We start from the raw sequence: 125,623 nt of genomic DNA, 5'->3' as shown, positions 1-125,623 counted from the left end.
AACACCGCTGCCCGCGGTTCTGTAAACTCGTGTACAAGACTTCACGTTTAATAAAAATAACAAATATCATTTTAAAAAAACTAAAGTGCAAATTGCAATTTGGTGATAGTCGCTACCAAAAAGGAGTTTGTGGAAAAGGGATTTTCGATTCTTGGGTAGTGCAATAAGGTGTAAAAATGTGTATTTCATGTCATTGCAACTGTGGTTCGTGTGGGAAGATTTTAAGATGCTTGCTATGTGTGACCTGCTGTGTCTTCCTGTTAAGGATGTGTGGTGTGGAGATCGATGCAGACGGCTGCTGTGGCGATGATGAACAGTAAATAAACGTGTTTAGTTAAGTGTTTCTGTTTGTTTCATTTAAAGTTTCCAATTGTGGTGTTTTAATGTGTATTTTAAGAATGATTAGGTATATTTTCTGAGTTTAAATGACTAAGTACTTAACAGGTAAAATAATAAGTCATTGTTTTCGAAATGGCTGGATTTATGTAGTTTTTTATATATTTTTGATGGGTGGACATTTGACTGCTATCTCGCCTGGTGGTAAGTGATGATGCGGCTTAGTCGCAATTTCAATAGTTGTAAAGTTATTGATCGTTTTACTAGAATGAATTAACGTCATGTGGGCGGTAAGTACATACATACATATCGTCACGCCTTTAATCCCCGAAGGGGTAGGCAGAAGTGCACATTATGGCACGTAATGCCATAATTATATCATTAAAATATGATTTTATATCTTGCAGTGATATATGTCTAATGGCTGTTTTTAATCTATACTTAATATTATAAAGCTGAAGAGTTTGTTTGTTGGTTTGAACGCGCTAATCTCCAGAACTACTGGTCCGATTTGAATAATTATTTTTGTGTTGAATAGTGCATTTATCGAGGAAGGCTATAGGCTATAAAACATCACGCTATGACCAATAGGAGCCAAGCAGAGCGGGTGAAACCGCGCGGAAGTAGCTAGTCTAAAATATACGGTCTACCTTGGCATACCTAGTTAACTGTATGATTGTATACGAGTTGATGCGTGTAGTGAAACTCGAGTGAGAGTTGCAATCTTTTTACTGTACAAAGGTACCTACAGAATAGGTAGGTACACAATTCTAATTAACAAGACGACAAACTCATTTATTTTTCTAAAGATGAGTCATTTCGAAGGTAATTTTAGACGATTTTACAATTAGGTAGGTATCATTAGCTATTAATTGCCTTAGGTATTAGACTGTTAATGAGTTATTTACTTGTTTAATTTAATACATAGCTGGATGCAAAAGCGTAATATAGGCACACCTAGCAGTAAGTAAGTACCTTTAGTTCTACAATCCAGAAGGGAGAAGTCATTGGATGTTTTTCCCCCCTTAAAAAAGTTTTGGATGTGTGTTATTTGTCAGTCAGTCGGTATTACGCCGGTTATTTATAACTTTGGAATCTTAAAACCCATTAACAACTAACATTTGTCCAACTTGCGGAGTTGAAACCTTCTATTAAAAAATATAGTCTAGTCTAATCAGTGAGTCACAGTAAATATTATGTATCAAATCAACATGATAAATTAAAGCCTTGGAAATGTAAGTATATGTATGAGTACCTACTTGGGTAGATAATATTTAATACGTGTGTAAATAATGGCCTAAATTTTGTGTTAGATAGTCAATAGTAGAAAGATAAGCATATCTAGGTGGGGAAGGATTTTACTGCAATGTTTTCATACACATCAACAGCCTATAAGTGGCCATTGCTGACCAAAGGCCTCTTCTCGCACGGAGAAGGTTTGAGCTGTGTTTCTATACTTTTATCGTCACCATGATCATCATATCAGCCACAAGCTGTCCCCTGCTGAACATAGGCCTAGGCGTTCTTTATTAGATCGCCTCTCCAACTTCGTGGATGATACGACGCCACCTATGGAATATACGCGCGCCTCAAAGAGCCATCAGACCACCACAGATAGGGCTCAGTAGGGCTGAAGCCTGATCCAGAGCAGCGGACTACTTTAGCAGGTTAACCTGGGCTCCGGCTCGAAAAGCAAGAGTAGGAACAGGGTGGTTTTTAGTCAGTAAGAGTCTGACACTCCCTCTCGCCTCGCCTAGGGCGGAAGAAGTCATTGGATGATTTTCCCCCTCAAAAAAAAACCTATGGAACTAGCTACTTAGTTACTTACCTACTTTAGAATAATTCTGTATTTACCAAACTATTGTGGATAGGTACAATATCCCCATTTTTTGTGTGAGGGTTCCGTAGCAGGTCTAATAGAAAACTCGGTGCACGTTTATAGGTGCTGAGGGTGACTACCGGTGTGATTTTAGTGAGGTAAGAATCCCACACTCCCTACTAGTCTTTCTTCCCAAAAAGCTAGGCGCCTTTTGCAGGTTTCCCCCCGTAAAAAAAGGTACAATATCACAACTAAAAACGTAACACAATTACTACTGGTTGAGTTAGGTAACCTAGGTAACTTAAATGCACTGAATAACAACGAGTTAGCATGCATTGTTTACCTGCCACCTACTTGTTTACTTGCGTGCTTGAAACATTAAATGTTAGAATATTTGTGTCGAGGGCTGCTTACACCACTAGCGACTAAGGTTAATGACCCTGATGGGTGACCTAATTAGGTATAGACATCATAGGCAGAGGTGCATATTATGTCAGTACTATAGGTCGGTGCTGCGGACAATGTAACAGGTTATCGGGGCTCCGGGTAAAAGCAAAAGAAGGAATGTAGTGGTTTTTAGACAGCAAGAGTCTGACACTCCCTCCCGCCTCGCCCAAGGCGGGTGAAGTCATAGGATGATTTTTCGCCCTCCAAAAGAGTATAATTTTATGTTATAACTACATAGACATAGGGATGTTGTTTTAAGGGAAAACCATATTGTTGTTGATTAAGCAAGTACCATGTTATCGTTTGTTATGAAACAATACGAGTACTATCATTATCTGATAATAATAGGGTGATTGCTTATCACTGAAGATAAGGGTTTACACCTGTACTTTATGCAAATAGAAGAGGCTGCATATCAAGGTAACCTAACCCATATCACAGATAAAAACCACACCCAAAACAGCAGTTTCAGCAGAAATATGTTCATTAGAGCAGTCAGCAGTGTGCTTTGATGAGCCTATTTAGAGCTATGCCAGGATAATGGATGCTAGGCGTGGAGATTTAGGTAGTTTAGGTAAGTACCTATGGAAAATTCCTGTTTCATAGAAGAGACGCATAACTTAGCAGTGGACTCTCGTAGACTGTTAAGGAACATAGGTAGGTATAGTACCTAAATTGTTTTGGGAATGGAGTCCACGAAACCAGTTGAAATCCAGTTGTTCACCCGTAACGTTCACGTTCACCAAGCAGTACCATTAGTATGAGTTTTTTTACGTCAAAGTCAAAGTCAAAGCATTTATTTCAATTAATCCTAAATAAGGCACTTTTGAAACGTCAAATTGAATAGTCTGTCAGTCTGTCTGTCAGTGAAGCTAGATGCTCGTTCTAAAGTGTTAAATTAATCGAAACAAGAACGCGTTAGGCGCTCTGATTGGCTGGCTCGAATATTTACTTTTAAAGTAATCGAAACGAGAGCGCGTTCGGCCACAGAATAATGTTCGGCGCTCTGATTGGCTAGTTCGAACAAATCAACCAATCAGAGCGCGTTCTCGTTTCGATTACGTAAAGCAAACTCATACTAAGGGTACAATTATTTATTGATTTATAGACAAAATAAGTACAATAGTCAGTTGGACAAGGACTCCACAACCGTGACCAAAGAGGTTTGAATGGTCAACGAAACTAAAAGTTATGTAAGAAGCGGTTACACCGTAAACCGTTCAAGGTTCAATTCCATTGTTCGTTGGCATCGTGTGACGATTGAACTCGTTTTATTGAGGAGACTATTCATTGACTGTGATCTGGTATTTATTTAAAAAATGGCAAGTATGTACATACTAAATTTGTCGTGTGTCGCGGAATGCTGCTCATGAATATGAGCCTCTAGCATGGCTTGAAATTAATCGAGTTCCTCGTCAAACAATTATGTGAGTAAGCCGATAACATAATAATTAATTTAGTATGTCTCACGAAAGTTATAAAATTATGTACATACTGTTTTATAAGTTTACACCTTTGGGTACTGAGTACCTCAAACTGATGACTCTTTGAAGAGACCACCACAGATGGGGCCCAGTAGGGCTGACGCCTGATCCGGAGCTGCGGGATTACCAAGCGGGTTCACCGGTGGTCCAGCTCAAAAAGCTGGAGTAGGAACGGGGTGGTTTTTAGTTAGTAAGAGTCTGACACTCCCACTCGCCTCGCCCAAGGCGTGAGAAGTCAGTGGAGGAGTTTGCCTCCTTAAAGAAAAGAACCTCAAATTGGTGAATAGAAGTGCATATAAGTACTTATTATGATAGCTTTTCTCTGTAAATTTGCGTGAGTAAACCATGATTTTTAGTTAATTAATTATGTTAGATCTAAAAACCTCGTTAAGATTAATAAAACAACGTGGGTAAATAAAACAACAGTCATTTTGAAAATATCATCAAAATCGATGCAGCAGTTTTCGCGAAACAAATTCACACATACATACATACATAACCTCACGCCTGTCTCCCATGGGGGTAGGCAGAGACAATAGAACGCCAATTTCACACATATTTGTATATTTATACATTGACTACTAATTAGAGCAGTTAGAATATCGTAGACAGATTTAGAACAAATATTTAGTACTTAAACAAATAAATCAAGTTTTCCTTATGGCACAAAACTTGTCACTTGAAAATACGTCCCATTAAGGAATGCACCAAAGCAAGATAATTCATAACGTTACAATTTAAAATCATCTTTATTTTTCTATTCCTAAGGTTTAATTTTACTTGCCAAGTTTTGAAAGATGACTCAGAGGTGTGACAAAGAGAAATTAACGTTATCCTTATGAGACCAAGGTTGAATTTTGCTTGTTTCTCGACGACGCAATTAGTAAAGAATGACTCATTTGTCTTGTCGAGACAATATTAACTTTATTCCTTTGGTAATAAGGATGATTTTAACTTGCTTATTATTAATTAATGCTAATTGGTGTTTACTCAGTCTTTGAAGGTGATTCGGATTTTAAATTTTCATTAGGAGGTATAAAACAATAGACGCTTTTCATGTAGCTAGAGTTATATAGAATTATGAACTTTAAAACATGCGTAATAGGGTTCAATTTTTAACCTATAGGAAGGGTATTGTTTTTCGCGCGTATCTTGGTTTTATGTATGTGTATATGTTTATGAGTGTTCTTTATTTTAGTGTGTGTAATTAGAGTATCTATGTGTTTATTAGTTCCTTAGGTAAATAAGGAAAACAAATTATTTACTTATATTGTTACAAGTAAATTATTTGTAGTTTGAGGTCAGTATCCTTTAAATGTTATGTTTAGGTAATGTGCGAATCTAGAGCTGCGGATGATGTGAGGGGTTACCGGGGCTCCGGCTCAAAGCAGGAGTAGGAACGGGGTGGTTAATAGTAAGTAAGAGCCTGACATTAACTCTCGCCAGGTAATGTGCGAAAGGGAAGCAAAATACTTGTTTCAGAATATATTTATCAAGAAAACAAAAAGAAAAAGCTTTTGTAGCTCTTTTTTTGTTCCCAAGTGTAGATCACACTTGTAAACAATTTGGATTTCATGATATTTTATCTATTTTTAAGGTATAAGACAAATGAAGACACATTATAAAAATAAATAAGATTTATTTGATTATATACCTATACTTACATTTATTGAATACAATATTATGTTCATAATTATAAAAAAATGTTTTAACAATAAATAATATCTTAAAAAGTAACATTAAGAGTTTTCATAAGTAAAAAATATTTTATGAGAAATGTACAATACAAACATGGGATAATTCACGTAAGGTGCTTTTCCACCAGAGATGTGCTATGCTACGTTGCTGTGGATGCGTTTGGTTTCCAACAATCATATTCATTGTTACACATAGCTTAGCACTGGTGGAAACTTCTGCTAAGCTACGTTATTTATATAGAAAGTTGCGTGCTATAGATGGCTTCCCTACTATCGATACATCGCATACTCATGCGCATGCGCATTTTCCTCGCACAGCTACATACTTCAGTAGAAACGGTCACATAGTTTCACAGCTTAGCTATTACATCTTTGTAGCATAGCTACATAGCACATTTCTGGTGGAAAAACACCTTGAAACTAGTCTATTATAAAAAGATAAAAAATCTAAATACAATGTCATGAAGATTTTCTCTGGATCCTGGAATGTTTAAACTTGATGACTCAATTCTTCCATTTTATTGACTGCAAACAAAAACAAAACGCTTTATTAACACAAAAATAATTGATTTGCAAGACCTCTAATTTCATTTAAATTTCTATAGAAATAAATGCAAAACGTTGATTTTGCATTGCACGAATGGGCCGGTTAGACCGGAGTGATATTACGGCCTCACAGATAACCGACGTGAAACAACGCGTGCGTTGTGTTTCGTTGTGTGAATGAGGTTACCGGAGGCCCAATTCCCCCCTTCCCAATCTTCCCAATCCCCAATTCCCGAACAACAATCTTTAAATTCCTAACCCCCAAAAAGCCGGCAACGCACTTGTAACGCCTCTGGTGTTTCAAGTGTCCATGGGCGGCGGCGATTGCTTACCATCAGGTGATACGTCTGCCTGTTTACCGACTGTGTTTCATAAAAAAAGAAATGTATGTAATTTAAGTGTGGGACAGCTATGCTTCAGTATGAATAGGCCGGCTCGACTCGAGTGATACCACGGTCTCACAGAAAACCGTCGTCGTCGCCGTCGAAAAACCGTCGTCGAAACAACGCAAGCGTTGTGTTTCGTCGTGTGAGTAAGGTTACCGGAGGCCCAATTACGGCTAATGCTATGCTAACTGCCACACTCAGAGTCAGTTAATGCTTAAACTATTCTTTAGTAACGATTTTGTATGGAAAACAATTGCTAAGGACTGGGTTAAGTAACCATTAAATGACTCTGAGTGCGCGAGTAAATGTTACAATGAATAATCACAACATAACATTACTGTATTGGAAAAACTTTACCTGTAAATCAAAAGAAACGACATTTAAAGTTATATTGTCGCTCTTATTCCACTAATTAGTTTAATATAACAAAATAAATTAAATTCAATTCTTTGACAAAATAAAAATCATGGCGTCTCCACCGTTAGCACCACCTATCGTCTCAACCTGCAACTATTATTTTCTTTACATCTCCTAAACAACTTACATTATCTCTGAGAGTGTTCTCAGCGAGGATGTATTCTTCTGATTGAGGGTTCAAGGTCATCTTGTAGTTGGTGAGCGCCGTCCTATCCTTCTGCTTCGCCAGGGTTTCTATAACCACGGCGTGGATCTGTAAAATACAGTTACATGTTTAGTTGACTAATGACTCTCTTAAATTTTAATAAACTCCCTAGTTAAGATAGGTGACCTTTAACGCCATTTTGTCTTTTATAAGTAACAACCAACAGTTTGTGTGGGAATCGAACCCGCTACAAGTTACGCGGCAGCCGCGCCAACCGTGTAGTCTATATTTGACCGAGAACATTTTAAACTACAATCTCCAACCTGACTTCCACGTCTGGAGATTATGGTCCTTAGTCCAACACTGGTGATGTTTTATTTTATTTTAATTGATGGTACAATAAACAGTTACATTACAAGAACTTATAGAATAATGAAGTATACCGTATGGAGAATCGTATGGACCGGTGACGTCAATCGATAGTTTCTACCACAACAATCGATAGCCGATAGATACCATCGATCGATGGTGAAATGGATTGGTCGATGTCGATCCTTGTCCTCAGGGTTATTTTCTTTTTCTATCACTTTGACTAAATATTAGTTTTACATTGTTCTCACATAGTTGAAGCAATCGAAACAATGTAACCATGAATTGTATTGTGAATCTGATTGGAAAAGAGTAACCTATGGAGTTTCTTGCTCGTTCTTCTCCATAGGAATCTACACTTTGGAACGAGCAAATAGCTTCACTAGAGGACTGACCGACAGACTGACGTTATTAATATTATTACATTAGCTTTGACCTTCAAAATTGACATCCTGGTCTAATTGAAATAAATAATTTTGACTTTGACTTCGACCGACAGTCGATTAATTGGTAAGTCGACCGGTATCCGTCGATCAATTAAAACTACCAATCGATCAATGTCGACCGATGTCGTTCGATGGCACCGATGGACTATCGATCGATAGGTGTGGTAACACCCTTAACCCATTCACTGCCACCGACACGTCAAGCTTGTTCTTGAGAATTTCTATAACTACGCCTCGAACACGCCAGGCCTGTCCTACATTCTCAGTACATTCTCAGGGCGGCATCGCTATGAACTTTAAAAAAATAATCGTGGCAATGAACGGGTTAAGCACCGTAATGAGCGTGATGTTACATAGTAAAATAAGCTTACCTTATACATATGCGCGAGCCGCAGCCGGTCGTCACTGCTGGCGACCTTGTTGAGGCAGGTGGCGAGGAGTTGCTTGCTGGCCTGCAGCTGGCTCAGGCGGGACAGGAGCGTCTCCATCGGGATGTTCGACGATATCGTCGTACGGCCGAACCAGTCCTGTGGTGGGGAGTCAAGGATGTTATTTAATGTTAAGTGGTAATGTAGTGGTATTGCGTTTCGTGAGTGAAGAGTTTCTGGTGTCTAAAGCACTGAATGAACAGTTTCTTTATAGCATAAGTTGGTAAACGAGTAGACAAGTCACCTGATGGTAAGCAAACGCCGTCGTCCATGGACACCCGGATCACGTAAATCTCATTACAGAAAATCTGCAGTAAGTAACATTTTGTCGCAATCATTTATGTATCTATGAATTACATTTAGATAAACATTTGAGAAATAAGAAAACACACAGGCGTAAGAATTTTAAACGCAGACATATTTCTTATATAAAAATATAGCTAATTTTAAGGAAATTACTAGTTCTTCAATATAACCTTTTTAGTGAATAGCGATTCCACGATGTCCCATTTGCCGGATTTCGCGTGCACATTCAGCACAACCCAGTCGTATTGCAGAGGGGTAATCTGAAATAATTGCAATACAAAGCTAAGCAAAAAATATTACATTTGGACATGTATTTTAATAATCTTTATAATAACTACCATGAGACATACTAAATTAACTAAAAATCACGTACGTCACGTAGATAGAATTATAGAGAAAAGCTCTACGTCGCCGCGTTTGCGCTTGCTGCTCATGATGAAGAGTCCCTCTGTGACTCGAAACTAGTAGAGCGTTTCTCTATTAATTTTCGTTAGTAAACCGTTATTTTTTAGTTAATTCAGTCGACTTAATAAGATTTTTCTTTGCAATAAACTGTTGAGTAAATCAGAGTGTGCCACTAGGTGGACCGACGACATCGTCAGAGTGGCGGGGAGCCAGTGGATGCAGGTGGCGACTTGTCGTTCTACGTGGAGGACTAAGGGGGAGGCCTTTGTTCAGCAGTGGACATATCCTGGCTGCTGATGATGATGATGACGAAATCAGAGTGTCAATCTATCAAAAAAATGTTACTTTAAGGAGCAAATATGCAATGCAACGACTGCACGGTTGGTGCGGTGGCTGGGCAACTGGCTGTCGCGCAACGGGTAGCGGGTTCGATTCCCGCACGGAGCAACTCTTTGTGTGATCCACAAATTGTTGTTTCGGGTCTGGGTGTCATGTGCATGTGAATTTGAATGTTTGTAAACGCACCCACGACACAGGAGAAAATCCTAGTGTGGGGCAACGTTAAAAAAAAAAAACAAAAAAAAGCAATATTATGTGAGTATAATACCTGATGTCGCTGACACAGAGTGAGCGGCGACATGGCGTTCCCGGCCCCCTCGTGCCAGTGGTGCGCGCAGTTGTACGCCAGCCACTCGATCACCGACCTGTACTGCAACTCCGGCTTGTTCACGTGTTTCTGCCATTCTGTAGATAATAAGTATATTACTTATAATTTAAGGTATGGTTAATGCAGTGACTGGATGTTAGGTTTTTTTTTTGAGGGGGTAAAATCATCCAATGACTTTTCTCGCCTTAGGCGAGGCGAGAGGGAGTGTCAGACTCTTACTGACTAAAAACCACCTCGTTCCTACTCCTGCTTTTCGAACCGGAGCCCCGGTAAACCCGCTAGGTAGTCCACAGCTCCGGATCAGGCATCAGCCCTACTGGGCCCCATCTGTGGTGGTCTGATGCATCTGTGGTGGACACTCGAAACATCAAAGGCTTTACAAGTGTATTACCGGCTTTTTGGAGGTTAGGAATTGAAGGGTTGTTAGAAAATCTGGGATTGGGAAGGATGGTAATTGGGCCTCCATTAACCTCACTCACACAACGCAAGCGTTATTTCACTTCGGTTTTCTGTGAGACCGCGGTAACACTCTGGTCGAGGCGGCCCATTCGTACTGAAGCATAGCTCTCCCACACCTAATAGTATAAGAGCTGGCAACGTTTTTGAGAGTGCATTTCAAGAAGGCTAGTTTTTAGATATACTATGTCTCTCACTCCCCCCTCAGAAATTTTTAAAAAGTTGAAATGCGATGCGCACTGATGAACGCAACCACTACCGCCTGCCAGATAGCCCGTATGATGTCTGGGAGAGTGAGAGACATAATATATCTAAAAACTGGCCTTCTTGAAATGCTTGTTTTTTCGACGTTGCTAGCTCTCGTACCATAAGTGTAATTTAGAAAGATACAAAAATTCCTTACCTAACAACTTGACGTAATCTGCAATCATCTTGGCCTGGTGTTGGTCGACACCGGGCTGGTTGAAGTGGTTGGCCAACAAGTTGCCCAACTTCCTCAGCAACACATCCACATTGTTGCCCTGTGTCTTCACCGTGTGTTGGTATTGGTACATCTACAATGTAAAAAGGAATGATAATTAAAACAAGGAAAACTAACGCAAGAAATCTTATTCTTATACTGTTACTTTTACTGTTAAAGAAAAATAAGACTTAAAATTAGACTTTTTTTAACCGACTTCAAAAAAAGGAGGAGGTTCTCAATTCGACCGTATTTTTTTTTTTAGTTTTCAACTTTAAAGCTCCATTAAAATGTATAAAATTAGCCACCGCATTGAGCAAGCGTGGTGATTGATGCTCAAACCTTCTCCGTGTGAGAAGAGGCCTTTGGTCAGCTGAGTCCATTTATAGGCTGCTGATGTGATGTGATTTATAAAAATATATACTTACAGCAGCGTCAGGGCTACGTCCCAACATCCTGCAATTACAGATAAGTAAATATTATATAAACATCAGTAGAAATATCGCCGAAATATAATTGGCAATTGGCATGAATGTAACTCTCCAATGACTGTACTGAATATCATTATTTCTGTTTGTTATTGTACTAATTTATTTGTATTTATTAATACCTTGTAAAGTACAAATTTGAAAAAAAACATGCATATTAGTACTAGTACATATAAGTATCTTGATGATATCACATGAGTACAGTCTTGAGTAAAATTGTTAATAAATCCCAATACATTTATGAAAAACTAGCTTCTGCCCGCCGCTTCACACGCTTGTAGGATAATATGTAGCCTATGTCTTATTTCAGACCACAATTTATCCATGTTCCAAATTTTATCCAGATCCTTTCAATCATTCTGACGTGATTAAGTAACAAACATACACAAAATCTCACAATTACACCAACTTTCGCATTTAAAATATTAGTAAGAAAATTAAAAAGGTTAAACTTACGTTAACAAATCGGTAAGTTCAGATATCTTCCCCTCATTTTGTAGGAAGGCTATGTAATGGTTTAGGGCCACTGGTCTTGAAGAGAGCAGCTCATAAACTAGCTTCTTGTTCAAAGTCTGGATGAGGAATAGGACCACCTGGAAATTGGGTTTAGACAGTCAGTTATTAGATACTAGAATAGTAAATGTTTCTCATCAATATGCTGAGTAAAGAAAAAAAATTATAACTTCTCCACTCTACCAGAATCAAAATTGATAAAATATATATATTTTAAATTTATATATATTGTATTGAATTGAGGATTTGAAATAATAGTCATGCTTCGGCACGAATAGGCCGGCTCGACCGGAGTGATACCACGGCCTCACAGAAAACCGACTTGAAACAACTCTTGCGTTGTATTTTATTGTGTGAGTAGGCCTATTTACCCTTTCCAATATTCCTTATCTCCGTTTCCACAACAACCCTTAAATTCACAACCCCCAATAGGCCGGCGACACATTTGTAACGCCTCTGGTGTTTCGGGTGTTTAGGGCGACGGCACTGCTTACCATCAGATGATCCGTCTGCTCGTTTACCAGCTTATAACTATCATAAAATAAAATAACAATTTTTGACCAATTAAACATTCCATTTCTACTCAAGAACCGTAGAATCTATAAAACAAATAATAACTATGATCAAAAACTCACAGTCAACACAGCATTCCCATCTCCAATAGCCAGTGCTCCGTCTAGCAACTCCGTCTTACTCTTCATACTGCGGTGTACATGTAGGGAACAGCTGCGGCCAAGAGTCAGTCGCTTGAGGGTCATAGCTACCGTCTGCTCTGGTTCGTATTTAGTCTCCTTTGAGGGGTCTTTGCCTGATTGGGCTAGGAGGACTAGAAAGGATGGATGGTTAAGTTAAATAAGATTTGTTTAGTATAGAGTTAATAGGCACATAACTTTTTAAATACTGTTTTTTGTAAAGGGTACAGTGAGACTTTTAATTCTTGTAAAATGTTTACAACTTAATACAATGGGGCTAACAAAATAACTTGTGAGTGTTATCACACTAATATTATAAATGTGAAAGTTTGTTTGATTGGATGTTTGTCTGTCAATTATACTGAAACTACTGAAAGATTTTGAACAATTTTGATGAAATTTGATATAATATGTACAGACGGGGTATGAGCTGACTAGGGTGATAGGATGCTTTTTATCCCACGGGAATGCAGGCGAAGCCGTTGGCCATTTTTGCCATTTATCAAAGATTTATCATCAACAACAAGTGCAAGTGTGGTGATTAATGGTCAAACCCCTATGCCAGTGGGCATTAATAGGCTGTTAATGTGTGATATGATGTAAATCTTTGCAAGCTTTTAAATCTTTATAGCAGAAGAATTACAGAAGTAAGTACTAAAACAAATTATTTAGTAGTGGAAGTCTGTTAAAAAATAAATACATACTCAGATCTAAAACCTTAGAAGACACAAGACTGTTCAGTGGTATGGCCGCTGACTGGACAGTGGATATGCTGATGTTGTTGAAGAGGCTCTCCTCACTCTGTCCTGGTGATGCATAGGACTTCTGACCGATAGCCAGAATCTCTTGCGTTGAGAGCTGAAAAAGTAAATATTATAATTCAGTTTGATTTTTAATCAACTTAAAAAGAAGTTCTTGGTTTATTTGAATGAATGTATATTCACATGATTATCTTGCGTTTGGCTAAATCGATTTTGATGTGGTTTTCATACATAGTATTTTTTTGACTTAGGAGGTTTTAGGGATTATTACCTAACTTAAAAAAATAGAGGCAGTAAAGAAAATTGAAGGTGGTTCGCTTTATTAAAAAGAGTCTTTGTAGAATGTATTAGATTTTCTAATGTTCTGTTTATTAGCTACATGAGACTAATATTTTAGCTAAAACGGTTGTAGAATTTTAACATAAAAATTGTTTCTAATTAATTATATTTCTTATAGGAGTAAGTAGACTATAAGTAGATTTCCTTGCAGCTTTAGGTATATAAGGTGTGATGGTATTGATATTAGCAATTTCGGAAGGGATTTAATGGTGGTTTTTAATTTACGTTTATAACCAAAAATTACAACATAAAAGAGGCTTAAAATTTAAGAGACATTTTAAGAAAAGCACCTACTCTTATAATTTACGTTTTACACTAATCATTCACAATATTTTCGAGATAAAAACATATAGATTACAATTTGAGAAGCTGGCAGAATAGAATATGACCTACGACACATATTTTTTAAATAAAATTAAAAAGAACGGGGTCAGTTCTTGTATCGCTGACGAATTTAACTGTTTTAATAATATCGAAAAGATATTTACCACGTCATCATCAAAACTGAAAGCCTTGGCTTTTGTTTCACTTGTGTTCCAATAATCATCGTCATCCATTGTTATATTAACGAATTAAATTAATGTTTTAACTGTACGAATCCTGAAATTGGTAAACAAACAAGTTTTGTAAGATGAAACTGTCAACTGTCATTGTCATGATGACAAACACAAAGGTTTGAAAGCGTTCCTTTGTTCGCAAAATTCTTGAAGCTTTGGTGCAATTTTCAATTCCTAATAAACATGTCGAAATTTTCAACAATATAATATAAATAAAAATGCACGTTTTTGAAAAAAACGTGTGTATTTGAAAAATATAACTTGGTTTACCTAAAATCTTTTTAGAATAATAACGTGTTTTTTGAAAAGAACTTGGAAATTATGGGAGCCATCATTCATAGATGTTATTAGGTTCACCTTAAAATGAAAGATTAAATAGCTGACGCTAGCTATCTATGGCTTAGGAGACCACCTATTGGTATACAGGGTACACTATCGCTTCGGAATGCGCAGCTACGCTACGTTAATGGTTCAGTTCTGGGGTAAAATATTTATGTCCAACTTAACTGTTTTCCTTTCTTAAGTTAATTAAGAAATACTTAAGATTGAACTCTGCGGCATACTTACTATAAAATAGGTTTATGTTCAGAAAAATAAAATGAGTCATTAATCACAATTTAAACGATTGCACCTAATTTTCTGCAGAATTATTACGTTGATATCACTGATTTGTTTTGATAATAATATCGTAGTAGGTAATTCGTAATGATATTGATAAATATCTACCTAAATTGTTACATAAATGTGCAGCAGTAGCTACCTATCCTTCACTAGCGTAACCTTCAATATTAAAGTAAAATCCGTACCTACTTACTACACTTAAAACAATATTTTATTAGGTTTTATTATATTAATTACATCAACAGCCATTGAAAAGAATTTTTGACACAGCTGATGGTTTGGAGATTAGTTTAAAAGGTTCATGTTAATTAGAGACGCGAACTATATAGTGTATATATATTATACGTTATCTAGCGCATAACAAATTTTGTTGCGTATTCGCAACGTCCATGCTGCGTAGCAGAGGCGTGTGCGTAATGCAGACACCGTGTGTTCACGACGCATTCACTGCACGCCCGCTCTACCCTGCAGCTGCTTCCAAACCACTAGTTCATGGTACGAAACTCGCGGAAAGAATAGGGATGTTTTTTTGAGGGGGAAAATCATGCAATGCCTTGTCCCGTCTTGGGCGAGGCGAGAGGGAGTGTCAGACTCTTACTGATTAAAAACCACTCCGTTCCTACTCCTGCTTTTCGAGCCGAAGCCTCGGTAAACCCGCTAGGTAGTCCGCAGCTCCAGATCAGGCATCATCTACTGGGCCTTGTGGTGGTCTGATGGCTCTTAGAGGCGGAACCACTGTTTCTGTCGGATGACGGGCTACTCTTGATCTCTGTCTGCAGACCCACACTTACGGTGGCCGGAGATCATCACGCGATCCCTGACAAGAATAACGGAGTGGACATTAAATGTATTCTTCTTTTTTCGTCACCACATGCTCTTTAGTAGTCTTCTGGATTATCTTAAATTCTTATCTCACGTGCCATACGTCTACCATGCGCTTTTTACGTCCAATGTAACTTATCACGCGTGATGTGATATTACGTGTGTAATTTATCAATAGGTATCTACTATTGGTGATTAAGAGTGTAATTTGTGCCTTGAGCTGGTGATTGCTAGGGGGAAATACTTTTACAATCAAGATTAAAAAGGTCTATCGGCTCTGAATAAAATTGCTTTTGGTTCCGTTGTTTTATGCAATTTTTGTTACTTTCAATAACAAAGCTCATTATCAAGAGCCTGCTACCAGCTTCCTCTTAAAATGAGAGGCTTCTCTTCAACATTACATCCTTTATTTTGCGGGGGAATTCATCTAATGACTTCTTCCACCTTGGGTGATGTTAGAAGGAGTGTCAGACTCTTACTGACTAAAAACCACCCCGTTCCTACTCCTGCTTTGAGCCGCAACCCCGGTATCTTGTAATTTTCCGGATACATCCAAACACTTTGCTTTTTAATAATAGCTTCGATTCAAACTTCCTTGGGCGAACTGGTAGGGAGTGGAACTTCTTGCCGGAGTTTACCTGGGTGTATTCAAGACCCGAGTGAACAGGTTGCTTTTGGGCAGACGTGCTCCACCGTAGGCCGCATCATCACTTACCATCAGATGAGATAGCGGCCAAACGTCGACCCATCAAATGTAAAAAAAGTCCAAAATTCGACACCAAATATCCGCTATTTGTTGCCCTCCCTAAACGCTACGGAATCTTCATACATATCAATCTGTTGTGGTCTATCTATTCTGCCCCCCATATCGCCTGATATCTATTATTTTTGTTTATCTTTTGTTTAGTGTTAGCAATTATAAGCAAGGAGCTTCAGCAATAAATATGAATAGTCACGATTATTAGCGAAAAATCTGTATTATTAATCGACTGCGCACCCCTAATTGATTGCCTACATAAATATAAGTATACAGATTCACACCTTTTGATTTAAAAGTATTTAGATATACATACAGATAAATTAATACAAATTATTAAAGAAATGATTATTTAAACGTTGACCGGTATTGTGAGTAAAAACACGTATTTTTAATTAAAAATGGTTGCCGAAGTTACTTCTGGATTAAAACGGCAATTTCTGATCGCTGGATGCTGTAAGTCAAAATTTGATCAATATTATAGTTTGAGTCCAAAAATTCAGTGCTTCAGTACGCAAGTCTAATCAGTGTGTGTTACCAGTGATCATTTTTAGGTCCTCAAACTCTCACTATGGGCCTCATAACAAAGTTCAGGGTTACTCCGCGAACTAAGGAAAGGCCTGTGCTCGGTTTCTTTGCGAGATCCAATCAGAAATGAGGAGATCCACTTAAGTCGCATACATAGCCCAACAGATTAACAAACTGACGTGGTATTGGTTAGAATTGGGGGTCCATAGCATACCGAAAAACAGTACCCTTAGTATAATTTTGTTTTATGTTGAACGAAAACGAAATGAGAGCGCGTTCGGCGTTCTGAATGAACCAACCAATCAGAGCGCCGAAAACGTTCTCGTTTCGATTACTTCAAACGTAAAGCAAACTCGTACTAAGGGTACTGACGGCTGATGGGTCAGAAAGATTCTGGAATGGAGACCACGTACAAGCAGCGAAGCTATGTATGGCTGTTGGCAGGCGTAAAAAAGGAGAAAATAAAATGGTCATAATCATTTTTTTTCTTCTGCCATTTCCAGTGTACATAGGCCAATTAATATTGGGCTACACGTTAGGATGGACGGCTCCGGTAATAGCTCTACTCCAGAATCCAGAACAAACTATATTGGAAACTCCGATAACTGTTGAGCAAGCGTCCTGGATTGTATCAACCAGTTTTGCTGGAGTTCTTACAGGTATGTTTAATTGTGAATCAAAATAGTGAAATGGTGATACCTACCTTAAAAGAAAAAGGGCAGGTTACAAAGTAAACTAAATATGAAGCAACAAGCAAGTACAAAAAGGAGATGCCATAATGTGATTGTGCACTGTGACAAAACAAATGCACCCTGCCCAATGATGTTACAAAGTAATATCGCGTAGGTAGTTTATAAGCGCTCAGAAAGTAGCACATTAAAATGTGAACAATTGGCAAAATTATTGTACTATGGGACTCTTGGAAAATAGAGAGGGACGTGGTTTGTAACGTCCCGCGCTCCCCGTTAAGTGTCACGCATTATGTTAAAGGGAAATCTAGTTATAACATCTCTTTGTATTTGCTTCATGAAATTGACCCACAATCAGTATAATTATGACTATAGGTCCCTCTGTTACTCGAAACTAGGAGAGCTTTTCTCTATTAATGCACAAGAGTAAACCGTGATTTTTAGTTAATTAATTTCGTTTTATTTTTCAGGTCCATACATCGCTGGGTACCTTTGCAATGTAATTGGTAGAAAGCCTTGTCTGTACATAGGTGCTGTGTTCCTGATTATAGGATACATAATAAAGGCGCTAGCTAAGCATGTAGCTGTTATATATACTGGTAGGGCAGTCGCAGGATTTGGTAATGGAATGCTATTTGTCATCAATCTAGTGTACCTTGGAGAATTGGCGTGAGTACCAATCAGTATTAATACTTGTTGGAGAATTAAGACTTAATTTAATTGAAATCAAAATCAGAACCCTTACAGAGCTAAAGGAAATTTTATCGGTTGATTATTCCATAATAGAAGTCTCTGTAACTTCTATTACATTACAAAAAGGATAAAACTCCTTCTATTGGAAGGAATTAACAAAACTTCCTAAACTGAGAACAGTGCTTGCTAGTAGTTTGGATCAATCTTTTTGTAACCGCTTTGGATAATTAGAAAAACCCAACTTACTTGAGTTGTGTTTATCTTTTAAATCTTCATTTAATTTTATTTCTTTCAGATCAACAAGAATTCGTGGGACACTCCTGACATTAACAGGATTTTCAAGTACTTTTGGTACTCTAGTAGCCTATTGCATAGGACCATTTGTGTCCTACGCGGCAATATCATGGATAGTCGTTGGTATTGGTGTTGTGTACATGATTTTATTATTCTTCATCGTCCCAGAAACTGCTGTTTTTCTTGTTATGGCAAGTAAGTTTAAAATCTTAAGTTTCCATATTAAGATTAAAGTATGCTTTCTGGATAACGTTTTCTTTTTCTTCATGTTTCGCAAAGCACTCTGTACCCTTAGTACGAATTTGTTTTACGTTTAACGAAATCGAAACGAGAGCGCGTTCGGCGCTCTGATTGGTTGATTCATTCGCGCCAGCCAATCAGAGCACCGAACACGGTCTCCTTTCGTTTTCGTTCAACGTAAAGTAAACTCGTATTAAGAGTACTGATGTTACGGGTGTTCATGGGCAGTGTAAATTGCTTACCATCAGGTAATCCGTGTGCTCGGATTCCATAAAAAATCATAGTAAATACCCCTGAAAATCAAACCCGAGTGACATTGTACAAGACACCTATATAGTTGAGTCTAAAATAATTATCATAAGTGGATTTCAAATGCACACCCTTAACTTTTTCAGACAGGAGAGACGAAGCAATGGACCTTCTCACATCACTGGGCAGGAAAGATGACATAGATGATGTAGTGGCTAAAGCAAATGAGAAACCCATGTCAAACAAAGATCAGATGGCTGAGATGGTCACTGTAAAATCGAATAGAAAAGCATTATTCATAATTCTGGTTCTGAATATACTCCAACAATTCAGTGGGATTATAGCAGTGATATCCTTTGCTACGACCATTTTCGAGTTGACTGGGTCGTCTATGGAGCCCCATATATCAACAATTATTGTCGGAGTCACACAAGTCGGTGCAGCGAGCATTGCACCTCTGTTTGTAGATAGAACTGGACGAAGGATTCTCATATTGATATCTACAGCAGCCTGTACAATAAGTTTGGTAAGATTATCATCCGAAATGGATCTTGAATTAATTATTATAATATCGACTTGCTCACGTAACTGTTTGTCGAGGAACTCGACTAGTTTCAAGTCATGCTAGAGGCTCATATTCATGAGCAGCATTCCGTGATACAAGATGCAGCGATTATTGCGCTACCAAAAGAGGGCTGTGAGTAAACCGATAACAAAATTATTAATTTAGTATGTCTCACGAAAATCTCATTTAGGTTTTCTATATCCTTCTTTAGTTTTAGTATGGTCTTCTTAAATGAGTATCTTCTTCTTCTTCATGTTTTGTAATTTTCCAGATTGCTCTTGGTGTTTACTTCTTCCTATACGACAATGGTTACGACATCGCTGACGACCTGCAGTGGATGGCGCTGGTATCGCTTGTGCTGTACTTCATCGCTTACTTCAGTGGTACGTAAAATTGAACTCGATATAATCATCGTAAGTAACGAGAATCATGTTATAAGAAATGGATCCCAGTCATGAAACTTTTGGCTATAAATGTAGTCTAAATGGTTTGTTTGACACGCCTATTATGCTCGAGGGAGTAGGCAGAAGTACACTGGCCATATTTCCAGACTCCGAGCTACAACTGAGAATTTAATCGAAAACCCCAGCAATACTTTGGTCGAAGCGATATATCAAACCCAAGCCCTATTTGCCAGCAGTCGCATTTACGACCACTCGGTCAACGAAGCAGTCTTTAAGATCAATATTAAAGTTGAATTATTCAATATTAATTCGTCAGCACGGATTGTTTCTTTTACTTTTTCTTTAAATCAAAATCTGATAGTCTACAATCTTATTCATCTTTCCAGGTTTCGGCATCATCCCCAACACTTTCATCGGAGAAATGTTCACTGACAACTGCAGAGGGTTCAGTTCCACCTTCACCGTCAGCATTGGATGGGCTTTCGGTTTCGGAGTGACAGCTGCCTTCGGATACATGTTGCCTGCTTGGGGTCCAGCAGTGACCTTCTGGATCTTCGCAGGAGCTTGTACCATAGCCTTCGTCTTCAGCGCAATATTCGTACCTGAGACCAAAGGAAAGAGCTTGTTGGAAATTCAAGAGATCTTAAGTAAATAGACTGTGATACTGTGATATTATGATTAAAATAAATTATGTAAATAGTTATTGTTTGGTTTTATTTTATTCTTATCTTTATCAAATCAACCAGGACATATTCACTTCTGAATATTGGCCTTCCTTAAAGAAACATAAAAAATATTTTTTATGAAAATGGGTAGGTAAATGCTAACTATTGAAAATTTTGTGACCCAGAGGTTCAAGACGCCCGCTTCTTATGCATGAAAGTGCGAAATGTGACTTTGTCTGAGATAAACGGTGAAGGAAAGCATCGTGAGGAAACCTGGGCTTTCTAGCTAGGCTGGCTGGAATTTCTAATTATAAGTTTGAAATTGCCAACCCGCATTGAGCAAGTGTGGTGATTAATGCTCAAACCTTCTCCGTACGAGAAGAGGCCTTTGGCTAGCAGTGGCCAAAGGCCTCTTCTCACAGGATATGGATAATGAACATCTTTCGTGACGCACCCTTTAACATAGCACCTCAATAATGTAGATAACAAGATAGCCTGGAATTTTGTTTTCTTTTTAATGGTAAATAAAACACAAAACAAAATATAAAACAAAAACATTTAATACTCATAAATAAAAAATATCACAGTTAAAGAATCACTTTCCTAAGAACTCTTGAATCTGCAAGAGACTCTTGCCTTTTGTCTCAGGAACGAAAGTGGCACTGAATAGGAAGGCGATGGTGCAGGTTGCGGTGAAGATGTAGAAAGTGGTGCTGGGTCCCCAGGCCAAGAGAATGTAGCCAAAGGAGGTGGTGACGCCGAAGCCGATGATCCAGCCGACAGTTGCGGAGAAGGTGGAACAAAATCCTCTACAGGTGTCCGTGAACATCTCGCCAATGAATGTATTGGGGATTATGCCGAAACCTGGGGAGAGAGTTAATGTTACTATAGTTTGGTAAAGTAAATAAATGTAGATAAGTAACTTTTAAAGGTAAAGTACCTATTTACCTTTAAAAGTTACTTATCTAAGTTTAAGTCAGTGTACCCCATATTCGGCCGCATATTCGCTATCATCACAATCAACACAAAAAAGAAATTGGAAATCTGTAAAATAATGATTCTCTAGTGGATCGTTTTTGAGTTTGTAAGAATAAACAAACCAAATCCATTAAACGTTACTGTTTTACCAAAGCGCCTGTTATATTTTTACAGCATAACAGCAATAAATAAAACTATTTGAATTTAACAGGCGTATTGTTATCTTGCCGTATTGTGGGAGAGCCATGCTTCGACACGAATGGGCCGGCTCGACCGGAGTGATACCACGTCCTCACAGAAAACCAACGTGAAACAACGCTTGCGTTGTGTTTCATGTGTTTCATTGTGTGAGTGAGGTTACCGGAGGCCCAATTACTCCCCTTCTCAATCTTTCCAATCGCTGATTCCCCAACAACCCTTAAATTCCTAACCCCAAAAGGTTGGCAACGCACTTGTAACGCCTCGGGTGCTTCGAGTGTCCAAGGACGGTGGCGATTGCTTACCATCAGGTGATCCGCCTGCTCGTTTATCGGTTTATACCATAAAAAAAACTTACCACTAAAATAAAAAACGAAGAATAACATTAAAGAGACTAGAGACAGCCATTGCAAGTCCTCAGCGATGGCGTATCCATTGTTATAGAGGTAGAAATAGGTCCCAAGGGAAGCCTGGAAACAAAAACATCAAATACCTTAATATTCACTGAAATAGGTGGACATAAACACACTGATCTAGACATTATCTTCTGTTTCGAAGTTATCATGAACAGTTTGCTTATAGATAAACTAAATGGCGTAATGTGGTACAAATATTTGCCGACTTAATATATAAACGTGTAAAAATGTTGTACCGTGTGGATTTCGCAATTATTTGAGTAAGAGTCTATACTAATAGTACCAAAAAAGAAACACTAGAATGCATTCAACAGTATCCAATCCATTCTAGAATGTATCAGTTATAATAGGGGTAAACAATAATACAATTATTAATAGAAACACTAATGAGGCAGATAATGAAGATGATTAAAAACTTGCCATTAACACGGTTTACTCACGTATTATTAATGGAGAGAAGCTATACTAGTGTCTAGTCACAGATGGACTCTTCAGTAGCGCAGCCTACTGCGGACTAAAGTAGTTTGCGCGACGTTGCCGCATCTGAGCAATGATGAAGAGTCCCCCTGTGACTCGAATACGTGAGTAAACCGTGATGTTCAGTTAATTTAGTACCTATGTCTTACGGCATTTATTATAAAAATAATAAAAACTTACCATACTCAAAGAACAAGCAGCAGTAGAGACGAGCAACAAAATCTTCCTTCCAATTCTATCCACAAGTAAAGGTGCAATACTAGCAGCAAAGATTTGGGTCAGTCCAACAATGATAGTAGACACATGAGCTTCTATCGTTGAACCGGTCATAGCAAATATTATAGTTACAAAAGCCGTTAAAGGTATAACTCCACTCATCTGTTGTAACACACTTAATGTTAGAACTATGAATAATGCTCTTCTATTCGATTTTACTGTGAACATTTCTGCCATCTGGTCTCTTTTTGATCGAGGCTTTTGGCTTGCTTTGGTTACTACTTCTTCTATGTCGTTCTGTCTGCCTAGTAGTGTGAGGTTTGCTATTGCTGCTTCTTTCTTGCCTGGAAACGTAAGAGTGAGAGCTTAGAACTGTTTTTCTTTGGTGTAAATAGGTATTTAGGTAGTACGTCAACTACCTAAGTCCCGACCGACGACAGGCGTCATTTTTGAGGTCGAGGGTGTATAGAGCGTGGACTTTAGGTGTCCATCTAGCGACCTCAGGAAAGACGATAGCATAGCAAAGTTGTCACGTGGTGCCGTGCAACTTGCAACTTGCAAGGTTTAAGTGAGATATACGTCTCCCTAGGGATATGCTATAACAGGCGTTGCTCCATAGAGGCTCCGGAGCAGGTCTAGTTAGAGGATTCTGGAGGAGGTGGCCACCAGGGTGATTTAAGTAAGGTAAAAATCCCACACTCCTCAAATAGCTAGGTGCCTTTTGAAAGTTTTCCCACTGTCATAAAAAAAGGTACTTGGGTACTAGTTTTCGTGAGTATGATTCTGAGTGTAGGGTGTGTATTGTGTATTTTTTTTGTCATGGGCTATCGAACTTATTGGTCGGAAACTAGATATTTTGGGCTCGATACCATATGATTAGAATAATCAACAGTTTCTTTAAATAGATTTATCTAGACATGTAGATAAGGTTGTGTCCATTTTTGACAATAGGCTTAATACATTTGAAGCTGAAAGTAGTAGTGTTAAGAAAAGAAGCATCCTCCGACCAGGCGAGGTGATCATGCCTGGCGGGCTTTCTACCCCACTGTCGTTTGTTGGGATTTTCTATCCATGTTTATTCGGATGTAAACTTCACATGTGCGATGTAGGATTTTTATGACGTCATCCGTTAATTTGCTCGTCGATAGTCTGTGTGCGACTTCTGTCATCTGTCACTTGTCATGTGTCGCCACAAATGTTAGATTCCCCTATACTTATTATACTCTTTGGTGGTAGAAAAACCAACTTACCAGCAATAACATGGTACGTGGCAGTTTCAGGAACAATGAAGAACAAAGCAACGAGGTATACTCCTGAGATAGTCATGGACAGCCAGGATATCGTAGCGTAGGACACAAATGGTCCCACAGAGTATACAACTAGAGTACCAAATGTGCTGGATAATCCTGTCAGGGTGAGTAATGTGCCGCGGATTTTCGTGGATCTGGAAATAAAAAAATAAATTGTAAGTGAGATCAGTCAACAGCCTATACTGTACCTATACAGTCTACTGATGGACTATAGGGTTTTTAATTAGAATGTTTGCTATAATCTCTAAGCTAAAAAGTTTAAAGGTTCTGGTTTATTAATACTGTAGAGAGTGCAACTATCTGGTCTATGTTAAATGTGTAGTCCCTTAGGTAGGGAGAATAACAGGTACACCTTAATCAGTTTAAAGTTGAGTGAAGTCAGTAAAGTATGGGAGAGCTACGCTTTGGCATGAATGGCTGGCTCTACAGGAGTAATACCTTAGCCTCACAGAAAACCGACGTAACGACGGTCGTTGTGTGAGTTAGGTTACCGGAGGCCCAATTACTCCCCTTTCCAAACCCCGATTCCCCAACAACCCTTAAATTTTCCTAACCCCAAAAGTCCAGCAACGCTCTTGTAACGCCTCTGGTGTTTCATGTCTCTATGAGAGGTTTACTATCAGGTTTTCTTTTTTTTTTTTTTTTTTTAGGGGGAAAATCATCCAATGACTTTTCTCGCCTTAGGCGAGGCGAGAGGGAGTGTCAGACTCTTACTGACTAAAAACCACCCCGTTCCTTCTCCTGCATTTCGAGCCGGAGCCCCGGTAAACCCGCTAGGTAGTCCGCAGCTCCGGATTAAGCATCAGCCCTACTGGGCCCCATCTGTGGTGGTCTGATGGCTCTTTGAGGCGCGCGCGGAACGCAACGCGCCGCACGCACGGGTCTGGTTCTGGTCGGGCGGCGAGCTACCCTTGCTCGCCGTCCGCAGACCCGCACTTACGGTGGCTGGAGATCGTCACGCGATCCCCGACGCCCGGAGTGTCTTTCGCGTCGGCTAGGGCGTGAGGAAGTTCGTTCCCTCACGCGTCCCGCCTCCTCCTTAGCTAGCATAACTGCTTCGCAGAAGGAGGAGACGGCATCCCAGTCCCCCTCGCTCCGCACCATGGTCTGAACCAAAGCCGGACGCGAGAGGTCGCCGTCGCCGATCACTTCCCTGAGTGCACGGCGGTGTTCAGCCCACGCAGGGCAGACCGCAACCGTGTGTTCCACCGTGTCCTCTGGGCGGTCTTCGCAGTGATGACACCCGGGTGTTTCCTCCCGCCCAATTAGAAACAGGAACCTACCGAAACTCCCATGTCCGGTAAGCACCTGCGTCAGGCGGTAGGTGAGGACGCCATGGCGCTTCTCTAGTCACTCTTCGAAGAGGACTTACCGCTGCAATGACTTACCATCAGGTGATCCATCAGCTTGTTTACCGGCTTATAACATACAAAAAGAGTATAGCTTAACTAGATACTTACGCCATTTCGCCAAGGTACATCAAATTAGTGACGTAAATGATTCCATTGCCCAGACCACTTAGTACACGTCCTGTGAGAATTACAGCCACATTTTTGGACATAGCCAAAGTCAGGGAGGCTGTGAAATGGGCACACCCGCCTAAGAAGAGGCAAGGCTTCCTGCCTATCACGTTACAAAGATACCCTGAGATGTATGGACCTGTAATATAAAAAAAATTGTTAGATAATCGTCACGTATCAGTTGTATGGTCTAGATAAACCTACGTTATTTTTAGCATTTTCATTCAATTGTTACTCGTATGTGCTTGGTCATGTTAATGATAAATGGTCTCTATTTCTTTAGTCAAGTTGTCTGAAGTGATCTTTTGATTCCCCTACCGCCGTAGTAACACCGCGGCGGTTGTTTTAGCCGTTAAGAGTCGGGCACACTCTCCTGTCGTCCCCACAACGTGGGAATTTGATGATAATTTCGCGATATAAAAAAGTCGTATTTTGATGATCGTCATGAGGTGACAAACTTGTGATGGTATTTTAATACTGCAGCCTTTTATGGGTCTACTTTAAGCAACTAAGTAGTTATTGAAATGGTAGTCTTATTCATAAAGGACAAAATCAGGTGTTACTTTGCATAAACTCATACTAAAATATTACTTCTGGCAATATAATATACGAGTCTTACTAACCTGAAATAGTACCAAAATAAATGAAAGACACAATCCAGGAAGACATTCCATCACTGATGACGTCATTCAGCGGCGTCTGCTCCGGATCCTTGAGCTTGGCCAGCACTGGTGCTGTCCAGCCCAGGTTGTACCCTATACCAAACTGTCCTATGTATACTGGAAAGGAAAATATAATTTATTGTAGATTTAAGTGGGAGAGCCATGCTTCGGCACGAATGGGCCGGCTCGACCGAAGTAATACCACGGCCTCACAGAAAACCGACGTGAAACAACGCTTGCGTTGTGTTTCGTTGTGTGAGTGAGGTTTCCGGAGGCCCAATTCCCCCTTCCCAATCTTCCCCATCCCGATTCCCGAACAACAACCCTTAAATTCCTAACTCCCAAAAAGCGATTGCTTACCATCAGGTAATACGTCTGCTCGATAACCGGCAAGTCCCTTAAAAAAAAAAAAATTTAAGAGATTACGGTGCCCTCTACCGACTGTCCCATTAGTTACGCTCTGTATGTAAAGAAGTATACTTCTTTTATTACTTAAGTTAATAAACATATCTTCGTAGCATAGTTGCATAGTTTAGAATCAGTGGAAACGGTCACATAGTGTCGCAGATTAGCTATTACATCTTCCTCGCACAGCTACATAGCTTAGTATTAGTGAAAATGGTCGCATAGTTTCACAGTTTAGCCATATTTTCTTTTTTTTAAGGGGGGAAAATCATGACTTATCCCTCCGTAGGCGAGGCGAGAGGGAGTGTCAGACTCTTACTGGCTAAAAACCACCCCGTTCCTACTCCTGCTTTTCGAACCGGAACCCCGGTAAACCCGTTAGGTAGTCCACAGATCCGGATCGTAGCATAGCTACAAAGAACATCTCTGGTGAAAAAGCCGCCTTATTCATGTCAGAAAACCAAATACCAAAACAAACTTACAGCACGCTGCTATCACATACTGCATCCGCATACTTGTATTATTTACTACGGCACCCATTGTTATATACACAAATATTTACACTATATACTTAAACTATATATCTATTTATCTACATCACGTCTGATATATGAGATGGAAATCATTGTACTGGAACAATAACAGCGTATTTTGTGTTCATGTGTAGTATCATCTTATCTATTTTCTTTATGTATTTTGTATATGTAATATACAGGCTGTTTGGCGCATGGAACTACTAAATTTTATCAGGGATTTGTGAGTTCATTAGCTACCTTTTACCCATAAAGTTAACGTACTAAATGTCTTGAATGATTGGTTACATATGATTTTTTCATTAAAATGAAAAATACAGCTTCTTACCCTTCAAAAATGCAAGAATCTCACCAACGCCATCTCTCGCTGTATCAGGTAAACTCTAGCCTTGTCCACTGTCCACCACTCGCTACACTTTACTTTCCGTCAGCTCATCTACCTCTTGTTTTAATTTACTTAGTATCTGGAAAAGGGTTAAAGACTTAATAATTTGTAAAATAAAGTAAAAGCCATTTAATTTCATTTTAAAAGATTTTCGAGTTAATAAACCCTTTCTAACAGTATGTATATGTCATAGGAATTAATCACTATGTTGTAAAAATACTAATGTACCGTAACCATATTTTTACGGGAACAACACACAACAATGGAATCAGTTATTTCAATGGGTAAAAGGTAGCTAATGACCATTCAAATCCCTAAAAAAATTGTGTCGGTCCATGCATCAAACACCCTGTATACCTAATACTATAAATCTTCACTATATGTACAAATTGCGGAGTCATTCTCCGTTGTGAACTGATGAATGGTGAAAAATGAAAAACAAACAAGGTCGTATTGTCTACTGTAGCAGACTAATCTTAATCTTGTGCACTGTATTTCTGCGTGATCAATTGGATGACCGGCTATGATGTGTAAATATTTGTGCCAGTGTGTATGACTTCCATACACATCACAGTGCCCAGACCATGTTGGGACGACGCCCCATAAATATTAAAACCCCTTTTATAAATTACCAGTGTTGAACCAAATGGAACCGAAATAACGAAACATGTTTTTTTATGGAATAGGGGCTCGCATGGATCACCAAATGCTAAGCGATCAGCGCCGCCCATGGACACCTGCAACACTAGAGATCACAGGTGTGTTGCTGGCCTTTTATAAAGGAATACTTTTTTTATTTTAAGTGTGGGAGAGCCATTGATGCTCGACTATAGTAATACTACGGTTTCAAAAATCCGATATGAAACAATGCCTTTTTTTTTTTTTTTTTTTTTTTTTTTTTTGAGGGGGAAAATCATCCAATGACTTCTCCCGCCTTGGGCGAGGCGGGAGGGAGTGTCAGACTCTTACTGACTAAAAACCACCCCGTTCCTTCTCCTGCTTTGAGCCGGAGCCCCGGTAACCTTTTACGTTGTCCGCAGCTCCGGATCAGGCATCAGCCCTACTGGGCCCCATCTGTGGTGGTCTGGCTCTTTGAGGCGCGCGCGGAACGCGACGCGCCGTACGCACGGGTCTGGTTCTGGTCGGGCGGCGAGCTACCCTTGCTCGCCGTCCGCAGACCCGCACTTACGGTGGCCGGAGATCGTCACGCGATCCCCGACGCCCGGAGTGTCTTCTGCGGCGGCTGGGGCGTGAGGAGGATCGTTCCCTCACGCGCTCCGCCTCCTCCTTAGCTAGCATGACTGCTTCGCAGAAGGAGGAGACGGCGTCCCATTCCCTCTCGCTCCGCATCATGGCCTGAACCAAAGCCGGACGCGAGAGGTCACCGTCGCCGATCACATCCCTAAGGACACGGCGGTGCTCAGCCCATGCAGGGCACACCGCTACTGTATGCTCCACCGTGTCCTCCGGGTGATCCACACAATGACGACACCCGGGCGTTTCCTCCCGCCGAATCCGAAACAGGAACCTACCGAAACTTCCGTGTCCGGTAAGCACCTGCGTCAGGCGGTAGGTGAGGACGCCGTGACGCCTCTCTAGCCACTCCTCAAAGAGGGGACTTACCGCTGCTATAACAGCGAGCCCAGCCCTCGGTTGCGATAGTCGTTGCTTCCATTCCGCCATGAGATCGCGCCGGAGCTCATCCCGCCACGCACTAATCTGGCGCGGCAGTGGACTTTCGCCCCGGCGATGCGCCTCCGCACGTAAGCTATATACGTGCGCGAGCACTTTCGCCTCCAGATCCCACGGCGGTGATCCCGCAAGGAGGTTAGCCGCCTCCCCGGAGATCGTGCGGTATCCACGGATCATCCGAATGGCCATGACCCTCTGGGATGAAACCAGCGCACGAGCTGGTCGTCGCCGTAGATTTGGCGCCCACACCGGGGCCCCATAGAGGGCCATGGACCGCACAATCCCCGCGTACAACCTCCGGCAGGAGGCATTTGGTCCCCCAAGGTTGGGTAGGAGCCGCTTTAGGGCAGCCCCCGTCCGTTCCAACTTGGGAGCCAAACGTCGGAAATGTTCCTCGAATTTCCACCGACTGTCGAGGACGAGTCCCAGGTACTTCATCGTCACCTCGACGCCGATGGAAACCCCTCCTGCCATGATCTGGAACCCACCCGGAGGTGGCGCATTCCCGCGGCCATAAAAGCACATGGCCTCGGACTTATGAAGCGCCACCTCGAGTCCCAGCTGCCGGATCCTTTCAACGACTATCGCAACCGCTCTCATCATCAGGTCGGCCGCCGCCTGGTGCGACCTCCCGTGTGCTAGTACCAGCGTATCGTCAGCGTAGCAAACCACGCTGACGCCGCTCGGGAGGTCGGTGCGCAGCACCCAGTCGTAGCCTATGTTCCACAGGAGCGGTCCCAGGACCGATCCCTGTGGAACACCGCGCGACATCTCTCGCCGGTTCCACTCACCTCGGTGACCGGGGTAGATGACGGATCTGTCCGTCAGATAAGCCTCGACTATACGACGGAGATAGGTAGGCACCCGATGATATCGTAGTGCCTCCAAAATGCAGCTCCAGGGCAGAGAGTTAAAGGCGTTGGCGATGTCCAAAGACACCGCCACGACGACTCTACCCCTGGACACTGCAGACCCCGTCGTAAGGTCCCTCACGCGCATGATGGCGTCCACCGTGGAGCGCCCTCTACGGAAGCCGAACTGGCCGTCCGCGAGGTCCGGCCCTGTTCCCGTCAGGTGCGCGACGAGGCGGTTTGAAATTATTCTTTCAAATAGTTTTCCCACCTCGTCGAGTAGCACGATGGGCCGGTACGCGGACGGAGAGTCCGCAGGGCGCCCTGGCTTCTTCACGAGGACCAGTTTACCCGCTTTCCATGATAGCGGGAACTGGCCTCTCTCCAAACATGCGCTGAAAAGACCAATTAGTCGAGGCCTGAGAGTCTCCGAAGCCAGGACCCACGCCTTGCCAGGCAATCCGTCGGGTCCCGGGGCGGTGTTCTTGGCGCCCATCCGGCGCACCGCCACTCTCAGCTCTGCCTCGGTCACTTCTGGTGCTGTGTCGTCGTCGTCGTCGCTGTGGCCCGCATCGGGCACCGCAGGGGGCGGAGTCATGCACGGAGGGATGTAGCCCCTCTGTGATTGGGGGAACAAGGTGGTGACCACCTCCTCTACAACCTCTGGCCGGAGACTCTGTGTCAGCGGGGGAGCCTGTGTGCGGAGCTTGTCACGCACCATTAGGTAAGGGCGTCCCCACGGGTCTCTGTCCAGAGTCTCCAGCATCTCCTGGCGGGCCTGGTTTTTGACCCGCCGGATTTCCGTTTTTAGGGCGTCTTTCGCCGCCTTGTACCCCTCATATAACTCCGCCTCTCTAGCTTCCGCGTCTGGAGGACGGATACGAAGCCTGCGGTGCCTTGTGTACTGGCGTCGCGCAGCAACGCACGCACTGCGCAGAGCAGCTAGCTCTTGCGACCACCAGTACATCTGGCGCTTCCGCTGTCCTGGACGGACCCGGGGCATCGCCACGTCACAAATCCTGTACATGGCGTCCTGGAGCCACCGTGCCTCCTCGTTAATGTCGGCAGGCCTGTCCGGTGGTATCACCCAGGCCTGCACGATGGCGGCTTCCAGGAATAGCTCCCGGTCCAGTTGCCTCAGCGCCCAACGCGGGCCACATGGGGCCTGTCTGACCGGTGGGTCCGCGGACTCGGCGGAGACATCAAACCGGATGTACCGGTGATCGGAATATGTCTCCACCTCCTCCATGACACACCAGTCGACGACACGCGGTGACAGAGCGGGGCTGGCGAACGAGATGTCCACCACCGATTCACCCTGCATCCGCACACACGTGGGAACAGAACCCCGGTTCAGGACGACTAGGCCCGTTTCCAGAGCCCAGTCTTCCACCATCCTACCCCGCGTGTCAGTGATCCGGGAACCCCAAGCCAGATTCTTGGCATTGAAGTCCCCGAGGACAAGCACGGGGAGGGAACGGAACCCGACGACGACGTCAACCAACTCCCTCAGGGAGTTGTGGAACTCGGCGAGAGTTCGGTTCGGAGAGAAATACACGCCCACCACAGCCCAACAAACATTTAAGACGTCGAGTAGACGTTTTGGTAACAACTTAATGTTATTTAGTATAATCGTATAAACGTCATAAGGACGTTTACTCGACGGCATTTGGGCCCACTTTATATAACTTAAGGCGCTAAGAGTTTCGTATAACAGTCATATAAAACACCTATTAGTCGCATAGTAGTCATATACGCGTCGGCGATTTGACTACATGTCGTGTAATGGTAGCTGTTGCGGCGTGTATTCGACTTAATGTCACAAATATGATTTTTATATGATGAAATAGGTATGTAATGGACGTTTAAAGATTATATTAAGAACGAATATTATAAAATATTATTTTAATGGAGTAGTGCTTTTGACAGCTGTGTTTATTTTGTTTTTTTTTTCTTGTTATTTGAGGTGATAAAACCATTCCATCAGTTGTAAACCATTGGGCAATCAAGTTTACTGATTAATGTGAGGTTAATTTTTAACAAATTTTTAATGCGCCTTCTAAATTTTAATGTTATCACATATTTTTATGAATAATTTACTATGTGACTGCGTTATATGACAACTATATAACTTCCCGACCAATAAGCTGCGAGTTCATTGTAAATAAATATCATAAATTTGATTTAAAAATGGTGGAAGTGGTATACAAGGTTATTATAAACCTTTAACATGACTATTAATTATATAGCAGTCGTATTATCATGTTTGTGATACTTTAGGACGTATAGAGGTCGTTCTTAAGACTAATATTCGACTTATATGTAATGGTTACTAATACTACGTTTAAACAACAATTGTTCGTATAGCAGTCGTGTAAAAGGTAATTATATGACAAAATTGACAGTATTACGACGTTTATACTACGAAAACGTTTACACGACGAAACAGTTGTGTATGTAAGTTATAAAGATGTCGTCGTAGACACTATTATACGACGATTGTATAAAAAAGTTGTAATAACGTCTATATGACATTATAATACGACCAAAAATGTATATGACTATTCGGTCAGATAAGGCACCAGTACACGACGAAGAGTTATAAAAACTACTGTAAAATAACTTTAATACGACTCAAAGTCATATAAATGTTTGATTATATGACAAAAATGTTTGCTGGGAGCGATCTCTCCGAACCGTGCTGCGACACAACCCCGGCCTCTTTGAGCACCCTCAAGAGTCGGGGTACCGGCGGCGGCCGACGAGATGATGGTCACCGAGCCATCCAAGTCCGCCACCCAGTGATCCCTGGGCGGGATGAAATAGGGCTCGGAGACCACGGCGATATTAATCGACCACTGCGCCATGCTCTGGAGTAGTAGGTCCTGAGCGGCAGCGCAGTGGTTGATGTTCGCCTGGAGGAGGCGTAATGAAGTCACTATTGACAATCCATCACGACCTCCTCGGCGGCATTACAGCCGGCAGCGGCCGCGGCGACAGCAGCAGTAGGGGAAGCGGTTGCTACTGCAGTGGCGGCGACGGGAACGACGGGGGTGGCGGAGGGCCTAGCCTTGCCCCTGGTTTTGGCAGGAGGGGAGCAGATTCTGCTCCCGGCCCGGTGATTGGCCGGCTTACCAACTGTCGCGCATGCTTGACAGTGTAGCGGGGCGGAGCACGAGCCGGCCCTGTGACCGGGCTGACCGCAGCGGAAGCAGCAGTCACTGCGGTCCACCTCTGAGGTGCACTTAACGCTCACGTGGTGACCCACGTGGCAGCGGTAACACCTCATAGGCCGAGGCTCGAGCAGTTTGACCTGCGCCGAGACCCAGCCCACCAGGAGCCTTCGACCCTCCTTTATTTTCTTGGCTGCTAAGACGGGGCAGCTCACAACAACCGTTCGCAACCCCGAATTGTCTGCACGGATGGTGCCTGCCTTCACCTGGTCTGCAGGGCACCCTCCCGTCCTGGCTACAGCAGCCACTATCTCCTCCGCCGTCACGGAGTCGTCCAGGCCCAATATGCGTAAGTCTAGGCACTTGGTGGGCCTGGACACGCGAGCCTCGTCCGTCCCGAGACACGCCCTGAGCCTTTCGGCCAGAGCGTCAGCGGATGGACCGCTGGCCGCGCCGGGGACCTCCAGTAGGCGGGCTCCAGTCGCCGTGACTTTCATAGAAAACCCGTCTGGGGCCCCGTACTCCGCAGGATTTACCGCCGCCTTCAGTTTGGCGAGGACGTCGCCGTACGTGACGCCCCTTTTAACCGCGTCGGGCTGTAGAGTTATTACTACCGCCGCGGTTTTAGGGGCGACAAGCATTGCCGCAGCGCGCTTCTCCTTGCGCCGCTGCTGCCGCCGCTGCCGCTGTTCCTTTTTCCGGCGCTTTCGCCCCTCTTTGGCGGCCTTCTTAGCCTCTCCAACCACCTGCCATTCGCCGCCATCAACAAGAAAATCCGAGACCGGGGTAGGCTCTACTCCGGTTGGGGCAACAGCTGGCTGACTCACTGTGCCCCTGCGCCTACGACCTTTCGGCGCCTTGGCAGCCGGTGCAGTTGGAGCCTGGGCTGGCGAGGCTACCAGCTCTCTCGCCGGCGGTTGGCCTTGAGCAGAGCGGCTTGACTGACCAGAATTGGTCGCCGCTGCAGCTGCAAAACTTCTTGGGGCTGCTTGACTCGCTGCAAGTGGGGGGCGGAGAATCCTGCTCTCCAGCACGTCAAAACGTTGCTGGAACGCAGCCATTTCCCGCCGCACCAGGCCGATCATGTCAGCCTCCGCTGACTGTGAGGGCTGGCTTCGACCTCCGCGAACAGCGGCGAGCTCGGCCTTAGCCGACCGAAGCTCGGCCTCCATAGCCGTATTGGAGGCTGTCAACCGGGCCATCTCCCGCCGCATCTCCCCCAGCTCTTTTTGCAAAGCGGTCATCTGCCGCCCTGCTGCTAAAGGCGCCCCGTTTTGCCGAGCGGCCTTCATAATAGTCGCCTTCGCGTGTCGCAGCACTCCGTTTCGGGCGTTCTGGGACTTCTGTCCAGCCACCATACGGAGTGCCTCCATAACCGTCTTGCGAAGGCTGACCTCGCCATCATTCTGGCCTACTGAGCCCTCGCCACCAGACACCTCCATTTCAGAGGAGTCGGCTTCAGTTGGTTCGGCCTGAGCAGTGGGTACCAGCCTCTCACTGCCTTTTCTTTTACCCCTACCCCGCGAAGCCGTAGGGATCTTAGGGGCTGGGGCCTCCTGCTCGTTGGAGGACGGCCCCCGACCCTCCTCCAATCTGGGACGTTTAAACGTCCCCCTTTTCGGGCGCTGCGAGCTCACGCTGCGCAGTGAGCAAGCGCCAGATGCGGATGAGGTATCGGACTCAGAGCCCGACCCCTCCGACTTGGGGCCCGTTTGGGCCCACGGAAAACAGAGCCACTCCGGCTCTCTCCAGCAACAGCAAGCGAGCTGAGCTCACTTGCCCTCTCCTCCTCATTAATTGGTGGTTTTAAAAATGTTTAATGTTTTGACTTCTCCATATAAGTCCCACGAGTATGGGGGAAATAAACGGTCCGCCCAGGCAGTGCCCCCTGTACCTGGGTAAGTGTACATTTAGTACTCAACTAGAGGGTCCACCGGTCCCCTAGCTGGGGGTGCGCTCGCGACTGACTCTACTCCTCAGCCATGCATACCCTCGCCGCGCACCAAAACTTGGTATTGGAGGAATTTTTTATAGAGGTTATCTTCCTCGCGGTCCGGGCGACCAAGCCAAGACCGTCGTCCCGTTCCAAGTCATGCAACCATGAACTCTTCCCGGATTACGACTTCGACGGCTGCAGTCGAGGCACTACTTGTGTCTCGATGCTACTCGCTGGCAGGGTGAGTGCACAACGAGCACCGCCCTTGTTTCTCCGCCACGTTCTCTGCTAATTTCAGAGAGACGGGCAGAAAAACGACCCCACGGAAGCACAGGCCTCGTGCCAACACAAAGCCCGCCGCCTCCAGAACCCATCCTGGGTTCGCCCGCCCCGTCCAGAAGTTAGCTACGGGCAATAGCCACTCCAACCCTATCACCCCCGTTAGGGAGACTATCACCCGTACCCAGGGTGCACCACGGGGAGGTCTTCTGGCGCCGCACCCCATGAAACAATGCCTGCGTTGTATTTTGCCCGTCCCGATTACCGGATTCCCAATCTTCCTAATCCCGATTTCCTAACCACCCTTAAATTCTGTAATTCGGCTGTCCATGGGCGGCGGCGATTGTTTACCATCAGGTGATCCATCTAATTGTTTACCGGCTTATACCATGAACAATGAAATGTAAGAAATTTCTAAATAAAAGAGAAAATCAAGGCATGGAGAAATAAATTAAGAAGAATGGCAACACGCAACTATCACATTTTAATAAAATAGTGTACGTAAAAAACTCGAGATGGCACCACCGAAGTCTTTTATCTCTAGAAGTGCTATCTATCCGAAATATATGATTTAAGTGATAACTCTGAACATTAACGTAACATAGCTACTTCACTCCGTTTACAACTGCTAAACTCATCATTGCTTTTTAAGCCAGTGTTGATTTGAATATTCTCACGTATTTTTAAAGGCTGGGGAAGGGGGAAGGAGACAGCGGTTCATATAATTTATATCATGTATAACTTGAGGAATTTAAAGAATAGATATTAGCTCGCTGCCCGACCAGAAACGGACCCGTGTGTAAGGCGCGTCAGGTTCCGCGCTCGCCTCATAGAGCCATCAGACCATCACAGATGGCTCGAAAAACAGAAATAGGAACGGGGTGGTATTTAGTCAGTAAGAGTCTGACACTCCCTCTCGTCTCATCCGTAATTATGATGACATAGGCATTGAATAACTTGCCCCTTAAAAAAAAAAGAACGAATAGATGTTATTTACTTGGTCTGTTATGGTATGACGTATTAGCTTTTGACTTGACTGACCTTCCCCAATACTAAAATAGAACGTAGAAAGAAAAGATAATTTGAAATCCACCTAACCTCAAGATTAAAACATTTAAATATTAATGGTGTTTGTGATAACAATAGGTAGATAATTCGATAATGATTGTTATCTCAGAGCGATAAAGCTATATTTTTCGGTTACTACTTTATATTAAGTTATATCATTTGTCGGTAGATACTAGTTAGTTCTTTTACCTCGCAGATTTTACCCACTCTACTCAATTCCTATTGATTGTAGCGCGATGTTTTTAACCTATAAATCGATAAATGGACTATCCAACACAAAAATATTTATTGAAATCGTACCAGTAGCTCCAGACATTAACGCGTTCAAACAAACAAACAAACAGGCAATCAAGCTAGCACGTACATTCGTACCAAAACTTGGCCCTTTTATGTAGAAAAACGTTTAAAAACGATTGTGTATTTTTATATGTGAATATAAATGATATTATGTGTATATATTTTTTATATATATTATATATAATCAACCACATGTTTTTTATAATCACGATTACATGACAATGCTTCAGCAAAAATACTAGTTATTACCGGCTAAATATCTATTTACATAATCTAAACGATTTATATAGGTACTGAAAATCTATACTTCTATACTAATATTATAAAGCTGAAGAGTTTGTTTGTTTGTTTGTTTGAACGCGCTAATCTCCGGAACTACTGGTCCGATTTGAATAATTCTTTTTGTGTTGGGTAGTGCATTTATCGAGGAAGGCTATATGCTATAAAACATCACGCTATTACCAATAGGAATCGAGCAGAGCGGGTGAAACCGCGCGGAAGTAGCTAGTGATTTATATACTGAATATAAAAATATCTACAATTGTCATAATTTTCCTCATTGGATTATTATAATGTTGCATTATATTGTGCAATATTAAGATTTTTATTGAGTAACACACGACATGATATAAAATACGGTAATGTATATAAGTAACAGTAGCTATTATCTTGAGATAAAGATAATTTTGAGGCTATACAAGACCGTACTCGGCGTTCTAATTGGTTGGTTCGTTGGAGCAGGCCAATCAGAGCCCCAAACGCGGTATTGTTTCGATTTGTTAAACTCATGCTAAGCCCTCTGGAACTCCAAATATTACTTTTTTATGGAATATCATCATCATCATCATCATCAGCCGAGAGACGTCCACTGCTGAACAAAGGCCTTTATGGAATATGGAGTTCGGTAAATGAGCAAACGGATCACCTGATTGTAAGTAATCGGCGCTGACTGTGGACACTCACGACTTTAGAGAAGTATATTACCGGGCTATTCTGGAGTGAGTGGGTCAGTCTTCTCATTTGTCATAGAACCATATTTCTTTTCTTTACATGTACATGATATATGTAACATTTAGTAGGTGTATTCTTTTCAGGGCAAATTTTTCAGCCACGGAAAGACGATAATTTAAATTTCACTAGGTATTTAAATAAAAGAATGAATACAGTGAAAAAAAGGTAAAAATATTTATTTCATAAATCCACATTCACTTTTGTCCATAGCATCCAATGATGCTTAGTAACCACTAAATGAACTAATATATACATCTTTAGAGATAAAAATGATCCATACAATATCACGTCTATACATTATCATATCAACGACCTTATCAATATCTTAAAAATCTATATCGACGTTAGAAATAGGTCGATCGGTAACTATCAGGCTGAATATTACAGTTACGCATATCATATGTACATAGAATCGAACTAAAATTATTACAACAAATCAATCGTACAATAACCCGTTTTCAAAACGATAACATTCATTATTTCAAACATAAAAACAGACAAACAAATAAATACTTACTAAAAATATAAAACTAAAATTAAATATCACAGTTTGCTTATTTACTAAGGAGCTCTTGAATTTCTAACAAGCTCTTTCCTTTGGTCTCAGGTACGAATATTGCGCTGAAGAAGAAGGCTAAGGCACAAGAGCCAGCGAAGATCCAGAAGATGACTGCTGGTCCCCAAGCAGGCAAAATGTATCCGAAGGCAGTTGACACTCCAAAGCCGAAAAGCCATCCAACAGTGACCGTGAAGGTGGAACCGAACCCTCTGCAGTTGTCAGTGAACATTTCTCCGATGAAGGTGTTGGGGATGATGCCAAAACCTGGAAAGATGAAGAATTTTTATGGTATAGAAACGAGCAGACGGATCACCTAATGGTAAGCAATCGCCGCCGCCCATAAATACCTGACACACCAAAGGCGTTACAAGTGCGTTGCCAGCCTTTTGGGAGTTAGGAATTTGAGGGTTGTTGGGAAATCAGGGATTGGGAAGATTGGGAAGGTAATTGGGCCTCTGGTAACCAAACAAAACACAACGCAAGCGTTGTTTCATGTCGGTTTTCTGACTACAGTCGAGCTAGTCCGCTCGTGCCGAAGCTTGGTTCTCACACATTTAAACACTTTGGTGGATGGACTAGTAAAAGAAGTTGAAATCGTAAGAGAATTTCGAACTCAAGGTAGCGATAAATATACCTAGCCTACCTAACCTAACCTAGACTTAAACTCTCATGAATCAAATTAGATATAAGGAAGCACTGCTATGAATAGAACCACTACTTACGGAAGTTATTTTTAACTTAATCTTTATCCATATTTGATCTGCTCAGGCTTTGTTCTATTAAATACTGTAATTCACTATAAATCTACGTACCACTGAAGTAAGCGATGAAGTACAGCACGAGAGATACCAGCGCCATCCACTGCAGGTCATCAGCGATTTCGTAACCATTGTCGTATAGGTAGAAGTAAACACCAAGAGCAATCTGGAAAAAAATCAATAGATTAACCATATGGTCAGGAATATAAAGATGGACTGTGTAAAGTCAAAAAGAAAGATTTATGTATACAGTTAGTGTAGGAAATACTATAGATTAATCTGTAGATATAAAAGAAAAATAAGTTCTACTTTCTGAACATGACTTAAGTTTGATGACTTCAGGTGATCTGACGTTGTGTTCAAAGGAGTATTGTCAATTAAGTAGGTGCGCAGTGAGTGACGATGTAGGATTTCAGTTTGTAAAAAAAAATTACAAGAACGACAAAATAAAATTGAAAACAGTAAAGATCTTGTAAAAAACAAAGATATTAATGATGAAGAACTTACCAAACTTAGAGAACAAGCTGCAGTAGAGATCAACAAGAGAATTTTTCGTCCAGTCTTATCTACAAACAGAGGAGCAATACTGCCTGCAGCTACTTGTGTTACTCCCACAATTATGGTAGATATATGGGGCTCCATAGATGACCCAGTCAACTCGAAAATGGTTGTAGCGAAAGAAATCACAGCAATAATACCGCTCGCTTGTTGGAAAATGTTTAGAACGATAATAATAAATGTTGCTTTTCTATTAGACTTTATAGTGAACATCTCAGCCATCTGATCTTTGTTTGACATTGGTTTCTCATTTGCTTTAGCCACTACATCATCTATGTCATCCTTTCTGCCCAGTGATGTGAGGAGTTCCATCGCTTCGTCTTTTTTACCTGGAAATTAAAATGGGTTTAGTTATTTTTTTTTAATGGGACATGTCAGCCACTTCCTCCCGTACCACTGCAACTCCTATAAGCCAGGATCTACAGTAGATACAACCATGAAAACACCGGAACACTGAAGTCCGGAGCGTCCCAGGGACTGTCTTGGATCTCGCATCGAAATAAATCAGAAGATATCATTAGAAGAGAAGAAAATTAATAGGTTTTTGTTGATTAAATTTAATATTTATCAGCATTTTCAAAAGTAATTATCATCATAATCAGTCCACTGTTGGATTATGAATCTCCTCTACATAGGATAGTTTTCCATAATCTTCACATAGTTGAACGAAGTCCCTATTCTGTATCTAAGAAAAATTTAAAAAATCTTACCGGCCATAACGAAATAGACAGCGGTTTCAGGCACGAAGAAGAATAAAGTGACGAGGAAAACACTGCCTATAGCCACGGCTAGCCAACCAAGGGCAGCGTACGACACGTACGGGCCCACAACGTATGCTATTAGAGTTCCCATTGTACTGGAGAATCCAGTCAATGTTAGCAATGTTCCTCGCACATTTGTTGATCTGGAAAAAGAAGAGAGAAGTTTTATAATAGTGTTTGAGTTAAAGGTACAAGTGAAGACCCTAAGCTATGTGGTGTCGGCAGATTACGATACATATCATCAACCTTTCTCTTCCATCGGGAGTTGCAGAGCAGATTAAGAAACTATATATTTGACAGAGACTAAAATAATAGCAGCACTGCGCTTTGCAAAGCAAGATTATGGTAAACCAACTCATGTAAAAGATGTACTTAGTCCAGCTGTCCTTTCCCTTCTTTTGATAAAAACATTGACCCACACTAGAGTTTTTCTCCTGTGTAATGGGTAAAGCTTGCAAAAGCATCCACGCTCGCCGCCCGACCAGAACCAGACCTGTATACGACGCGTTGCGATCCGCGCGCACTTCAAAGAGCCATCAGACCACCACAGATAGGGCCCAGAAGGGCTGATGCCTGAATTGGAGCTGCGGCTATCTAGCGGGTTTATCGGAGCTCCGGCACTACATGACCAAAAAAGTTTATAAATGTTACAAAAACTAAGCAAGCTGCTACTTACGCTAACTCTCCAAGATAGACGAGATTAGTGACGAATAGCATTCCGTTGCCGAAACCCATGATAATTCGCCCAGCATATAACATGGCTAGCTGGTTGGCTAGCGCTAGGATCATGAAACCCAGCGTTATGAACACACCACCTATGTATAGGCAAGGCTTTCTGCCTATCACGTTACATAGGTACCCAGACACATAGGGACCTGTAATTAGAAAATGGCATAGTTGAAATATTTGCTGAAGAAGAAATTAAAACGTTTTTGTGGAGAAAAAAGGTTTTTGGAGAATGAACAAAATGTTTTCTAGTTAAGTCAGCAATTAATAAATTGGATGTAAAGACAAAGTTACAAGGTTTTCATTAACCATTTTGTTCTACATGTATGTACAAAATGGTTAATGAAAATCTTCTATACTACTTTGTTTTTTATAGACATGGAGTTTATAACAGATCATGCTTATGTATTTAGAGAATGTTCATTCTTTAAATGCTGACAGAAAACTGTCGATGACTGCCTGTCGGCAAAATAAAGTTTTATATTGTATACTTAAATATATTATTGTACAATGTGTTGAAGAATCTTCTGATCTTGAAATTCTAATTATTTAGAGTTGTACCTTGGTTATTTAAAACAAGTATAAGTAAATACTGCTGACTTATATATTGTTAGGACAACTAAAAACTAATACAATAATTTATACCACAACAAGCATAGTAACAATAAGCCAATTACAGGTTCCCACTTATAGAAATAGAAAAAGTAACAGAAAACTTAGATAAATAGACTAAAACATTAGCAAGCACTATAATAATTATACGTTAACGAAAAGCGAGTATCCATTAGGCATCCTGAGGTTTAATTTAAAGAATAAGGTAAACAATCTCACTACAAACCTGTAATGGTACCAACAAATAAGACAGACACCACCCAGGACCCTTGTCCTACAGTCAATGGGGAGTCCAGGACCGTCTGGTCTGGACTCTGGAGCTCAGCCAGCACTGGCGCTGTCCATCCCATGCTGTAACCAACCAATGACTGGCCAATGTACACTGAAAATGTAACAAAGAAAATTAAGTATGATTGAAGAAGGTGAAGAAAGAAGTAGGAAGGAGAGTGTGAAAGTTTTGAAAGAATAGAAGTTGTTTTAGAAAGATGACGATTGAAATTTCGGAAATATAATATTATCTAGAATAATTAAGTATGTTTGCAATCTTTTATTTTATCGCTAATATTTGTGGTAAAGCGAGTAAACAACAGGAAATGAGTATTTTTACCCGACTGAAAAATGAAACGAGGACTGTATATACGCTATGTATACTAATTTATCTGTATATATAAAGATGAATTACTGTTCGTAAGTCTCGCTAAAACTAGAAAATGGTTGGACCGATTTGTCTAATTTTGGTCTTTTATTATTTACTCTCTTATATAGGTATATTTTTTTGTAGTCCAACGGATCCAAGAATTTAATAATATGTCTTATGGAAGAGGTATTTTACTTGGTTTATTTCAATATTATAACTTAAGATTTGTTTTTTGAAACGCATCTCGTGTAATTTAATTTAAATCCTATTTTGCTCAAATGCCTTTAATATTTACTTCCCGAATCTTATAGTTAGTTAGTATTACAATAATCTAAAGTTAATTTTAGATGAAAAATAGGTGTGTGATATATTCGTTTATAAATAAATTTATAATTAAAAAAAAAACTTACAGCATCCTGCAATCAGGAACTGTCTTCCAATACCAACTTGGACGCCCATTTTAAAATTAAAATATCACAGTTATTTTAACACACTTATAATTTATACTTAAACATTAAATAAAATAAAATATATTTTTTTTTTCTTTTATAGAATTAATTTTCGTGTGTACCACATACCACGTTAAAGTGTACTATATGTTTTATCTTTATATGTTACATAATTTATTCAGTACAGTCACTTAAAGTAAGGTGAAATTTTTTTTCAGTGTATTTGGTTCCTCTAAAACTAACAATGTTTTCCAATCTAAAGCAGTTGGCTAAGAATTTATGATTCCATATTACTGAAGCACTATTCAGGATAATGTAAGGAAGACTGCAGACGAAAAAATAAAGATTTGTAGCAACAAGAGTCAAAAGACTGGCACAGGGTGTACTTTTTCGTGGATAACACATAAGTCACTGTAATTTAAAAACTGTAGGACTTAGAATTTTTTTTATATTTTTCTGATAACATTTGGAACCTTGCCGATCATCTGGTGCCTGTTGGACGTCGACTTCAGGGACACCCTGTATATTATATTCGTAAATCGTAGCGTGAATCTGTATTGATAGATATTAAGGTTCTGTGGTATCAAAAGTATAAATCAGATTCGTTTATGCTAGTCATTGTTGTGTTGATATGAGAATGTGTTGCGGTAATTGTGAAACGCTTCTTTCTTGTGTGTGATTTTCTACAGTAGGTAGGTAGAACACAATTCTTTTTTATTGCAACAGCCAATTGATGGAGTATGTGGTGTCTACTTAAAATATGACTTAATGCGGACTACTTCGGAGCTGCAGACTACCTAGTGGGTTGACCGGAGTTCCGGCTCGACAACGAGTAGGAACGGGGTGGTTTTTAGTCAGTAAAAGTCTGACACTTCCTCTCGCCTCGCCTAGGGCGGGAGAAGAAATTGGATGATTTTCCCCCCTCAAAAAAAGGTCATCACTTATTAGAGCTACCCGGCACCCGACAAGCACCGCCTTAACTCGTCGACAGGTGGGCCACCGGTGTACCGCGCGTGGTCAACGAGTGAACAACGGGTGGTCAACTAGTAAACGACACGCTGTCAACGAGCGGACATCAATTGGTCCACTATTTTCAGAGTATAGTCGTCTTGTTTTTTGTTCTACGTTTGCGTCTACATACTTATGTGTAATATTTAAGAAATGTTTTATGTATTTAAGAAATAATCATAAAATTATTAGAATAAAAATATTTATTTTTTAAAAAAATATATACGGAACTTAACGTTCGAATTCTTCAAGGCCTATTAGTTTTATCAGGATTAGAATAATATGATATCAGATACGATATACTATGACAATACACTATTATATACACTAGATATTATATAGGTGTATTTATAAATCTGTATAGACAATCAGTTTTTTAAGTGTAGAAGAGTCATGCTTCGGCACGAATGGGCTGGATCGACCAGAGTAATACCACGGCCTCTCAAAAAATCGGCATAAAACAAAGCTTGCGTTGTGTTTCGTTGTGTAAGTGAGGTTATCGGAGGCCCAATTAATCCCTTTCCCATCTTATCCCTTTCCAATCTTCTCAATCCCCGATTCCCCAACAACCGTTAAATTCCTAACTCCCAAAAGGCGGGCAACGCACTTGTAACGCTTTTAGTGATTCGGCTGTCCATATGTGTGCGGCGATGGCTTACTATCAGTTGATCCGTCTGCTCGTTTACCGGCTTATATCATAAAAAAATGAATTTTGATCGCTTTATTGGTTTATAACATAAAACTGATTTACTGCACGTGGCTGTTTAGTGTTCGATTTCTTGATAGTGATGCCTCTTTTGATTGAGGGAAGTAATAATATTAGATTAATAAATTAAGTTTTTACTAATAACTTTAGATAATAAATTGTATTTGATGTTATACATATAAGAAGTTGTATTCTCTCTCCTCGCTCAAGGCGAAAATTCATTTGTTGATATTTCCCTTTCGCCTCACAAAACAAAAAAAGCTGTTGATGTGATTATGAATACAATAGAATAATAAATAACAATATAATAATAAAAATATTAATATCAGGGTGATTTACAGTATCTGCTGTAAATCCTATTACGGACCTTGCATCACACATACCTGCATTATATCAAAAAGATATATCACAGACGTCAACTCCTAAAAACGAACCGGTTTCACCGATTACTTATCTTTGCAGATATTATAACGCATAGCTGATCATTTTAATCAGGTAATGATCATTAGACATGTCTCAGCACAAATTAGATTTGTTGTTTTTGAAATTTTCATAAAAAAACATAGAGTTTATTTTTCTATAATACAGGGGCAGCACATAGGGACAGATATGACAAATAGGCTTATGGAGATAAGCCTTAATAGCCAGGAATAGGGGGGTAACGAGCAGGATCTCCTGATGATAAGCGCCCATAGACACCCGCAACACCAGAGCGCAGTCACAGGTCGCAAACCTATTTTCAATTATTTATTTTAAACTTTTTAAGTACCGTACATAAAACTAAATATAGGAAATGGTACATAAATGCGGGCTTAATGCCATATGACATTCTCTATATTATTTTTTATGGTATAAGCCGGTAAACGAGAGCATGGTTAACCGCATGGTAAGCAATCGCCGCCGCTCATAGACACCCGAAATACCAGAGGCGTTACAAGTGCGTTGTCGGTCTTTTGTGGCTTGAAATTTAAACTTTGTAGGTTACATAACATCACCCCTGTCTCCCATGGGGATAGACAGAGACAATGGAACGACATTTGGGTAGTTTCCTAGGTCAAAAATAAATTATTTTGACATTTTAATACAATAAAATATCCCGAAGCAATCGTGCTTTCATTCTTTAATTTGACGATATACTTATTAATTTAATTTTTCTTGTTCAATTTAGAGAAGTAAGTATGCTATTTGACTCAAAAAAACATGACGTCATAAGTTACGATCTCCTACAAAATTCATTGAAAAGTCACGTTTTTGACATTACGATAAAAGTATTGAATTTGACTAGTAGGAAATTACTGTATTGCTATGAATCTTGGAAAATATCTTGCTACAGTGGAAAGCGAAATATCAGCGGTAAAAATTCCTGTAGTGTGTGGCATTTCAATGCCACATATCAATGTCATTGGTTATTATACAATTTATCTAGTATTCCTATTGTTATCATATCAAGTCCTTTCCTTTGTCAAAATAGAAAATAGATTTCCTATACATATCTCAATAAACTTCCTACTTTTTTGGCACGGAGTCTGGAAATGTGCCCAGTATATGGCTATAGGCTCAACCCGTATTACATGGGACTTATAACATAACATATATTGTAAAAATTCGGTGTACACTGCACAGTGGCATTACGTGCCATAATGTGCACCTCTGCCTACCCCTTCGGGGATAAAATCCGTGCCGATATTTTTTTCACTCCTCACTTTGATTTTTTATCGAACATGTGAGCATGTGTTTTCTATTAGGGTTGAAATTACACATCTAGCTGTTTAATTTGTTAAAAAGCATTAAAATAAATAAAACCAAAACAATAACTATTTAAATAATTTATTATAACTTAATATAGTATCACAGTCTATTTACTTAAGATCTCTTGTATTTCCAACATGCTCTTTCCTTTGGTCTCAGGTACGAATACAGCGCTGAACAAACAGGCGAAGACGCTAGCTCCAGCGAAGATCCAAAATGTGACACTGGGTCCCCAGCCCGGCAACATGTACCCAAACGCAGCTGTTATACCGAAACCAAAAACCCACCCAACAGTGACTGTGAAGGTGGAACCGAACCCTCTGCAGTTGTCAGTGAACATTTCTCCGATGAAGGTGTTGGGGATGATGCCGAAACCTGCAAAAAATATTTAACATCTACAGCCTGTACCTAAGTACCTAGGCTCCAGCTCGAGTAGGAACGGGGAGGTTTTTAGCCAGTAAGAGTCTGACACTCCCTCTTGCCTCGCACTAGGCGGGAGAAATGATTAGATATTCGTCCCTTAACACAAATTGCCTATTGCTCAGCAATGGCCTCTTCTCACACAGAGAAGGATTGAGTATTAATCTTCACGTTTTAAAGCACCCCTCTTTAGAAATCAGTCAAGTAACAGAATTTGAAAATTGTTTCATATCGATGAGAATATTGTTAAAGCTAGTCTCATTGATTATGAACCACCTAAAAGATATATTTTATGAATAGAGATAGATATTAGGTTTATTCATATCTTCATATGAAATGTATGGCCTTACTTAGATTATCTCAGCTAGATAGACAAGATAAAATATCCAGTTTAATTCAACGTACCACTAAAATAGGCGATGAAGTACAGAACGACTGACGCCAGGGCCATCCATTGGAGGTCGTCGGCAATGTCGTATTCATTGTCGAACAAGAAGAAGTAAGCGCCAAGTGCAAACTGAAAGAAGACAAAAGACGATCGGCATAAAGACTTTCACTCGGATTTTTGGCATCGGCATTCCGTATGACGTCATCGATACGCAACGCATGTAGGCATTGCCGAAGAGCAGTTCGTACGATGCGGATCAACGGACGCAGTTGTGTGAGTTTCTATACAAGACAAACTAAAATCTGTAGCGTGTGATGCCTCTGATGCGTACTCGTAATTATTTTTGTTACCTCCGTAACAAAAATATTGTACTTAAAACAGAAAATATAAACAAAATAAAAATTATGACGAACTTACCAAGCTAATAGAACAGACTGCAGTAGAAATCAACATGAGAATCCTTCGTCCAGTTCTATCTACAAACAGAGGTGCAATGCTCGCTGCACCGACTTGTGTGACTCCCACAATAATTGTTGATATATGGGGCTCCATAGACGACCCAGTCAACTCGAAAATAGTCGTAGAAAATGATAACACTATATTTATTCCACTCAATTGTTGCAAAATGTTTAATGTGATGATTAAAAATAGTGCTTTTCTATTAGACTTTATAGTGAACATCTCAGCCATCTGAGCTTTGTTTGATATTGGTTTCTCATTTGCTTTAGCCACTACATCATCTATGTCATCCTTTCTGCCCAACGATGTGAGGAGTTCCATAGCTTCATCTCTCCTATCTGAAAAAGTAATGAATTTACCTATTGTGATTTTTTATTTGCAACCTCAATCACACTCTCTCTTTATCTTTTTCTCTCTCTGTCTCTCTCTCTCTCTATCTTTCTCACTAGTCGGCTAGTTTAATTAGATCTACACAGAGTTTCACCATTATTTAAACAATCGGGTCATTAATAAATATTTAAGTTTTCGGACCATATTCCAAAATGTTAACAACGACACGAATATTAGTAGTGTTCAGGACTTTAAAGGATCTAAGTATATAAGTAAGCCTTAATTTATGAATACATGAGATAAACTTACTTGCCATAACAAGATAAACAGCAGTTTCTGGCACAATAAAGAATAGTCCAATGACGTAACCAACCGCTATACCCACGGCTATCCATGATATTGCAGCGTAGGACACGAATGGTCCCACAGAGTAAGCTATGAGAGTACCACAAGTGCTTGAGAATCCTGTTAATGTGAGAAGAGTTCCACGGTTTCTTATTGATCTGGAACAAAAAGTAGGTGGTTAAGCAAGCTAATATAATATACGTACTTAATATAAAATTGCTTTGAATTTCCTTCTATGATTGGTAGAGGTTACAATGTTTTGTTGTAAAGGAAAATAGGTTGATGAAGAGTAGTATATTTTGCAGATTAGGAGTTTCAGCTTTTAGTTTTGCATCAGAGATTACTATAATAACGTTTTATTTTAAAAATAATCTATCAGTTTTACAAAACTTTCGACGGGACAACATCGCGCAGCCTAGAATATAGTACGCTGCGCGATATCGCTGTGTCTGCGTACGCTGCTCATGATGAAGATTCTCTATGTGATTCGAAACTAGAAGACCTTTTCTCCATTAATAATACGCGAGTAACCGGTGATTTTTAGTTAATTTAGTATATCTCACGACTGCTATTATAAAAATTATTTTTAGTACTTTTTAAAACTGTTCTGAGTTCTATTAATTTCTTTTTATTTTTATCATAATGATTCGTACTTACGCCAACTCTCCAAGGTACACAAGATTTGTGACGAATAGCACTCCAATACCAAACCCCACGACTGCCCTACCAACATACATGACAGCTATATGTTTAGCTAACGCCAAGATCATGAATCCTAGACCTATGAATACTCCTCCAACGTACAGACAGGGCTTTCTGCCAATTGCATTGCAGAGGTACCCGGAGACGTAGGGACCTGAAAATAAGAGAATATTATAATTGAAGGACCGGGGTAGGACTGCATAAGAGTGGTGGTGGCATTTATTCTTAGAGTAGTCTGATAGGAAATGCTGGCCTCATCTAGTTAATTTTTAGAGATTAACGTGTAAAAGTCATAATTTTTTATTTGACGTGTAAATAATTCATTTAACATTTATCATTTACGTACTAATATTATAAATGCGGTTTGTGAGTACATGTGTGTATGTTTGTTATTAAATCACTTCAAAACGATTGAATGGATCGGAACAAAATTTAGAAAAGAAGTAGTTGATGGTCTGTAATAACACATAATATTACAGGCTACTTTTTATCCCTCGAGACGGCAGGCAAAGCCACTGGTTAGTTTTTAATATTTTTGTGATAGGTATACTCCACAGTTTCAGTTTTTACCCGACTGTAGGAGGGACTGTATTTGTAATTTTAAAAATAGGAGCTTCTCTGTTTGACCTGTATGTACATATGTTTGTGCGTAATTATCTCGCGTTTGGCTGAACCGATTTTAATGCGGTTTTCAGCATAGTATAATTCAGAAGAAGGCTTTAGGGATATTAACTGGCTTAAAAAATGGAGACGGTAAAGAAATTTAAAGGCGTTCCCTTTTTTAAATAATCCTTTTAATTCTTAGCTCATCACAATTATTGTTACCTGTAAGAAATCCAACAAAACTGGAAGACACAATCCAGGATGCTTGTTCAACAGTTATTGGAGTTTCCAATATGGTCTTCTCTGGATTTTGCAGCAAGGCTAGTGCGGGGGCTGACCACCCTATCCCGTAGCCACACATTAACTGTCCTATATATACTGGAAAAAAGGAAAAATAATATTATTTTTTTTATTTTTTTTTAAAAAACGTTGCCCCACACTAGGATTTTCTCCTGTGTCGTGGGTGCGTTTACAAACATACAAGTTCACATACACATGACACCCAGACCCGAAACAACAATTTGTGGATCACACAAAGAGTTGCTCCGTGCGGGAATCGAACCCGCTACCCGTTGCGCGGCAGCCAGTTGCCCAGCCACCGCACCAACCGTGCAGTCTATTATATTAGTGTCTACATTTTTCATACTTTTCTATTTTATCTCTTTTGAAGCGTAGAATTAACATTACTTATGAATATTAATTTATTATCAGTCACACCAAAGGAATGCAATCATCGTGATAATGATTAAAAAGATAATTATATGGGTGTACCCATAATATTGCATACGATAATTCATGGATATAGAAAAGGTTATTGAGTTCATTAGTAGTTGAGAAAGATTTAAGAGGTAAATGAAATAGGAAAAGAGAAAGAAGTCTCAAGAGAGAAAGAGAGGGATATAAAAAGAGAGGGGGAGAGAAAGGGACAGAAAAAGAGAGAAAGAGAAAGAGAAAGAGAAAGAGAAAGAGAAAGAGAAAGAGAAAGAGAAAGAGAAAGAGAAAGAGAAAGAGAAAGAGAAAGAGAAAGAGAAAGAGAAAGAGAAAGAGAAAGAGAAAGAGAAAGAGACAGAGAAAGAGACAGACACAGAGAGAGATTTTTATTGAGTGAGATAAAGAGTGGAGAAGAAATTACATAAGGAAAAATTGTAACGAGAGAAAAACAGCAAGAAAAATCGACCGAGCTATAGTAAAATAAGAGAGAGAAAGAGAGCGGAACAGAAAATTACGAGAGAGCGCAGAAATGAGTGGGTGGGAAATTAAATGACCCGCGATATTAAGTAAACGATATATTTTGAGAGCGCAAAAGAGATTGAAAGTGGCAGAGAGTAGAAGATAGGTTAAAAGTAATAGAGGTTATGAGTAGGAGAAAGATTGCGAGTGGAAAAGAAAGAGATAGAGATAATTTTCAGTCTACACATAATAAATAACAAACAATATAACTATAAAACTTACAGCATCCAGCAATCAAGAATTGTCTTCCAATACCAACTTCGGCACCCATTTTAAAAATATCACAGTATTTTACCACACTTTATGAAAGTTTTTGGTATTATTTTATAATTTTATTGTATAAAATAAATAAATTTTATCTAGATACGATTTGTTTTCACGTGTAATACATAGCACGTTAAAGTGGGCTATATGTTTTATCTATATTTTGCTGTTTATTTATATATTTTCATCGAAAATCACTGTATGTGTCTATATTTTCGTTGATAGGTTTTAGGGTTAGGTGGTATCAAAATAATATCTAAATCAGATCTATATGTCTCCATTTTATTGTGCAATGTGGTGAAATTGTTTAGTGTTTGTAAAAGTAGAAAATGTATAGGTGCTTCGTCTTATCATTTGGCTATAGGGAGATAATATTCTCACTACAGATGGGGCCTAGTAGGGCTAATGCCTGATCTGAAACTGCGGATTGCCTATGGGTTTTACCAGGGTGTGGCTCGAAAAGCAGGAGTAAAAGACGGGGTGAAAAAGTAGGGGAGAAATTGTCGGTCGCTACTAGGGATAAGTGACTTTTAACCAAAGAAGCTTCAAGCCTGCTGCAGGCATTGAGCAGAGAAGTTATGATTAGTACATAAACAAACGATTGAATCTCAAAAATAAATATATTCAGAACATTTTGAAAAAATGTGAATAGTCTATTGATAATTTAATACGGAACCAATTCAAGGAATATCACTTTTATCAGGATTTTAATATGATAACGCACGTATGATACCCCGCGACGATATACTAAACATGGATGTTTATGTATAATGTTTTACCTATATGGGTAATCAGTAAATTAGGACAGTATGGCGGTCACTAAATAATTCAACTGATTCTGACAATAGTACCAAAATTCTAATATCGGGTAAGCATACTTAACACTATATCACTATAATCGATTGATATTACCTACTAACATTAATATCATTTTAATTTAACCTGAATATAGCAGGTTTTTACCTGGCTTAAGCTGGTTCTTACCAGGTCAGAGCAGGTCCTCTCGTTTTCTTACTTTAGGAGATATCGTATCCTAAAGACAGTGTACCTCGATGTAGAAGCAATCTTCACGAACGCATTTTCATCATCATCCCAATTTTTTCTCCGGTCACCGGCAAATAAAGTTTGCCGGCAATCAATATCAGTCTAGGAAAGGAAAACAATAAATAATTTTCCACACAATTATATGCTTGTTTTTTGATAAAGGACCCCTCCTTCTTTTAATATCTGCAATATTTACATGCATAATAAAAAAGTCATTTGCTGAAAACAAATCTGTTTCAAAGATTAGGTATCATTGCAGTGATAATAATATATTGCCTTTGTTGACCGATTTTTTTACTTTACGGATATTGCAGAAAATAATTTCATTAATTGTCCTTATTTCAACTTGAAGGTTTGGAATTTAAGGGCTGTTGAGGAATAGTTAAATCTGGTAACCTCACTCACACAACGAAACAGAATGCAAGCGTTGTTTCACGTCGGCTTTCTATAAGGCCGTAGTATCACTCCAGTCGAGCCGGCCTGTCATTCCGAAACATAGCTCTCAACACATACATGTAATGTCTGTATGATATTGATAGGTATATACACAAAAATAATATGACAATGACAAAGCTATTTTGTTGTCAATAAATTCACGCATAACAGGTGATTGGGAAGATATGACGACAATATGATTTGACAATACACTACACTCCAATACAATACAATGATATGACAATACGATGATTTGTGAAAATCATTTTTATCGCGAACATTTAAAACGTATAATACCTACATGTCATTGATTGTATAATAGATTTTTGTCATGGTATAAGTTTTCCTCCTGTGGTTTTCCTTGCATATAATATGGATTTTTGTTCTCAATTGCGTTCAGAATAAGAAAATAAATTTTGTATAAGAAAATAAATAAAGTTATTAAATACAAAAGCATATCCTAAGAAATCGATAACTTTTTCAGGGATATAATGAAGCCTATATTTTTAATCGTTTTTATTTTGCTTGTTTAGGTCTTAGTAATTAGAATTTAACTATCGATTTGATATTTGGTACAAACTCTTAATCTTGACGACCATACACATTAAAATTGTTTACCATAAATATGTTTTTATACATAACTTATTATTTGGTAAAGAGTAACCTATAACCTATAATAAAATTTGTTTAAAATCGATACAGTAGTTACAAAGCTTACTTTTTAAAACTAGACATACTGACGGACAATATTTTCTTTTATATTGCTTGCTACTCAATTTAATACAGAATTTATCGAAATATTTGTATTAAGATAAACGGATAATCTTTATAATCGTTAGTCATCATCACGCGGGGAACGTTTGGTACATTTGAAGAATTTGAAGAAATTGTCATTATGACTACGGAATGAAAATATAGAATATTTTAATTACTTGATACTTTAAAAGACTTTACTATTGGGTAACGGGGAATTCTTTTTAACCGACTTCAAAAAAAGGAGGAGGTTCTCAATTCGACCGTATTTTTTTTTTTTTTATGTATGTTAATCGATATCTCCGGCAGTTATAGACCGATTTGAGAAATTCTTTTTGTGTTTGAAAGAGTACGATGTCAGTGTGGTCCCATATATTTTTTTTTTAAGTCTGACCATAAATGCGGAAGATAATCCAGGGAACTCCTTAAAAATGAGCAGAATGAGCTCTGCGTTTACGTTGAAGTGATGCATACTAGCTTATCTTTCTCAGTAGCCATAAAATTCAGGACAGATAGTAGCATATCTGGTATAGAATGATGGGTAGCTTGATGTGCTGTCTGAGTTACATGACTGTATACCTATGTGGGTATCTAATCTGTTTGTGTGTTTGACAATTGACTATGTATGTAGCTTATGAACAGGTTACTGTTAGCTGTCGGCTCAGCAGATCATAAGTAAGGGTATCAGGTTAATATAGGTACATTTGAAAATAATGTAATTATGCGTCAATATGGATAGATATTAATAGTATTTATTTAAACGGCGCTGTCTCATATGAGCAGCGCGTTTAATAGGTCGACCCATACTCAAATACGTTATTCACTAAAAATCAAGAAATAAAAAACAATTTTAACAAAAAAAAAACCGACTTCAAAAAATAAATATTCCAAAACAAATTAATATGCACTAAAAAGTAAAAGAAATAATTGCGTATTTTTCAACAACTTAATAGATCAATTAACTTTACTAACTCATCACACACATTATAATGTAAGTAGGTACAATTATTGTTATTTTTGGAGTCGGTGTCAGCCTAGGAAACACCAACAACTAGCACGGCACGGGCACGGCATGGGCGGAGTGGTGGTTAAGTACCTACTTACAACTGGTGTAAAACTGTAATGTTTTGTTGTGATAATAGGTAAATAACAAACCTATCTTAGTTGGCTGACACCGACTCCAGAAATAACAATTATTGTACCTACTTACATTATAATGTGTGTGATGAGTTAGTAAAGTTAATTGATCTATTAAGTTGTTGAAAAATACGCAATTATTTCTTTTACTTTTTAGTGCATATTAATTTGTTTTGGAATATTTATTTTTTGAAGTCGGTTTTTTACATAATATTATCGCACCTATTAATAACTTAATTAACAAGTTATACGATAAATATTAAATGAAATTAATACGATTTATATGATAATAGGTACTTTGGTACTTAATTATGCAATATTATGAAATTTATATGGGAAAGGTGTTTCATGTGTCGTGGTAGACGACGGTTTAAGACGCTCGCTTCTTATGTATGAGAACGCAGCCTCGAAACCGACCAACGGGAAGAACCAATATGACATTTTCCGTGATATATGTACTTTCTAACGTCGAAGGAAACCAATGTTCCCAATCCCCCAGTCCCCAACAACCCTTAAATTCCTAACCCTCAAAAGGCCAGCAACGCACTTGTAACGCCTCTGGTGTTTCAAGTCAGATGATCCGTTCGGTCGTTTACCGGCTTATACCCACAAAAAAAAACTTTACCAGTAGTGTAGAGGATGCATTATATGAATATACATACACACACAACGTCACGCCTTTTATCCCCGAAGGGGTAGGCAGAGGTGCACATTACGGCACGTAATGCCGCTATACAATGTACACATGTAATAGGGGGTGAGCCTATTGCCATATCCTGGACACAATTCCAGACTCTGTGCTACCACTGAGAAATTTTTCGAAAATCCGAAAAAAGCCCAGTAATACTTTGCCCGACCCGGGAATCGAACCCGAGACCCCTTGTTCGGTAGTCGCACTTGCGACCAGTCGACCAACGAGGCATTCTCAGTATATGAATATACATCTACGCTATTTTACGTAAACAGTCACATTGCATAATATTTACTCAATATTGTGTAAACATTATATCATTTAAGAAAAAAAAAAAATCAAAATGTGATGGAAATAATCTGTTTCATAACATTTTGCAATAAAAAAGATTGAGCAACATTGCGGTGTACTCGTACCTATATAAATAATCCTTTATGTAATATTGATGATTATCTTTATATGTATTTAAGTATATAAATCAATTTATTTTGATCAATCGTATAATTATATTAATGATGTCGGATTAAGATAATTCTCTTAATAAAGATGAATGTTAAAATGAACTGAATGCCATTATTTTATATATTAAATTATAAATGTAAACTTTTTTCCCGGTGCTAAAAAAACTTTATTATATTAAAATATTTCCATATTTCTTTCTCTATTTTTTTTTTGTTCTAAAAATACCATGACCTGACGCGGGCTTATTACCATGCACATAGGTATATACCAATACCTTCAAGACTTCCCTAAAAAATACAAATTGTATCACATCACACATGTGAAGTTTACATGCGAATTAAACATAATATAGAAAATCTTAATAAACAACTATTGAAAGTCCGCCAGCCACGATCACCTCGCCTAGTCGGAGGATCCTCCTTTTCTTGGGGAACTTTTCTCTCTGTTCTCTAAAAGGGTGCCCAGAGTCCTATAGTTGACTAAAACGGGCCGTTAATGTTTTAAATAAAAGAAAAACACACCGTATAAATACATACCTATATACCTATACCTATGATAAATAAATTCATCTCGTGACCGCCCTTATCAAGTTCATATGTCTAATGATAAGCGAATAAAGATTCTTATCACAAAGATAAACTCATATTACGATTTCTGATTACATATCAACTGTAATCATTTGATAAACCTTATCAATGTCTACGTACTACGTCTAGCGAACTTATTAATAGATGTTTATTTAAATGTGATGTCTATCTCATGCTGTTAAGGTGCATTTTAGAAAAACATGGTAGGTTGGTTTTTTAAAAAAAGTTTGAAGGATTATTCAGTCATTAATTTTTAGGTTCATTGTACTAATAAAAATGTAGGTAGTAGTATGGTAGGCAGAATTGTAGCTTGCCATTCAAAGCATAAATCCAAAAATCTAAAAGCCAAGTGTAGGAGAGCCATGCTTCGGCACGAATGGGCCGGCTCGACCGGAGTGATACCACGGCCTCACAGAAAACCGACGAGAAACTTACGTTGTTTGAATGAGGTTAACGGAGACCCAATTACCCTCCTACCCAATCTACCCAGTCCCCGATACCCCAACAACCCTTAAATTCCAAAACCCCACCAGGCAGGCAGCATACTTATAACGCCTCTAGTATTTCGGGTGTCAATAAGCGGCAGCGATTGCATACCATCAGGTGCTCCGTATGCTCGTATACCGGCTTATACCATAAAAAAATCTACTTCTCACCTCAATTAAGAAATCTCCATAGCTTCTCCATTTTAAAAAGACATTGAGATCTACCATCTGCTTGTTGAAACCAGCTACTATAGTCAGTGGTTATCATAACTCCACCTAGCTCAAAGGCTATTAACTCTATGAAAATTAGCATTAAGTATGTAATAATTGTAAATATGTATTTAGGATTTGGTTCAAGTTTACATAAATGAAGATAAAAAGTACATTAGGTATTTACTTTTAATAAAAATGAAACGTTTTTGGATTATAGTAGGGTTGTCTCGGTTTGAAGTTTTAAGTAGTTTTAGGCTCAAATTATTAGGTTTCGCTTAAATTATTAGGATTTTCTTTAGATACAAGTGGTGTACACTAACCAAGAACTTTAAATTAGACAAAAAAAAAATATACTGACGGAATAGTGCTCTTTTACTTACATATCAGACTGTGGAATACCTTGCCTGAACCTGTGGTGTTTCCGAACTGATTTTTTTAAGGGGGGCTTGACTTGACTTGAATGACTTCTCTCGCTCGCCGTAAGCACCTGCGTCAGGCGGTAGGAGAGGACACCGTGGTGCCACGCCTCAAAGAGGAGACGTACTATTGCAATGATAGCAATTGGCACCAATTAGCAACATACCGGCAATATAGCATGGCACATCTCTATTGAAAAAAAAAGCTTACAAGCATACGTCCGTTCGTTTACCCTCAATTCATAAAAGATGCTGGCAGCACTATTCACATTCTTTTCATCATTCATTATTATTCTAACAAAAAAAAAAAACATATTGGCTCTAAAACATGCCCTTCACAATATAAATTACCCAAGGTATAACCCAAAAAAATAAAAAAATACAATACATAATAAAAATGAAAAGAAAAACTATTTATCTTCCATTCGACATCCTTGCGGTAATAATTATTCTTTTGTTCACTTGTTTTCTAGTTTACCTATCTGCTAAACTGGAAAATACATTTTGAGATCAGTCGAGAATCGAATGCCAAGTGGGACGAGTTTTAGTGAAATACTCGAAATATAATTGTGTAATTGTATTTTATATTTTTCATAATGTACCTTTGTGGTAGTCCGATTTTGAGACAGTATTTAGTTATTATTACCGGTGAGTATTATTATATAAGTTTTTTTTTACAAAATAACGTCAAGCTTTTTCATCTCCGATAGGGTGGGCAGAGCCGCAAAGACATATATGTGTAACACTGATTTTTCACTGGATATGGGCCCGATGTATACATTTTTAAAAAAATATAAACTATATGTACATATTTGTTTTTATGGAACACACCGGTAAACGAGAGGCAGAGGCGCTACTGGCCTTTTGGGGGCTACGAATTTAGTTAGGAAGTAGATACTTAGATCGAGACTCAAACATTTAAAAGGGAAGGTTATTGACCTTTTTTATTATTATTGACGAGGGAAATGATTTCCGTCAGTACCTAAAAGGGGGACGATTCCCGGCTATTGTAAGCACGGGTAGCTCGTCGCCCAACCAGAAACAAACATGTAGGTTTAGTAGGGATTATATCTCTGATTACCTCTTTTGATAATTTAAGGTGTTATGTTATTCACTTACTATTTTTATTTTACCTTTTGACATAATATGTTTATCAATATAACCTTAAGACAACTGGCATTGGCTTCAATTACAATTACTAATTAATTCCATTTGATAACATATATTCTATGGAAAATGTGTTGTTTATATATTTATCTATCATTACCGAACGTTTTATTCTTAGTTTGAAACAAATACATATCGTATCTTTCTAGGTGATATTTTGTATAATAAACTAATATAATTTACATAGACAATAATGTTTCATTCTAATTCCTATATACATATCGGTTAGCGGTATTTTATTCTTAATTAAAACGTTGCTCTACACTAGGATTTTCTCCTGTGTTCGGGGTGCGTTTACAAGTTCAAATACACGTTTACAAGATCATACAAAGAGTTGCTCAGGGTGGGAATCGAACCCGCTACATGCTGCGCAACAATCGTTTGTCCAGCCACTGCACCAACCGTGCAGGCAAACTATTAGGAATAGTATTATAAGGTCGTAGTAGGACCTAAAAATATGTAGGTAGGTAACAAAATCAGGAGTAAGAACAGGGTGGTTTTTAGTCTTTAAGAGTCTGATATTATCTCGCCTCGCCCAAGATGGGAAAGTCATTGGATGATTTTCATAAGATTATTTTTATTTATATATATATATATTTTTTAATGTTAAATGGGCCGACGATTGGCCGCTATCTCGCCTGATGGTAAGTGATGATGCGGCCTACGGTGGAGCACGTCTGCCCATAAGCAACCTATTCACTCGGGCTTTGAAAACACCCAGGTTATACCCATCAGGAAACATAGACTCCGGCAAGGAGTTCCACTCCCTAGCAGTTCGCACTGCATTAAGTATTTTTATTATTGCATACACTGTGAGTCTTTACAATGTGCTTCGAATGAATATTATTCACACTTTCCTCAATACCGTATAGTGCATTTATTAAAGATACTTACACTGTACTCTCAAAATACCAACAAATTTATGATCATCACATATTTTTATCACAGATCTTTTAATCCCAATTTTATCTTAAAGACACGAGACAGGTGACACTACACACGACTTTATGTTTATACAAGCACCAAGCACGTGTGAAATCTCGTGAAAGATTATAAATGTATCTTAATTTGACTCGCATTATAGAACGATACTTAAGCCCAAGCATAGATTATATATAGCACAATTATACAAATCTGATGATTGTATTTCCATCTTTTTTTAACTGAACTTTTCTATAAAAATCTAGCTGACCCGGCAAACTTCGTATCGCCTTAATTATTTCTTTTTCTCACCCTTTAAACCTTCCCTGGGTACAAATAGGTAGGTACTCATAATTCAAGATCAAAAATTGCCAAATCGTTCCAGCCGTTTTCGAGTTTTAGATTATAGATTAACGAAGTGTCAAATAGGAATTAATTTATATATAATAGATAATTCATTGGCTTCCCCCGCCTTGTCAGATGTCAGACTCTTACTGATTAAATACCATTCCGTTCCTACTCCTGCTTCGAGCCACATTCCTTGTCTAGTTCGCAAGGTCGCTATCGCTAGGTCGTCCGCAGCTCCGGGCTTTTAGGTGTATTTGAGAAGAGATTTCCGCTTCAGTACCGTACTATAATATTAACAACAAGCAATCATAATAGTGACATAAGCTGGTGCATAAAACTATGAGATAAGCTGCATTATTACGGCAATAAAACAATGAAACAAATAGCAACAGGTGTTCACTGTGACATTAATATGACTTTATGACCTTTAGGACATTAAATTTCTAAGTCAAAATTTAATTATCTTGAGATTTGCATATTTTTTCATATTTATTGCATTAATTACTAGCTGCATGCCCGCGGTTTCGCTCATGTGTATTACGGACTTTATGACTAACAATATTATTTACTCCTTAGTACATCTTAACTGCCAATATAATTCCCGTCAATATCCATCCGTCCAGCCATTTCAGAGATTAGCTAGAACAAATCAGGCAGTTGCAATTGCGACCACTTAACCAACGAGGCCGATGAATTAGGTGTACTCATACATATTAGATCTCTAATCTAACTATGTTGTTAGATTTTTCTGAATATATTATGACAAACAAGGAAAAACACAGCCCATGTCTATTATCCATTAATGAGCATGTTTCAGTATATACTATCTGCTTAAGTGCAAATTCTTGTATTATTATGTTTGGTTCATCATTACCACGTATTATTAGTACCGTATCTAGGTAACCTAATATAACCTACTTACCTACATTTACTCGTATGTTCCTAAATTATTCTATACTCCGCCGAATGTGCTCTCGTTTCGATTACGCGACTTATACAACCAATCAGCACCTTTAGTACGAGTTTGCTTTACCTTTAAAGTCATCGAAATAAGAGCGGATGTATCACCTGATGGTGAGGAATCGCCGTCGCCCATGGACACTTGAAACACCAGAGACGTTACAAGTGTGTTGCCAGCTATTTGGGGGCTAAAAATTAAAGGGTTGTTAGGAAATCGGGGATTGGGAAGATTGAGAAGTGTGGTAATTAACTGCACGGTTGGTGCGGTGGCTGGGCAACTGGCTGCTGCGCAACGGGTAGCGGGTTCGATTCCCGCACGGAGCAACTCTTTGTGTGATCCACAAATTGTTGTTCCGGGTCTGGGTGTCATGTGTATGTGAACTTGTATGTTTGTAAACGCACCCACGACACAGGAGATAATCCTAAAGTGGGGCAAAGTTTAAAAAAAAAAAAAATTAAGCCTCCAGTAATCTCACTCACACAACGCAACCGTTGTTTCACGTCGGCTTTTTACTTGATATGATGGTAAACATAAAATAAATGATGTCAATTTCTTCATTCCAGCCAACCTAGCTTTCGTTTCCATAGGCCTGAGCGTATCATGGTCATCCCCAGTGCTGGTTAAGTTGATGAACAAGACAGAAACTGTGCTGTCCAGACCTGTCACTTATGAGGAAGGGTCTTGGATAGTGTCCATAGGATCTGGATGTGGCTTGATAAGTGGGTATTATTTTTAATTTTTTTTTTTTATGGTAAACGGTTGGCACACTAGCCGACGAATAACCTGATAGTAAAGATTACTGTCCATGTATCAACACATCTTGCGCATGCTTTCGTCAGTTGCTGATTGCATGACACTCCTAAATGAATGCATGGTGATTGGAAGACTAATGCTTGCATTTTGCGCAGAAATTTTCGTAATTATTGGTACCACTAATTAGTAGATCCTCGTTCCGACTAAACTAACTTAGATATAATTTTGCTGCTTTTAATGATAAATGAGAGTTGCAGATGCTTAACTCATTTACTTATGTCATCATTTTCGTAGTGAACAGCTAGGCTGTTCTGCAATTGTGAATTCGAAACATCCAAAGTGAGTTCGATCGCAATCCGTCATGTCATTTTTTATGTTTAATGGGTCGACGTTTGGTCGCTATCTCGCCTGATGGTAAGTGATGATGCGGCCTACGATGGAGCACGATGGTTGTGAGAACAATCTCGACCAATGACGGGCAAGAATGTGATCAAGCTTCGAATATTCCGAATTGACAATTACAGAATAGTAGCCTAGCAGCTTCTAGAAAATGATGGTGTAAATAACTAATATTTTACATTTACCTAAACTTATTATTGGATATTTACCATGTTTATTTATGTCTCTGAGTTTCCGATATTTCGGCACTGTTGCAAGCGCCATGATCACGGATCATCCGGTAAATATCCCGTCTTAAGTTCTAATATTAGTGTTAGTGACCATGTCAGTTTAAAAACTTATGAAGTATTTCATTTATTATCTTTTGTTTGCAGTAAACTTCACAATAGGATTCCTAATGGACAAGCTAGGTCGGAAAACCTGTATGATCCTTGGATTTGTACCGCGGCTGGTAATGTGCTTTATGCTCATATTCGCTAAAGAAGTGTGGGTTGTATACCTGGCGAGAGTAATCGATGGATTCGCCAATGCATGTATCATCGCCGCTGTACCTACTTATGCCTCGGAAATAGCTAGCGTGAGTTAATAACTACTAATACTATACAATGCCTAATCTTATACTAGTCTATTTACTACTTATTATGTAAAGTTGAAGAGTTTGTTTGTTTTAATAAACTAATTTTAGGAACTACTGGTTCGATTATAATAATTATTTTTGTGTACCTACGTATGTTTTTCACTGTCTCTGTCGTTGAAACTACGTATCCTGCGTATTTGTGAATCACTTTATGCAGAGTAGGGTCAGTCTTATTTCACTTCTTCATGTTCTCAAATTGAATTAAATGATCCGGGCGTGCGAAACTTCTTCACTATTGTAATCTTCAAACATAACACAACCTCCCATTAAAGCCGTGGCAGATACTTTTAAAACTCCTTATATAGGACTCACAATCTAAGCGTGTCTATCTTTCGAGGAATAACTGAAAAGACAGTTATCTTTCCCGCATAGCGTACCTGCTATAAAAGATATAGCAATTGTTTATGGAAAGTAATACTATGACTTTAGAAGGCGCTATAATTCATGTGTTTCTTTCATGAAATTGTAAAGCAGTGTAAATGGGCTATCGAACTATGTTAGTGAGGCGAAGCGGTTCATTTTTTGTGAAGTTTTGGTTTTATGGTATAAGCCGGTAAACGAGTATACGGATCACCTGATAATAAGCAATCGCCGCCGTCCATGGACGCCCGATATACCAGAAGCGTTATAAGTGCGCTGCCGGCCTAGGAATTTAAGGGTTGTTGGGAAATCGGGGATTGGGAAGGAGGTAATTGGGCCTCCGATAACCTCCTTTATCTAACGAAACGTTGTTTCACGTTGGTTTACTGTGAGGCCGTGGTATCGCTCCAGTCGAGCCGGCCCATTCGTGCCGAAGCATGGCTCTCCCACACTTAAACTTACTGTACTTAGACATACCTACAACCAAGATACTTATCAAATCTATAGTATTTATCATATTAATTACAACATCGAATCAAAATAATGGATGACTGAGCAATGACCTGTGACAATATAATTAATACACAATTTAATGACAAAGCAAAAATTAACCAGTTACCTACTTGAAATGTCGTAACAAATTATCTACAAAAATTCATAATTATGATTGTCGTAATGTTTCCATTGTCGTAATGCGTGAGTTTTCTTTTTACCTCCCGGATTTTAAATATCGATGTATCTTTATGTATACTTAGGTAATTAAGTTTTGTATGTCGTGTTGTTTGTAACTCGAGAACGGCTGCAGTGATTTTGATGACGTTAGGCTTCTTTCTTTCTTTCTTTCCTAAGCTCCAATTAACTGCAGAATTGGTGCGGGGACTGGGCAACCAGCTACGGCACAAAGTTGCGGAGGGTTCAATTCCCGCACGTAGCAACTCTTTGTGTGATCCAAAAACTATTGTTTCGGATCTGGCTGATGTGTCTATGAACGGATGAAAAAAATATATTATTTTACCCGACAAGAATGCAGAATGCTCGACTAAGTCGAATAAGTCGCGGTCACAATCCAGAAACAAATTAGGTATCTACTTAAAAAAAATAATGCGAGTGAAACCACGAAACAAATGTAGTAATACAAAAATACAATGAAAATCAAAGTATAGATATCTAATCATTGTAATGTTTACGTAGTTATGTCCTAAGCTGATTAGAACAGTGAATAGCAGTATTCAAATATAATTGTCATATAATTCCGCTATATATTTTTAAGTAATGATTAATATTAGATTGCTACTACGCAAAGATACATATTTTATACTAGTTGACGCCCTCGGGCTTTGCTCGAGTGGATTACGGTTTTTGTGATTTATAAAAGTAGCTTAAGTTACTCCTTTGTATAGCAGTTACCTGTCAATAAAAGTCACGTCAAAATTGGTCCAGCCATTTCAGAGATTAAACTATTATATTGGCGTAGGCATGTTTATATTCATATTATTATGTATTAGTAAAAAGCGGTTATTTCCCACATTAAAAACTAAAAACAGACACTTAAATTTTATTTATTAGTCGTAGATCTAGATTAGGCAATAGATAAAAAAATTAAGTGATAAAGATAAAGTGCTTATAATAATAGGAAATATTTTACTTGTAATGCCTATTTATCTCGATGACTTGTTTATTGACGACATTAGAACAATGTGGCGTGGTTTCTGATTATGTCTAGTTCAACGTCTCATTTAGTTCCTATTTGTAACACCCATCAATGGAATGATTCTTTATCTTATCAATTAATTAAGCGCACCGAAGCAATTTTTTTTCAACTTTTAATGAATAGTTAATCTATTATATAAGAATAAGTCGGGTTTTCCTTCCTGACGCTATAACTCCAGAACGCACGAACCGATTTTCACGGTTTTGCATTCGTTGGAAAGGTCTCGGGCTCCGTGAGGTTTATAGCAAAGAAAATTCAGGAAAAATTTAAGAGAAAAGCAGAAAAACAGGGAAAATCATTGGTGGCGAAACGGAGTTCGCCGGGTTTGCTAGTTATGATATTTTTTTAAACAAACACGGGCACAAACTCACCAACATTCGCCGGGCCCATTACTATTTTTGGCTCAAATAAATAACTCAAATAATGGGTCTCGACTGTTAAAGTTGTTTTAATTAAATTACTTTCAATGCTTCAGAACCAAATTTGTTTTTTTTTTTATGGAACGTAAACGAGCAGACGTATCACCTGAGCAATCAATCTTGAAACATCAGAGGCGTTGCTGGCCTTTTGGGGTTTAGGAATTTAAGGGTTGTTGGGGAATCGGGGATTCGGAAGATTGGACAGAGGAGTAATTGGGCCTCCGGTAACCTCACTCACACACTGAAACACAACGCAAGCGTTGTTTCACGTCGGTTTTCTGTGAGGCCGTGGTATCACTCCGGACGAACCGGCCCATTCGTGCCGAAGCATGACTCTCCCACACTTAACGTTTGTTACTTTTTTTCCAGTCGGGTTTTTTTTTAATTAATTCATATAAAGAAACAAAACCTACAATGCTCTACTATAAGTTGTTCATTATTTATTACAGAAAGAATGTCGTGGTGCTTTAGGCACTATATCCCAAGTGGCCTCTGGATTGGGGATGCTGATCTTCCTGAGCATTGGACCGTTTCTGCCTTACTTCGAGTTGCATGTGATCTACGCTTGTATCATAGCCACTATCTGTCTCCCTTTGTGGTTTATACCGGAGACGCCTTACTATTTATATTCGAAAGGTGAGTAGAATATATGCTGATAGACCATCCATGATGTGTCTTCTTTGTTCTTCTTCGAATTTGTGGTCAAATTATATTAAAATCAGGTAAAAATACTACCAGTCCTTTTTATTTCATGATTAACACTTAAAAAGACTGGCATAAGTTCTTTATTATTTATTTTAATGATAGTTGACTATTGAAAACTTTAATTTAAATTAGTGCCTAAGCACTTCTAATAGTAAACTTTGACTCTACGAAATGAACTCTCAGTAGTTTTAAAAGCAAAAGACAATGTAATAATCAGTAAAAGTATTTTTTATGGTATAAGCCGGTAAATGAGCAGACGGATCACCTGATGGTAAGCAATCGCCGCCGCCCATGGACACCCAAAACACTAGAGGCGTTACAAGTGCGTTGCCGGCATTTTGGGGGTTAGGAATTTAAAGGTTTTTGGGGAATTGAGGATTGGGAAGATTGGGGAGGGAATTGAATTGGGCCTCCGGTAACCTCACTCACACAACGCAAGCGTTTCATGTCGGTTTAAATAACTGTTATCTTTTATTTACAGGTCACAAAAAGAAATCCTTGAGCACCCTGATCTACTTACGAGGATCAGAAGAATTAGCTCTCGAAGAGATGAAGCTATACTCCTTGAGCCAGCCAAAGATATCAAAAAGGGAGATATTTAGAGACCGTACAATACTAAAGACTTTAGGCAAAGTAGTGCTATTGAGCATATTTTTAGAACTAATAGGATATAATGCAGTGATATTTTACATGCAGACTATACTGCAGTCGACACAAACTTCTGTCAGTGAGCAGATTGCATCAGTTATTAATGGATGCATACAATTAGTTGCATCTTTCTGCACTATTTTTACGACGGATAGATATGGAAGGAAGCCTATCTTGATTACTTCGCTTATGGGCATGGCTTTGGGGATGGTAAGTTTCTAATACATTTTTTGCTTGTGATTATGCGGTTGTCGAGAAAGTATTGCTGGAAAATTTTCGGTTTTTCGAAAAGGATGATCCAAATCCTGGTCCCTCCTTCCAATGGCTATGGGTGTTACATCATTGGATAGATAATTTTGAGCTGATTAAAGTTAAAATAAAACAGAAATATTTAGCTACTGATAAAACTACCATGTTTTAATAAAGAATAACTCTGAGCGGACTAAGATTTGGAACTTGGCGCCGTAGTAACTTTTATTCAGATTTAAATTACCTATCCAATGATGTAAAACACGAAGCTATTGGGAGTGGGACCAAATTTCATAGAAACTATGGCATCATCAGTCACGGGGTTTGGAATTAAGCCCAGTATATGGCAATAAGCTCACCCTTTATTACATGGGACTTATAACACAAATGGTGAAAAGTGGGTGTACATTGTACAGTGGCATTATGTGCCTTAATGTGCACCTCTGCCTACCTCTTTGGGGAAAAAAGGCGTGACGATAGACACATTTACCTATTAAGTACTATTTTTAATGATGATTATTTAAAATTACTTAAGAAAATCCAATACTTTTTTTTTATAAAACCGATAATTATTTTCTAAGCAGTCACTCTACGACAAACAGACGTAGCGTGTGAATTGATGATTTGCAACAAATGTTATCAAATTAGATTAAATCGTTTATGATGATGAATTGTTAAAATAAAGGCGCCTACTTACACAATTATCATTGTTAGACAAAAAAAAAAGATTATTAGTATGATTGTAATATTTTGGTTACCAAGTAATTAAGTATTAGAAGCTGAGCGATTTTAATGGAGATATGAGTTTTTGCTATCACTGATTAGTAATTACCTATTTATTTATTTATTTATTTATTTTACACTTTATGTACAATCAATACAAAGGTGGACTTTTGCCCGCGACTAACTTTTGCCCGCGACTCCGTTCGCGTGGAATGATGATTTTTGGCGAAGTTTGGGTTTGTGAATTAGTATTTTTCAAGGTATAGTCCACAGCTGCAGCAAAAAGTCATCAGCATCAACTCGGTACCTAAGTTACGTTTATAGGGAAATTAATTTAATTCCGTAGTAGTTTCAAAAAATAAACCATCCCACACAGCTTATACATGTGCACATGTGCAGTGCCGGGTCTCACTCTCACTCTCCCTTTCACTCTCACTCTTTCTCTCTAGCAAATTGATTTCAATAAATCCTTCTTGTTTGTCAGTCTGTCCATCAGTGAAGCTAGGTGCTCGTTTTATTCCTATAGGTTAATATGCGTATTCAAAAGAAAAGTCGCGTTTCTGTCTAAAGCTTCTGAACAATTAAAAACAAAATACTGTTTTCTCACTTACAGCTTGGATTGGGTACATTTTTCCAATTGAAGTCGATAGCAGTGCCCACCGTTGGATTCCTCAACTTCCTGCCTCTCCTGTCCATGATGCTGGTCATATTCTGTTTTAATGCAGGTAAACACTTGAATAATAGCTATTCATAAAACTTTAGCAGTGGGAGCAAATACATCATTTGTAGTCAAAGCCATTCAGTATGGACACTGACACATTTTTATAACAATTCTCATAAGTTTAAATAAATACATTAGACTATTAATGCAGGTAAACACTTGATTAAGAACTTTATTAATATAAACTTGGGCTATTTTGATGATGTTTTGCTTTAGATCTTTTGATACCCATCTAATTGACTATTGAAAGTAAAAATGATAAACTTGAGCTCATGCACTGCACGGTTGATGCGGTGGTGGTGGTTCCCGCACGGAGCAACTCTTTGTGTGATCCACAAATTGTTGTTCTGGGTCTGGGTGTGATGTGTATGTGAACTTATATCGTCGCCTTCCCCGCTAACTGTCGTATCTCACAAACCGACGTATCTGCACTGACATTTAATAGATACCTTAGGGCTTTAGGGCGACTACAAAATTAAAGAATAAGCCAAGACCTATATAAAAAAACTCTTTAATTCATTGATAAAGCCACAAATAACGCATCTACAGTAATTTAACTGTAACGTCCGACCGAAAAACGGTTGCCCCGGAAAAACATCAATTTGTAGTTACGACAGTTAGCCGGGACGGTGACGATATGTTTATAAACGCAGGAGAAAATCATCGTTTTTAAAAAACTGTTTGGCTTTATATTACGTTCTCTAAATGTTATTTTAACAGCTACGATTGGGGTTGTATAGTTTTAAACGTTGAACAATTATTGAGATTTTATTGGATTGAAATTGTATTGACATTGATATTGGTTTCAAGAGTAAACTGCCCTGTTTATTTTGTTATCTATATTTCAAATAAGTTTTGGTCTCTTTTCAGGTATGGGCTCCCTATGTTGGACGGTGGTAGCAGAATTATTTGACGGTCCAGCTCGAGCAGTTGGCGCATCCGTGGCTATAGGTGTCGCCACTTTCTTTGCCTTCCTACTTACTAAATACTTCGTAAATGTGTCATTTGCAATTGGTGTTGCAAATGTGTACTGGATGTTTACCGGTACTTGTATCATTGCTGCCTTATTTATATTGTTTTTTATACCAGAAACCAAAGGCAAGACGTTTACGGAAATACAAGAGGAATTAGGACGTAAGATTGAGAAGACAGATCTGAAATAAATTAGTGTAAGATTATATATTTTTTTTACAACTGATCTTTTCTTTGTTTGATGTAGGCACTTAGATCCATGCGGGATCAGTGCGGTGCCATGCGATGCGTTGTGACCAAGCCAGTTGATCGGTCACTGCATCCCATGTACGGTTGGTGATATAGGCCACGTTAATTCCGGAGCTGCGGACTACCTAACGGGTTTACCGGGGCTCTGTTTCGAAAGGCAGGAGTAGGAACGGGGTGGTTTTTAGTCAGTAAGAGTCTGACACTCCCTCTCGCCTCGCTCAGAGCGAGAGAAGTCATTGGATGATTTTCCCTTCTCAAAAAAAAGGCCACATTAATAGAATTTGACAGTTTGTTGTTTTTGCGCCGCGGCGCACCGCTTCGCTTCTAGATCACTCATACAAGACGTCGCCTCGCGTTTGGGACAGGCATTGCATAATGTGAGTTCTGGAGTTATCTTATTTGAAGTTCCAGACCTGGTGTTCCTTATATTTGCTAATGGTAACCAAAGATAGACACCTTTTGAAGATTTTGACAACCTGTATTTAATGAAACAGGTATTATACCTCATGTATGATTAAATGCAGGTGTGTTTCTGACTAAGCAGACTTTTTGTTAGCAGTAGATGTCTCCTGATTCTGTGCCAATGGGGCAGTCTTAAATTCAGATTGACACGTTTTGTCATGATTACCAAAAGTATGTTATGTGGGAAACAAGGTTTTTACAAAATAACAAAAGCATTCTTTATCACAGTTTTTTAACAATTTTATTTAAACTTACACATTAACTGCTGTACTTAGAGACATTTAATGATTACTTAAACTATTCCTTAGTAAGGATTTTGGATCGAAAACAGTTGCTAAGGATTGGGTTAAGTAACCATTAAATGACTCTGAGTATGGCGGTAAGAAACACAGTCATACTTGTCCATAATATTAAAACAGTCATGTTTTTAACATTATACTTATATACCCCGTGATCCCTAGTTTGGTAGTCGTGGTTGCGACTCAACCCCATAGAACATAAATTATAAACTAGTAGTATTCCAGTGGAAATAAATAAATACTAAGATGATATCACTTTTAAAACATCCAATGAGATTACAATAAGGATTACGGTACTGGGACAATATGTATTGTAATAAATAAAAACTTAAATAAATATGTAAGACCACGAGCAATATGAGAAGAGGCCTTTGGTCAACAGTGGCCACTTATAGGCTGTTGATAGAGTAAAGCTACAGAACTGCGTTCTGACCCACGGATCAAAACTAAACATTTTTTTTGGTGAATGAGCAGACGACGGATCACTTCATGGTGATCAGCTAGGCTCTTTGTAGCTATCAATTCAAACTTTCGAATGTCAATGGCATTCTCGACCGTCATTGGTCGACATTACACACATACAATGACACGGTGGACCGCGATTGAGGTCACTTCGATCTTTCAAATTGAAAGGTAGAACAGCCTAGTAGTGCCGTCCACAGACACCTGCATACCAAAGTTACCTAGTAAGGTACGTACAACTTAAGACACACAAGTGCGTTACTTGCGTTTTTAAGGTTAGCGTTCACAGGCTCGCATTGTACGCATCGCACGCAACGGATTTCAGTTTGTCTTGTATAGACTCAAACAACTGCGTTCACTGATCCGCATCGTACGGATCGCATCATCAGCAATGCCTACATACGATGCGTACTGATGACGTCATACGGAATGCGTACGATGCGGGTCTGTGGATGCTTACCTACCTTTAGTCATCACTAATCAATCCAATATCGTGTACAATGTACAAGACAATCCATGTTCAAAACGCAATATTGTAGCCTTACATTTTGTCAATAAATAAAAAAAACCTAGACAGCAAAAAACAATCTTAATCTAACTAAAATAAAAACTAATTCAGCATTTAGTATTCTCATCTTTCTTCCCTCTTAAAATGTCTTGGATTTCAGCAAAACTTCTACCTTTCGTCTCAGGTACACAGAACATGATGAAAGCACATAATAATATACAATTGATGCTAAATATCCAATATGTGACAGCTGGTCCTATCGATAAGGATACTATAGCGAAATATTTGGTCGTCAAAAAGACAAACAGGGTTGTTACAATCAGTGATATGGACATCCCTAGTCCTCTGGATGGGCCGTCGAAGAGTTCTGCGTTCAACACCCACATTAGGGAGCCGATACCTGGAAAAGTAGAAAATTTTGGGTTATTTAAATTATTATGAGAGAATGTCTAAAATATTATCTATAATTTATTTGCTTATTGCAAAATTTTTCGTCATTTAATGTACCTACTAATATTGTAATATAATTTGTATAATGAATTTTAATGCATTCAAAGTCAAAGCACTAGGTTAGGCACTTTTAAAACGTCATATTGAATTGTCTGTCTGTGAAGTTAGTTGCTCGTTTCAAAGTGCAGCTTCGAATGGAGAAGAACGAATAAGAAACTCCATTCGTTTCGAACTGTATTCGTTTATAATATTAGAGATGGGCCTACGAAGCCTGATATAAATTGAGAAAAAAGCAATTTATCAGCATAATTAAAGTTATTTCTTTGTATTAATATAAGGAAAAAAAAAAACACAGAAAGATCAAAAATGGTTCATCAAAGGCGTGTATAAGGATATAGGTACGTTGGAATAATTAGAGAGTGCAGATGAGTAATGGGAAAGCATTACTGTTTCCTTCCTTCCACCTTTAATGGCGCTTTTCCACCATAAATGTGTTACGCTACGTTGATGTGGATGCGTTGGGCTTGCACTAATCATATTCATTGATACACATAGCCTAATTAGCACTGGTGGACACGGTCACATAGTTTTACAGCTTAGCTAGTACATCTTCGTAGTATACATAGCACAATTTGTCATTAATCATAATTAATAAGTACTAATGATGCGCGCAGCTTCGCTCGCGTGAATTTCATATTTAAATATGATTGTATTTTCTTTAAATTCCTTTTAATGTTGTTTTTGGATTTTGGTGGAGGACAGATGACAGTCGCTAAACGTAAGATACTGATATTCTCAACCTCATATTGACTCCACAACTAGTTAATTGGGGAAATGCTAGGAGAGAGAGCTTAACCTTTTAATGTGGTAAGTAACAGAACAAAGAATCATTTACCTGCACTGTAGCAGAATACGACCAGTATCAGTGAAATTAGTGGCACATAGTTCATGAAACCATCCACGGCTCCATTTTCTTTCAGCTTGAAGAACAGTCCAAGCCCAAGCTGAAATGAAAACAATGTGATAAGTACTTGACGTGACTAACCCTCCAGAGATTGGGGAAACATAGGTACTATAAATATTGATTAGACTTATTGTAAAAAAAAATGTATGGCAAGGAGAATTAATATAAATAGAATGGAAAAATCCTTCCTGACATTAAGTAGGAGGAGGTACTACTGGAGTCTTTTCAGTTTTTCGATGATTTCTCAGTTTAAGCACTAAGTGTCCAGTATCCTTAGTATGAGTTTGCTTTACGTTTATAGTAATCGAAACGAGAGCATGTTCGATGCTCTGATTGGCCGGCTCGAATAAACTGTTCTCGAATAATAAATCAAAGTACCTTACGCGCTCTCGGTTCGATTACTTTAAACATAAAGCAAACTTGTACTAAAAGTACAGTATATGGCAATAGATTTCCCAACTATACATTGGTATCAAAGGTTAACTGGTGAAAATTAGGCATAACCCGTATTTTGTAGTTTAAATAGTAGGACATGTTTTTTTTATTGTTTAATAAAAAAAATATACAAAGAACTCACCATCCCCAATCCCATGCCAACACAAGTGACAGACAAGATAGGCTTCCTCCCAAACCTATCAGTCACCAACGTGGTACAGAAACTGGCGAAGAGTTGAATCAGGCCAATAGTCACTGAAGCTATTTCAGGCCTAACTGAGGTCTGAGTAGACTCTAGAACGGTCTGCAGATAAAAGGAAACCGCATTGAAACCCACAAACTGGGACCCTAAACCCAAAATCAGGACTAAGGTCAATGATTTCAAAAACATGCGGTTTTTGATAATATCCTTTTTGGAAACGCTTTCTGTGTTCATTTCGTCAGCTTTTTCGAATTCTGCTAGTTCTTCTTTGGCTTGTACTTCTGAACATCTTAGGAATGTTAGGACTTTCAGTGCTTCTGTTTTGTGACCTGGAATGAAACGGTTAAGTGGTTATGATGGGTAAGTATAAACGGCTTTTTAAGGGGGAAAATCATCCAATGATCTTCTCCCGCCTTAGGCGAGGCGAGACGGTGTGTCAAACACTTACTGACTTCAAACCTCCCCGTTCCTACTCCAGCTTTTCGAGTCGGAGCCCCGGTAAACCCGCTAAGTAGTCCGCAGCTTCGGAAGTGTAAACAGCTACATATCAACCTATGCCATCCTGTATAAACTGACCGGCGAATATATTGAAAGATAATACAAAGCGAGACCATGATTTATTCTGGTTTAGTATAGTTTGTTTTAGTGAACGGTTTAAGAAGAACAAAATGTAATACTATGTGTATCAACATATTAAAACTATCAGACTTAACACTACGTGACAAAAACGCTAATTAGATAAAATATATAAGATAATAAATTGTACGTTGAAAAAATTTATTGTTCTCGTGTTTCATGGTAATTATTTCTGCTGACATCTACTTGTCTACTTAAATAGTACTTTATCATTTATACCGTGTTTAAGATCCATGAAACAAGTACAAAGAGAAGATGGCATAATGTGATTGTGCACTGTGACACAAAAAACGGGCCTGAGAAATGATATTATAAGTAAAAAGATATAGATAGGTTATAAGCGCTCAGCAAGTGGTACATTTAAAATTTGGACGAATTGACAACGTTTATATTATATTTGAAATATCGCGTGTCGTCACTCGGTACGTTTTATACGTAGAAATGACGTATTTGCTTTCATTGATACGTTTTATTAAGTACTAGCTGACCCGACAAACTTCGTACCGCCTCAATCATTTTATTCTCACCTTCCCTGGACTTCCACAAATAATTCAAGACCATAATTAGCCACATCCACCCAGCAATTTTCGAGTTTTAGCGAGACTAACGAACAGCAATTCATTTTTATATATAAGAAGATATTATTATCTTATATCACTACATAGTATAAAACAAAGTCGCTATTTTTGTCTGTTCGTTTGTCTGTATTCTTAAATCTTTAAAATTACGCAACGGAGCTGGGGCGGGTCGCTAGTGACAAAATAAAAAAATACGTGTCCAATATTTTTTCATTACTCAACTGACGGACTGAACAGATTTTTAAATTTCATATCCCTATTGTGTGCTTACCTCTAGAATATAAGGAATAAGGTCCATCAGGTAGTATCAGCAACGGCAATGTGGTACCTATGATGAACCCAGTGTAGATCATGTTCAGGGTCGTGTAGGATATGAAGGGCCCCATGGACAGCATGGTGACCACGCCAAACGAGCACATGATTTGAAGGATGGTGCCCAGACTGCCGCGGATTTCTTTCTGGAAATTAAAATAGTTATGGATGAGGCTAAGAAATATTTTCTTCGTGATTAAGGGTATGTGGAAGCGGGTTTGTGAATGCTGTGCAAGGGTCGCACTGCCGAACCAGACCTGTGCGTACGCGTTCTGTGCACGCCTCTCAAAGCCCCATTAGACCTGGGGTTGAGGAAAGGTGAAAGAAGCTACCGTGGCTCGGAGCAAGTTTTTTTTTTTAGTACGGGTAAGGTAGTGATTAAAAGTCTGTGACTTCTGAGGACGGGAGGAGTCATTTGATGGCTTTTGAATAAAAGGGTTTTTAGAAAAATCTTAGATGTTGCCAAGACAAAATGTAGTTTACATGGTCTGTAGGTCAGACAACAGTAAGCAATATCCAGCAGTTGGGCCGTTAGCTGATTGGAAATCTCACTGTTTTTATTTTTTTGCCGTAATAGGGAGTTTTTATTTTTGTTCATGTGTAGTTTAAATAAATACAATTATATACGTGTATATATTTACGTGTAGTTTAAATAAATACAATATTTTTATTTTTTTGTTTTTATTATACATACGTATACAATATAATATTTTAATTAATAATGTGATTCTCACAATTATTATAGGCAATTATGTTTTATGAGCATATTCTCATTGAGTGATCTTATATTAACATTGCATATTTAATTTCCTTTGTGCATAGTTACACTTTATTTCAGCATTAATTATTGCTGAGGCAAGGTCAACAATTTTAAATTTTTTGAGCAATTATTTTTGCATAAGCATAAGTACTTTAAGTGCATACATAAAGTTAATTTAATAAAATAAATGTAATTAGAGACGACGACGTTAGCAAAACCATGAAATGCAAAAAATATTTTTTACTAGCTGACCCGGCAAACTTTGAATTTAATTTTAATTTAATTTCCATATATAGAAATGAAAGACGAAAAAAATCCTAAACGAAATAAGTGTGGGAGAGCCATGATTCAGCACGAATGGGCCGGCTCGACCGGAGTGATACCACGGCCTCACAGAAAACCGACGTGCTTGCGTTGTATTTTGTTGTGGAAGTGCGGTTACCGGAGGCCCAATTACGACCCTTAAATTATTAACCCCCAAAAGGCCGGTAACGCACTTATAACGCCTCTTTTGTTTCGGGTCTTGTTGCTTACCATCAGATAATCCGTCTGCTCATTTACCGACTTATACCATAAAAAATATATACTCACGCTCGCAATTTCCGAAGCATACATGGGCAATACGGTAAAGATTCCAGCATCAGCTATGCCTACTAGGGCTCTGCCCAGGAGTAACATCCACACTTCTGTAGCGTATATGTAGACGAAGCCAGTCACAAACTTGGGCAGACACATGAGGATCAAGAACGGTTTTCTGCCAAACCGGTCTATTAAGAAGGTGCCTATTATCAGGTTCGCTGAAATTGAGAAATACAACGTGTTAGACAGGATTTTAAGTATAAACAAATTCAAAAGGGAAGGAGGAAATATGCGATTTGGTATTAGCTGTTGCCTGCGACCTTTCATCACGTCAATTTTTTTTTTAAATAAAAGTAACTTACGTTACTACCTACCAATAAAAGTCCCGTCTTAATCGATCCAGCCATTTCAGAGATAGTTATAGTCAGAACAAACAGAGAGACAGACAAAAATTTTAAGCACCGACGGATGCCACTGTACAATGTACACTAAGTACTTTTCACCATTTGTGTTTTAAGTCCCATGTAATAGGGAGTGAGCTTATTGTCATCCACTCGGTCAACGAGGCAATCAAGTCAAGTTACTCCTATTTATTAAGTATCAGTCGAGATATTCAATATTATATTTTATTTAAAGTTTTAAACGCACGAGTGAGAAACGTGAAATAGATGAGTAAGTTGGTAATAAAATTATTCAGTTGACCGAGCTCACGTGCTGACAATTACATAGTAAACGTTCACTTTGTTTAGATTGTCATACTAAATGATTCGTCTCATCCGGTCTACACCTAGCGACTGTGAACGTACTGTAAACAAATTTTACTTGACTGTCCAGTAGGCGCAGCGGCTGGGCAACCTGCTGCCGCGTGACATATAGCGGGTTCGATTCCCGTACTGAGCAACTTTATGTGCGGGAGAAGGCATTGGATGATTTTCCCCCCTCCAAAAAAAAAGATAATTATAGTTTCCTAAAACTCTTACGGAAGTTTACAGGAACAGCAAAAAGCTAGCTTAATTGATATTTTAAAAAGATCTCATAATAATATAAAATCTACTGTACAATTGTAATGTTCAATTGTATCCCGATCTGTATCATGATTCATGGAATTATCCGTACTTGATATGACAACCAAAAAGTTCTAACCAATATCAAAATATGTTCACAATAAACGAAGATCTATTATGATGATTATCACCATTCTAATGATCTTAAAATTTTCAAAGACCACATCCTATAGCTAAATATAAATTGTTATTTTTGTAAGTTCAAATAAACATGTAGCGTAGCATGAGATCGCAAATTTTACCGGGTTTTTTTGTTATGGTATAAGGTCGATAAACGAGCAGACGGATCGTCTGATGGTAAGCAATCGTCGCTTTCCATGAACACTCGTGACACCAGAGGAGTTACTAGTACGTTAGGGAATTTTTGGGGGTTTGGGATTTGACAATGGGGATTTTAGGGATTGGGTTGGCTTTTACCATGAAAGTTGAAATCGTGGTCGATAAATGGCAATATGTTCGTTTAGCTTTAGTAGGCTGGCTATTTAGTCAGGGTGGATATTTTTAGACACGTCCTAACCTGCGCGGGTTTAGCTGTAACCTAAACAGGTTTATCTAAGAGATTAAGTCAAGACAAAGTTGCTAGTATGGTCCCTGCTGACTCAATGAGCCTTTTAACCCCGATAGGACATTTTTATTGTCTTGTAAGCAAAAGGAGTATTGGAGATGTTTGTTCATTTTAATATAAGTTTTTAAACTTACATGGTCGCGATAACAATATCATTAAAACTTTAAACGAACGAAAAACACCTATGAGTATACATGAGTTTCATAGAAATTAATAAACATGGTAAATATCCCGTTTCAAGTCCTAATGACATTTGGTTCATCTTATCTTCGCCTAAGGTAATCAAAACTTTCTCACCTACAATTCCAGTCAAGAAGCCGATGGAGACAATCCAGGAACCTTCCTCAGCTGTGATGACCCTCGGGAGTACTGTCTCCGTGGCATTGTTGAGCTTCACCAGCACTGGTGAAGGCCAAGCCAGGCCCAAACCAGAGCATAGCACGCTCAGGTTCACTGTAACAAAATACAATGACATGAGTTTTTATAATATTAGTATGTTTTTTTAATCTTAATTCTTTTTTGGGGCTTTTGTCAAAAATGTGTCAGCCCCATTATACGCTTTTTACATTATGTACTTGTCTATTGAAATTATATTACTCTAGATCTTTTTTATTAATTTTTTTTTGTGGGAGGATAATCATCCATTGTCTTCTCCCTGGGCGAGGCGAGAGGGAGTGTCAGACTCTCACTGACTAAAAACCACCCCGTTCCTACTCCTGCTTGTCGAGCCGGAGCCCCGGTAAACCTGCTAGGTAGTCCGCAGCTCAGGATCAGGCATCAGCCCTACTGGGCCCCATCTGTGGTGGTCTGATGGATTACTCTGGATCCAGACATTTGATTATTATTGATCGTGGAGGATCAAAATTAAATAGCACAACTTTTTCATAATCGCCAAAGATGGGACAGATAAAAAGGACTGTATGTATTAATAATGCCTAGGTACATCAAATTTATTTATTTTAATAACCTTCTTAAAATAACTCACGTTCTACAAAATTAATATGTTATAAAAACTATCACGTGATTAACGAATTAAACAAGGTACCAATGTTTATATTCGTGTCAATTCAATTTTGCGGTTAACTCTAGTAAGTATCTTATTCACACTTTTTATGCGAAAACAGACATAATCATTCTTAAGTTTTGTATTCATATAATCGACAATTGACATCAAATTAATAAACTGAAGATTGCATAACATTTTGTAACATCACGTTAACCTTTTGACAGTCAAAACAAAATGTGACATGTGACAACAGCGTTAAACTTAAATTTTATACATACATACATCAACAGCCTATAAGTGGCCACTGCTGGCCAAAGGCTTCTTCTAATCTTATACTTACTTATAATATAAAGCTGAAGAGTTTGTTTAAACGCGCTGATTTCCAGAGCTACTGGTCCGATTTGAATGATTGTATTTGGTAGTTTTTTTTTTTAAATAGAAGGCTATAGGTTTTAAAGCATCACCCTATGATCAAAAGGAGCAGAGCGAGTGAAACCGCGCGGGAGAGGCTAGTGGTATCATATAATAGTACTGTTTTGTTTATATACTTTTTTACTATGTGCATTTTTAAGATTTTATCTTTACAGACATTTCTACGTACCTGAGTCTATTACCTACTTATAAGACGACAAAAAAACAAAATCAATGGATTAAAAACAGTGGCATGGACACGTAATTTTTAAACTAAATTTAAAATGATCAGGTGGCTCCTTACTCGATTCTTATGGCACCCACGGGAAGAGCCAAGGTGGTGAAATTTATTCGTCGTCAGATGATGCCAAATATCCATATCTATTATTTTTCACACTAGGTTTTCTCCTGTATTGTGGGTGCGTTTACAAACATACAAGTTCATATACACATGACACCCCGACTCGAAACAACAATTTGTGGATCACACAAGGAGTTGCTCCGTGCGAGAATTTTACCCGCTACACGTTGCGTGGCAGCAGGTTGCCAAGCCACCGCGCCAACCGTGCAATCTACATATCTATGAGAATACAACTGCTATTCTTATGCCACTGTGTTTCCATTGTAGTCCTATTGCTAGACTATTGCACAATATACAACAAGACTCTATGATTGGTACAAATTGCATACTTCCCTTCATTTTCTAAACAACTTCTGTACGTTTGGTTAAATGGTCTAAAGGTCTATAACTCTATAATAACTAGGTAGATTAGAAGTGTAATTTTATTTTCCACTAGCTTTTGCCCGCGACTTCGTTCGCGTGGAATAGTGACTTCCGGCAAATTTTTGGTTTTAACCACATAGTTCCCGATCTCGCGGGATCTCTTCAAAAATGAGATGTGGAAGATATTCCAGGGAACTCTTCAAAAATCAACATAATGAGCTCTGCGTTTGAATTTAATAGATGTATACTCACTTAGGGCATTGAAAAAATAGTTTAAAAACGGACTTAAACTAACTTAAAACTAAAGAAAGCTACGAATTACGAATTTATAACAATTAAAAAAGAAACTATATTACAACCTATCCTCTATGCTATAATAACCAAGCTTAAACTAAATAATTTAAAAGAAACGACTTAAATCTAATCTAATTAATTTATAAATTAGACTTATAATTTTATTAAAAAAACTAACTACAGTAACTACTAATAATCGATATCAAACTAAACCTACGTTAAATAGTTTAACCAAAAAACCAGGAAAACCCAACAAATAAACTTATTAATTGACAAATACAACGAAACCAATTTAGAATATACGAAACAGCAGGACCACTACAGACAAATAATCATACGACTGATAATACACTTTTTCTACGATAGTACCGAAGCGCTCGGCCGATACCCAACCAAATGAATGTAACGAAACCATAGCGCGATCTATTTCGATCCCAACGCCATCTATCGAGGATAAAGACAACTTGGATTATTTATTTATACTCCGTTCGGGCATTTTCTTTGTACTAAAAGTTTAATTATATTGATATTATTTTTTTCATACCTTTTTACTATTTATTTACTTTTTTTCGATGAATTAAAACAATAACATGAACCGAAGTCGTGTAACGATCGACATAGAATTATCTATACTCCGTTAGAGCATTTTCTTTGTACTAAATGTTTTATTATATTGATATTATTTTTTTCATACCTTTTTACTATTTATTTACTTTTTTTCGATAAATTAAAACAATAACATGAACCGAAGTCGTGTAACGATCGACATAGAATTATTTATAAATAATTTATTTCTTACTTTTATTTTTTGATTTTTGAAATAAAAATATATCTATGTCCTTTCTAAGGTTCTAAACTATATTTGTACCAAATTTCAACCAAATCCGTCAAATAGTTGCGGAGATTAATGGTATAAGCATAGAATGTTCGACGTGATTCTTTAATTTGACATAACTTTTTTATTTATGAACCGATTGACATGAAACAAACACTAAATGTAAATTTAAGTATCCCACAATATATTCGTGAAAACCGCATCCAACTCGGATCAGCCGTTTCTGAGATTAGCGCGCACAGACGAACAGACAAACAGACAAACAGACAAAAAAAAAGTTAATTACATTTTTGGGTTCGACATCGACATAACAATAACCCCTGCTATTTTTTTTATTTTTATTTTCAATGTACAGACAGCACTTTTCTACGATTTTATTATATGTATAGATATAGATAATGTTTATATTTATTTCCGAGTTGTATGTACTTTCTAAGATTATTTAAACACCACTGGTTAACGGTGAAGGAAAACGTCGTGAGGAAACCTGGGCTTATAATTATTAATTATAAATTTGCAATCACCAACCTGCATTGAGCAAGCGTGGTGATTAATGCTCAAACCTTCTCCGTATGAGAAGAGGCCTTTGGTCAACAGTGGTCACTTATAGGCTGATGATAATGATGATGAATATTTATTTAGATTTAAATGTGGTAGGAAGTGTGGAAGAGCCATACTTCGGCACGAATGGGCCGGCTCGACCGGAGTGATACCACGGATAGACTTGACTGGTGAGGATACCGTACACATCTCCCCCTTTAAAAGTCACAACAAGTTAAAAAAGTACATTAAAATTAATAAATTAATTAAAAGAACTCAGAAATCATTGCAAAAACAAAAATTAAAAAAAGTGATTCTGAGCTTAAGAAAAGACAGATGTAATTTAATTAAAGATCTTCAATCTTGCAACAGTGAACTTGATCACTGTAGAACAATGTATGATACTGACATTCAGAGCCTTCACAAGGATTTATTTAATAAGGAAGGTATGTTGCGGGACATCTTTGATAAATATAAGCAATCCCAACAACAGTTGAGTGAACGCCTGCTGGAGGCCTCGGAGCTGATGGATATGGTGAAGTACAACGCAGAGAGGTATGAGTCATTGGCAAATAACCTACAATGCAGTTGTGTGAACCAACCTCAGCCTCCTGAGACTTCAATAACACCGGGACCAACTCTAATAAAATCAATTAAAAGTCAGTTAAATAGTAAACATAACTATAAAACATATGTTTATAGTGATGAGCTAGGTTCCGGACTTGGCCAAATGATGTATGATCATCTTGATCATAGTTATATAAACAATAGTTACCACAATATGAGTTATAACAAAATTATAAAACAAATAACTCATACTGACTTGGATGAAAAATCTGTTTTAGTTTTAATGGTAGGCAACAGTTTAGGTTTAACAAGGGGGATGTTGTGAATGGTGTGGACACCTTATTAAAATCAAATAGTGGGAAAATAATTGTGTGTGCTTTCCCATATTCAAATACACTTTCTTCTTCAAAGAATAAGTACATAGGTGTACTCAATAACATATTACACAAAATGACATGTCAAAATGACAGACTTTTGTTTTTTGACACTAATAAATTTATTAGTAATCTTATATTTACCAAGAAAGGTATACACCTTTCAAAAAAATGTAGACAGAAAATTGCTATACTTATAGCAAATAATATAAACACTGTTATAACTAATATAACAGATAGTAGTTGTAGTGACAAATCTGTGCTGTCTAGAGTGTCTAACAGCACAGAGACACTAGGTTTAAACTAGATTATAAGACAACAGAAGATACCTATATAAATCATATTAATGATAAGGTAAATTCTGGCAGTATAAAACCATTTCAAAATAATTATACACAGGAGCAGCACAACCTTAAATTATTCTATATTAACATTCAAGGCTGTTCCTCAAAAATCTTAGAGTTAGAGCTGTTTTTAGAAAAAACTAAGTTTGATTTAATTTGTCTATCAGAGCATTGGTTAAAGGAGGACCAACTAACATCTTTAAATCTAGAAAACTACAATGTAATTAGTAATTTCAGTAGAAAACAAATATTACATGGTGGGTCCCTAATATTAGTTAAAAATAGTATTAAATCTAAAGAAAGGAAAGACATTGTAGCACTGTCAGTTGAACACACCATTGAGTTGTCCTGTGTTGAGCTGGATAGACATGTTGTAGTTTGTGTTTATAGACCACCTAATTATCAGAATCTTCCTTTATTTGATTCTGTCATGGAGGATGTTTTAAAAAGGTTTCTACTAGTCACAAGTCAATTATTGTTTGTGGCGATTTCAATATTAATTTATTAGAAAATAGTACAAGCAGTATGGAATTGTTAAATTTGTTTGGATCATTTAATTTAAAAAATGTTTTTTAGAACCAACTAGAATAACATCCTCGACCGCCACCTGCATTGATAATGTTTTTTGTAATTGTGATTACAAAGAAAAACATATTATAAATAGCTTGCCATCCGACCACTGTGGACTGATGGTTGCGTATAGCTCTTATTTACCTTTGCTAAAAACTCAAATAAGATTTAGACAAACTACATTTAGAAATTTGGAGAAATTAAACAATTCTTTAGCTAGTAAATTAAGTATAAAAACATTTGATATTAGTAATGTGAATAAGTTGTATAACGATTTCTTTGAATTATTAAACAAGGAATTTAACAGTATTTTGCCACTCAAAAATAAAGATATTCATACCAAATTTGTATTTAGCGATTGGGCTACTGTAGGTATTCGAAAGAGTAGAAATAAACTTTTTGAGCTTTATGGCATGAAACCATATAATAACGACCCCCATTTTCAACAATATGTAACATCGTACTCAAAGACTTTTAGATTAGTGTGCAAAGCCGCAAAACGTCTTTATATCAGCAATAAAATAAAATCAGCTGATGACAAAATAAAGACAACTTGGAAAATTATACAAAATGAGACTGGTAGGAAAAAAATACATAATTCGGAAATTAAATTAAGGTCTGAAATTGGACAAATTTCTTCAAAATGTGATGTAGCACAGGAGTTTGAAAATTTTTTTACTAATATTCCTATTAAAATAACTAGAGATTTAAATTCTTCAGCTACACTCTCAGCTAGTTTGCTTAAAAAAAATGTAAAATCATGTCAACATGACTTTAGTTTTCAATATACGAATCCTCTAGAGATAGTAAAAGTCTTTAAAGAAATTAAAATAAAATCAACTGAAGATCTTTGGGGACTATCGGTGAAAGTCTGCAAAACAATTATTCAAACTATAGCGCCCTACCTGGCTATGATTTTTAATAAAAGTATAGATGACGGTGTTTTTCCTGACCTTATGAAATATAGCAAGGTTATCCCACTATTTAAAAGCGGCGAAACCACAGAACCTAATAATTATAGGCCTGTATCTATTTTGCCGGTCCTTAGCAAAGTGTTTGAAAAGTTGATACTGTCTCAGATGCTTCATCATTTTAATAAAAACTCCATCTTCCACCATCAGCAGTATGGTTTCACTAAAGGTCGTTGTACAACTGACGCCGGTGTTACTTTAATGAAAGAAATATTTGGTGCCTGGGAGGAAGCACAGGATGCCATAGGTGTTTTTTGTGACCTCTCAAAAGCATTTGATTGCGTTGATCACGAGACACTTTTGCTGAAATTAAATCATTACGGGATTAGAAACACTGCGCTCCGTCTATTGAAATCATATTTAGGAGATAGGCAGCTAAAAGTTCATATTAACGGTGTTAATTCACAAGGGTCTGAGATAAAAATGGGCGTTCCTCAAGGTTCAATATTGGGTCCTTTCCTCTTTTTAGTGTACATAAACGATTTGCCACTCATATTCGAAAATGAACCAAAAATGGTTCTGTTTGCAGATGATACATCACTGATTTTTAAAATAGGTCGACGTACGAATAATTTTGACGACGTAAACAGCTCCATTTTTCGAGTCTATGAGTGGTTTACTATTAATAACTTGGCGCTTAATGAGAAAAAAACCAAATGTATTAAATTTTGCTTGCCAAACGTACAAAATAACGAATGTTATGTTGCTTTGAACGGACAAAAGTTGGAATTTGTTAAGGAGACTATATTTTTGGGTATCACATTAGATGACAGATTACAATGGGGGCCCCATATAAAAGCACTTTCGGGGAGACTAAGCTCAGCTGCTTATGCAGTTAGACAGATTAGGCAGCTAACGGACGTAGGTACGGCAAGGCTTGTTTATTTTAGTTATTTTCACAGCATAATGTCTTACGGCATTTTGCTGTGGGGGCGAGCTGCGGATGTAGAATCAATTTTTATTTTGCAAAAGCGAGCTATTCGAGCAATATATAACTTGCCCCGTCGCGAATCTTTGAGAGAACTATTTAAAACTATAAACATTCTTACAGTGCCTTCTCAATTCATTTACGAAAATATTATGTACGTGAGAAAAAATCAACAATTGTTTGAAAAAAGAAGCGACAGACACAATTTTAATACGAGAGGTAAAAATAAGTTAGCTATACCGCAATTCCGATTGTCCAAAGTGCAGAAATCCTTCATGGGATTTTGTGTTAAGTGTTACAATAAACTACCAACCACCATACTGAATCTGAACGAGAAAAAATTTAAATCTTGTATAAAGCGTGAACTGTGTAAACAGGCATATTATAAACTGTCAGATTATATTGAAGATAAAAATGTGTGGCAGCATGTTGGTCCGGCTCCACTGGACACTCGCTCACACTAGACAATGCTCTAATACGATCACTAGTTACACGTTAAATTAAAGTATTAATTTATTCCAATGTAGTCTAGGGATCCTGTGGCATCAAGCACTTATTTTTTTATTTGAAAAATTTAATTAAAGATTATTTTTTATTTGTATAGAAGCATTATTTCAAAATTGTAAGTGTACATATGTGGGCACTATGTTTGAAACAACCCGCTTTTTTATTTTATATTCTTTACAAATTGGTTTTATTGTCCCATAGTTTTGACGTCATATTGTCGTTACATTGTTCCTACATATATATACAATAGGTAAATGATCAAATAATGTATCAGAGATATTGTAAAAAACATTTTTTGAAAAGAGTAACGATGGAGTTTCTTGCTCGTTCTTCTCCATTCGAAGCAACACTTTGGAACGAGCGCCTAGCTTCACTGACAGACAGACTGACGGACAATTCAATTTGACGTTTCAAAAGTGCCTAATTTGGGATTAATTGAAATAAATGCTTTGACTTTGACTTTGACGGCCTCACGGAAAACCGACGTGAAATAACACTTACATTGTGTGAGTGAAGTTACCGGAGGCCCAATTACCCACTTCCCAATCCCCGATTCCCCAACAACCCTTAAATTCCTAACCCCCGAAACCCCTTCCAGTCGCACTTAAAACCACTCGACAGAGAGACAACGAAGCAAGGAATTATTCGAGCTGCGGGAGCCGCCGAGTCAACACCTCCTGAGGATGCTCCGTGGAGGAGCGAAACATGTGTCGAGTGTTATATTGCATGTTATGTATGTGTTTTTATGTTGCACCTCTCTGCTGCATGAGCATTCAATTGCTTGCTGCACACCGCGTACTAAAAAATATAATACATCTACGTATAAGCGGAATTACAACTAAAAATCTATTGTATTGTTAGCTGTGTAATTAATTATTCAGTCAAAATCAGATTTTTTTCTGTTTTTATTATAAAACATGTATGAATTAACATAATTCCTAGGTATTTTTATTTTTATGTAAATAATTAATGTGCAAAAAGGTAAAAAAAAGAATAGATAAATAGTTTTTTGATGAAAACCTGCGATGTATGATAATATAAATCATTCTAGTATTTGTTTTTGTGTGACAACGGTTGATCCAAACCAGTTTGTTTATTTGAATTAAAAATATCTATTCGTATTTTTATAATCTATTTTAGGGAAGGCAATTCATTGAGGACACAAGGACGTCTCCTGGTAGTCATTTTCAGGAGAAGGTTCTTATGTATGAAAATTGTGAAAATTCTTTGAGAAAAACGGAAAGAAACACTCGATCCGTTGACATAATTGTGACTAAATACTGTATTTTCTAACACCTGTGTACATTATGGATGCAATAAATACTTGAATACTTTTTAAATACATGCCTGATCCTGACCACGGCGGCCAGACCGCGAAAAAAGGTCTGATACAGGGAAAATTGGGAATTAGATACCTAACAATCGAAGTGTAAATTGGGTACTATTATCCATACATATTTTTGAATGTATACGAGTAATCCGGTAAAACACTTATGTACTCATTATGTTTATTTTTTATTCACGAGTGCAACCACGGGTATATAGTAGTATATTGGAGATAATTATATTAATTTATGCATTAATTATATTAGGTAAAATAAAATAGTGGAATGTTTAGTTTAAAAAGATATTAATCTTTTTTCTAACACAAAAAATAGTAAAACCACATCATTTAATTTACATTCTTATTTACATTCGCGATTTAAAGTAAGCTCTAGATTATAGTATTTATTACGTCTAGGTCATATTCGTGAATTATTTTTTTATATAAATGCACTTAGGATCTCGTAGTCTTGTGGAATAGCCCTAGAATAGGAAAAAGTATTTTTAAGCGTATCATCCTAACGTTAGCATTCATTCCTGATTAAAAATCAACGTATCTTTTTAATTTGTCAGTCCTAAACATGGCCGAGGGTCCTTGACTTTTGTTACAAGAATTTGCATATATTTTTTATACTAGGATTTTATTCTGTATTTTTACATTAACATGCATAAACAATAATTTACACTTCTCATCATTAGACCGGGTACTACAATTAGTGTATCGATAGGGAGAAATCGGTTTCGAGTAAGAATCAAACCGGCGTTAGGCGACATAATATATAATTGTTCACTCATATGTCCAACCATGTCTAAATTATAATAAGAAACTTTTTGATTTATGCAACATGGTAACAGTAAGTCAATCTGCACAATTGACACAGTGGCTGGGCAATTGGCTCCCGCGCAACGTGTGGCATGGGTACGGAGCAACTCTTTGCACATATGCAACGTCACTACCGCAGGGGTAAGCAGCGATGTACATTACGGCACGTTATTGGCCCAGTATATGGCCATAGGCTCACCCCCACATAGGACATTAACACAAATAGTGGAAAGTGGGTGTACATTGTATAGCACCTCTTTGTGTGATCCACAAATTGTTGTGTCGGGTCTGGGTGTCATGTGTACGTGAACTTGTATGATTCTAAACGCACCTACAACACAGGAGGAAATCCTAGTGTAGGTATAATGTGTAAATATGAAAAAAAGATAAAAATGTAAGTAATTTTTATAATTATCATCGGGTGTAACGAACATCAGCACGCGTCGCGAAGCTGACCTCAATATATTAGCGGTCAGTCTCGCGTCAGCAGTTTTGTCGCAGCCGTCATCGTCACGAAGGATTGCTGAGCAAGCGAAGTGTGTCTGCTTAAGGAGTCACATCGTTTAACTGCCAAATGCTGCAGCGCTGAAGAAACTTTTTATACGTGTCACAAAGAGCACTAGCAGTGCCTTCTTGAAGAAGTCGACAAGGGCTGGTGACTGGCTACGATGGCTTTGTCACGATGTAAGGAGGTATTACCAATTTTTACATTAAGGGTCACGACGACATCATACGTTTTTATAGGAAGGAAACAGATACATAAATGTGATGGAAGCTTAAGAATTACTTTTGGAAAGATCGTAGTAGGTAGCACTCTTTTTAGAGCCATCAGATCATCACAGATAGGGCCTAGTAGGGCTGATACCTGATCCGGAGCTGCGGACTACCTGGCGGGTTTACCAGGGCTCCGGCTCGAAAAGCAGTGCTATGAATAGATTGGTTTTCATTCACTAAGAGTTTGATACTTCCTCTCGCCTCGCTCAAGGCGGGAGAAGTTATTGCATGATCTTCCCCCCTCAAAAAAAGGTGAGGTAGCTTCTACAGATTCTGCTAAACCTGATGACCCTCGTAAATTAATGCGTGTGTAAAGGATGCAGAAGATGACGTATGTGAACTTGAAGACGTCAGCAATATGCAGTTTCCTCTTAAACATATTGACGTCAATTAAGTATTTACGAGTGTCACGGGAAATTGAATTCTACCTTTAGGTACTTATAAAAACTAAACTCCCATGACACGACATGAATTTATGAGGTAGTAAATTATGACGTATTTTATTTGTTTACTAGCGGACCCGACAGACGTTGTCCTGTCTACATGTTAATTTGAAAATTTAAAACTTTTTCATCCTGGACCTTTTTGATGAAAATTATTATTCAAATGTTATGACAATATCTAACGTCATTAATATTTGACACTGCGATGGTAGCGCCGTCCGTCGGATCCGATGTAAAACATTCCAAAATCAACAACTACTAATAAATTAAAAATTAATTAAAAAAACATTGTCCAGCGGACAAAATTGTGAATCTAAACCATTCTCAGATCCTCTTGAACACACACAAAAAGTTTCATCAAAATCCGTCTAGTCGTTTAAGAGGAGTTCAGTGACATACACACGTACAGAAGAATTATATGGGGAGACTGGGGACACTTGATCCCCATTTTAGTTTTTTGCTCATATAATAATGTCTGTGATAATGGTTTTCAGAAAAGTTTTGGTGACTACCTAGAATAACTATTCACCTAACTTTGTGCATTATCAGATTATGGAATTAATTAATAATTAGTATTTTTTTTTTAGTTTTTCTACGACACTACAAAAGGATCAAATGTCCCCTATGCTGGGAGACTTGATCCTTGTGTAGGGTAGACTTGATTACAGTGGAACAAGTGTACCTACGTCATTATAAAATAATAATATAAATGCATTTTACAATATAAAAATTGTTTATTTAACCATATAAACATACAAAAATCAACACTTACAATGTTTGTATTATTTTAGGCCTATATTTGGTAACTTAGTGTCATCAAAGGCACATCATAAAGTTTTGCAGTTCCTTTGATAGTGTTTCCTTTCAAAATCTCTTTAACCGCTAATTCAAGTTTTGTTTTGTCTATGGGTATGCGTTTCTTAGCGCCCTCTTTAGGTTTGTACGTTCTCGGCATTTTCCTTCCATCTAAAACAAGTAAAAATACTGAGCAATCTATAACCAATAATAAAATAGGGGACACTTGATCCCGGGATCAAATCTACCCGCGCTCGCAGTGATCAAGTGTACCCGGCGCTGATGTTTTTCAAAAACCAAATTTTTGTTAAAGAAATAAAGACGTAAATAGAAGGAAAACTCATCAATACAAACTTCAACTAACAACTTTTCTAGTGTTTAGAATGTGGTTACTAATTTATAATTAATAATAACTAAAGATAATGATTTAAATACTCACAGAAAAATATTTTCACCTGGTGAAAACAAAATGGCACCACTGTTCTGAAGTTGTCGTTTGTGAACCGTCAAATTTACGTTCAGCCATACACAATGAGTGAAGGCAACAGTATTTTCAGTATTTAAAATAAAAATACCGTGTGCTTATCGATTTATTGACAAGGGATCAAGTCTCCCTGGGGATCAAGTGTCCCCAGTCTCCCTTATATATAAAGATTTATTATCCTCTATATATTTCTTTCTTATCCTTGTTTATATAAGAAATAGGAAAGTTTATGTGGTTTGAGTGTTTATTACTTTCATGAGCACGAACGGCTGAATGTATTAAGATGGGATTAAAGGTAAGGTATCGCATCGCATGTAGGCATTGCCGATGATGCGGTCCGTACGATGCATTGGACGCAAACTAAAATTCATTGCGTGCGATGCGTCTGATGCGGGTCTGTGGACGCTTGCCTTTACAAGGAAAAATGATGCGGTCCGTACGATGCATTGGACGCAAACTAAAATTCATTGCGTGCGATGCGGGTCTGTGGACGCTTGCCTTTACAAGGAAAAAAACTAAGTAAACCGAATTGATAGACAGCGCTTAATATTTTTGCTTCGCTTAACATTTGGGTAGGCCATAAATACTCCAACTGTATCAATTCAAGGAACTCAATGAGAAATGTCATTTAAGGACAGTATAGGTATCTAATTAGGTATTAGTATTTATCGTCACCTATTGGTTTCGTAAGTAGGCATTCAAGGTTCTTCGATAGAACGTAACGCAAATTGGCAATCGTTACCCAAACGCGAACGCTGTTTCCACCAATACTAAGCTATGTGTACCAATGAATATGATTGCTATACTAAGCTATGAAACTATGTGACCGTTTCCACTGGTATTAAGCTAAGAAAGAGAAGATGTATAGATATATCGAAGAGTAGGGAAGCCTTTCCAGCTTTCAATATAAAAAGATAGCTTAGCTGAGTCCATTTCCACCAATGCTAAGCTATGTGTACCAATGGATAAGATTGGTGGAAACCAAACGCATCCACATCAACGTAGCATAGCACATCTCTGGTGGAAAAGCAAACGTACAATCAAAATACAGACAATAGCACATCAAGCTACCCTAATCTCTACAATAGATTTTCAATTCTATAACAATAGTTTTAAAGTTTAAATTCCTAAATAACTATTATGATAGAAGATATATTGGCTGTTGTTGTATGTGTGTGAAATAGATGGTACATACTTGTATTTACTTTAGAGGTCATTCGACCGATTGATTTAGAGTTTAAGAGTATGAATGGTTTTGTAAGTTATGTTATCAAGGTTTCAATCATTTTGACCTGTTTGTGTACCAAATTATATGTTAAACTAGCTTTTACGCGCGGCTTCGCTCGCGTTAAGAAGTATTATTATTAAGGGTTTTTTTAATTCCCTTCTTAAGGGATGCCTACGTCATAGTAGCTTTATGTATGCAAAGTCTCAGCCCGATCGGTTTAAAATTGACAGTTTCATCCCCTATTTTATCCCCTTGGGGGTAGAATTGACCAAAACCCGATCCACCATGCACAGCCTAAATCACTGGACGGTTTGGAATGCGTTGATAGATCACTATGTCAGTTAGTCAGTCAGTCACCTTTGAGTTAAACATATTTAGATTACTTAGTAAATTAAAAAGTAAGTAACCTCGTTATGAATTGGCTCTGTGGTAAAGTAAAGTAAAGATTTTTGGTGTAAAGGTGTTGGGTTCAATTCCTGCTGAACGCAAAGTGTTATAACAGGGAGAGAAAAAAAATGTAGGTACAGATTCTTGGTGTTGGGTTCGATTCCTGCTTTAAGCAAAGTGTTAAAAGAAAAAAATATATAACACCGAGAGATATTGCCATAAGAACCTGTACCACAGGTATAAAAGATAATGGATCAATAAATATTAAAAAGTGACATGTTGTATGAACAAAAGGCGTATTTTTTACTAGTCGATTACGGGAAAATTTATATTAATTGAAATTATGATCGTTTATGCGCTATTAATAAAAATAAAAATGTACTACCGTAAAAAATCTATACGTATAATAAAATCGTAGAAAATTAATTTTTTGAATGACATTTGGGGCGTTATCTACTGTCGTTATCCCAAAAATATAGAATTCTTAGATTTTTTGGCTATATATATATTATTATCTATGAATGTATTTCCTGGCTAAACTCAAAAAGTACTGTATGGGGACTGGGACTGTGACAGCGGGAAAAATATCCAAAATCACTATTCGACGCGGACGAAATCGCGGCTAAAGCTAGTAATAAATAACACTAGTTAAAAAAATATTATCTAACTAGATATATAGGCACCTTGAAATGTTTACGTAAGGATTGTAATAAAAAAGTTAATTGTTAATAACAAGAGAAAAATGTGAAATATTATTTTATCTCACCTACACACTCGTATATACATTCATGTATATTGTATACCATTGAGTTGGTTTTTTTTCCTCCACATACATCCATAGTACAGTCACGCACACGGTCCTAAGTACCAATATTATATTGTTGTTCTGACCTTCTTCAATACTATTAATGATTGTAGTTCCTATACGTTTGTGTGTCAGCTGTTTAAAGGTCTAATTCCAAAACAACCTATCGACCAAATAAACAAACCCTATTTGGCTTCTGTAGGTACTTTAGTATAATTTTTAAAGGTGGGTGGCTGAGATGAAGCGAGGAGAGGGAAGGACTAGGGAGTGTAAGATTTTTATTTGACTAAAACCACCCCTGAGGATCGCGAGACTTATAAGAAAGAGGTCAGCTATCTACCGGGATACCGGCTCCGGCTCCGGTTTGAAAAACAGGAGTAGGAACGGGGTGGTTTTTAGTCAGTAAGAGTCTAACACTCTCTCTCACCTCGCCTAAAGCGAGAGAAGTCATTTAATGATTTTCCCCCTTAAAAAGGGAGTATTTAAGTATCTACCCGTGTTTTATAATATTGTAAAATTAAACATAAAAACAATTCTTATAATATCTCACCAAGGATAAAAATCTAGAACTACTACAAATTTCGTTAAACTTCCAATTAAATGTCAGGCAAGAACAACTTAAAAATTCTTCACTAACTAACTTCTCATTCAACATTTTATCCTGATCCACAACACAAAAAATATAAACACTCAAGCCTATTCGTTTCAAAGACGATCACAGTAATAAAATCAACAAAATTTCTATTTACCAAAACAAACCTTGCAAAACACTAAACACCATAAATTGCATAACAAAACCACATACCTTAACACACATAAGATGTCAAACAAAAAACAAATGAAAACACATAAAAACACACGAATTAAAACTAAAAACACACAATAAAAAACACATACCTGTGATCACAACAGCATATTGCCTTATAATAGGATTATTTACTATACTACTTAACATTTTAAAAACACTACGATCATCGGTTTTAAATTTTAAATCGGACACCGTGCTTCTATTATGAAATTGACTAGCAAACTGCGCTCACTCACGGTAAACTTGTTATGTTTGAGAGGGGGAAATGAGGTACTTGACTCTCATGACAGTTTCTATCGATCATTAGGACTTGAATTAAATAGTTTAACGTATCTTTTTTACTAGTTTATATGACAGATTTATGAGTAAGACCTATTAATTACCATGCTTGTTAGTCATCTAGTTTTACGCTCGAAATTAATAATAATTAATTGATTTTAGTAAAAAAACTCTTTGGTTTTTTGCTTTAATCGATTTTAATAAAAATCTTTCGCTGTTTGAACGTCTTATAGGTTCTTTAAAAACATTAGACACGTATTTTTTATTTTCTTATGGAAACAAATAATTAATCTCGAAGATATAAAAAGATATAAGCCGGACGAAGCCGCAGTAGTCTCGTTAGGTAGTCCGCAGCTCCGGTGCTAATGGTGCTTGGATTGACTTTGTCCTAGGTATTCTTCTAGGTATTGCGAACTACCTAGCGAGACTGCTGGGGCTCCGGCTCAAAAAGCAGTCTTTAGTCAGTAAGAGTCTAACACTCCGTCTCGCCTCGCCCAGGGTGGGAGAAGTCATTGGTTGATTTTCTACCCTTAAAGAAAAAACAAGTTTGTCCTAGGTGTCCATAGCTTAATCAATAATAATTAGTGAAAAAAGTGGGTGTTGCATTTAAAGTATATTTCTCTCGGGGAAATAAATGAGTTATATTTTGACGTAACCTACCTACAATAAGGCAAATGAAGTGAGGGAAATAACCTTAATAGTGATCGAAATCTCGTAATATTATCAAGAATTAGTTAATTAGAAAACTTTTTCCGAAACAATAATCGATCCTAAAATCCCCGGCTTGGCAGTCGAAGAATAGGATCATACACCAGAAATAAATACAACGTCACGCCTTTTATCCTCGAAGGGTAGGCAGAGGTGCACATTACGGCACGTAATGCCACTGTACAATGTACAACCACTTTTCACCAATTGTTTTATAAGTCCCATGTAATAAGGGGTGAGCCTATTGCCATATACCGGACACAATTCCAGACTCCGTGCTTCTACAGAGAAAATGTCAAAAATATTGAAAAAGCCCAGAAATACTTTACCCGGCACGGGAATCGAACCCGAGACCCCTTGCCCGGCAGTCTCAATTCCGACTAATCGACCATCGATACAGTCAAATAAACTATACCGTCACTATAAAGTCAACAAAATTATTGTTCATGTTTTTTTCGGTCAGTTCCACAGATTCGTGAACATTATTGACCATGGTTTTAAGTTGAAAGGCCATGGGCTGATGGTCAATGGTAACAATGAGTTCAAGCTACGTATAACCAGGATAAACTGACCCTCGAATGTGAGGAAAGATCATGTATAGCGAGATCATGATAAATTAGTCTTTTAAAATGTACTAAAGAATTTAAGTACTTTATTCACCAATTTGATTACAAGCTGAATAAATACTCGCATAATCACTGGTAATAGGTTTGGAATTCGCACATACTGAGGATTTGGTATTTTGAAATAATTTTGAAGTGAGTAGCAGCACGACAGTCGCCGCGTCGTGTGTTGCGAAATGCTGCTTATGAATATGAGCCTCTAGCAAGGCTTGAAATTAGTTGAGTTCCTCGTCAAACAGTTACGTGAGTAAATTGATATAAAAGTAAACTTCAAAAGGACCGCATCGAATCGAATGTATCCTTTTTTTGGCTTGATTTATTAGATATTTATTTCACATATTACATTGTCATATTTACCAACCTATATTTACCTGGTTGTTTAAATCGTCGTGAATAATAATGAAAGGAAAGTGTATATTGCAATTTTAATTAGTTATGTAATTATTCCGATAATCTTAAGTTGCATATAGGTGCTGATTACATAAACAATTGAATAATGCAATTTACTGCACTTAAACTAAAGTGCATTACAAGATTGTGATAAGAGGTACTTGTAAATATCTTAGAAGTAAAGTTTAGTAGGTACCATTCTGAATCAATAATAAAATAAGACAATTATTATGGTCAATAACATTTTTCCGTTACTATACCTACATATTATGTACTTTTTTATGGTATAAGCCAGTAAACGAGCAGACGGATCACCTGGTTGTAAGCAATCGCCGCCGTCCATGATAACCCGAACACCAGAGGCATTACAAGTGCGTTGCCTGCCGTCCAGTAACCTCACTCACACAGCGACACACAACACAAGCGTTGTTTCACGTCGTTTTGATGTGAGGCCGTGGTATCACTCCGGTTGAGATATCTATAGTAGTGAATATTTACAGACTGTTGGTAAGTTGATAACACTAAAATAGGTACCAGCGTTTTTTTATGGGGGAGGGGGAATCATCCAATGAATTCTCCCGCCTTGAGTAAGGCTAGAAGGAGTCAGACTTACTGACTAAAAACCAACCCGTTCCTACTCCTGCTTTTCGAGCCGGAGCCGCGATAACCTGATACGTTGATCGCAGCTCCGGTACCTACCTATGACCTGGATTTGCAAAACTAGGTTTTACACATTCATTATTTTTTACAACTGCTTACTAAAATCTTGATAATACCACGTAGATATTTGACAAAGCTAATCGCAAGTTATAAACGTACTACAGATTTTTATTAAAGGTTAAATAAAGGATTAGGTGAATGACCCACTAACCGAGTTTTTTGTTATAAATCTGCGTATCTGCTGACATTACCTGTTTGATTAAACTACATAATGTATAGAGATCATGTTTAATTCGTTTCCTACACTTTTTGTCATCATTTTATTAGCCATAGCTTGTAAGAGTAACCTAAGGAGTTTCTTGCTCGTTATTCTCCATAGGAATCTATAGATACTTTGGAACGAGCAAATAACTTCACTAGAGGAGTGACCGACAGACAGATTTATTTTTAATATTATAATATTTGCTTTGATGCTCTGGTTCTGGTCTATTTGAAATAAATAATTTTGACTTTGACTTTGAATAGTCTACTGCTTACAGGTCTGACTATGACTATGATAGCTCGATAGCTAATTTTCTTTTTAAAACGTTATTCTACTCTAGGATATTCTCCTGTGTCTTGAGTGCGTTTACAAACATACAAGTTCACATACACATGACACCCAGACCCGAAACAACAATTTGTGGATCACACAGAGTTGCTCCGTGTGGGAATCGAAATCGCTACACGCTGTGCGGCAGTCGGTTTAGTACAAATTCGTCGCGTGAGGCAACGTTTATCAAAACGTTACACAATGTAAACAGGTTGACCCACTTATCGCAATTACCGAGACATTGAGTTGCTGTCTAAGCACATATTTTACTGAAATAACAAGTGACTGATCGTATGGACTTTAACCTAGTTTGTGTTACTACTGATGCATGTGATTTTTCGGCTAATTGTGTGATATACCAATGTTTTTAACTTACATCAATCTTAATCGAAATTATTTAAGCCTACTAGCTTTAGTCAGCGGTTTAACCCGCTTACCCGTGGTATAAAAAGTATCTTATTACCCAATATCCAGTCTGTATATCAAATTTCATCATAATCCATTTGGTATTTTCAGCGTGATTGACGGACCAATATCCAAATAAATAAACTTACATAATATGTAACTACTTAATAGGTAACCCCACACAACGAAATACAACGCAAGCATTATTTCACGTCGCAACGCAAGCATTAGTTCTGTGAGGCCGTGGTATCACTCCGGTCGAGCCGGCCCATTCGTGCCGAAGCATGACTCTCCCACACTTACAGTTACATACATTACTAGATTCAAGATACATTTCTGAATAAAACATTTATATTTAATGTTTTTCTTTCTTTCTTTCTTCTTTCTTTCTATTTTAACTGGACACACGTAAAGTGTTGGGGTGAGGACAAATGGGCCCTAATCTTCTCTGTCATCACCGCACTACATCTCGTAGCTGTGCTCTTACGTACTCAGAGTCATTTAATGATTACTTGAACTATTCCTTAGTAACGATTATTTTCCGAAAACAATTGCTAATGACTGTGTTAAGTAACCATTAAATAACTACAAATAATCTATTAATACTCCCCAAGAACTTATCCGTCTCAATGTTCATTAAAATCGATAAGAAATGAAGCTCGATACGGCGGTACTCAAGATTGCTCGACGCTACGACGAACAAAAAAAATATAATATCGAGAAAACTTTCAATATCTTTCAATCACTTGAGTATCAATTAGACAACGTTAAGGAAAGACTTGTTAGACGGTGAACTTATTACAGTATTAACTCGATATATTGTTTAGCTAGCTGCTTTCGCGCGGTTTCACCCGCTACTCGCTCCCATTGATGAAGTTATATTTTTTTTATTAATCAGGATCAACTCACATTGTATTTGATATCAATATAAAAAAAAACAGTTCATCCATGATCATGGCGCTTGTAACAGTGCCGAAATATCGGAAACTCATAGACATTAATAAACATGGCAAAAATCCCGTCTTAAAAATTTGCATGCAATTTAACAAAAATAATGAAACAATAAAACATGACATAATTTTTACATAGCGTGATGCTTTGTAGTTTATAAACTTTTTAGATAAATGCAATATCTAACAATACCATTGTGTACCATGCATTGTGATATTCATACTCAAAGTTGTTTAGTTTTTATTTTATTGTTGCGAACACTCGCTGTTCTCTACTGAGATATTTCTTGTACCTACTTAGATACCTACTGTATTCTTTAATACGGGACGGAATAACGGGAGTTTGGGATATAACTGGTATAAGTTTAATGTAATAGTTATGTTATTAAGACAAAGCGCCATTCCTTTAAAGAAATATTTTTTGAGGTGCGACATGTGCCATTAAAATAATAACTAAATTATTTTGATAGTTCGTTAAGCAAAATTCACGCTGAACTGGAATCATTTGTGTAAATCTGAATCTTTAATGTTATTCATGTCTGAAAATAGTGCCAGACATTGTACAGAATTTGTGATCAAAATATTGTGCCACGTGCCATCAATGGCACGCGTGCCAATGATAAATGCCATCCTTGCACTACACTATTAAAAATACAAGATATTTAAAATAGCTGGTTTTGGATTTATTTAATGAAAGTACAACGCTAACCAACATTTATAGCAAGGATTATTTCAAAATATTATATCTGATGGTGCCTACATATTTTCAATAGCATGAATTCAGTTCTTAAAATAAAATATTATAATAATTTCGAAGGCATAATAGTTATAAACATCATATGACCCCAATTAGCATGTGACATGCGTCTTAATAAATTATTGGTAATAAACCTTAAAATTTCAAACAGACTTTGCCCCATTAATTTGTTTTTATTTTTTGCCAAAAACACAATCAATGAATGACGGTTATAACTTATAATTATGTTTTTTTTTGAGGGGAGATAATCATCCAATGACTTCTCCCACCTTGGGTGAGATGAGAGGGAGTGTCAGACTCTCACTGACTGAAAACCACCCTGTCTGACAAGGTCGTCCGCATGCAGATCCGGGTCGGACATCAGACCACATCTGTGGTTTGAGGCGCGCATATTGTTGTGATTGACATGTTTACGTAATGACACTTTAATTTGAGGGCAAAGTAAACAGTTTGACTGTTATACAATGTGCGTAAATTATACATAAGTAAATTGCTACGTGATTTCCGTTATAATAATTATTATAGATATTTATTTAGGTTTGCATAATTGTGTTGTTTGCTATATTCGGTTGTGCCGTGTTGGCTGAATTGTGATAATGAATCTCCTTTTATGTTGTTTTTATGGCACGTTTCATCATCATCATCATATCAGTCATAAGACGTCCACTGCTGAACATAGGCCTCCCCCAATGACATCCAGATAGGCTGGTTGGAAGCGACCTGCATGAAAGTACATATAACTCGGAAAAAGTCACATTGGTACTTTCCGTTGGTAGGTTTCGAGCCGGCATCCTCATGCATGAGGAGTGGGTTGTCTTAAACCTCCGGGTCACCACGACATATCTATATCTATCTCATAGCAGAACTAACAAAGCGTCATAATATTCAAGTTAGATCAATTTCTACATCAAATTAGCACACCTTGAACGTAGATCTACTTAATAACGGCTCTAGGTGAAATCTTGTCAGTCCCCAGTCAATATTTAACATATTAATACTCGGTAGATAACTTGCAAACAACTTGGATTGCCAATCAGACTTGCACAATACTACATGTTAAAACTTGAACGAACTTATTAACTACTATAGAACTTTCCAGAATCGAGTTGGTGTTGATTTGGAATCGTCATAACATTAGACTGTACGAAATCAGTGAAAAACAGGTTAAATAATGGTTTGAAATTAACAGATATGTTGTCGTAATATAAGTGCTACCTATAAATAAGCTTAGTACATCAGAAAGTTAATAAAAAGTTGGGGAAATTTGTATAATGTACGGTGTACGGGTACAAAGTGAAATACAAAAGCAAGATTTTATAATTTATTATTTTCCACGATGTAGTATTTCTATAAAGCAATGAATAAAACGTTGAGGGCCTACGCTATACTTAAATGCTCAGAACAAGTCCTGAGCAGCGAATTAAACGTAAAAAACGAATTCTTCAACTTTGCATTAAAAACGCAGACCTGCTTACAAGTAATGAGGACAAAATAAAAAAAACTATTAATAAATTGATAATAAACAGGGGATGTAAAGCATCCATATATTTAAATCATCTTATCAATTTCTATAATATTATCGTCTTGCTGGGTTCCCCGGGCAATAACAAGGTTTTGGACACATTGATTTTGGTCCTTTTTGTTGACAAGTCGGTTTAGCTTGAGGGGGGCAACACCCACCGGCCCCACCTCTATTATTGTTAACTACTTCCTTCATCTGCATCATAAGTTCGTTAATCTGATTCGTCAGTTGGCCAACAGTGTTACACATTTGTTCGACAACATGAAACGATGGCGTGCCCTGGAAACCACCGTCTCCGTGAACATCGTTCACAGAAGAGCATCCAGATGCACATCTGTCGGAGGACAGACAGGCGTCGGAAGACGACACCGGAGATGGCGAGTTGTACTGACTGCACGGCGGCGGCAGGGGAGGTGGAGGACAACTACTCAACTGATGGCTACTACTATACTGCTTGCATTCATTACCACAAGTACCGAGAGCACAAGTCGGCACTTTCGGTCGCGCACACTTCTGATCGCTATTGATGGGGCACTGCTGATTATCACACTTGGGTGGTCGGTTCGCTGGGCATTGCGAATTGTTACAACTGTACGACGTGTCGGTTCTGTATTCTTTTGGCATGCTCGTCCTGCAGTCTGGGCAGGGACATGTTACTTTTATGATTCCGGCCTTTATATCCTTGATTTTGCCAGGTGTGTAGTTGAGGCACTTGTAGTGCGCCCAACTCTGGCACGCACCATGGCATTGTAAGCCGTTCTTGCACGTTACAGGTCCTAAGCATATCTTACATGGGTTTTTCACTTTGTTGCATTTTGACATTGTGATCAGAAACTTCCTGAGCCTCTTTTAAAAACAGTTACCATGGTTGACGGCTAGCTCCCAAGGCTTACGTTTTGAAAAGCTTTATATTTATATTTATGACGGCATAGTGAATTTTGGAAATGTAATTTCATGTTGACATGCCTAGGTTTTTTTCTTTCTATGACTGTCTGTCAAATGTCCTGATTAATTTTTACCTTTTTGGAGGATGCTCGGTACAACAGATGTTTTTATGGTTAACCATAAACCATAATTATTGTTCTCTTGTCTTCTGTAGTACAAAAAGTTAGCATACATACCAAATTGAAGGTCAGTGATTAATTATGTACAGAAGATAAATATCAACTATCGTCTATGTCGTGAAATCATACTAGAATCAATATGTACCTCCTAATGGTCTTGGTCGATACCCCGCCTGGGCAGTGAGCGAGGTCTACACAGCCTTGGCTCGGAGCACTAGCAGGAGTCGGAACAGGGTGATTTTTATCACTCAAAAGGTGATAAAACTGACATTCCTTTTATATTTGAAGAAGACCTAACAGCATTAGATCTGCGAACTATGCAACGCTGGCTGCGTAGGTTGGCTAAGATACCTACGTTACTAGCATGCTGTAGTTAATTGGTCAATTTATGCAACCAACAAAATAATATGCCTTTCTTTAGACAGTATTTAATCAAGTGCCGACTTGGTTGCCAAGTGGTCCCCAGCGTCGGACACCAAAGCTATCTTTGTTCTGGTTTCTTTCTGTAGACTGTGAAACTGGTCATTTGATCATGGCATTCTATGAAATACGGCCATTACTTAGAAATATAGTAGTTTGTAAACAATAAAAACTTTAGATGTGAGGTTATCTATAGGTATATCTATTTAACTAGGATTTTTTAAGGGGGGAAAATCATCCTATGACTTCTCCCGCCTTGGGCAAGGCGAGAGGGAGTGTCAGACTCCGACTGACTAAAAACCACCTCGTTTCTACTCCTGCTTTTCGAGCCGGAGCCCCGGTAAACCCGCTAGGTAGACCACAGCTCCGGATCAGGATTTAACTAGAATGTAATAAAAACAACTTTAAGTAGTAGTCAACATCTTAATTCTGATATGACATGGAGATACTTATTAACTTGTTATACATTCAGCGTCATGCATTTTACACAATAAATTGATTAGAAAGCTGCACGTCCTTGCACGGTTTGTACTATTGGGGCCCGTTCTACCATTGGGGCCCGTTCTACCACTGGGGCCTGTTCCAACACAAGCACTTGTTCTACCATCGGGGCTTGTTGTTCCATTGGGCTTGTTGTTCCATTGGGCTTGTTGTTCCATTGGGCTTGTTGTTCCATTGGGCATGTTGTTCCATTGGGATTGTTATTCCATTGGGCTTGTTGTTCCATTGGGCTTGTTGTACCATTGGGCTTGTTGTACCATTGGGGCCCTTTCTACCGTTGGGGCCTCTTGTATCGAAATCAGTTTTGCATCATTTTACACATAAGTTCTTTTAACTGATTGGAAAGTTTTCCGACAGTGTTGCACATATCTTGTACGGCTTGCACCATTAAAGCATGATTCTTACGATTCAAGTTGGAGTCCGATGAAGAATATTTTGGTTTAGGGCCTGGAACAAAATATTTAGAAGTTTAGGATAAGGGGTATATGTGGCAGCATTATTATATGGCTTACCTAGTAATATATTACCTAGTAATAATATATTCCATTGGGCTTGTTGTTCCATTGGGCTTGTTGTTCCATTGGGCTTGTTGTTCCATTGGGCATGTTGTTCCATTGGGATTGTTATTCCATTGGGCTTGTTGTTCCATTGGGCTTGTTGTACCATTGGGGCCCTTTCTACCGTTGGGGCCTCTTGTATCGAAATCAGTTTTGCATCATTTTACACATAAGTTCTTTTAACTGATTGGAAAGTTTTCCGACAGTGTTGCACATATCTTGTACGGCTTGCACCATTAAAGCATGATTCTTACGATTCAAGTTGGAGTCCGATGAAGAATATTTTGGTTTAGGGCCTGGAACAAAATATTTAGAAGTTTAGGATAAGGGGTATATGTGGCAGCATTATTATATCGCTTACCTAGTAATATATTGGCACATCTGCAAAAAATGCGAAATTGACTTTATAATATGATTTACGTGTTTAAAAGTGCATATTAATCTGTTTATTTCCATGTTCATCGAAAGAGGTCGTAAGTGTCATTATACCATTATTGTAGTGTCCCCCGCACGCACGTAAAACAACGGTTCATTGGTCAGTAAACTACAAATGTGCCAATATATTACTAGGTCTGCGATATGTGATTCTGTGGTCTGCTTGTGTTGTGCAAACAAACTACAGCAGTGACAAAGTTTTGGGATTTGGATTGAAAAGCTAAAGATCAAAATAAAATGGTTTCTGACTGCGCAGTACCAAGGTAGACTGGTCTTTCAAAAATAACTACATCGTAATCAATCAAAATCATCTGGAAAAACTGAATCCAAGTGACAAAACAATGAAAAGCGATGTGAAACCTGCGTTTGTAAGATTAAATGTACCGTAAATATGTACCTACGTTACACATAGGACAATATCCCATGTAGTACCCCAGGGTTTCTCTGGAAGTATGGGTCACATAGAACAGGGACATAGAAGTCATTCCCTAACTTTTTGCTCTGGAAATGGGGATCCGATTTTTAACGGTTGAATAGTTAAAACCAATTGTCAATTAGTTCAACGATTTCTCAATAATACTAAACGACGCGATCACAAACAATAAACTATTTTTAATTTTAATTACTCTTGTTCAAAATAAAAAATACATTGATACCTCCGATACCTTTTTGTTTAGTGATCGGTTCGTTAAGTATACTGAACAAAACAAAACTGCTCATAACTTTTGAACCATTTTTTTTATATAGAATAGGGCCAATGACCAGGCGGGTCACCTGATGGTAAGCGATCAGCGCCGCCCATGGACACTCGCAACACCAGAGGAGTAACAAGTGCGTTAAGAATCGGACCACCATTCCCAGAGCAAAATGGGAAACGTTGGGAAGAGACCTAGCTATGTATAGATATCATTTCTAAATGAGTAAAACTAGTAAAAAATTGTTGAATGATATATCTATCTATGAGTTATGTTTGACGATTTAAGATACCAATTAAAATACATAATCAAACTTACAATTCGTATTTGAAGTTGATGATAGTACTGAGCAAGACGGAGATGCGACCGGTTTCTTCTTAGGCGCTTTTTCCTTCTTTTTAGGTTTTTCAGGGCACGGTGGTTTTTTCGGCTTTTCACCGCAAATTGGTTTCGGTTTCGGAGGAGGAGCGGCAGGAGGGGAGTCGCATGTCTTTGGTACCTTTGGTGAGCGACATGGCGAGTTAGATGGTGATTTCTTCGAACCGCTACGAGGGGGCGTAGGAGGGCGCGCAGGTTGTAATCTAGGGTGAGACCGTTTCTGCACTTGAGTAGCAGATTGTGGACACTCAACAGCTGGACAACTGACTGGTTCCTTGGAGCAAGTCTTGTTACCACATGTGCTCTCTGGCTTCTTTTTGGGATTTAAGGGGCAATCTTCTGAGGCACACTTTGGTCCTCTGTTTGCTGGGCAGTTTTGATTCGAACATGTGTAAGGTGGTTTCACTAAGTACTCCTTGGGTTGTGTCGTCTCGCAATCAGGGCATGGGCACGTCACTTTAATTATGCCAGCTTTGATGTCGGATATTTTTCCCGGTGTGTAGTTGAGGCAATTGAAGTGGGCCCATTTCTTGCAAGCTCCTTGACACTGTAACCCATTCTTGTTGGTAACTTGTTGGAGACAGAACTTGCAGGGGTTTTTTACTTTTGTGCATGAAGTTTTGACTCCTTTTATCTTGCTACTCATCTTAAAAGGCATTTTAAAATAGATACCATTTTGGCTTTTGCTGTAGGGTATGACGTTGCTCTGGGACGAATCCCATAATTAATTCTAGTATTTGAAATTTACCATTTTTCTAGCAGAGTTTAAAATTGTTGACAGGTTTGTTTGACAGATTACGTTGATGGTGGAAAGTGATCTATGACTACTACCTAGACCTCGATGAACTAGGTCTTCAATAAATACTTTTTAATGTGGACAACCGTATGGAAATGTGCTGCAGTAAAAGTAGGTACTAAGTCGACAGTGTAACCCAAAGAGTATTAACCATAGTATTATACTGTGTTTTTAGACTGTGGTGTTGCGATAAGCGATCAGTGTTGCTTACCATAAGGCGACCCGTCTGCTCGTTTGCCACAAAAATATTAAAGATTTATAGGTACTTATTTTATGAACTCAATTAGCATAAAATATAATAGGTAGGTACTTTCTATTTACATTTAATTTTTGTTTTTATTTTACGATATTCTTCTGTGTCGTGGGTGCGTTAACAAACATACACAAGATATCCAGGACAAAACACAATAATTCGTGGATCACACAAAGACTTCCTCTGTCTGATAATCGTGCCCGCTACACGTTGCGTGGCAGCCGGTTGTCCAGCCACCGCAACACTTTAGTTTTATTTCGCTATAAAAATCATACTTACAAATAACACGAATTATTTAAATTTTTCAAAACAAATTCGCAAATCGTTTTATAAAAATAAAGTATTGTAGATAACATGATAATTAAACTAAAACTAAAATATTGATAAAGTTGGTTAAATTTAAATTTCTGAACGGAATGGAACGCATTCTTGTCAAATTGTTTGCTGTCAAAGTCATGAACAGAAGTGTCAAAGTGTGATTTTTGAGGTTAAGTTCTTCGTGAAGCTTGTAGGTTATTTTTGTAATAGAAAAACAATTAAAATAAATTCAAAATGCCGTTCATGAAAGGAAGAGCACCTATTCGACGTACTTTAAACTATTTAAACGCCGGCCGATTAGTTTTGAAGGATAAAATTAAAATATTCTCAGTGGCTTACAACATAAATGGACAAAACAATTTGGGAGCCAAGGAATTCGTATTTTGGTATTTGCCACAGATTCAATATAAAAATCCTGACGTACAAGTGGCTACCTTGAAGAATCTGACTCCTTCACCATTCATAAAGTGTTATTTTGAAGATGGGAGAAAGATCTTAGTTGATGTTGACAACAAATCTAAAGAAGAGATTCTAGAGCATTTAATTAATACTGTTGGTGAGTTTAATCTTTCTTGTAATATAAACTTGGTGCTATAGATCTTGTATTCTAGTCTGGTACTAAATAAATGTTGTCAAACTTGCTGTTTGCCCACAACATAGACAACCTGATTTAGGTTGCAGGGAGCCACTGGATACAGGTCGCTTCCAACTGGCCTATCTGGAAGTCATTGGGGGAGACCTATGCTTAGTAGTGGATGTCTCAAGGCTGATAATGATAATGATGATAGGTGTATAAAAAAACCCTTTGCATTTATGCATGTAGTGTGTAGTAGTGAGAATACATACATACATACATATCGTCACACCTTTAATCCCCGAAGGGTTAGGCAGAGGTGCACATTATGGCACGTAATGCCACTGTGTATACCCACTTTTCACAATTTATGTTGTAAGTCCCATGTAATAGGTGGTGAGCCTTTTGCCATATCGGGCACATTTCCAGACTCCGTGCTACCACTGAGAAATTTTCGAAAAACCGAAAAAATCCCAGTAATACTTCGCCCGACCCGGGAATCGAACCCGAGACCCCTTGCCCGGCTGTCGCACTTGCAACCACTCGGCCAATGAGGCAGTCCTCTCAAACCTCTCTGCCTTGTAAATTGTCAGACGAGCGGTGGGCAAAACTCACTACTCACAAATGTAGAGATGGACGTACAAACTCAAAGTCTATGACAATGGTTGGCTGCAAAAAGCTTTACACAAGCAGGAGTGGAAGAAGGGCAGGGAGGTGTTTGCCCTGAAATGGGATGATCATAGCTGAAAAAAAAACTTGTAAATCTCTCATCCGAAAGCTGATCTTCCAGCGAATCTGACAATATTGTCTACTTAGCCCATTTTACTGTCCTTATTGTTACTAAATTAAAAATGTCATTTATAAAATTACAGGTAAATCAAAAGAAGTATTGGAACAGGAGGCAATAGCTGCTGAAAAGAAGGATAATCCTGCAAACTTCGGCATCGGTTGTGAACGTCCATGCATCTGCGAGGTGTACGGACAGATCCCCTGTCCTGGAGTGGTACCGTTACCAAAGTTCATGAGAGGAAAATACAAGAATGCCACAGATTAGACTAGGTTAAACTATAAGTACCTTTGTTGGAAATGTTACATGTTTTGTTTTGATATTCAGAAAGTTAAACTCAAAATCAAAGTCACATTATTTATTCCAATTAGATTTATTAATCTAAGGTTAAGTTAAATATGTTAATAACAATTGTTTTAGTTAACATACATTTGAAGTTTTAATTTCCTATTAGTCATCAGGCCAAGGTTCATACAAAAAACAGAATCCAAAAAGCCAAACTACTAGAAGTATTGACTGATAGGTTAGAAATCGGTGCCATTAATTCTAAACAAATTTGTAAGCTATTTGCAATAATTATTGTGAGCATTAAGTTACATGATTTTGATATGAGAGTACCTCCTCCTTTTTTTGAAGTCTGTAATAATTAAATAATTAATTCTCTGTAATAATTGCTCATTATTCATTGGTGCAGCCTTTCTGAAATAAGTCTAAAAATATATACTTTGTATTTGATTTATACTTTTAGGTATCAATTGTAAAACATGTTACATATCCAATATTTTTTAAGCTAATGGTAAAACTTGGTGAATAGAATTCAAAGGGTAAATAGACACAGGAATGGGGTGAATAGATGTTAGAATATTTTCCCAACATTTATTCACCCTTTTCTGTATCTAATCACCCTCGAATTCTATTCACCTTGTTTTGCGGTATGTAAGTTTGTAGATAATTCAAATAGTTGTAGCTATAATTTTATTATAATAAAAAACAACATAAAATTAACTACTATTTTATTAATACACTGTTAATATAGCATGAATCAGGATAATAAAATAATTTATATAAAAACAGTACCTTCAGTACCTCATTAGTTACGTAGTTAAATTCAATAAAAAATCACACACAAACCACTAAAATATTATGCCAAACTTTTGTATGTATGTTAGAGATACTGTACAAAAGTTACATCAATCGAAATATAATTTTAAGAATCAAAATATTCTCTTGTAATTTCACTTACACATAAATAGTGTAGAACCTTGTCAAATTACCTAGTTAATAGAGGGTCTCTTGCCGCCCTGGCCTGACCGTATTCCCAAATCTGAATAAATTAATGTTCCTCTTTAACCCTATACTTGGCAAAGAATTTTAGATGCTTTTTTTAAATATTTTTTTTCTTACCCTGTTTTTGACATGGGCAAGTAACTTGTAAAAAATAATAAAAAAAATCCTACGTCTATAGTTATTGTAATATTGCATGTGTCTTAAAATGCACATTGCCAAGGGGTCTGAATAACAATGGAAAAAAGCGTGTGTGTCCCAGAATGCACATTGCTGTAGTACATGAAAAATAAAAATCCAAGTTTATAATAAAAATAAATGTTTGAGGAATAATATTCTTAACACTAATTATTTTAACAAGTCTTTAAGAATCACATAAGTTATATTTGAGATCACAATTTGAGTCGCAGTCGCGTAATTACTACAAAATCTGATAGTAACTGTTGAGATTATCACACAAAGTAAATATAATTTTACTTTGTGTGATAATCTCAACAGTTACTCACACAAAGTAAATATAATTTTACTTTATGTGATAATCTTTTTTATGTTAAATGGGCCGACGTTTGGCCGCTATCTTGCCTGATGGTAATTGATGATGCGGCCTACGATGAAGCACGTCTGCCCATAAGCAACCTATTCACTCGGGCTTTGAAGACACCCAGGTTATACCCACCAGGAAACACAGACTCCGGCAAGGAGTTCCACTCCCTAGCAGTTCGCACAAGGAAGCTTGAAGCGAAGCGCTTCGTGCGAGTGGGTGGGATATCTACCATGAAGCGGTGACGCCTCGCTGATTGTCTTGTGGTTCGATGATGGAAAGGACTAGGAGGAATCGAAAGTTGTGCAGTTCCCCCGCACACTCTCCGAAATGTATCCGGTAAAAAACGGAAAAGCGCAAGGTCGCACCTTGCGCCTGTGTTCAAGGCTTTGAAGCCGGGTCTCCACAAGCGCATCATCATTAATAAGCTTCTTGGCACGCCTTTCAATGTGTTCGAGCGCATCCAGCTGGTATTTAGCCGAGCCGTCCCAAAGGTGAGAACAGTACTCCATACATGACCGAACCTGCGCTTGGTACAGGCTCAGCAGTTGTTTCGGTGTGAAGTACCGTCTCACCCTCGAGAGGATACCCAGCTTTCTACCAGTCAGATGCGCCTTCGACTCTATATAAGAGCCGAAGTTTAGCGTTGGCGAGAGAGTTACGCCCAGAAGCTCAAGATGATCCGATATTGGAACGGGTACATTTCGGAAAGTAGGAGCCAGTGGAAATTGACTCCGTTTGGCGGAGAATAGATGCCTGGGCATTTATTGTCAGATGAAGAGAATGAATTCTGTGAAGTTTTTACAACGTTAGACTCTCCGTCTGGACCAATAACTTTGAATCAGAAAACCACCCATGTTCATCAACCAGCCATCCCATCTCCACAACAATGCAGATTTTCTAATGAAGATGGTAAGGATGGAGTCCCTGAGCTTGTGTCGGAGTCACGTCTGCGGCCATGATTAGAAATACTACGATGAAACGTTAGTTCGTCTCCTGAGGAATCAATGTTCTCTGCGCCAGATCCTGCTCTTGCTTTGGGGACTAACGCTAATATTTTTTGTCCTCTGATCTTGTACGGAAAATACAAATGTTACTATGGACTTTCATTATTGTTAATTACATACAATAAGCCTATTGCAGCCCGCTACTGAACGTAAGCCTCCTCCATTTACAATTATAAGTACCTACTAAGTGATCTGGCAATGTGTATTTGAATGCACACAGAATAGGGAAGGTAGAAATGCAAGCAAGCTGGCAATGTGCATTTGCAGACACATCAAGAAATAAACAAATATTACGATATCAAATTACCGCCATCGTTTTGAAATATTAGCAATCATCCAAGCAAACACATTCAAGAGTAGATTAACATTATAAAACGTAAGTTTAAGCGATTATAAATAAGTATTATAATCGATTTTTACCATGTTAGTCATCGACGTGTGCGCACGCGCTGCTATTTTGAAGCCGACTGACAACCAGTGTTGCCAAATAACACTGATTCTCTTTTTTATGACATTTTAGGACATTTATCTATACAGTAGTAGTAAAATAAACCATAAATACTGCTGTGTCTGGTCGCTATATTTATTTTTTAAATGTGTGCATTACAGTGCACATGGTCAAGTATAGGGTTAAAACAAATAATCTCGGCAATGGTAAGCCATTAACGCAGCAGCGATGTAGTGCATATTCTGGAATGCTGTGAAGGTCTTGGCATTTTCATTCCAGAATAATAAGTCATCGACTTCCTCCCCTCTTGGACAGGTGTGGAAGAATATCCAGCGGAAACATGTTTCTTTGTTGATATCCTGAAAATAAGAATCATCATGACGCCAGACGAAAGAAAAGAGCGTATTCCTTCTTAAAAGGCCGGCAACGTAGCTATGACTCCTCTGGTGTTACGGGTGTCCATGGGTGGCGCAGATCGCTTACCATCAGGTGACCCGTCTGCTTATTATGCCGTATTTGTACACAGTTTTCATATTGTTAGCTCAAAGGCACTTTTTGGCTTAACCTAATGGGTCTATTTCGCTCATTTTTCGTGTATTGTCAGCCAAGATGATAATAAATATGTGGTTTAAATTAAGTCATAAGAGGTATCTCCATACGGTATAAAAATTAAGTAATATATACTGTAGTTGCCAGCATAAAGTCTGGTAGTTTCTCAGCTTTCTTAGGAGTCGGGCCTGCTACTACGACGCACGCGTTTCTTATGGCGTCCTTAGTTTCCGCGCATTGGCGAGCCTCCGTCCCTGTGTATGCGCACATTGCCTTACTTGCGTCGAACAGGAAAGGGGTGACTGGACATTTCTGAGGAGAAAAATATATTTATTGACCAGCAGTTGTAAGATGGTAAGAGGTAGGCTACTTCGACCGGAGTGATAGTGTTTTTCCATCAGAGACGTTCTATGCTACGTTGCTGGGGATGCGTAGCTACATAGCATATCTCTGGTAGAAAAGCACCCTTACTATAACCAGTGCCGGCGTTAGGGGGGGACGTGATGGGCCGATGGCCCAGGGCGATGCCGCCGCCGATGGAATCCGCAAAAAACTAACACTTGCACTGACTATAACTTCAGACAAAAATGGCGTTGAGCAATTTGAGGTTATGAGGTTCAATACTTCCAATCCATCTGAATTTCCCATACCTATTATATCTCCACGGAGCCGCGGACAACTATACTATTTGACCGGGCCTACGGCTGAATGCAGATTTAGAAACGGGGTGGTTTTTAGTTAGTAAGAGTCGGATACTTTCTTTCTAGCCTCAGCCAATGTGGGAGAAGACATTGGAAGATTTCCTCCGCATAGAAATCTTCAAAAGGCTGACAATACTTGAGTTTCCCCTGGAGTTTTGCCTTGTCCATTGACGGGTACCGATTATTTACCATCAGATGATCCTTTTGCTCGTTTGTCGACCAATCTAATAAAAAAATCACTTATACCATACCTTACAGCAACATTTGAATCTGATATTGGCCCCAAGCATTGGGCACAGCAAGAGATAAGAGTTGAGGATTGGATGCGTAGGCCCCACGTAGGACAAGTTGATTCCTTGCATTGTGCCAAATTCTTCCTGCAATTATATATAATTTCGGGAGTCAAAGGATTGATGATTCTGGTACGCTCCGTTTGGCGTAAGATAGGAAAATAATTTGCGATGGCTAAACACTTAAAAGAAGTTATGTTCTATGTTAAGTGTATTTTTTTTAAAGAATTCAAGCACTTGTTCTTTGTTCGTCATTATCATCAGCATGTTAGCTTACAAGACGTCTACTGCTAATATCGTCTCCCAATGACTTTCGGAATTGCCAGTTTCAAGCCACTTGCATCCAGTGGCTCCCTGGAATCTTTGTTAGGGTCTCTGTCCCCATCGTGGGTGGACGCCCTGGATTGCGATTAAAGTAAGCGCGCTGGTAGCAAAAAAATACATAGGTACATACATAACCACATGTCTGTCTCCCATGGGGATAGGCAAAGACAATGGAACGCCAATTACTACGATTCTTACACACCTCTTTCGCTTCATTACAAGTCATCAGTCTTTGCATGCATGTTCGGCGGTTATAGGTACTTTTAATTCGACCCTTTTATATATATCGCCAATCTGGTCGCTATATGTCCGTCTGGGACGCCCTCTACCGACGGTTCCACTCATATTCGCCTTGTATATTTATTTCGTTAAACTGCTTTCATCCATCCTTTCTACATGTACAACAAATAGTTAGAATAGACTAACATGAGGATGGAATGAAATTACCATGATAGCCATGACGGTGGCTAGAGACTGCAAACTGGCATGTGTCCTGGACTTCATACATAGCACTGGCACGGAGGATTTGTTAGCAAACCGCTGGACACACATATGTGTTCTCGTCGATATAAATATTATATCCGCCATGTCTGAGAATATTCTGGAACAAAACGATCCTTATTCACCTTCGGTGGAGTGGTTATAATTTGTTTTTGGCTTCATCAACATCGACAACAGCCTATTAAAGGCCACTGCTGACCAAAGTCTCTTCTCACACGGAGCATTAACCTTTCGTGTGCGGGTATACAGGGTGTCCCTGAAGTCGACGTCCAACAGGCACCAGATGATCGGCTAGGTTCCAACTGTTATCAGAAAAATATAAAAAAATTCTAAGTCCTACAGTTTTTAAATTACAGGGATTTATGTGTTATCCACGAAAAAGTACACCCTGTGCCAGTCTTTTGACTCTTGTTGCTACAAATCTTTATTTTTTCGTCTGCAGTCTTCCTTACATTATCCTGAGTAGTGCTCCAGTAATATAAAATTATAAATTCTTAGCCAACTGCTTTAGATTGGAAAACATTGTTAGTTTTAGAGGAACCAAATACTCTGAATAAATTTTTCACCTTACTTTAAGTGACTGTACTGAATAAATTATGTATGGCGCTAGTAGTGGCAAATTTCACCAAAGTTGGCGCATTTAATAAGGATTCTAAAATGGTATAGCACTTTGCACATTATTTCTTAAATTCGACACAAAAAAAGATTTTTCAACGAAACTCGGTTTCGATGAATTTATTTGAACTTACTAAAAATTCTTCTAGTGTACTCAAATCATACGTTATAACCTCGTATGCACTAGACAGTACTTTGCACGCTATTTGTTATCATCATGTTGAAAATCAGCGAGGATCTCTTGTCAAACAACATTGTCTGTTTACCCGTGATTTCGCTTGCAGCATTCGTCGGCAATATTATCGCTAGAAGAACTGGTGTTGTGCATCTCGAGTCATCGTACCCGGGCTTCGGCATTTTAGCTGAACACTGGCTTTTTTGCGCCGTGTTGATTATTTCTTTTTTAAATTATTTTTTGCTTTACCTGCAATTCCTTGCAACGGTGCAAATAACTCTTTCTCGACAAACTAAAGAATATTTGATGCTTCATCCCGCATTTGATCACAAGGCATGAACACGTAACTTAATCGGAGGATTCACCCATTTCTTTTTTTTTTGATGGGGATATGACGAGTAATTGTGCGTAAGGGCTCATGTACACCATACCACTACCGCGTTGATATGCTGTGTACATGAATCTGCCGCGTCCGTTCCTTTTGATTTTACTACACATTTGATAATGTGTTTGATGCACTATGAACATCATATTGCAATCATTCAATATTATTTAGTGAAACATGATACAGAACATCAGTTCCTTTAGTAAGTCTATTAATATTGCCAACGAAAGCTGCAAGCGAAATCATGAGTAGACAGACAATATTGTTTGACAAGAGATCCTCGCTGATTATCAACATGATGATAACAAATCGCGTGCAAAGTGTTGTCTAGTGCATACGAGGTTATAACGTATGATTTGAGTACACTAGAAGAAATATTAGTAAATTCAAATAAATTCATCGAAACCGAGTTTCGTTGAAAAATCTTTTTTTGTGTCGAATTTAGGAAATAATGTGCAAAGTGTTATACCATTTTAGAATCCTTATTAAATGCGCCAACTTTGGTGAAATTTGCCACTACTAGCGCCATACATAATTTATTCAGTACAGTCACTTAAAGTAAGGTGAAAAATTTATTCAGAGTATTTGGTTCCTCTAAAACTAACAATGTTTTCCAATCTAAAGCAGTTGGCTAAGAATTTATGATTCCATATTACTGGAACACTATTCAGGATAATGTAAGGAAGACTGCAGACGAAAAAATAAAGATTTGTAGCAACAAGAGTCAAAAGACTGGCACAGGGTGTACTTTTTCGTGGATAACACATAAGTCACTGTAATTTAAAAACTGTAGGACTTAGAATTTTTTTTATATTTTTCTGATAACAGTTGGAACCTTGCTGATCATCTAGTGCCCGTTGGACGTCGATTTCAGGGACACCCTGTATAAGTCACAATAGATAACACAGTCATTGTGTCTCGCGTAGATTTGTGTTCTGTCATACCAATGGTGCTGATTAACACCACGCTTGCTCAAAGCGGGCTGCGCTTTCGTGCATGAAAAACGGACGTGTGAAACCTCCGGGCTACCACGAAAATCTTCTAAAGTATCTTATGGGAGTATAAGATTTAGAAATTCTCAGAAGTACTTTCGTGAAACAATAATCCCTTTGTATACCTTTAAGATAAAACTTGCAAAAAAGGGATCCAATATGTCTACCGACATGAAGAAAAAACAATGGTGAAAATATTGTATACATTGGCCCGAATAAACTGAAACCGTAAACATACGAGTATTTTTACAGTTTCAGTTTGATATCAGTTGAGCGACAGCCCTCAACAACCTTATAGGGGTGATACGATATCTTTTGTGTTTGGTATGAAAGTTTTCAGATTTTAACTACCCACATGCAGTGGTATCCGAGCGTTATTCTTACCCTCTCTCCCTGCAGAGATAATAAAAATACCCAATTTTAAATACGTTAGTAGTGTAAGATTTTTGTGTGATCTCTCAATATTTTACATGTCGGAATGTTGGAATTACGGATTTAACTGAACCGAGACCAAGTTCAGCTATATATCAGCCTATAGTTTGGGAGTGTGGTCTCCTACTTGAACATAACACCATGTTAGAGTTTCATTATTTCATCACTAATGTTGTTTATTATACGATTAGTGGAGTCAAATTTTAACAAATTTCTGTGCGTTTAGGCGTTTTTGCCATACCTATTATTGATAGCAAGTATAACAAACAGCTCACATATAGGACCCCACTTAGTTTTTAGTTTAGTTTAGTTAGCGAGTTTACAGTTTGTAGGTTAACACAACATATTTTTTTTTTGTTTTTTGTATATTTTTTATGTCTGGGCAATCAAGTCGGTACTGAATAGGTAGGCATTTCTTTTTTCTCTTCTAAGGGCGTAGAAGAGTTTGGTTACCTGGCTTCTATAGCACTATCTACTTACGAGGTAAATCCTGAACTTTTACCTGCCATGATAATCTTGTTCCCAAGACATATTCTCGATTATGCCTACATCGGATGCTCCAAGCAGGGTCGCTGCTTTCGAGACAGCCATAGTCAGCATCGGTTCGTTGACCTCTTGGAGAATCATCACTTTTGCGTTAGGTATTATATCCTGTAATGAAACATCTACATTGTTAAGTTATAATGAGTTAATGTTTTTTTTTGAGGGGGTAAAATCATCCAAAGACTTCTCTAGCCTGTCGAGCAGGCGAGAGGGAGTGTCATTCAGACTCTTACTGACTAAAATCCACCCCATTTCTACGCCTGCTCTTCGAGCCGAAGTTCCAGTCGCTAGGTAGTCCGCAGCTTCGAATACTGCAGTTTTGAATGAGGATTTCTATTTCTTGATGAGTAATAAGCGAGCAAGAATTTCTTAAGTTTTACTCTTTCGGAGCCGAGCAAGCGGTATTACATACATATTTTTATACAGAGAATGGGCAGATGTGTTCTATCAAAGACTTGATCTTTTTATACTACGATCTTTAACTCCTCTGCCAAGCGTGAAGATTCTAGCAAACTTTTCTTTTGCGGAGGAGGTCCATAGTCCAGCAGCAATAGACTATCACGGGCTGTTGATGTGATACAAGTTACATATAAAAGCTATATTATAAGCAAAATCATACCAATCTCTTGTTGTGGGTATCTCTCATTCGGCATTTCAGATTTAAAGCACTGAGTATAATATTTAATACCATTTGTCCAGTCCATTGTTTGAAACAGATTAAATGCCGTGGTGGGGTAGTTCTTTTGTATCTGGAAAAAGAAAACACAGAATACAATGCCCATTAGATACTCACCTATTACCGTTTTTGTGGAATGATGATCAAAAGTGACTTTCGAAATCTATAGGACACAAAATCTGTAGTCTTAGGACTTGTTTGGATAGCCGCTATGTATCAGATAACTTTGAATTAAGAACGTAATTTGTATGCACTATCTATTCTATCACATAAGCTTATCAGGCACTTATATGAAGGTAGTGAAACAGACGCTTATATTTATAAACTGCAATTTCAGATGATATTGAAGGTTACAAAAAAAAAAAAATCTTAGAAAATAAATGTTTTTTTTTTAATATTAAGGAAATAGTTTTGGAGGCCCAGAGCATCACCACTCCTTATGGGCAAAACATATTTGACTTCAAATACTTGACAATTTTAAAGTTGCATGAACTTTTCAAAGTTATTTGGACAATAACATTATGAAGGACAAGACTAGTTAAACAAATGCATAAATATTTATTTGTGCACGATAGGCCCTTTGCCCAAAACCCTAGTGCTGGTTATAAGACCGTGATAACTGTGCTAGGAACGTTTATATTAAAACTTTCGTAAGACATAGTACGTGGAGGACTAAGGGGGAAGCCTTTTCAGCAGTGGACATTTCTCGGCTGATGATGATGATGCTGAAATTATACTAAATTAATCATTAATGTTTTTCGGCTTATTCACGTAAATATTTGACGAGGAACTCGCCTAGTTTCAAGCCATGCTAGATGCTCATATTCATGAGCAGAGTCACATACGCAACAGTCACCCCGTCGTGTGTCGCGGAATGAACATGAGCCTCTAGCATAGCTTGAAATTAGTCAAGTTCCTCGTGCTAGGAACATTTTATCGCTAAAATAAGGGAGATAAAAGCAAAAGAAACTCACCCCTTCACCCTCTAGAGAGAGGCTCACCCCCTACTACATGAGACTTATAACACAAAATTAAATAGTGAAAAGTGGGTGTACATTGTATAACGGCATTACGTGCCGTAATATGCACCTCTGCCTACCCCTTCGGGATAAAAGGCGTGACGTCACAAAGCCAAGAAAGGAATACTCACTCACAAGCCTTACTATATGGGAAACGCTGTAACACTGAGTCATATTTTATTACTGATTTTAAATATTTTGAAGCTAAGCCAAAGTCTAAGGCTACCGGACGAAAATTTCGAGTCATTTTTCCTATCCTAAAAATATCCCCATGAAAATAAACCTATCTATTTGACATTTTAGATAGAAATAGACATTTGATTTTTGTTTTTAATTTTTCTTGTTTGTCATAGAGGTAGATTTAAGTGGTTGAAATCTTCTTTGGTTTTTTGAATCAAGTACACGGGTCGACTTTTTAATACGATGCAATATTCAAAAATGATCATACTTTTATTCGATAATATACTAAATTTTCCATTTTTCTTAGATTTTTCGATAAGTCTGCTATTTGACGTAACAATCAGATGACGTCATAACGTACTAGAAGCTAGCTAACTATTGTGATCAGATCTGGCGAAGAAGTACATTTCACTGATTTCAAAGCTAGGTATCAACTTACCGGATCCCTTACTCGGAGGACACACGTAAGTGCGGGTCTGCAGACGACGAGCAAGGGTAGCTTGACCCGCGACCAGAATCAGACCCAGTGCAACGTGATCCGCGCGCGCCTCAAAGAGCCAGACTGTGGACATCGTAACAGATTAAGCTCAAAGCAGGAGAAGGAACAGGATGGATTTTAGTCAGTAAAAGTCTCGCTCCACACAAAGACACTCCCGCTCGCCTCACCCAAGGTGGGAGAAGTCATTAGGAAAAAAAGGTACCAATTTAACAATAACATCGTAGAATTAAAGTTCTGTGCCATACTTCTTTATGTTCGTTGTTCTGTACACAGAAATACGATATCGAAATGAATAGGTAATATACACAAGAAAAGCCCTAAAATGGCTTCTTTTTCTGACTGAAAAAACGTTCCACATAGCGTTACTTATTCAGTATTTAAAGGGAAACAAAATAAAAATGGTGGCAAAAGGTCGTTGTGGCAAAAGCTGTGAGTTTGTAGAATTCGTTAGGCGAGTAAACCGTGTGGTTGAAATACTTTGTGTCAATATACAGAGTAATCACAGTAGTTTAAGTGTAGTGAATGGTTTTGGTAGGAATTGTGTTTTTGAATCTTTTATTTCATTAGTTTTGGGTTGTGTTGTTTGAATTTTTTATTGTTTTTGATTGTCTCAGAGTTCAGTGATCGACTAAAATATTTGTTAGGTCTAGAGTGTCTAACTTAATAGGTACGTTACTTTTGTGTATGACTATATGTATTTTCTGTTATAAATATATTAATAATCAGCCTCATTGTGCCCCATCTATGGTTCTAAACTCCATGCTATTGTCTTTAAGTCTTGTAGAAAGTCACGGATGGCAATGAACGGGTGGCAATGAACAACGCTGTTCGATTACCATATCAGCTGGTTTACCTTTTACCCAATAAAAAAATACTTCTGCCACATCTCTCTACAGTGTCGCACTCCATTCAAAGTTTACGTCGTTAGCGAAGCGATTCCGTCAATGCCATTCATCACGCCGTTGTTCTGAATGCGATGTCAAACTGTTTACTGTTGTCACTCGCCTCTCCGCCTGGTTACAATTTACTGGTATTTTGGAAATGGACAACAATAGATATTTTTTTAAGGGGGGGATAATTATCCAATCACTTCTCCCGCCTTGGGCGAGGCGAGAGGGAGTGTCAGACTATTATATTATTACCTACTCTGTTCCTATGAACAGAGTGGTTTTTAGTCAGTAATAGTCTGACGTAGCCCCGCTAAACCCGTTAGGTAGCGCGCAGCTCCGGACACAAAAGACACTTAGGTCTAAAACTGATGGAAGGAATCAACATGGATTGATCTCGTTGATTGAGCGGTCACCCGTCTCCCTAGGGACGTGCTCTGGAGCAGGCCTTTTAGAGAGCCCAGTCAACCCTTACATGTGCTGAAGGTGGCTACCAGTTTGTTTTAGTGAGGTAAAAATCCTATACTCCCAGTCTAAAAAGCTATACGCTTTTTGAAGTTTTCCCGTCGTACAAATAATGGTGGTAAGTGTCACGCACTTTTCAATAGTCGTGTTTTGAGTCCCTTGGCTTATCCTAAGGGTAAATCTATTGCTATTTTCAGAACTAGATGAAATTCTAGACTCATTATTATGTTCAAAACACCGATATCACTTATCCCGACCCTTAAATCGAAACTGTAACCATTACAGTTTACCATCAACGTCAAAGCGTTATTTTATTACATATGACTTACAAATAGACCACCATCAAGGTCAAAGTATTATTTTAGTAGATACGATGACCTTATTTTTCACAGTCACGTTTCAGACAACAAGCCAAAAGAGTCCAATTTAAAATTTATAAATCGTAACATTTTTTTTTATTAATTCCCAAATCGACGAGGAAAAGCTAATCCGGAAAAGAAGCGGATCTCTGTCACACAATTTAGAAAATACAGGGGTTTGGTCTTTGAGTATGTATATTACAAACAATATCTAAACTTATATGACTGATTAAGTCTGTATTTGTTGCCTCTGTGGTCTGCCTTGTTGATTGAGTGGTCACAAGTGCGACTGCCGGACAAGGGGTCTCGTGTTCGATTCCCGGATCGGACATAGTATTATTGGGGATCAAATTTCTCAGTAGTAGCACGGAGTCTGGAATTGTGCCCAGTATATGGCAATAGGCTCACCCCTTATTACATGGGACTTATAGCACAACTGGTGAAAAGTGTGTGTGTGCACTTCTGCTTACTCCTTCGAGGATAAAAGGCGTGACGTTGAATCAGTCACATTTGTTGTAAATTTTATTGGTAAAGGTTGGTGTAGATGTTTTTAGGAGAGCCGCGTCTAGAAAATTTAACGTAAGTAAGGTTACGATTAGCCGAAGACCGTTGCACTCAATGGTTTGCTTTTGGACAGAAATCATTGTTTCGGGTCTGAAAATTATACTTATTTTGTAAACATACCAACAAAAAATCACGCTTATCTTAATAAAAAATAAATAGGTTATACTCATACAATTGTGTTACCTTCCCAAGGCGCTCTACAGCGTCATTTAAAAATACATACCCAAAGGCGCTGATTTTATTTTTGCTCAAAAAAGTTGGATGCCTAACAATATAAATTGTCGTTCCTTTCGTATTAAGGAAATATTAGAATATTTTATAACTTTTTTCTTTTGCAACGGGCATGGACAAATTCGGATCTTCCGTTTTGTTTATTTACAGAATTACGTAACATTAAACTGGTTTACTTTGAAGAGCTTGCAGTGAAGTTGTAGCTATTTATTACCCTTATGGAAAACTTACATGCGTTGTTCTCTTCTCTCAAAGGGGTAAGTAGAGTTAACTTTAAAAGGAGGTATGAATTCTTTGATGTGATGAAAGCATAATCAGTTGAGCAGTTGAACAATAGAAAACACGAGTTTTGATTTTCCTTTTAGCCATATTTAAACCACATTGCACAGTTAGCGCGGTGACAGGGTAACCGACTGCCGCGCAATATGAAGCGGGTTCGATGCCCGCACACAGGAACTCTTTGTGTAATCCATAAATTATTGTTTAGGGTCTGGGTGTGATGTGTATGTGAACTTGTATGTTTTCAAACACACTCACGACACAGGACACAGTCCTAGTGTGGGGCAATGTTATATATATAAAAAAAAAACAGTTTTAACAATTTCAACATCATTAGTGCCTTGTCCCTTCGGATAATACTTAATAAGTGTTATGTAATGTACCCAATTTAACATTTTAAAAGAACTCCCCTCAATGAAACCATAAAACAGTTCTAAAAAAACTTGAACCATTTAATTATGGAATTATTACAGCAAAATACGTTTAATTTTAGCATCAACTGCTGCCCAAAATTGAACGGATATTACAGCCTACACAACACTCTTACGTAAACAATAATAAATTTATTAAAAACATTTTTGCAAACATTACGCGACTATAAGTAACGTTTTGAGAGTAAAAAAGTAATTTTATCCTTAACTAACTTTTGCCTGCGACTTCGTACGGTTTCAGAAAGTATTACGCACTTTGATACGAGGTAAAAAGTAGGTACTCGGTTATTTTATTTAGTTATTTCCATTGATTAACTTGGCCATCGCATGAAAACGTACACCTACTTTTGTTGTCATTTCTCGTATTATATTGTTTAGTCTATTTCATGATTACGAATTACGATGGTCTATTGCATGATTACGTGCGATGGCCAAGTCGATCAATGGACTAAATAAAATAACCGACTTGGTATTACATGGATCTCACAACTTTTTACGGTAAGAAAACGTAGGTGCGAGGACCCAACCAACAAAAGTTAGTTTTATAGAAGGCCATAGAACGTTTTGTAAAAACTAAACGGTGGTCAAATAAAAGGCCAAAGAAGGTGCATCTACAAAGAAAGTGGCGCAATTATATCTCCATTCAGTGTTAAAGTAGAACTATAAGGGTATCAGGCATGACAATTTTGGCCCATTGCAGTTGATGTTACAGTAACGCAATCTCTATTTGGTGATATATAAGCCACCGCAGCACTACTAAAGTGTTTTTGGGTACTGTAAAAGAGTTCATGATTCCATTACATCACTAAAATTCATCATTCATTCATTTTACATTCGTTCACGTCGCTGCAGTGTCTCAGTGTTTTAGAAGAGAAATAAAAAAATAAGAAAAGTGACGGGGTATCGTGGTGACTAAGATATTATTTTGTACTTAATCGAATTATTCGTCTCTTACGAGGAAAATGTTGTGCGACTGTAATTTTACTGATAAACTATGTATGGATTTACGACATATTTGAATGCCCCCTTCGAATTAATGAGCTTTTACTAAAATAATTTCTTATTTTAAGTTATAAACATAGTTCCAGCTTCCTTAACTCTACTATAGTACTCCTTATGATAGATTACATCCACCATTACATGAAATTAGGGTTCCTTTTGAGCTTGTTTGTTATTTTTGTTTTATTTTTTGTCCTTATTCCATAAATATGATGAATACTTTTGTTAATGAATAAATGTTATGGTTTATAAATCTGTGTAGGTACTACGTATGACGTCAGAGAAGTATAACTACATACATACATATCGTCACACCTTTAATCCCCGAAGGGGTAGGTAGCACACGGGCACATTTCCAGACTCCGTGCTACTACTGAGAAATTTTCGAAAAACCGAAAAAGGCTCGGGAATCGAACCAGAGACCCCTTGCCCCTTGCAACCACTCGACCAACGAGGCAGACTTTTTATTGCTTCGTGTGAAATATTATAATTAATAGCCCAATGCTTCAAACCATCTCGTAGTTGCTGGTTTTTTCTTCAGTTGAATCAATCAAACAATCTGAAAAACTGTCACACCTGGAATCGCTGTCCACAAATGAATTATTCTCCATTTCATCACTGACGTGAACTGTATTTTGTACGGAACCATTTTCTATAAATGGGTCTTCAAAAAGAATTATTCAAATGTCAATATTGTTGTAGAAGAGCGATAGAAGTGCTTTTACAAAACGGAATTATCATTTAAAAGCATTGCTAGCCTAACTTTATACACAATAATAATTAATGTTTTAAAACACATAAGATCTCCGTTATAGTACTGTTGTGTAATAGAGGAACTATAATAGTTATAAAAAAACAATCTGCTTCTAAAATTGTATTTGTGATATAAGTTTATCACTACAGCTATAATGGGCATTAACAACCTTTTATAAGACAATTAAGCTATATAAATATAATTTGAAACTCAGCTGTATCACCAAATCACTCCAATGTAGACTTTTTGTGCCCACTATATTACTGTGTACTGTAACGATGATCTTAAAACCCTCAATATCGTAATATCGTCCTATTCCTGAGTTGTCATCTCTACTTTAACAAACGACACATAGGAGTTCGTTTCGAACCTTTATTGCGCAAATTAGGCGCATTAGGGTGACAGTTAAAACTGTTATGAAGTTCAATCGTTGTATACTAGTCACAATGGAGGTTGCTATAACGCCTGACTATAACAGCTATATAAAGTCGTGAAGTAAACCTTTACATCAACTATTAATAGGTCGTTTTTGCTATATAAACTTATAGAGCCAAACTGTGTTGTCAAACGCTTTTACACAACAATCAGTCACCACCAAAACCTTTATACATCATTTACCCAGCTTTTTTGAGATATAAGGTTTGGTTATAGGGCAAAATTGTTAGTTGGGGACTTAGGCTTTTTTACAGGATGTTTTTGATGGTATATGTATTGTATAATACCCCAAAGTTAGCTTTCACGTCACTCACGAGAAATGCAGATATGTAAATGTATTCTACTATATCTGACTCTGTCGTCACAGCAAACAGACATACCCCAGTTACAATTTTCTTTTTATATATGGATGGAAAAACTAATATCCCTATATTACGGCCAAGGCGTTACGTAAATCAGGCGTCAATATGATGTTCACAGCTGGCTAGAGGCGACGTGGATATAATGTTTCATTTGCATCAGCTATGTTTTACTAGCTCTTATAACATTGTAGACGAAATATTCATTTTTTTCTGGGATTAAATCGCGACATACTTTTTTTTTTTTTTTTTTTTGAGGGGGGAAAATCATCCAATGACTTCTCCCGCCTTGGGCAAGGCGAAAGGGAGTGTCAGACTCTTACTGACTAAAAACCACCCCGTTCCTTCTCCTGCTTTTCGACCCGAAGCCCCGGTAAACCCGCTAGGTAGTCCGCAGCTCCGGATCAGGCATCAGCCCTACTGGGCCCCATCTGTGGTGGTCTGATGGCTCTTTGAGGCGCGCGCGGAACGCGACGCGCCGCACGCACGGGTCTGGATCTGGTCGGGCGGCGAGCTACCCTTGCTCGCCGTCCGCAGGCCCGCACTTACGGTGGCCGGAGATCGTCTCGCGATCCCCTACGCCCGGAGTGTCTCTCGCGACGGCTGGGGCGTGAGGAGGTTTGTTCTCTCACGCGCCCCGCCTCCTCCTTAGCTAGCATGACTGCTTCGCAGAAGGAGGAGACGGCATCCCAGTCCCTGTCGCTCCGCACCATGGCCTGAACCAGTGCCGGGCGCGAGAGGTCGCCGCCGCCGACCACATCCCTGAGGACTTGGCGGTGCTCAGCCCACGCAGGGCACACCGCCACCGTATGTTCTACCGTGTCCTCCGGGCGGTCCTCACAGTGATGACACCCGGGCGTTTCCTCCCGCCCAATAAGGAACAGGAACCTACCGAAACTCCCATGTCCGGTAAGCACCTGCATCAGGCGGTAGGTGAGGACGCCGTGGCGCCTCTCTAGCCACTCCTCAAAGAGGGGACTTACCGCTGCAATGATAGCGAGCCCAGCCCTCGGTTGCGACAGTCGTTGCTGCCATTCCGCCATGAGATCGCGCCGGAGCTCGTCCCGCCACGCACTGATCTGGCGCGGCAGTGGAGTTTCGCCCCGGCGACACGCGTCGGCGCGCAAACTGAAGACGCGCGCGAGCACCTTCGCCTCCAAATCCCACGGCGGTAATCCGGCAAGGAGGTTCGCCGCCTCTCCGGAGATCGTGCGATATCCTCGGATCACCCGGATGGCCATGACCCTCTGAGACGTGAGCAGCGCCTGAGCTGGTCGCCGCATCAGGTTC

The 125,623-nt window shown here is 38.3% G+C and overlaps 11 protein-coding genes and 2 long non-coding RNA genes across 18 annotated transcripts; 4 read left to right on the top strand and 9 right to left on the bottom strand.

Annotated features, from left to right (window-relative positions):
- Positions 1-5,710: 5,710 nt before the first annotated feature.
- Positions 5,711-14,257, bottom strand: LOC118270380 (spermatogenesis-defective protein 39 homolog). Its single transcript, XM_050697955.1, has 11 exons — positions 14,096-14,257; positions 13,212-13,365; positions 12,451-12,641; positions 11,759-11,895; positions 11,243-11,270; positions 10,758-10,908; positions 9,839-9,975; positions 8,997-9,086; positions 8,464-8,619; positions 7,260-7,385; positions 5,711-6,308 (listed from the first exon to the last, which is right to left on the bottom strand). The coding sequence occupies exons 1-11, from the start codon at positions 14,162-14,164 to the stop codon at positions 6,288-6,290; spliced, it is 1,260 nt and encodes a 419-aa protein (XP_050553912.1). The 5' UTR covers positions 14,165-14,257; the 3' UTR covers positions 5,711-6,287.
- Positions 14,258-16,667: 2,410 nt separating this feature from the next.
- On the top strand, positions 16,668-20,729 carry LOC118270390 (facilitated trehalose transporter Tret1-like). Its single transcript, XM_035585965.2, has 7 exons — positions 16,668-16,820; positions 17,396-17,551; positions 18,052-18,250; positions 18,570-18,763; positions 19,204-19,583; positions 19,894-20,005; positions 20,413-20,729. Exons 1-7 carry the CDS (start codon positions 16,766-16,768, stop codon positions 20,679-20,681), a joined length of 1,365 nt encoding a protein of 454 aa, XP_035441858.2. The 5' UTR covers positions 16,668-16,765; the 3' UTR covers positions 20,682-20,729.
- A 504-nt stretch (positions 20,730-21,233) lies between these two features.
- Positions 21,234-27,512, bottom strand: LOC118270389 (facilitated trehalose transporter Tret1-like). Its single transcript, XM_035585964.2, has 7 exons — positions 27,356-27,512; positions 26,430-26,585; positions 25,747-25,945; positions 24,227-24,420; positions 22,941-23,320; positions 22,226-22,337; positions 21,234-21,555 (listed from the first exon to the last, which is right to left on the bottom strand). The coding sequence occupies exons 1-7, from the start codon at positions 27,411-27,413 to the stop codon at positions 21,287-21,289; spliced, it is 1,368 nt and encodes a 455-aa protein (XP_035441857.2). The 5' UTR covers positions 27,414-27,512; the 3' UTR covers positions 21,234-21,286.
- A 4,390-nt stretch (positions 27,513-31,902) lies between these two features.
- LOC126911322 (uncharacterized) lies at positions 31,903-47,009 on the top strand. The gene is made up of 2 exons (XR_007705839.1): positions 31,903-32,545; positions 46,781-47,009. It is a non-coding gene; the product is annotated as an uncharacterized LOC126911322 (long non-coding RNA).
- LOC118270573 (facilitated trehalose transporter Tret1-like) lies at positions 38,300-43,231 on the bottom strand. Its single transcript, XM_035586197.2, has 7 exons — positions 43,120-43,231; positions 42,299-42,454; positions 41,411-41,609; positions 40,684-40,877; positions 39,923-40,302; positions 39,470-39,581; positions 38,300-38,921 (listed from the first exon to the last, which is right to left on the bottom strand). The coding sequence occupies exons 1-7, from the start codon at positions 43,166-43,168 to the stop codon at positions 38,653-38,655; spliced, it is 1,359 nt and encodes a 452-aa protein (XP_035442090.2). The 5' UTR covers positions 43,169-43,231; the 3' UTR covers positions 38,300-38,652.
- On the bottom strand, positions 46,684-51,513 carry LOC118270392 (facilitated trehalose transporter Tret1-like). Its single transcript, XM_035585968.2, has 7 exons — positions 51,321-51,513; positions 50,091-50,246; positions 49,221-49,419; positions 48,528-48,721; positions 47,847-48,226; positions 47,447-47,558; positions 46,684-46,996 (listed from the first exon to the last, which is right to left on the bottom strand). Exons 1-7 carry the CDS (start codon positions 51,367-51,369, stop codon positions 46,728-46,730), a joined length of 1,359 nt encoding a protein of 452 aa, XP_035441861.2. The 5' UTR covers positions 51,370-51,513; the 3' UTR covers positions 46,684-46,727.
- Positions 51,514-58,087: 6,574 nt separating this feature from the next.
- On the top strand, positions 58,088-69,484 carry LOC118270601 (facilitated trehalose transporter Tret1-like). Its single transcript, XM_035586282.2, has 7 exons — positions 58,088-58,233; positions 61,546-61,701; positions 62,509-62,711; positions 65,711-65,897; positions 66,448-66,824; positions 68,200-68,311; positions 69,178-69,484. The coding sequence occupies exons 1-7, from the start codon at positions 58,182-58,184 to the stop codon at positions 69,468-69,470; spliced, it is 1,380 nt and encodes a 459-aa protein (XP_035442175.1). The 5' UTR covers positions 58,088-58,181; the 3' UTR covers positions 69,471-69,484.
- A 724-nt stretch (positions 69,485-70,208) lies between these two features.
- LOC118270386 (facilitated trehalose transporter Tret1) lies at positions 70,209-94,001 on the bottom strand. Of its 2 annotated transcripts, none has more exons than XM_050697951.1 (7): positions 93,835-94,001; positions 78,102-78,257; positions 76,188-76,393; positions 74,796-74,982; positions 73,251-73,639; positions 72,605-72,713; positions 70,209-71,659 (listed from the first exon to the last, which is right to left on the bottom strand). In XM_050697951.1, exons 1-7 carry the CDS (start codon positions 93,890-93,892, stop codon positions 71,367-71,369), a joined length of 1,398 nt encoding a protein of 465 aa, XP_050553908.1. In that variant the 5' UTR covers positions 93,893-94,001; the 3' UTR covers positions 70,209-71,366. The 2 variants fall into 2 exon arrangements, with proteins under 2 accessions (XP_050553908.1, XP_050553909.1); XM_050697952.1 differs by lacking the exon at positions 93,835-94,001 and adding an exon at positions 79,526-79,807.
- Positions 89,711-90,743, bottom strand: LOC118270653 (uncharacterized). The gene is made up of 2 exons (XR_004783237.2): positions 90,473-90,743; positions 89,711-90,204 (listed from the first exon to the last, which is right to left on the bottom strand). It is a non-coding gene; the product is annotated as an uncharacterized LOC118270653 (long non-coding RNA).
- A 6,415-nt stretch (positions 94,002-100,416) lies between the features above and the next one.
- Positions 100,417-101,639, bottom strand: LOC118270506 (uncharacterized). Its single transcript, XM_035586108.2, has one exon. It carries the CDS (start codon positions 101,451-101,453, stop codon positions 100,686-100,688), a length of 768 nt encoding a protein of 255 aa, XP_035442001.2. The 5' UTR covers positions 101,454-101,639; the 3' UTR covers positions 100,417-100,685.
- Positions 101,640-102,524: 885 nt separating this feature from the next.
- LOC118270424 (swi5-dependent recombination DNA repair protein 1 homolog) lies at positions 102,525-105,519 on the bottom strand. 2 transcript variants are annotated; one of them, XM_035586007.2, is made up of 2 exons: positions 104,622-105,519; positions 102,525-103,063 (listed from the first exon to the last, which is right to left on the bottom strand). In XM_035586007.2, the coding sequence occupies exons 1-2, from the start codon at positions 105,337-105,339 to the stop codon at positions 102,915-102,917; spliced, it is 867 nt and encodes a 288-aa protein (XP_035441900.1). In that variant the 5' UTR covers positions 105,340-105,519; the 3' UTR covers positions 102,525-102,914. The 2 variants fall into 2 exon arrangements, with proteins under 2 accessions (XP_035441900.1, XP_050553919.1); XM_050697962.1 differs by lacking the exon at positions 102,525-103,063 and adding an exon at positions 103,131-103,469 and having other exon boundaries at positions 104,622-105,518.
- Positions 105,520-106,184: 665 nt separating this feature from the next.
- Positions 106,185-108,759, top strand: LOC118270711 (probable 28S ribosomal protein S25, mitochondrial). The gene is made up of 2 exons (XM_035586464.2): positions 106,185-106,604; positions 107,495-108,759. Exons 1-2 carry the CDS (start codon positions 106,283-106,285, stop codon positions 107,674-107,676), a joined length of 504 nt encoding a protein of 167 aa, XP_035442357.2. The 5' UTR covers positions 106,185-106,282; the 3' UTR covers positions 107,677-108,759.
- LOC118270729 (ornithine carbamoyltransferase-like) lies at positions 108,406-118,195 on the bottom strand. Of its 4 annotated transcripts, XM_050697958.1 has the most exons (8): positions 118,023-118,195; positions 116,816-116,945; positions 116,156-116,304; positions 113,001-113,154; positions 112,191-112,316; positions 111,374-111,550; positions 110,876-111,048; positions 108,406-108,759 (listed from the first exon to the last, which is right to left on the bottom strand). In XM_050697958.1, exons 1-8 carry the CDS (start codon positions 118,136-118,138, stop codon positions 108,756-108,758), a joined length of 1,029 nt encoding a protein of 342 aa, XP_050553915.1. In that variant the 5' UTR covers positions 118,139-118,195; the 3' UTR covers positions 108,406-108,755. The 4 variants fall into 4 exon arrangements, with proteins under 4 accessions (XP_050553915.1, XP_050553914.1, XP_050553917.1 ...); XM_050697957.1 differs by lacking the exon at positions 108,406-108,759 and having other exon boundaries at positions 110,804-111,048; XM_050697960.1 differs by lacking the exon at positions 108,406-108,759 and having other exon boundaries at positions 110,804-111,048; positions 118,027-118,176.
- Positions 118,196-125,623: the final 7,428 nt, after the last annotated feature.

This window comes from Spodoptera frugiperda, chromosome 13 (genome assembly GCF_023101765.2).
Source record: "Spodoptera frugiperda isolate SF20-4 chromosome 13, AGI-APGP_CSIRO_Sfru_2.0, whole genome shotgun sequence".
Lineage (NCBI taxonomy): Eukaryota > Metazoa > Arthropoda > Insecta > Lepidoptera > Noctuidae > Spodoptera > Spodoptera frugiperda.
Note: the sequence above shows the minus strand (reverse complement) of the source record. Positions and strands in the feature narration are given on the sequence as shown.

Bases quoted from the DNA above. Each gene is read 5' to 3' on its own strand.
- LOC118270380 (XM_050697955.1), bottom strand. From the start codon at position 14,164: ATGGATGACGATGATTATTGGAACACAAGTGAAACAAAAGCCAAGGCT. The intron at 8,620-8,996 runs GTTATATTGAAG...TCCCCACCACAG, and splicing joins AATCGCTATTCACTAAAAAG to GACTGGTTCGGCCGTACGAC. The intron at 7,386-8,463 runs GTAAGCTTATTT...TGTATTTTACAG, and splicing joins GGCTCGCGCATATGTATAAG to ATCCACGCCGTGGTTATAGA.
- LOC118270390 (XM_035585965.2), top strand. From the start codon at position 16,766: ATGGTTGCCGAAGTTACTTCTGGATTAAAACGGCAATTTCTGATCGCT. The intron at 16,821-17,395 runs GTAAGTCAAAAT...TGCCATTTCCAG, and splicing joins ATTTCTGATCGCTGGATGCT to TGTACATAGGCCAATTAATA. The intron at 18,251-18,569 runs GTGAGTACCAAT...TATTTCTTTCAG, and splicing joins GTGTACCTTGGAGAATTGGC to ATCAACAAGAATTCGTGGGA.
- LOC118270389 (XM_035585964.2), bottom strand. From the start codon at position 27,413: ATGGGTGCCGTAGTAAATAATACAAGTATGCGGATGCAGTATGTGATA. The intron at 25,946-26,429 runs GTTAGTAAGACT...TTTATATTACAG, and splicing joins TTATTTTGGTACTATTTCAG to GTCCATACATCTCAGGGTAT. The intron at 24,421-25,746 runs GTAAGTATCTAG...TTTTATTTCCAG, and splicing joins ATGTACCTTGGCGAAATGGC to ATCCACGAAAATCCGCGGCA.
- LOC118270573 (XM_035586197.2), bottom strand. From the start codon at position 43,168: ATGGGCGTCCAAGTTGGTATTGGAAGACAGTTCCTGATTGCAGGATGC. The intron at 42,455-43,119 runs GTAAGTTTTTTT...TTACATTTTCAG, and splicing joins GTTCCTGATTGCAGGATGCT to TGTACATTGGCCAGTCATTG. The intron at 38,922-39,469 runs GTACGTAGATTT...TCATCTTTCCAG, and splicing joins CTTCATCGCTTACTTCAGTG to GTTTTGGCATCATCCCCAAC.
- LOC118270392 (XM_035585968.2), bottom strand. From the start codon at position 51,369: ATGGGTGCCGAAGTTGGTATTGGAAGACAATTCTTGATTGCTGGATGC. The intron at 48,227-48,527 runs GTAAGTTTATCT...TTACTTTTTCAG, and splicing joins TGTTTATCTTGTTATGGCAA to ATAGGAGAGATGAAGCTATG. The intron at 47,559-47,846 runs GTAAGTTCGTCA...GTCTTCTTTCAG, and splicing joins CAGTCTGTTCTATTAGCTTG to TTTGCACTTGGCGCTTACTT.
- LOC118270601 (XM_035586282.2), top strand. From the start codon at position 58,182: ATGTACCTTTGTGGTAGTCCGATTTTGAGACAGTATTTAGTTATTATT. The intron at 62,712-65,710 runs GTGAGTTAATAA...TATTTATTACAG, and splicing joins ATGCCTCGGAAATAGCTAGC to AAAGAATGTCGTGGTGCTTT. The intron at 66,825-68,199 runs GTAAGTTTCTAA...TCTCACTTACAG, and splicing joins TGGGCATGGCTTTGGGGATG to CTTGGATTGGGTACATTTTT.
- LOC118270386 (XM_050697951.1), bottom strand. From the start codon at position 93,892: ATGTTAAGTAGTATAGTAAATAATCCTATTATAAGGCAATATGCTGTT. The intron at 78,258-93,834 runs GTATGTGTTTTT...ATTTTGTTACAG, and splicing joins ATATGCTGTTGTGATCACAG to TGAACCTGAGCGTGCTATGC. The intron at 74,983-76,187 runs GTGAGTATATAT...TTTAATTTCCAG, and splicing joins ATGCTTCGGAAATTGCGAGC to AAAGAAATCCGCGGCAGTCT.
- LOC118270506 (XM_035586108.2), bottom strand. From the start codon at position 101,453: ATGTCAAAATGCAACAAAGTGAAAAACCCATGTAAGATATGCTTAGGA.
- LOC118270424 (XM_035586007.2), bottom strand. From the start codon at position 105,339: ATGCCTTTTAAGATGAGTAGCAAGATAAAAGGAGTCAAAACTTCATGC. The intron at 103,064-104,621 runs GTAAGTTTGATT...ATTTTGTTCCAG, and splicing joins ATCAACTTCAAATACGAATT to GCCCTAAACCAAAATATTCT.
- LOC118270711 (XM_035586464.2), top strand. From the start codon at position 106,283: ATGCCGTTCATGAAAGGAAGAGCACCTATTCGACGTACTTTAAACTAT. The intron at 106,605-107,494 runs GTGAGTTTAATC...ATAAAATTACAG, and splicing joins GCATTTAATTAATACTGTTG to GTAAATCAAAAGAAGTATTG.
- LOC118270729 (XM_050697958.1), bottom strand. From the start codon at position 118,138: ATGACTCGAAATTTTCGTCCGGTAGCCTTAGACTTTGGCTTAGCTTCA. The intron at 113,155-116,155 runs GTAAAAGTTCAG...GTTTTGTTCCAG, and splicing joins GAACAAGATTATCATGGCAG to AATATTCTCAGACATGGCGG. The intron at 111,049-111,373 runs GTATATATTACT...TCTTATTTTCAG, and splicing joins ACTTTATGCTGGCAACTACA to GATATCAACAAAGAAACATG.